A 144,179-nucleotide genomic window follows, 5' to 3' on the forward strand; every position below is an offset into this window, starting at 1 on the left:
TTCTGTTGGGGCAGGGCTCACCAGGACCCCAGATCCACGTCCTTCCCATTTGTGTGGAAGCACAGGGATGGTTACTTTATGTCCGTGTGACTGGGTCATGGGTGTCCTGACGGGTGGTTCGAGGCTATTCTGAGTGTGTCTGTGAGGGTGTTTCTGGATGAGGTTAACACTGCATTAGCAGACAGTACTGTAGGGCTTCCCACCAGGGTGACGACCTCATCCAAAGGGCCGACTAGAACAAAAGGCTGAACTGAAGCTCTGTTCTCTGCCTGGTGGTCTTGGGCTGGGACCGCGGGCTCCTGCCTTCAGACACAGATGGAACGAATGCCGTAGGCTCTCCTGGTCTCCAGCTGGCAGATCTTGGGACCATTCAGCCCCCATAATCCTATCAGCCAGTTTCTTATAAAGCCTCTCTCTTTCCTGCGCCCCCACCCCAACCCCGCCCCCCCACCCCAACCCCGCCCCCCATATATGTGAATATGTATTCAGAGGGAGGCGCTTCCCTGGTGGCTCAGTGGTAAAGAGCCCACATGTAGGAGACATGGGGTTCAAATCCCGGGTCAGGAAGATCCCCTGGAGAAGGAAATGAAAACCCACTCCAATATTCTTGCCTGGGAAATCCCATGGACAGAAGGAGCCTGGCAGGCTACAGTCCATTGCTGCTGCTGTTACTGAGTCTCTCAGTCGTGACCAGCTCTTTGCAACCCCATGAACTGCAGCACGCCAGGCTTCCCTGTTCTTCACTATCTCCTGGAGTTTGCACAAACTCAAGTCCACTGATTCGGTGATATCTTCCAACCATCTCATCCTCTGTTGCCCCCTTCTCCTCCTGCCCTTAATCTTTCCCAGCATCAGGGTCTTTTCCAATGAGTCTGGTCTTTGCATCAGGTGGCCAAAGTGTCGGGGCTTCAGCTTCAGCATCAGCACTTCCAATGAATATTCAGGGTTGATTTCCTTTAGGATTAGTCTGTGGGGTTGCAAAAGTGACTTAGCAACTAAACACCACCACCGAGGGAGAGAGAGACACTCTGTCATCTGTTTCTGTGGCAAACCCTGCACCTGCAGGCACTCCCATCTATGCCTCGTTACTGGGCAATATCCCATTAGTAGCACTGCAGCCTCCTCCGCACCCCTCCTCACGGCACCTTCAGATGCGGCCTCGTGGTGGCAAGCGCCCCAGGTCACCTGGCCTCCTGCTCTCATCTCATCCCTGTGGACACTGCCCGTGAAGGTTTGGACTTGGTGATGCCATTGACCGCAAAGGCACTAGCAGATGGGGCTCACACTTTCTATCGCAGGCATGGAGTCCTAAAAGATACTAAGATGACTAAAAACATCAAAACAGCTAGCGTCTCTGCTGTGGGGCAGCCTACATGCTCTGCCCACTTACCTTGATCACCTGCCTCTCTCCAGGTGAGACTCAAGAGCGGTCACCTGGCCGGTGGGCGGGTATGATGGACACTGGAAACAGAACCTCAGTCCTGTCCACCCTTCCTGGTGCCACGCCCCCTGGGGGAGGGGTCCTTGTCACCCTGGGTGCCTCTAGGCACCTCACACTCCAGGCCAAGGCACTGAGAAGTGAGGCTGGCCGGGGTGAGGCGGGCGGGAGAATTTTGGAAAGTTCTCTTCCCTTTTAAGGAAGAAATAAGCCAGAGCCACTTCTTGTCCTGTCTTGGAAGGCTCCTGTGTCAGTCGCACTTACCCTGCAGGGACTCCAAGGATTCAAGGGTGTGGATAGAAGCTGCCTCGGAGGCCAGGGGCAGGGTGGTGGGGCACTGGAAGGAACCAGGACATCCTCAGTGATGCCCCCAAGATGTGGTGTCAGCCAGGCTGACAAGGAATGGGGCTTGCGGGCACGTGGTGCCCACCTGCCCACAGTTAAGGCCCCTTCTGCTGCTTCTGAGACCAGAAGCATCTCGATGGCCACAGCCTGAGAAACCAGGCCTGCCCGCTCTCCCGGCCGGTGCGGGTGCCCGGGGTCTCCGCCCTGTCATCGCTGGGGATGTGCAGTCTCACGACCTTGCTGATTAAACCACGGGGCTGGGCTGGGGGCGGGGGCAGAGAAGCTGGGGGGAGGGAGGGAAGGAGGCAGAAGCCTGGTCATCAAACCCCCGAGAATAGTCATGTTTTATTTCCATGTATGTCTTGACATTAGGCAGAGATGGAAGGAGAGGTTGTACAGGATTAATAGACACCGTGACGGCTGCAGGGACACAGGAGCGGCCCAGTTGACAATGAGCAGCTGGACCCACCTGTCCAGAGAGCGCTCATGCCATGGCAGCTGAACAGGGGCTGTCGCGGGCCAACATAAGACTCAGACAACTCCCGTTTATTTGATCATTTTAATACAGGAAATGCCAGACCAATCAACAGGGAGGACAAGCCTCACAGAGACACCTGCGTTCACAACACGGATGGGAGGGTCTCCACGGCCCTGGGCATGCATGCATGTCCTTTGGAGAAGGGCAGATTGAGGGCATAAATACCACAGAATAACCAGACTTGGGGGAGCCGGGGGGTGGGGAATCACAGGCCACGAGGGAACCACGCTTCAAAGGCAATCGAGGCATTAAATACGGAACCTACACGTTACATTTCACTTCACCGTACATATAATTTATATATTAAAAGAAAGGAGACCACGGTATATATACGTGCAAGCGGTTTTGGTCGGAGGAAACGAACGAGCTGGGTGGAGCCATGCACAGGGAGGGCTTGCCCGTCTCCTCTCCCTCTGTTCTTGTCCCCATCTTTCCCACAGCGTCACCTGCCATCACAGATCAATCGGCTGGCCTTGGCGCGATCTCAGAAAGTCCCACTGGTATCTTCGGCGTGTCCTCGGGGCTCCCTGTGGGCAGGAAGGTGCCCGGGCAGCAAGGACACCATGAGCCCTGCACGTAAACACATCCCCGGGAAGTCGCCCTGGAGGGACCGGGGCGGGGAGGGGGTGGGAGGAGGCCAGGTGAGGAGTGGGGCGCAGCCGCCGGGCAGGCAGGTGCGGCGACATGTCGCCTGGCTGCCCCGGGAGAGCAGGGATGATTGAGGAGGCATCCACTTTTGCAAGCAAAGCTTAAATGGCAAGACAAGCCTGTGTTTCTCTGCACTGTCCAGACGCCAACCCTTTAGAACTGACTCGCACTGCTGGGGTCACACTGTAACAACCGGACGATGGACGGGTCGCTCTTGGCACCTTTGATGAATTCTTCTAGGGACAGTTTGCCTGCAGGAAGGAGGACGGGAAAAACAGGAGTTAGCCAGTGCTCGCTGTGTGCCACCCTCGGGAGAACACACGGACAGCTCCTGGGTCGGGGAAGCCTCCTGGGGTCCGAGTCTCGAGCCCTCCAGAAGCGGGATGCTGTCCAGGCTCCATGCACTTTGAAGGCATTTCTGGGAAAACCCGTTTGGCTTTCATTGATCACTGGTGGTACTTCACCCAGGATACAGATACGGGAGGGACCTAGGTTTGAAGCAGACCCTGCATTCTGGCAACCTGTGCCTTGGGGAACCTCTGTCTTGCCTCTGTAGCTGTAAAACGAAATAGAGCCAGTGACCCCAACACAGGAGTCTGGGGCCATGCCCAGCACACTGGTGGGCACTTAGCTCTGCCTCCACGGGCAAGCGACCCATCTCTCCACATCCCAGGGTCTTCACCTGTGTGTGGGGGGTCACAGCTATGCCTGTCTCAAAGGCGTGAACACCCCCAGAGCATCCCCAGCAGGAGACTAAACCACCCCAGGCTAAGGGATAGATTGGGAAGGGGAGCAGTCATCCCCCCAGCAGAAAAGGAGGCTCCTGGGATGATGCAGAGGGCTACTGGGCTTTGTGACTGTTCATACGGTTAACGGAGACTGTACCCTGACCACTCAGGGCAAGGGGCTTCCCATGTAGCTCAGTTGGTAAAGAATCTGCCTGCAGTACTGGAGACCTGGGTTTGATCCCTGGGTCAGGAAGATCCCCTGGAGAAGGAAATGGTAACCCACTCCAGTATCTTTGCCTGGAAAATCTCATGGACACAGGAGCCTGGTGGGCTGCAGTCCATGGGGGTCGCAAAGAGTCAGGCACGACTGAGTAATTAACACTTACTTACTCAGAGCAAGGAGCTAATGAAAGCACCGGCCTCACCTCTGGGCAGAAAGCGGGGCTGGCAAGGGGCTGGGGCTCCCTGAGCACAGTCTGGTGTGCTCATCGGGATGCTCCTGGTGCTCCGCCAGACTCAGGACCCGTGGCCTCAGCGACTACCTGTGCTTTCCGAGCCGGGGCCGGGAAGGTGGGAAGGGTGTTGGGCAAACCCAGAGAAGGACGAGGGCCGAACTCTGCACACCCCTCCTTCACTCTTCTCTCCCCCAACATTGCCTCTCCAGCCCCCTCCCCAAGCTTCAGGGCCGATCCCCGGGCTCACAGGAGAAGTGCGGGCCCGTTCACGGACAGCCTAGGAAGATGCACAGAGCTGAGAGGTCAGAGCAGATCCTCTGGGTCCTCACAACCACAAGCGATTGAATTATTATCCCCATTTCACAGAAGAGGAAACAGAGGTTCGGAAAAGCCAAGACTGGTGGAACAGATCTATTGAACCCAAAGCCTGTGCCTTGCTACCCTGGAGGGTGGAAGACATGTTTTGAATCTGCCCAAAGGCCACGCCAGGCGCAAGGCCGTCTTGTCTTATGTTGATCGTGTTTTGAAAACTGTCTCCATGGGTAGATGCGCCTGCAGCCCCGCCGCGCCCCTCCCCTGCTGGCTCAGTCCTTGGCCTTCATCTGCAAACTGCACTTTAAGGTTTGGCCGGGGGGGGGGGGGGGGGCTTTCCCATGCATTAGCTTATTTTCAACCCCCAAGCACAGTGCAGAGGATATTTTCTCTTTTTCTTTTCTAAATGCTGCATTTCTTTATCCTTCAAAAGCAAATCCGACATGGCTCTGGGGCTGCACTTCATGCGGATCCATCCTGTTTCATGGTTACCCTCCCCAGCGTGGACCCCAAAGAAGCTCACAGCCAAGGCAGAGAAGGAAACATGGGGCACATCCTCCCTGCCAGGCCCCCATGGCCGCCCCCCCGGAACCTACCACTTCTACTGTGGTGTGGTCCCAGCAAGCCTGGCACAGCTGCTACAGGCCAGCACCTCCCGACAGAGTCGCCGGGGCCACTGGGGCCTGGAGGAGGGATGATGGGGGCCATCCATCCATCCACCACCCAGGACTCCTGATCCCAGCCCCTCGGAGGTCCAATGTGCCATGGGCACACCTGCCTCTTCTCCCCTGGGACATGCCCACATGCACGCAGTCTCCCCATTCTAGAAGTGAGGAGACTACTGCTCAGGGGGCAGGATACTGGACTCCAAAGCCCAGCTCTCAGCATAGTTGCACTGGCCAGCACTGGGCTGGGCAAGGTCCCAGAAGCTGCGGGGAAAGGCCCCAAACGCCTCTCTGCTCCCAGCAGTGTGGCACAGACATGCAGGGGTCCTACCGTCATTGTTGGTATCCATCTGCCGAAAAATCTTGTCTGTGCGTTTCTCCGGCGTGGACTCGTCCTCTGGCATCTTCATCACGGAGGACACCATTTTATATATCGCCTGCAAAGGGGCACACAGATGCATGTGCTTAGAGGTTCCAGGTGCTCCTGGGGGGATGGGGCAGAGGCCTGATCTGTACCCCCTACCCTCGCCCACAGCAGGAGGAGAGGCTGGGCTGCCCACCAGCTCCAGGACCCTCCCCAGCTGGAATGTTCTGGGGCTTTTCCCAATAGCATGCATGCATATTGCAGACAGCACATGAGCAAAAGGAAGCCAGCCTCATTTACGTGAGGTTCAAGAACAGGTGAAATGACCCACTGTGACAGTGGCAAGACTGGGGCTGTCTGGGGGCGGGAGGTGGGACAGCTCTCAGACCTTCTGGGGGGGCGGTGCTGGGGACGCTCCCTAACTCAATGGCCGTGACACGGACATATGTGTGCACAGTGCATCACGCGGCACACTTAGCCACAAATATTTGACGTTATTGCTGTACCTCGGTGAGAAGCAAAAAAGACATCCCCTGAAACTCACAGGGGAAACCATACCACCAGCCCCAGAAAGGACAGGCCCGGGGCCCATGGGTCTCTCCAGCAGGACCGAGAACCTTCTCTTCAGGATGCTGCCATCCGAGGGCTCGGCACCATGCAGGCCATCTCTGTCCAAGAGTCCAGGCCCAGTGGTGTGTGTGTGTGTGTATGTGCATCAGTGTGTGTGTGTGTGTGTGTCCAGGGCGCCATGATGAAGCCGGTGACCAGCAGCTCATCAGAGTAACATGCGATAGAGAGGGGGCTGTGCCACTGAGGGATTCTATGTGGAAATGGCTTGACTGATACTCTCATTCCTCAAACAACAGACCAAGAACAGCAGAAACCTGGAAGCTGTAATGTCTTAAAAAGCAGATTTACAAAACCAAACCAAAAACAATGACCCCAAGTGAGGCTTCTCGTATCTATTATACTCTGTACTCCTTGGTCCCTCTCCAACTGCAGGCAGGGGTGGCAAGGCCTCAGCACACAGCAAGTGTGTTTTTCAGGGCCTCCTGGGACAGGCCCCCCCTCCTGGGACAGCGCCAGGCACTCGTCCGAGTGCAGAAGAGGCAGAGCCAAGACCCTCCCCATCTCTGCTGGGCTGTGATGCACTTGGAGCCCAGTCTGTTTTGATGAAGGTGTAGCAGCCAGGTGTTCTGCTTAGCATCTGCCGACATGGGGGGAAGGTGCTTAGGGTTTGGGAACTTGGTCTGGGAGCCTAGCAGTCAGATCCCATTTGGACAGGGAGGCACCCCTTACGGCTCTCACGGCTCTGCCACGTCTGTAAGCTTTGGCCTGGCCAGTTTGCTTGGCCAGTGACAGAGGAGGGTAAGGGCCAGCAGGTAGGTCGGGACAGGCGATTCCCCGGAAGCAGACCTCTTCTTTCCACTACTGCTTGTTGCTAAGAGCTGGGACCAATGGCTGAAGGATGGTTTCCCTTGAACCTGAGCTGGTTTATTCTCATGGTGTGCAAACTACCTGTTTGGGAAATGGGTCAGGCTACTTGCTGCTGATCAAGGCGTTCCTGAGTTTGATAGCCTCTGTGTGTGGTTTAGTCCAGAAGTTTCTACCGTGTGGACTAGAGAACACCTCCTCTGAGGAATTCTAGAACTGAGTTCCCAGGCTCCAGGAGTGGGGGTGCAGGGGGTGGGAACCCAGGGAGCGGAGGCTCTGTGGTTCTCTACCACACACCCGGGAACCTGGGGAAGTGAACAAAACTTGGTTTCTTGCCAGAAAACAGTTTTCCCCGCCAGAGTCGTTGACAGAACAGAAGAGCTTTCTGAAGTGGTGCTTCCTGGGCCAGAGCTTATTCTGTCACCACTAATGTTTCAGTCTGGCTTTACAACTGTGTGTTCCTGAGGACATGACAAGCTGTCTGTTGCATTTTTAAATAGGGGAATATGAAAAGGTCTTGGCGGTGCCTTTCACAAGTGTCAAGGGTCCTCTCCATTATAATTCCCAGCTCTGTTACTTTGGCCACCTGATGTGAAGAGCCGACTCATTGGAAAAGACCCTGATGCTGGGAAAGATTGAGGGCAGGGCAGGAAATGAAGGGGATGACAGAGGACGAGACAGTTGGATGGCATCACCGACTCAATGGACACGAGTTAGAGCAAACTCTTGAGAGATAGTGAAGGACAGGGAAGCCTGGCATGCTGTCATCCACAGGTTTGCAAAGAGTTGGACATGACTAAGTGACTGAACAACAACTGGTAACTCTCAGGAAATCACACTCCCGCACTGCCCCACCCCGCAACCATACCTAGTCTCAGAGTTTGTGAATGCTCAGAATGACACCCCCTCGCCTTAGAACTGGGGATACCACAGCTCATCAACTGCATGTAGGCCAGGGCTTTTGTACCACCAATGATCGGTAAACAAGGTCCTTCTCCTGCATTGGCAGGTGGGTTCTTTACCACTAGCTCCACCATAGCTCAGTCGGTAAAGAATCTGCCTGTGATACAGGAGACCCGGGTTCAATTCCTGGGCTGGGAAGATCCCCCTGGAGAAAGAAATGACAACCCACTCCAATATTCTTGCCTCGAGAATCCTATGGACAGAGGAGCCTGCACGCTACACAGTCCATGGGGTCGCAAGAGTCAGAGAGGACTTAGCGACTAAACCGCTGCTGCCACCACCTGGGAAGCCCAACAGTGGCTCTTCTCATCACCATCTGCCCGCTGGCCAGGTGACAGCCAGTCATTTTCTGAAGGGCAGGAAAGAGGGGCAGGCAGCCACGTGGCCCCGAAGGTCCAGAGGCGGGCCGAGGAGTAGCGCATGGTCCCCGAGTGGACGGGGTCTGCCGAGGCCCCGCCCCCGGGGCCGGCCCCGCCCCCTGGGCGCACCTGCACGATCTCCAGCATCTCGCTGCGGCTGATGTAGCCGTTGCCGTCGAGGTCATACATGCTGAAGGCCCACTTGAGCTTCTGCTCCAGCTTGCCCCGCGAGGTCACGCTCAGCGCGATGATGAACTCCCTGAAGTCGATGGTGCCGTCGCCATTGGTGTCAAAGGTGCGGAAGACGTGCTCGGCGAACTTGGAAGCGTCGCCGTAGGGGAAGAAGTTGGCATAGATCTTCTTGAACTCGTCCACGGTCAGGTGGCCGGTGGGGCAGTCCTTGAGGAAGCCCTTGTACCATTCCTGCAGCTCATGGTCTGTGAACTCCGTGTTCTCCCGCAGGTCCTGCAGCACTTCGGGTCGCAGCTTGCTGTTTTGCTTGCCCATGGCGGCCGGTGGGGATACCTGCAAGACAGAAGCCGGGCTGGAGATGGGGTGGGCAGGGTGCAGGGGAGGGATCCCCACCTCCCACGGCCGCCCATCGGGTCAGAGGACTGTCCCCTGAGTGTCCCCCACCAGTGGCCCGAGAGGCCTGACTCCGGCCTTCACGGTGATGAGCCGTCCCCAGTATGTGTAGGACCCCTGCAGGGAGGGGGACCCTTAGTCTGTGTACCAAGAGGAAGGTCGGGTGCTCCAGTGGAATCAGGACCGGCTGCCTCGCACTGCAAGATCTATCCTGACCTCCAGAATTGGAAATGTGGAGAAAACAGCCACATAAAATCAATGGGAATGAGGCCCTCACCCCTGGGAATGAGTGCCCAGCACGGTTTGTACAATCCTGGAGGCTGAAACCCTTCTCATCACCTTCATCAGCTCCCAGCCAAACTGTCACCCTGACTGCAGCACACACCCCCTGTTCTGAGCATTTCTTTCCTCTTTCAGGCACCGCGTTCTGATTTTATCCTTAGAACAGGCATCCCGAAACTTTTAAGGAATCCCTTCTTGTTTTGGCCTCTGAGAAACCTATGGTTGGGAGCACTGTGTGGATCTGGAATTAGCACCAAGAGGATGTATCCAGTGTGCATAGTAAAGTCCCAGGCAACTGCAGGCATGCAAACGCATGCTCTCCATGGAGTTTTCCCCTAACGCCTGCACAGAAGACTGACCCTGCATGCATGCTACATCGCTTCAGTCATGTCTGACTCTTTGTGACCCCATGGACTGTAGCCTGCCAGGCTCCTCTGTCCACGGGATTCTCCAGGCAAGTATACGGGAGTGGGTTGCCATGTCCTCCTCCAGGGGAGCTTTCCAACTCCAGGATCGAATCCACATCTCCTGTGTCTCCTGCATTGCAGGTGGACTCCTTACCACTGAACCACCAAGGAAGCCCTTTCGAAGCATACAGAACAGAAAATGAAAACAAAGGGTTTTCTGGCTTCCCTGGTATCTCAACAGTAAAGAATCCCCCTGCCAATGCAGGAGACACAAGTTCGATCCCTGGTCAGGGGAGATCCCTCATGCCACAGAGCAACTAAGCCTGTGTGCCACAACTACTGAGCCTGTGCTCTAAAGCCAGGAGCTGTGACTACTGAGCCCACCTACCCCAGATATTGCAGCCTGTGTGCTCTAGAGCCCACAACAAGAGAAGCCCGAGCACCACACCTAGAGAGTAGGTCCTGCTCTCTGCAACTAAAGGGAAGCTGGAGCAGCAATGAAGACCCAAATAGCCAAACATAAATAAAATTATAAAAAACACACAAAGGGTTTTCCACCCTCGTCCCAGAGGTAACCACCTTGAACTGCTTTTTTTCTTTTTTTAGCATCTTATCATCTTAAAAAAATTTTTTTTTGCCACACTGTGCAGTGTGGGGGATTTAGTACCCAACTAGGGGATTGAACCTGAGCCCCCTGAACTGGGAGCACAGAGTCTTAACCACTGGACTGCCAGGGAAGTCTCTCGAACTGCTTCTTAACCTTTATGAATCCTAAACATTATGTACTGAATCCCCATTTGGAAAGATATTCAATGCAGTTCACATATTTCCCCTAGCAATTCCTTTTTCTTCAATCTCCTCCCAGGTTTTACTAGTTTTATACACGTCACTATTTTTACTTTATGACTTTAAGTTTACATACATTTAAATTTACAGAAATTTAAATAATAGAAAAGTTCCTTTTCTAACCCCCAGGTGGGGGTGGGGGTGGGAATATCTTTCAAAATTACAAACATGTTGCCATGGACACAGCAACCCCACTTCTAGAAACACATCTAGAGATGCTCCCACCCATGCCAATAGCTTGTGTACAGCACAGCCACTTCCAGGCTTCCTCAGTGGCTCAAAGGTAAAGAATCCACTTGCAACTCAGAAGACACAGGAGACCCTGGCTTGATCCCTGGGTCAGGAAGATCTGGAGGAGGGCATGGCAACCCCCTCTAGTATTCTTGCCTGGAGAGTCCCATGGACAGAAGAGCCTGGTGGGCTACAGTCCATGGGGTCTCAAAGAGTCAGACACGCCTGAAGCGATGCCGCACAGCACACAGACCACTGCCTGCACTATTGTCTGTAATAATGAACAACCCAGACATCTGTCATTGCGATCGATGCAAAATAATCTTCAAGATGTATTTTTAAGTGAAAAGAAAAGGCGCAGGACAGCACACAGAGTTTGCCACTGTTTGTGAAAGAAAGAGAAAATCTACGTGTGTTGTTCATACTCGGAATGACTTCTTGGGAAATGATAACACTGACCACAGAAAGAGAGATGGCTGATAGACAAGGGCCACATGGCGAGTTTTTACTGTAAATCTTTTTGTAACTTCAAATGTGGAACTCTGTAGTTTTATTAAAAAAAAAAAAAAAAAAAAAACACATAAGAATCCTCTATGTCTCGGTCCAGCAACATGACAGGGATCTCTTGATTCTCTGGGAGATTAAGTTATTAATCCCCCTTTTAATCTCCCTCTCCTCCCCTCCCCCTTCCACATCCACTTCTGTCCTTCGTGGGAACCATGACTTTCACAGGGTCAGGGTTTACCCTCTCCACTTTCCGTTCTGCTTTACCTGTTGGTTGATCCTCGCAAGTGGAAACCAGCAAGTCGCTATGGAAATTGGTTGTCAGTTTCCGATGGCCCCCAGCACCTTCCACCCCCCACAACCCTACTCCCACCCCAGGGCTCCCAGGCTCGACCTAAGATGCCCTGCAGATTGCACATGTCCACCTCCGTATTTCCTGCACTAAAAGGCTGATCTGTGATCCTTTGCTCAGTTCAGCTGCTCTCAAGGCTTTGTATTTGCCACGCTCCTCTCAGTTCTGAGTCTTCCAGCCAGCGGCTGCAGGGAGGGAGAGGAGTGGTTTGTCTCAGATGTCTCTCCTTCTGCCTCCCACCTTTGGCTTCCAAGGCAGCCACCCATGTGCAGAGGGGGCTGCAATGTGGAGGGTCTCACCGCACCCACCCACCGTCGCTCTTCACTCCTTCCGCTGAGACCCGAGGCTGTTCTGTTGGTGGCATGCGTCCACGTGTCCAGAAAGGCCGGCAGAGAGGGCCAGCTGCTGTCACGGACTGAACTGCTGCCCACAAATTCACACACTGACCTCCTAACTCCTGGACCTCAGGATGTGGCTGTATTTGGAGACACAACCCTCAGAGTGATCATTAAGATAAAAGAGGCCATGGGAATTCCCTGGCAATGGTGAGGACTCTGCACTTCCCATGCAAGGGGGTGGGGGGCAAGAGTTTGATCCCTGGTTGGGGAACTAACTTCTCATATGGTGCGGTGAGGCCAAAAGTATTTAAAAACCAATCTGACTGGTGCCCTTGAATAGAGGAGCTTGGGATGCAGACCCAGAGGAAAGGCCACGTGAGGACACAGGGAGACGGCTGTCGATGGGCCAAGAAAGGCCTCGGAAGGAGCCAGGCCTGCTGACACCTTGACCTCAGATGTTCGGCCTCCCAGAACTGTGAGAGAATACATTTCTGTTTTTGAAGCTGTCCAGTGTACTGTGCTAAGACAGCTGCCCAGGGAACTGAGCTGATAACACGTGGCATCAATGTCTGTGGGGCAGAACCCTGTGTTAGGGGCCTTGTGGTTCCAAAAGGCTTAACTCCTGACCTGCCAGCATCAAGGACAACCACAAGAAGGTCCTTGGACGTGGGACACTTTTGTTTTTAATCAGACACCTCGCCTGTATTCGTCCCGCTTCACCAGGGAGGAAGCTGACCGGGAGGCTCTGGAGGCAAAGCTGGCCCTCGGACCTGATCATCTGGCCCCATCTCACAACTTCCTGGGGGCAGCTAGGGGAGGAAGGGCCTGGGGAGGGCGGGAGGACAACGTGGTCATGAACATGGCCTTCCTGGCCGCCTTGATAGTCAACGCACATCCTTTCCCTAAAGCATTCCTTCTCATCATGGAAACGAGCCACCTCTGGGAAGCTCTGGGCTCCGAGAGCTCAGGGTCGGTCCTTTCACATCTTTTTTTTTGTGGCTGCATGGCACAGCCTGCAGGACCTTAGTTCCCTGAGCCTGGATCGAACCCTGGGCCCTGGCAGTGACAGCACCGAGCCCTGAACACTGGACTGCCAGCGAATTCCCAGGATCAGTCCCTTTAGAATCCATTTGCCTCAGTGAAAACCAAACCACCGCTCAGAACCATGGTATCAGATGGCCTCAGAACGTGCTGGCGATTTGTATTCTTTAAGATCCACAAGATGCCAAACTCCTAATTCCTCCTCCGCCTGATGTGACAAATGTTTATGGAGAGGAAGATGTTTATGGAGAGGAAGATGTTTATGGGGAGGAAGATGTTTATGGAGAGGAAGGGACCATATCGGGGATGGGACAAGGACGGTCAATACAACTGCTAGGAGGTGACGGCCAGGGGCTCCGAGGTCTGCCTGGGGAGGCTTCAGCTTTCCCAGCCCTTCTCACGTGTCCCTGCAGGCAGATATGTGAGGCTTCAGAGTCCTCTTCCCTCCCCGGGCCTGGCTCAGAGTGTGCATCAGTGTGGGGGGAGTGGGTCTTCCCGCCGTGGTGGTGGTGGTCCTGGTTGTGTACACAGATGTACACACACCTGCTAACTCTGGAGGCAGGTAAGTGTGTTAGTCACTCAGTCGTGTCTGACTCTTTTTGACCCCTGTGGACTATAGCCCGCCAGGCTCCTCTTTCCATGGGCTTCTCCAGGAAAGAGTACTGGGGCGGGTTGCCATTTCCTTCTCCAGGGGATCTTCCTCACCTAGGGATCGAACCCAGGCTTCCTGCACTGCAGGCAGATTCTTTACTATCTGAGCCACCAGGGAAGCAGTTTCTGGCAAAGCTGGCATTCCAGCAGAGCCTTGATGCATCCTGGCCCCTCTGGGGGGAGCCCTTCCTGAGGGTTCTGGGGCTCACCGGATGGCAGGACTCTGAGATGGGTGTATCAGGCATGGATCCTGCCTTTGAACAGAGTTCCCCAAGGCCGGAGCGCATGGAAGGCAGCATCGGTCCACTGCAGCATCAAAAACCCCACCACGGTCATTCTAACTGCAGCTGCAGTTCATCAAGCACTCAAGCTGGGCCAGGGGCTGTGCAGATCATTTTATAAATGGTGAAACCGAGGCTTGGGGGTGGTAAGTAACTTTCCCTGGGTCCCACAGCTGTTGGAGCTGGGATGTGACCAGGATGTGACCAGGAGTCCATCTTGAGCTTGACCACAGAGCTCAACAATTGACCTTGAACCCTGGGAGGTGGTCAGGGCAGGCCTGGCACTCCCAGCTGTAGAGAGAAGAAAAGCAAGGTGGGGAGAATTTGAGGGATGTGTTTAGGAAACAAAAAAAGATAAATTTTACTTGGGAGGGGGGAAACTATCAAGAAACCGTGGGTGGAAAAACATGTTTTCCTACCATTGTCTTGAAGGTTGAGTGACTAACATCTGCGGCTGTCAAAGTCAGGGCTGATGGGAGACCACATTTTTTAGGACGGTATGGCAGGAATCCATCACTGAGTTTCCAGTCTCCTTTAGGGAGACCTCACAGCTCCGAAGTAGGGCCCCCCCACCTCTGCTTTGATTTCTTGACCACACTCAGTCAGCTGAATTAAAGGGCTGACTTAGAGAGTTACCCTTTAAAAGTCAGTAGCATGTACTTATGCCATAGGACACTGAATGATGAACTCCTCAGATCAGTAGGTGACCCATATGCTACTGGAGATCAGTGGAGAAATAACTCCAGAAAGAATGAAGAGATGGAGCCAAAGCAAAAACACCCAGTCATCGATGTGACTGGTAATGGAAGTAAAGTCCGATGCTGTAAAGAGCAGTATTGCACAGGAACCTGGAATGTTAGGTCCATGAATCAAGGCAAGTTCGAAGTGGTCAAACAGGAGATGGCAAGAGTGAACATCAACATTTTAGGAGTCAGTGAACTAAAATAGACTGGAATGGGTGAATTTAACTCAGATGACTATTATAGCTACTACTGTGGGCAGGAATCCCTTAGAAGAAATGGAGTAGCCATCATAGTCAACAAGAGTCCAAAATGTAGTACTTGGATGCAATCTCAAAAATGACAGAATGATATCTGTTCATTTCCAAGGCAAACCATTCAATATTACAATAATTCAAGTCTATGCCCCAACCACTAATGCCAAAGAAGCTGAAGTTGAATGGTTCTATGAAGACCTACAAGACCTTCTAGAACTAACACCCCCAAAATATGTCCTTTTCATTACAGGGAACTGGAATGCAAAAATAGGAAGTCAAGAAATACCTGGAATAACAGGCAAATTAGGCCTTGGAGTACAGAATGAAGCAGGGCAAAGGCTAATAGAGTTTTGCCAAGAGAACACACTGGTCATAGCAAACACCCTCTTCCAGCAACACAAGAGAAGACTCTACACATGGACATCACCAGATGGTCAACACCGAAATCAGACTGATTACATTCTTTGCAGCCAAAGATAGAGAAGCTCTATACAGTCAGTAAAAACAAGACTGGGAGCTGACTGTGGCTCAGACCATGAACTCCTTATTGCCAAATTCAGACTTAAATTGAAGAAAGTAGGGAAAACCACTAGACCACTCAGGTATGACCTAAATCAAATCCCTTATGATTATACAGTGGAAGTGAGAAATAGATGTAAGGGACTAGATCTGATAGATACAGTGCCTGAAGAACTATAGACTGAAGTTCGTGACACTGTACAGGAGACAGGGATCAAGACCATCCCCAAGAAAAAGAAATGCAAGAAGGCAAAATGGTTGTCTAAGGAGGCCTTACAAATAGCTGTGAAAAGAAGAGCAGAAGGCAAAGGAGAAAAGGAAAGATATACCCATTTGAATGCAGAGTTCCAAAGAATAGCAAGGAGAGATAAGAAAGCCTTCCTCAGTGATCAGTGTAAAGAATTAGTGGAAAACAATAGGATGGGAAAGACTAGAGATCTCTTCAAGAAAATCAGAGATACCAAGGGAACATTTCATGCAAAGATGGGCACAATAAAGGACAGAAATGAATGGTAGGGACCTAACAGAAGCAGAAGATATTAAGAAGAGGTGGCAAAAATACACAGAAGAACTATACAAAAAAGATCTTCACAACCCAGATAATCACGATGGTATGATCACTCACCTAGAGCCAGACATCATGGAATGTGAAGTCAAGTGGGCCTTAGAAAGCATCACTACAAACAAAGCTAGTGGAGGTGATGGAATTCCAGTTGAGCTATTTCAAATCCTAAAAGATGATGCTGTGAAAGTGCTGCACTCAATATGCCAGCAAATTTGGAAATCTTAGCAGTGGCCACAGGTCTGGAAAAGGTCAGTTTTCATTTCAATCCTAAAGAAAAGCAATGCCAAAGAATGCTCAAACTACCACATAATTGCACTCAACTCACACGCTAGCAAAGTAATGCTCAAAATTCCCCGCCAGGCTTCAGCAATACATGAACCATGAACTTCCAGATGTTCAAGCTGGATTTAGAAAAGGCAGAGGAACCAGAGATCAAATTGCCAACATCCGCTGGATCATCGAAAAGGCAAGAGAGTTCCAGAAAAACATCTATTTCTGCTTTATTGACTATGCCAAAGCTTTCAACTGTGTGGATCACAACAAACTGTGGAAAATTCTTCAAGAGATGGGAATACCAGACCACCTTACCTGCCTCTTGAGAAATATGTATGCAGGTCAGGAAGCAACAGTTAGAAGTGGACATGGAACAACAGACTGGATCCAAGTTGGGAAAGGGGTATGTAAAGGCTGTATATTGTCATCCCGCTTATTTAACTTATATGCAGAGTACCTCATGAGAAATACTGGGCTGGAGGAAGCACAAGCTGGAATCAAGATTGCCGGGAGAAATATCAATAACCTCAGATATGCAGATGACACCACCCTTTTGGCAGAAAGTGAAGAGGAACTAAAGAGCCTCTTGATGAAAGTGAAAGAGGAGAGTGAAGAAGTTGGCTTATAGCTCAAAATTCAGAAAACTAAGATCATGGCATCTGGTCCCATCACTTCATGGCAAATAGATGGGAAAATAGTGGAAACAATGGCTGACTTTATTTTTCTGGGCTCCAAAACCACTGCAGATGGTGATTGCAGCCATCAAATTAAAAGACGTTTGCTCCTTGGAACAAAATTATGACCAACCTAGATAGCATATTAAAAAGCTTTGTCAACAAAGGTCCATCTAGTCAAGGCTATGGTTTTTCCAGTAGTCATGTATGGATGTGAGAGTTGGACTATAAAGAAAGCTGAGTGCTGAAGAATGGATGCTTTTGAACTGTGGTGTTGGAGAAGACTCTTGAGAGTCCCTTGAACTGCAAGGAGATCCAACCAGTACATCCTAAAGGAAATCAGTCCTGAATATTCATTGGAAGGACTGGTGCTGAAGCTGAAACTCCAATACTTTGGCCACCTGATGCAAAGAGCTGACTCCTTTGACAAGACCCTGATGCTGGGAAAGATTGAAGGCGGGAGGAGAAGGGGACGACAGAGGATGAGATGGTTGGATGGCATCACCGACTCAATGGACATGAGTAAACTCCAGGAGTTGGTGATGGACAGGGAGGCTTGGCGTGCTGCAGCCCATGGGGTTGCAAAGAGTTGGACACAACTGAGCGACTGGACTGAAGTGAACCGCCATAGCAAGTTCAAGGCAATTACAAGGATGTCAAAGTCCCCCTGGGGTGCCAGGTAAAAATCCAGGGTTGGGGGGATTTATGGTTGTAGAAATCCCCTAAGAGCACAAGCTGAACTTAGATGAAAAGAGTGGAGATGACTGGCCGCATAACAGTGTGAACGCACTGAACACAACTGAACCGCACACTTAGAGATGGCTAAGATGGTCACGTCTATGTTGTGCCTGTGTTTTACCACAAGTTTCAAAAGGGCAGGGTGTATTTCAGGGAGGGTCGGGCGGTGGAGGGACCACTCTGGGCCCCTTTGGGGTCTGATCATCTAGGATCCCTGCGTCTGGAGGTCCCTGGTCGAAGAACCCTGTGTCCCTCTCTGAGATGGGGAAGCCTCTCACCATATGGGTGAACGCTCCCCTCCTCCCAAGAAAGGCAATGGAGTCGGAGAAGGCACTGCAGCATTCCCTGGAAGAATCTGGAAACTCGTTGTCTACGAGCCCTGCGAGCCTCATCACACCCTGCACCCAACAAACAGGGAGCAAACGTAACTGTGCAAATGCTCGTGCCCACGTGTCCACTAGCCGGCGCCCAGGAGCGCAGGCCACCCTCGCCCTCTGTGTGTCCTCAGGGCCTGGGGTCAGGCCGGGTACACGGGGTGTGCCCAGAATATTCCAGTCCCCTTGGTCCTCCAACTGGCTGGGGACGCAGGGCCTGTTCTCATGGCTCCTTGTGGCATACAGATGGGGCATAATAAGTGACACAAAGAGGTGCTGGGGTGAGGGGGGAGCAAGAGGAAGTCCAGCCTCTGAAGAGGAATCCTTTATTCCCACACAGGGCCGAGGCAGTCTGCTAGGAAGATGGCAGGTGGAAGCCACTCTGAATGACAAGGAGACTTAAGAAGCCACCGGAGGCTTGACCCCAAAGGTCAGCTCTAGGGCACGTGGCAGATTCCAGGCACTGTGGGTAGGGGTCATGCTCAACTGGGCTGGGAGGAGGCAAGGCCATCTCCATCATCTGCATCTTAGAGACAAAGAACTGAGGCTTCTGGGGAGCAGAAGCTTGTCTGGGGGCAGGTGGGGCTGGGAACTCCCCAGGGCACTTTCAGCACCAGAGTCCATGGGCAGAATTGGAGGCCACCAAGGTGCTCCTAGCTGGTGACCACTTCCTCTGCACAACCTCCCCCCCCAACATTAACCTTCTCACCAGTATTGCAAGACAACCTTCCCCCTGGGACTCTCACTGTGAAGCCATGAAGGGGCCCACGAATGTCAAATAAAGCTCCACCAGCCCTCCCAGTCGGGCTTTAATGGTGGCTCAAATGATAAAGAATCTTCCTGCAATGCAGGAGACCCAGGTTCAGTCCCTGGGTCAGGAAGATCCCCTGGAGAAGGGAATGGCTACCCACTCCCATACTCTTGGCCTGGAGAATTCCATGGACAGAGGAGCCTGGTGGGCTACAATCTATGCGGTCCCAAAGAGTCAGAGACAACTAAGTGACTAACACACACACAGCACTCTCAGCCCCCCTTGCATGGGCCTGTGCGTGCTGTCCAAAGGCTCAGATGAAATATCTAAGAAGAACCTTATTCCAGTTCTCTCTCCTGGAGGCTCTCGGCCTGAAGCAGGCAGCCTCAAGGGAACAGAGACAGTGGAACGCTGCACCCCAGTGACCCCTCCATTACAAATTAAGCCAATGAACCAACTTATTGACAATCGCCTGGCTGGAAAAGATGGCTGACAAAAAGCAAGGCTTTCTGCAATGACAAAGCCAACACTCCCACTTCCCAGCAGAAATGGCCCCCTGGCCCTATTGTCAGGCAAACACCCCAGGCTTCATTTACCAGAAAATCTTAACTTTCATCTCCAGTGAAAGATGGGGTTCAGAACAGACGTGCCGGGGGAGGGCAATTGATTCAAGCTCTTACTGGGCTTCAAGAGCGTCATGACCAAGCAGGGCTTGCATTAGACAAGCAACAGCATTCTGAGAGCCTCAAAGATGACATTTTATTCACAGTAATGGAAAAATGAGGGAGGGAGTTAGTGTAGCCCTAAAAGCCATCTCTCTGGTTCTCAGTTACTCTGTTATTGTTCTTAATGTGCTAAATTGGAACAGAAAAAAAAAAGTAAACACGTAGCTGGGGAGCCCTATGAAAATATTTAACCCAAAGTCAGTATTGCCTGCAAATTAAAGCCTTTTTTTTTTAATGGCATAGCTGTATCTGCCGACCAGAGAGTCTCCTGGAACTGAGGGCTCGAATGTCCCATTAATCACAGCTCAATGCCGGCTGCCAGCGTGGGTAGACATTTCATGCCATTGCTCCAAAACGCTTTCATCAACCCAGATCTCCAAAGCTTGCTAGGCCAAGCAGACTCAGAAACACTAGGAGAGAATATGATGGGAGAGGCGGGAAGAACCAACTCCTGATAAAAGGCCAAAGCTGGGGAGGAGGCTGGAGGGGCGAGGCCGTGAATTTGCACTTCAAGGGACAGGAAGGCCCAGATGAGACTGGCTTGTTCTGTCTGGGGCAGAAAAGGACACAGTGGGCTGGAAGCGGGCAGAAGAAAACAGGCAGTCTGTGTCATTTCTCTTGCAGCACCAGCCCTGGGTCTTTCTGGTGACTCGTGGACAAACACTCCTCCTGGGCTGAGCCCCTGTCCTAGGGAGAAACGAGGCTGACGGCATTTGCGTCCTTCTTTCCTCCAAGTAAGCAGGTGGGGAAGCAAGCCTCCTGCTGCCTTAGCTTCTAGTGCGGCTGCTCTGAGGAGGGGCCAGTCCTGTTCCAAGGCCTGTGTCAGCTGCCAGGACCCGGTGCGCCGGCAGCGCTGGCTGCAGCGAGGTTGGGTGGACGCTAGAGGGTGCAGTCGGGCAGGCTCCCCAAGAGACCCCGCCTCCCAGCTTCCTGACCCCGCCCCTGCCACGCCCCCTTCACCTGGCCGGCGCTTCAGTTTTTCCACCTGTAAGCTGTGATTCATGGGAAATAGATGGGGAAACAGTGGAAACAGTGTCAGACTTTATTTTCTTGGGCTCCAAAATCACTGCAGATGGTGACTGCAGCCATGAAATTAAAAGACGTTTACTCCTTGGAAGGAAAGTTATGACCAACCTAGATAGCATATTCAAAAGCAGAGATATTACTTTGCCAACAAAGGTCCGTCTAGTCAAGGCTATGGTTTTTCCTGTGGTCATGTATGGATGTGAGAGTTGGACTGTGAAGAAGGCTGAGCGCCGAAGAATTGATGCTTTTGAACTGTGGTGTTGGAGCAGACTCTTGAGAGTCCCTTGGACTGCAAGGAGATCCAACCAGTCCATTCTGAAGGAGATCAGCCCTAGGATTTCTTTGGAAGAAATGATGCTAAAGCTGAAACTCCAGTACTTTGGCCACCTCATGCGAAGAGTTGACTCATTGGAAAAGACTCTGATGCTGGGAGGGATTGGGGGCAGGAGGAGAAGGGGACGACAGAGGATGAGATGGCTGGATGGCATCACCGACTCGATGGACCTGAGTCTGAGTGAACTCCGGGAGTTGGTGATGGACAGGGAGGCCTGGCATGCTGAGATTCATGGGTCGCAAAGAGTCGGACACGACTGAGCGACTGAACTGAACTGAACTGAAGCTGTGATTTGTCCAATACAGGAACCCTTAGTCACATGGGGTTATTGAGCACTTAAAGTGTGTGCGGTCTGAATTCATATACGTTCTCTAGGAGTAAAATTTACACTGGATTTTGACAACTTAATATGGGAAAAAGTATTTCATTAATAATTTTTCTCTCCTAATTGCAAGTGAAATGATAAATGATACCACTTGAGATACAGTGGGTTAAGTTAATTATGCTGGTAACATTAATCTCATTTGTTTAACTTTTTAAAGGTGGATACCAGAAAAGGTAAAATTATATGTGTAGGTGGCTGTGTTTTATTTCTAGTGACTGCTCAGCACTGGGTACATCCTAGGGGCCTGGTTTAGGGGGCCACCAAGTTCATTAGCACCTCGACTGCAGGCCCACTGCTAACTGCGCCCAGCTGGGAGAGGTGGCCTGTGTTTATTTCACTCCTTGGTGCCCATGAGTGTAACACAGTGGTGTTTTGCATGTCATAATTACAGGTGAGACCCACGAGTTTCTATTTTCAGCAGCTTCAAGAATTTTGCCGGAGACCAGCTGCAATGAAGACCTAGGTCTAGTCCCCGCTACGGGTAAGGATGGGAGGAGGGGCTGAAGAGACAGGGCATTCCTCCTCCTCTTCTGAGGGAGAACACGAAGCCCAGGTGAGAGCTGGGGGACGAGGGGGTCAGTAACACCTCTGGAGCCGGCGGTTCCCGGGTGCACCTAAATCTAAATTCAGACCATAGGCCTTGGGGAGACCATTTCCAGAGGCTTCCTGAAAGCCTATTGCATCAGAGCTTCACCAGCTGGTTGGACTCCAAGCAGTGACTTGGTTGAGAAATCCAACTGAGTGTCCTCCTGACTCCTGGACCTGCCCCAGCAGCTTAAAATCCCAAGAGCTCCCAAAGCTTTAAAAAATATATAAAAGAGGGACTTCCTGGTGGTCCCATGGCTAAAACTCCATGCTCCCAATGCAGAGGGCCCAGGTTTGACCTCTGGTCAGGGAACTAAATCCTACATGCTGCAACAAAGTTGGAAGATCCTGTATGCTGCAACTAGGAGCCAGCGCAGCCAAATAAATGAATAATAAGTATTTTTTTTAATATATAAAAGAAAGGAGGGAAGGAGGAGGGAAAAAAGAGAAGGGAAAGAAGGAAGGAAAGAGGCAGGCTGGCCAAGCAAGGCAGAGGAATCTCCCTATCTGAGCCATTCTCCCCTTCCACTTTCCTGAAGTTGACATGCCCTCCGTGAGGCTGGGGGAAAGAAGAGGTGGAGAAAAGGAAAGGAGACTCCCCAGGAGGATGTTCTTCCCCTTGAAGAACCACTCAACAGGAAGAGGAGCCGTGTAGCTTTCCCCGAACACCTTGTGCCTCTGAAGTCACCGTTCATCCATGTGGCTGCTCGACTCAGCTGCCAGCAAACTCCTATTCATCCACCAAAGCCCAACTCAAATGCCACCTACTCATGGAAGCATTTTCCAACCCTGCTACAGTTGTTCTTCCTTTTGTATTCTAGTAGCATTTTTAAACCTATTTCTCTTGTGACCTCAACTTTTAGTACATCATTTACTTATGTTTTTCCCTCATTAGACTGTGAGTTCCTTGAGCAAAGAGTATATATCTCACTTATGCCAGTAGGAGAGCATGCTAGCATGTTCTAGCCCCAAGGTCTTTGATTCTGCAGTTCCCCAAGGACAGGGAGCCAAGTCCACGGGGTCACAAAGAGTCAGACATGTCTGAGCATTTCTGAACCACCACCACCACCACCTGGGCTGCCCCTCCTTCCCGTCAGTATCTGCAAGGCACACTTTCTCAGTGTTCACGTCTTTGCTCAAGTCTTCTTGGGGGAACCTCCTCCAGGGAGACCACCATCTTGAGTAGCATCTGCCCTCACCCTGGCCCCTTTCCGTGGCCATTCCCACTACTTGGTACTGTATTGATACATGGTTGACTCCCTGCTATTGTTCACTGCTACATCTCCACAGTTCCCAGAACAGGGCACACAACCAGGGCTCAGTCAAAATATCTGAAATAATGCTTGTGTGACCAAGGGCTTAGCACAGTGCCCAAATGAATGAACAGATGAATAAGTGAACGGGTTTCCTCTAGGACCCTGTTGCTCTAACAGTTTCTGACTCTGTACCTGGGCTTCCCAGGGGGTGCTAGTGGTAAAGAACCCGCCTGCCAATGCAGGAGACGTAAGAGCCTCGGGTTCAATCCCTGCGTTGGGAAGATCCTCTGGAGGAGGGCATGGCAACCCACTGCAGTATTCTTGCCTGGAGAATCCCATGGACAGAGGAGCCTGGTGAGCTACAGACCATAGTGTCACAAAGAGTCAGACACAAAAACATCAGGAATATGGATGACTTCAAACTCCAAGAAGGGACATTCTGGAATTCAGACGTGGTGTCTGGAAAGTTCCATCTACCAGCACAGGACCAGCTGCAGCAGAAGAGGGGGCCTGGAGGTGTCAAACCCGCAGTCCACTCACCAGGCTGAGGCCATCTCCTCCCTCCCCCGTGAACACACCCCAGCTATGTGGTCCTATGCCTGGTGTGCCTCGCCCCAGAGCCAAGGTCACGGCTACTTGAATCTTCAGGGGATGAGTGCTTTGAGCTGCTTCCCCAGGGAAGGAAGGCAGGTTGGTGGATCAGACATAAATGAGCCTCTGCGGGAAGAACACGACAGGGAGAGGAAGAGGAAATGGCCCGGAGGGTGAGCCTCCCTCCACGGAATCGCTGACGCACAGGAAAAGGGCTTGAGGTAGGACCAAAACCAAGACACCGTGATTTTCCTTAAGGCCGTTGTCCCTGCTACGCATCCGGCCAGAGGTGAGGCCCACGTGTCTGCAGAGGGAGCTGGAGGCCGGGCCAGGGGCACAGCCAGCAGCCTGGTGAGGGGCAAGCCTGAGCGAGCCTGCTGGGGGTTAAAGTGCAGAGTCCCCAGAGCCCGGGGCTTCCTCTGCCCCAGCTGAAGCCTCGTTTGAAGGCAACTGTGAGGCTTAGCGGGGGCACATCCCTGAACGCCAGCCTGGTGTGAGGAGGAAATCTGTTCCCTTTGGCCCACAAACGTTCCTGAGGCCCCTTCTGTGTCAGGCGTGGAAACGCCAGGATGAATGAGACACAGGGCCCCTCTCCAGGTGCCCCCTGTGCCCTCGAGCACACCCATGACAAGAGTAAGGTATCGAGTGAGGCTTGCTTACAAGGGACCCGGAGTGCTCCGGGTGGGCGGACAAAGGGAATGGGGTTTGCCAGGGCGAGGGGACCGGGAGAGAACCCACCCCATGCCACTGATACCCAGATGGGAGTGGTGAGCCTGACTACAGAGTGCCAGGAACGCCGTGCAGACGGCAGAGGAGGCGGTCATAGGGAGCAACAGAAGCGGGGCTGGAAGGGGGTGCTGGTAATGCCCCCCCACCCTCCCCAGCAAATGCCCATGCCCCCTGAAAACGCTCAGAATGAATCTAGCCTGGGACGCAGGGCTCTGCCCCTGTTCAATCCAACAACAAAAGCTCTGAGTTTGAATCAAACAACGTTATGAATCACAGGGCATCTCCTTCTCGGGGACCCAGAGCCGGCTGCAAACTAACGCTCTTTTGAAGGAAACCTAAGAGCCCACAGCAGACTGGACGCTGCTGGCTGGAGGCAGGAGCTGGTCTGAGACTTCAGAAGCCCCCATACCAGCCCCTTGATAGATCTGCTCCCTCTTCGGTCAGCCCTGGGGGACAGAGTTCATGGTAGACGGGGGGCGCCCTCATCCTAGTTGGCTTATTACGCATGGAGGTTTGGGCCACCAGCGCTTGCACATTGTGGAGTAAATTCCTCCAGCTGCCGGGCCAGGCCGGCTGTGCAGTGACTCATGTAAACCAAGCCCGCGTGGGAAAGACCTGCAGGCAGGCGGCAGAGTGAGTCTGCAATTCTACTCCAGTTCTCCGAGCCGGACGTGAGCTGCAGTCCTCCCGCAAGGCAATGTCCTCCCTGTGGGAGAGGAAGCAAGCGTCCTGGCCAGGGGGCCCACACACCGCAGCCTTGATGACTGGCAGCTCTCAGGGAACGCGCTGGACTGGGTCCTGGAATCAGGCAGTCCCCTGTCTCAAGGCTCGAGACAAAGCCTCTGTTTGCTCCTCTGTTAAATGGGACCACTGTCAGTCTCGGGGAGCTGAGTCAGGATGGGGATTGTGTACAGGAGGGACCCCCCCCTCACTGGGCCATAAATGTCCAGCCTGAGTCTCTTCCCAGGACACTCTCTCTAGTCTTCTGGTCTTGGCTGTCTCTTAGCATCTCTGGGCCTCAGTTTCCTTGGCTGTAAATGGGAAGAACAGTCCCAGCCTGTTGATTTCACAGCATGGTGGTGAGGATAAAGGGAACTGAAGGCCAAGAAAGGGCTCTGACAAATATGAAGCATCAGACAAATATATGGAAATTCTATTGCACCTTTTATGATAAAAGAAATGTGCAAAGTGCTTGATGAGCTTAATCACAGTATCGGACGGAGCCAGGCTCGGAGGCGGGTCCACACTTTTCAGCAGACCCTCTACCTTGCATGCTCAGTGCACACGAGGGTGGGCAGAGGGGCTGGGATCCTAGGGGCTCAATACATGCAGCGGGGGGCAGGGCCAGTGAAATTCCAACTCCTGTTCTTCAAGAAGAAAATGAGGGAAGAAGACAGGAGAACCCAGCCCTGCAACAGCGCAGACCCTTGGCTCACACTGCCAGGGCAAACTGGGCTCTAGTCAAAGCCCCCCAGGATCAGCACAATGGAGCACACGCACTAAGTCACTTCAGTCATGTCTGACTCTGTGACCCCAGGGACTGTAGCTCCCCAGGCTCCTCTGTCCATGGGATTCTCCAGGCCAGAATACTGGAGTGGGTGGCCATGCCCTCCTCCAGGGGACCTTCCTGACCCAGGGATCGAACTCGCTTCTCTCATGTCTCCTGCATTAGCACGTGGGTTCTCTACCGCTAGCGGCACCTGGGAAGCCCCCAGCACGACAGCGGACGCCACAAAGGCCCATCCCCAGGAGAGAGGCGCCTGTCCAACTGCAGAGTGTCTCCTGTGGCTTCTAGCTGGTTCAGGTCCACGGGCTTGAGGATCCTGTGGACACTCAGGACAGGCTCCTGAAGGACAGGGAGCTTCCCAGGAACTGAAGACCAGCCCAGAGCAACCCCAGTGTTTCCGGGGGCTGGCCGCTCAGATCTGTGTGGACAGGGTGGGCCTGGGACACACTTGTGCACACACACACCCTACTGCACACACCACACATGTCATACACACCCCCACACACAATACCACCCTACACCACACACAAAACACACACACCCTACTGCACACACCACACACACCTCCCACACTATACCAGCCCACACCATACATACACACCACACACACACCCCCACACAATACCACCACACACACACAGCCCCCCACACACACCCTACTGCACATACCACACACGTCACACACACCCCCACACACAATACCACCCTACACCATACACAAAACACACACACCCTACTGCACACACCACACACGTCACACACACCCCCACACACAATACCACCCTACACTATACCCATACACCGCTCACGCACACACACACACACACCCTACTGGACACGCCACACACGTCACACACACCTCCCACATGTCACACACACACCCCACATAATACCATCCTACACCATATCCATACACCACTCACGCACACACATACACCCTACTGCACACACCACACACGTCACACACACCTCCCACACTATACCAGCCCACACCATACATAGACACCACACACACACACCCTACTGCAAACACAATACACGTCACACACACACCCCACATGTCACACACACACCTCACATGACACACACAAACCTCACATAATACCACTCGACACCATACATATACACCACACACACACACACATTTCCTACTGGACACAGCACACATGTTACACACACACCCCCCCACAACACCCCCCAACACCACACACATACACACACACCATACTGCACACACCACACACGTCACACAGACATCCCCCACACACCATACACATACACCACACAGACACACACACACTGTATTGCCCACCCCACACACATTTCACACACAACCCCCCCCACACCACACACACACAGACACACACACGTACACCACGCACAGACACACACTCACACTCGGCATGGCCCTTTCCTCCACACTGCTGCGGCCCCACCACGCGCTGCCTGGAAGCCTCAGTCGGTTCTCTGGCTCCAGTGGGAGAGAAACAAGGTCTGGTGGGGCGGGGGGTGGTGCTCTCGGGAGAGAAGGCCTTTCCAACACAACGGTGTATGCAACAACAAGTATTTCACCCTGGGAACTCAGTTATCTCGGAGAAACCAGTGTGGGCCACGCTTTCCATTTCTTCATTCCCGCCACAGCTACTTCATACGCGTCCTAGGCTGGCACACACTTTATACACCAGGACCCGAAGGTGTGACTCGTGAGCCACGCGGGAGCCGAGCTCTGCTGCGGGTGGGTCCCTGCAGTAGAGGAGGGCTGGGGCGACATGGCAGAGGGCATCAGCGTGCGGTGAGACATGAGTGTGCGGAACTGTGTGGTGTGGCTGGAGGCACGTGGCTGGGGAGGTGGGCGGGGCCTCATCTGGGCAGGCGCTGCAGGGAGCCTGGGCAGCACTGTGACTTCAGCAACTCTGGCCCAAGCTTCTGGGGAGACCACCAGCAAGCACCCCATCCCTGCTCCACAGCTGGGCCTGTTACCTCCCCAGGCACCTTCCTGGGCGATGAGCAGCCTAACAACACATCAGTACCGAGCAGCACAGGACAGTGTGGGGCAATACAGAGCAGTGGAGGGGAATGAGGAACGAACGGATCGATCAACAAATGCAGGGTGCAGGGAGGAGAGGCAGCGGGGGAAAGAAGAAAAGATACCATCAACCCTGAGGAGTCGGAATTTGGACTAATGACCTGAAGGGCAGTTCACACTGGTAAGTAAAAGTGAAGTCACTCAGTCGTGTCCGACCCCGTGGACTGCAGCCCACCAGGCTCCTCTGTCCATGGGATTTTCCAAGCAAGAGTACTGGAGTGGGTTGCCATTGCTTTCTCCAGGAGATCTTCCCGACCCAGGGATCGAACCCATGTCTCCAGCATTGTAGACAGACACTTTACCACCTAAGCCACTAGGGAAGGCCTTCAAATTGGTACAGTCTGAGTCAAAAAATATCTGAAAAACTGCCTCTGCATTCTTTCTCGGGCAGATGGTAAAGGTGGGAACGTGGGAGAGCCCTGAGGGAGATGAAGGGTGTCAGTGAGCAGACAGGAATCAGATGTTACTATAGCATCGCTGTCCCCACCCTGCCCCTGAGGGTGCGGTCGGGATGCCTGGGCAATCTTGGGCAAGTCACGTGCCTCACAGCTTTACTTTCCTCATCTGAAAAATATGAGTTTGGACAACGTGGCCCCCGAGGCACGTTCCACCCTCAAAAACGTCCTGGAATCTACTGCCAGTGGGAGCCTGGACGGCACCAGAGACGTTCACCCACCCGGCGACCGTGTGTGTCCCTCTCCCCAGGATCCTGGTTGGCAGATGCATTCGCTTTTCTCCCCACAGGTGGGAGAAGGCTCATTTCTGCCAGGTTCCGCGCCTCAGCGATGACTCAATTCTCAATCCATGGGCCCCAAATGAACCCTTTCCAAACTGTGAATTCCTGTGCCCCAGATGAATGAGGTTTGGTCACATTCTAGGATATCTTGGGTAGAAACGGAAGCAATGTCATGATGAACATTAGACTTGAGGGGTTTTTGAGACACCCATGGCCTTCTGGGGTTTTGTGATGGTTGACACAGGGCTTCGACCTCAGGGCGAGGTCCCCCTCTGCGAGGTGCTGCCCACAGCAGAGCCCCTGGAGGCAGGGCTCCAGCCTAATGCTGCCTGGCTTCACTTACGTACGGTTCAGCACATCAATCCCGTTGTGTGTGTGTGTGTGTTTTGAAACTTGGAAGAAAACTTCCAGTGAATCATCTCATCTGCTATTTGATTCATGTTTAATGTCTTTGGAGAGAAATAAAAAACAGTAAGTCATTCTCCCGAAAAGTGGCATCAGCCTGGCCAAGACGCTGGGCGCATCAACGGTGACATGCCAGCTGCTTCTTGGTGGCCCCAGGGCTACAGTCTTGAGTTGTCATCAGAGTGCATTTATAATCCAAGTGAAGACAGCTCCTAAACACTGCCCTTTGCTGTTTTTATTCTTAAATCACAGCACCAGAAGCCGAAGGTTCTGCAGGGAGAGCTGGCGCCAAAGCACAAACTCGCACAGAAAGTGTCAGTCAACACATGTTAACAGAGCACCTACTGAGTGGGGATCATGGTGAAGAGGTGCGTGCGTGATAGGTTGTGAGTTGTGTCTGACTCTTTGTGACCCTATGGACACCAGGTTCCTCTGTCCCTGGGACTGTCCAGGCAAGAATACTGGAGTGGGATGCCATGCCCTCCTCCAGGGGATCTTCCCGACCCAGGAATTGAACTCTCGTCCCCTATGTCCCCTGCATTGGCAAGCAGGTTCTTTACCATTTAGCACCAGCTGGGAAGCCCTGGTGAAGTGCTGGTGAGGTGCTGGGGATACAGTAATGTACAAGGTGCCCCCAAAGTGCTTCCACTCTAGCTGGGAAGGAAGGAAGGTGTGAATCCCTCTTTCCTTCCTTACCCTGAGTTAGTCTGTACTCTGAATCAAGCGTGGTGCTGGTGTGGTGGGGACAGAAAGGGGAGGGAAGGAAGGCGGCATTCCAGGCTTGTAGCTCAGGTCCTTCCCGATTCTTTTCCCCAAAGACGGAGAACTGAGTTTCAGTTTCTCAGGGCGTGGCTAGCAATAATCCCACAGCCGATCGGCACATCTAAAGCACAGGGCAGCCGCGTAGCTGGTGAAAGGAAGCAAGGAAAGAGGGCGATAAAGGGCGACGAGGGCAAGGGCGCCCCTGGCAGGCAGCCCCAGATCCTCTGCAGGCTTAGCAGTTCAGTGCATCTGCGGCCTTGGCATGCTGTTCGGCGTGCCCAAGAGCCCATCTTCCTGGCCCCTTAAGGTCTCCACATTGCCCATCAGAGCCCCTCTGACTCCGATATTCTGTGACATCCGTGGAGGAGCCAGTTTCCTGGAGATCCTCTGAAGTCCTCAGAATAGCCGCCCTGTGACATGGGTGTTGCTAAGTGACCAACGTGCCCCTGGGGTCTGACCAACCCAAGGAAATTTGAGGGATCCACAGGACAGGAAATGTGAAATGCAGGCTGTCCCAGAAATCGTGGCCATGGGCCTGGGCCTGGGCTGGATGTGAAGGGAGAAAGATAAGTGAGGGCCCGATAGGAGAGGTGGATGATCTAGGGGGACAGTCCAGGTGGGCTCAGACCTGGCTCAGGGGCCAGCAGTCAGCGAGACCCTGGGGACATCACTTTATCCTTCGTCTGCGCATTATGGAACCTCTCTCTCTGTCTCACCCCTTGGGAGCTGAGCAAAGACAGACCGGCAGGTGCCCTTTCTTTGACCCCTGCCCTTCTCCTTCCTGAGCAGGTGTGAGCCTGGGGCCAGGCCTCCCACTCTTGGCACGCGTGCAGCCATCTCGTGCAGAACCCCACCTGGAGCAGAAGCTCAGGGATGTTGAAGACAGTGTGTCTCTGACCTGGGGCTCGCCATCCTGCAGGCGGGCCAGGACATGGTCCCCATCCCTCCACTGACTGTGCAGTGGATGAGAATGCCAACCTGTGGGCACCACCATGTGTGCACGTGTGTGTACGTGCAAGTGAGCACGCATCTGCCCACGAGGCCTGTCATGCAGGGCCCGTTCCTGTGGTTGAGGGTTGGAGGGGACACCCACAGGAAATGATATTGCAAAGTCATTGCTGGTCACTCTAAAAATAACCCTCAACGTACAACCTAGGAAGGATTTCCCTTTCCGGGTGCCCTGCCTCGAAGCCACCACAGTTTCCACTCTGAGGCCACATCGGGACAGCCAGGTGGACCACATTCAGAGTCAGCCTGCGGCCTTGCTCTCCTGGCCTCTTGTCCTGCAGAAGCCCTGTCTCCATGCCCCTCTTCATCCAGCATCTTTAGAGCAGTGCTTAAGTCTCTGCGAGGAACAATTACGTGTGAAGTGAGCGAGGGGCTCCCCATGCAGGGTGGTTTCGACTGCACTGAGATGCTGCTCCTTGTTGGGCTCGTGTTGTGAGTGTCCCACTCCTCACGCATGAACTACACCCCCAGCAGCTGTCTGGCCCATCCCCTCTCCCCGCACTTGTGCATCCCCTCCCGTGACATGGATCTCTTTGCTGCCCCCGAATCCCTCAGACGTGCTACTGCCACAGGCCCTTTGCACTGGCTCTTCCTCTGATACCAAACTGCTCCCTCGCCTCCACTGCATCTAGGCTCAGGGCACTTCTCAGTGAGGCCTTCTCTAACTCCTCTGTCCAAAACTGTCACCCCAACACACATTCTTATCCCCTTTCCTACTTTATTTTTTTTCTCTATATTTTACTGAATTCTCTCTCTCTTCCCTGAACTAGAATATGGAGTCCCTGGGGCCAGGTTTTATTCAAGTCAGTTCTCCACTGGAGGCCCAGAGCCTGGACGCTCTAGTGTGAATGATCAGTACACACTTTGTTGAGGGGATGAATGAGTGATTGCTGGCAGGAGGCTGGGACCTGCAGCTTTAGCACTCAGGTGCCTGCAGCAGGTAGACGGAGATGGAAGACTTGGGGGACAGGTCCTCCTGTCCATCACCAAAGTGAGAGGGGCAGAGAGAGGGGGTCCTCCCACTTCCCATCACTTGGTCCAGGACATCCCGACCAAGGACATTCGTTGTCAGAGGTGCCATCTGCCTCCCAGAGTTTCTGATCTCTCGGGGGTTGGGGGCTAAGGGTTACTGAGTCTTTGCTGGGTGAGAAATGAAACACCCAGGGGGCCTCGGGACGGAAGGAGACACCAGGGACCACCTCCTCTGCCCTCTTTGGACCCCTCCACCTGCTCCAGCTCCTGACACCCAGCTACTAGCCTCAGGAGGACTCAACCTGGCCAGGCACTGCCCCTTGTGCCCCTGTGCCCACCCACCAGCCTCCAGCTGGGCCTCTGTACACAAGTGATATCCAGGTAGCCAGAGCCAGCTCCTGCCCCCTCCACATTCCCAGCTCCGACAGGGCTGGTGAAAGATCAGACCAATGAAAGTGGCCGTGTCTGCTTCCACATGGAGCTGTGTCTGTTTTCTTTGGGGAGAAAAGCCCAGAGACCCACTCTGAAGTCTGTCCCCTGGGTCTCTTGGCCCACACTGGCGAGTGCTTTCACTGGGTGAGCGGGGAAGGTGAGAGAAGGAAAGCAAGGCAGCAGCAGAAACGCCCCTCCCTCAGGAAGTCCACACCCTGGTGTCCAAGCAAGAGAGGCAGGAAGGCCCCACCCACGGGATGTGGGGGCGAGACTGCGCTATCATGGGGGCGCTGGGCAGACTGTCCCCCTAAAGCCTTCCCCATTCTTTCCACTGACTGGGTCAAGTCCCCACACGCTGGCACGTGGACAGGACCCCACAGAGAGGAGAGGCCCCTCAGAGGCCCGTCCTCACCCCATCTCACCTGCCGCCTCCCCCCCGCCCCCACCACACCAGAGCACTTACCCAAGGCCGAGAGGAGGTGGAGAGAAAGCAGGGGTCAGAACCTTGGAGGCCGCTTCCACGTCCTGGCCCAGGCTGCTAGACCATGCCCTGGAAGAGAGGACAGATCGGTCACATGTGGCGGGTCCACCCAGACCCAGAGCCCACTGACTTCCTCACCAGTCGCTTCCGTACAATCTACACACATTTTCCCATGATCCTTCCGTAATACAAGGTTCTCTTCCTCCGTGGGGGCTGGCAGGGCTCTCCTTGCCCCTGCAGAATGAGGGCTGCATCTCTCCTGAACTGACTGTGAGCTGCACAAGGGCAGAGAGTCTGTGCCTTCATTTCTGGGCAGCCAGTGCCTGGCTCAGAGCTTGCATGCAGCAGGCGCTCAATAAATAATCCCTGTTTGAGAAATGAGTGTCCCCAAATGCATCCCATGGACATGAGTGAAATCACAGTGCACTTGTGCTCAGTCAGAATTCTACCCTCTTCAGCAATGCAGGGCTTCATATGCCCGCTACATCACTGACACTCACTGCTAGGATTCAAGACCTGGAGATGCAAACACCACGCATCTCCCCACCAGATACGCTCACTGGAGGTCACTGACGTACTTTATGTATACACATATACACCAGTATGTACCTACATGTAACACTCTTAATAGACTTTATTTTTTAGAGCAGTTTTTTCATTCGCAGCAAAGCAGAGCAGAAAGTACAGCGGTCCCACCTACCCCTTGTCCCCAGACACAGCCCTCCTCATGTTCACCGTCCTCCCCCTGCAGACTGGGTACCTATGTTACAACTAGTGGACCTACACAGATACACGTCATTGCCCCCAGGCCAGAGCTCACAGGAGCTTGTCCTTGGTGTTGTATGTTCTGTGGGTTTGAACAAACGTGTAACTTCCTGTTGTTTGGTTGCTCAGTCACATCCGACTCTTTGCGATGCCATGGACAGCAGCACGCCAGGCTCCCCTGTCCTTTACCATCTACGTTATAATATTAATATTATACGAGGCAGCTTCCCTGCCCTAAAATCCCCCTCTGCTCACCTCGTCCCCTATTTTTCTAAAGGTGAGCTCATGTCAACGATCTCAGCTAAGTCATCTCATGACTCTGGAGCCCTGCTTGGACACTCAGGGAAATTAAAGCCTGGTCAGGATCCAGGGTCCTCCACAAGGTCACCCGGGTGAAAACCAGTAAGTTGGAATCAGTGGCAGAATATGCCCGAAGCAATGTGTCTGGTGGTCATTTTATCATCTTGACCTCCTGTCAGCCCTGGCGGGGAGGGTCCATTCTAACCCCACAGTTTACAGAGGAGCAAACAGATTTGGGGACGTGTGTCAAGGTCACATGCAGCCAAGTGGGATGCCCAAAATGTACACCCCCAAACCCACCTCTGCTCTTTGCAGATGCCCTCGTCAATTACAGGAGCTTATAGGAGGCGTGGGAATGCCACAGGCAAGCACCCTCTCAGGTTAGGGGGCTTTTGCTTTTCCAGCGTTGGATCGTGTGTGCCCCGGGCCTGTGGTCCTCCTGCAGGTGGTGGTGGTGGGGGGTGGCACCCTCCAGCCACTCTGCACCATTAATGTCACAGGGGGGCCTCCCCCAGCTGCAGGTCATCTGCACAAAGGCCCCACCATTTCTAGCCTCTGGGGGACAGACCTGCATGAACATCAAGCTCAAGGATCTGCTCGGGGACCGTGACAGCATTCCTAGTCCAGGTGGACACTGTCCTGTCTCTCCAGACACGCCCCAGCTCTCCCAGGAAGAGCTCTGTGGAGTGGGGACAGCAGAGGTGCTCCTCTGTGCTGGGAGGCCCTGTGACTGGGGTGGGCCCTATGACCCCCGCCATCCTCAGTGTCCCCAGCTGTGACACGGTGGACGGGCCGGATCCCTTGGGGAGGCTGGGCCAGCTCTGATCCCAGGTCTCCCAGCAGGAGGAGCCATCCTTCCAGAAGGCTCTGGCTCCCAGTCTGCTTGGGAACACTCCATTAACTCAAATTGCAAATTTCCTCCTGGCTCTATCGGCTAAGCCACAGGGGCTCCCCGGCCACCAGCTTTCCTGTGACAGATACAGATGACAGTCATCGCTGGAGACGGAATCAAGAGGCAGAAGTCATTATGCAGAAATAATTATGTTGAGTTATGTTTGGTTGCTCCTGATTTCTGTCTCTCAATTGTCTTACAAATGGTCATGCCACTTCCTCTCTAGGAGAACAAACTGTGGATGCTTGGGTGATTCAAACAGACCTCCTGGGCTGGAACCTAGTGCTCCAAACTCCTGCCAGGCGGGGCATCAGCATCCAAGGGCTGTGACGCCCTTTCCTTTCTCCGAGCACTTGGGAGAGAGGAGAGGTAGAAGACAAAAGCCCTGGGAAGGGAGCACACTCCCTGACTCACCCACACACACCCCCTGCATTGGACCCTCCTTCAAGGCCCACTTCACCTGGGTCCCTTTCTTCTGGGGCCCATCCTGACCTCCCAGCCTTTTGTTCACTTTATGCCCAAGGCACCTCCCTCTCCTAGGTCTGGGGTCTCTGGGTGGGGGGTGACTCAGGCCGTGACCAGCTTTGACTCATTGTGGTACTCCCAGCTCCTAGCACAGAGCAAGGCCCTGGGAGAGCAGAGAGGGCTCCGTGGCTGGGCTGCTTGGGCTCAAATCCTAGCTCTCCTATTTCCTAGTTGTGTGACCCATTATCTACCTTCTCTCTGCCTCAGTCTTCCAGGATGTAAAATGGAGATGATGATAATCCTACCTAGTTCATCAACCTCTTAAAAGATTCCGTGAGCAAATGCACACACATACAAAATACTTGCTCATAGGAAGATGCAATAAATGTCAACAATGACTAAAAGAGCACAGAGAAGCCTTGAAAACACTCTTGTAAGAATCGAAGCCAACTTGAAAGACACAGACCACTGAAACTGACTCAAGAAGAAGTATGTCTGACACACCTATAACAAGGCAAGAGACTGAATTAGTAATCAAAAAATTACTCATGAACAAAAGTCCCCACCAGGCCCAGATGGTTTCACTGCTGAGTTCTATAAACATTTAAAGAATTAATAACAATTCTTCACAAACTCTTCCAAAAAACAGAAGAGGCAGGAACACTTCCCAACTGGTTCTATGAGGCTAGTACTACCTTGATCGCAAAACCAGACAAAGTCTCCACAAGAGAAGAAAGCTACAGACCAATGTCCCTAATGGACAAGGATGAAAAGAAAAACAAACAAGCCCTCAAAAACAAACAAACAAAAAAAAACCCAGCATAGCAAATCCAGTAACATAAAGAATAAAAAGAATTATACATCATACCAAATGGGATTTATCTCAGGAATGCAAGGATAGTTTACCATCTGAAAACAATGTAGTACATCATACAGTAAAATAAAAAGCAAAAATCACATGCTAATCTCAACAGAGGCAGAAAAAGCACTTGACAAAATCCAACATCCTTCCATGATAAAAACACTCAAACTAAGAATAGAAGGAAACTTCCTCAGTCTGACAGAGGATATTTGTGAAATACTCATAGCCAACATCACACTTAATGGTAAAAATACCGGATGCTTTTACCTTTAGATGAGGAATGAGACAAGGATGCCCACTCCTGTCACTTCAATTCAACATTATACTAGAGGTTCTAACCAGGGCAACTAGGCAAGAAAAAAATACAAGGCATCTGAATTAGAAAAGAAGTAAAACTATCTCTATTTGCAGATGACATGATCTTTTATATAGGAAATCCTAAGGAATCCACTAAAAAAAAATGTAATAGAACTAATAACATAATTTAAGCAAGGTTGCTGGATACATGATCAACATACAAAAATTAAGTGTATTTCTATATACAGGCAATTAAAAATCCAAAAATGAAATTAACACATTTCATTATGAAAACAATTCTGTAAGCAATAGCATCAAAAATTATTTAAAAATTTATAAAATAAATTTAACAAAAAAATGCAAAATGTATTCTGAACACTACAAAACATTGTTGAAAAAAATGAAAGAAGATCTAAATAAGTGGGAAAATATCCCATGTTCATAGATCAGAAGACTTCACACTGTTAAGATGACAATACTCCCCACACTAACCTCCAGGTTCCCCTTCAGAATGCCAGCTTACTGCTTTGTATTTGGCTGATTCTAAAATTCATATGGAACTTCAAAGGACGCAGAACAGCTGAAACAGTTCTGGAAAAATAAAAGAGTAGAACTCACAGCTCTCAATTTAAAAACTTACTACAGGGGCTTCTCTGGTGGTCCAGTGATTGAGAATCCGCCTTGCAATGTAGGAGACGTGAGTTTGATTCCTGATCCAGGAAGACTCCACATGCTGTGGTGCAACAAAGCCTGCGCCTCACAACTACTGAGCCTGTGCTCTAGAGCCCAAGAGCTGCATCTGCTGAAGCCCACAAGCCCTAAGCCTGACCTCATAACAAGAGAAGCCACCGCAGCGAGAAGCCTGAGCACCACGACTACAGAGGAGCCCCCGCTCGCTCGAACTAGGGACAAGCGTCTGCAGCAACAAAGACCCAACACAGCCAAAGTTAAATAAATTTTTTTCTAATGAAAGAAAAGATGCTCAACATCGGGAGTTATTAGAGAAATGCAAATCAAAAGCACAATGAGATATCATTTCACACCCACTAAAATTTTTGGAAAAGAAAACGTCAGATCAATGCAAGTGTTGGTGAGGATTTGGAGAAATTGGATCCCACTGCTGTTGGTGATGTAAATGGTGCAGCCACTTTGGAAAACAATCTAGCAGTTTCTCAAATGAGTGAACGTACGGTTATCATATAACCCAGAAACTCCACTCCGAGGAAGAAACCCAAGAGAAATGAAAACAAACGTCCATAAAAAAACTTGTTCATAGCAGCATTATTAAACAACTCAAACGTTCATTACTATATGAATGGATAAACAAAATGTGGTATTTTCATACAGTGTAATATCATTTAGCCATAAAAAGAAGTTCTGACATGTGCTACAATATGGATGAAACTTGAAAACATTATGCTAAGTGAAACCAGCACAAAAGGACAAATGTTGTATGATTCTGTTATAGAAAATGTCCAGAATAGGAAATCTATAGAGACAGAAAGTAGATTAACCATTTCTTAGGGCTGGGGAAAGGTGGATAGCGGAATGAGATGTGGTAGCTAAAGGTGGTAGCCAAAATTGTACCCACTTTAGTATGTGTATAACCTATATATACAAAAAAGATCTTCACGACCCGGATAATCATAATGGTGTGATCACTCACCTAGAGCCAGACATCCTGGAATGTGAAGTCAAGTGGGCCTTATGTATCACTACGAACAAAGCTAGTGGAGGTGATGGAACTCCAATTGAGCTATTTTAAATCCTCAAAGATGATGCTGTGAAAGTGCTGCACTCAATATGTCAGCAAATTTGGAAACTCAGCAGTGGCCTCAGGACTGGAAAAGGTCAGTTTTCATTCTAATTCTAAAGAAAGGCAATGCCAAAGAATACTCAAACTACTGCACAATTGCACTCATCTCTCATCCTAGTAAAGTAATGCTCAAAATTCTCCAAGCCAGGCTTCAGCAATACGTGAACCGTGAACTTCCAGATGTTCAAGCTGGTTTTAGAAAAGGCAGAGGAACCAGAGATCAAATTGCCAACATTTGCTGGATCATCAAAAAAGCAAGAGAGTTCCAGAAAAACATCTATTTCTGCTTTCTTGACTATGCCAAAGCCTTTGACTGTGTGGATCACAGTAAACTGTGGAAAATACTGAAAGAGATGGGAATCCCAGACCACCTGACCTGCCTCTTGAGAAACCTGTATGCAGGTCAGGAAGCAACTGTTAGAAGTGGACATGGAACAACAGTCTGGTTCCAAATAGGAAAAGGAGTAGGTCAAGGCTGTATATTGTCACCCTGCTTATTTAACTTATATGCAGAGTACCTCATGAGAAATGTTGGGCTGGAGGAAGCACAAGCTGGAATCAAAATTGCCGGGAGAAATATCGATAACCTCAGATATGCAGATGACACCACCCTTATGGCAGAAAGTGAAGAACTAAAGAGCCTCTTGAAAGTGAAAGAGGAGAGTGAAAAAGTTGGCTTAAAGCTCAACATTCACAAAGCTAAGATCATGGCATCTGGTTCCATCACTTCATGGCAAATAGATGGGGAAACAGTGGAAACAGTAGCTGACTTTATTTTTGGGGGCTCCAAAATCACTGCAGATGGTGATTGCAGCCACGAAATTAAAAGATGCTTACTCCTTGAAAGGAAAGTTATGACCAACCTAGACAGCATATTAAAAAGCAAAGACATTACTTTGTTAACAAAGGTCTGTCTAGTTAAGGCTATGGCTTTTCCAGTAGTCATGTATGGATGTGAGAGTTGTACTATAAAGAAAGCTAAGCACAGAAGTATTGATGCTTTTGAACTGTGGTGTTGGAGAAGACTCTTCAGAGTTCCTTGGACTGCAAGGAGATCCAACCAGTCCATCCTAAAGGAGATCAGTCCTGGGTGTTCATTGGAAGGACTGATACTGAAGCTGAAACTCCAAAACTTTGGCCACCTCATGTGAAGAGCTGACTCATTGGAAAAGACCCTGTTGCTTGGAAAGATTGAAAGCAGGAGGAGAAGGGGACGACAGAGGATGAGATGGTTAGATGGCATCACCAACTTAATGGACATGAGTTTGGGTAAACTCCGGGAGTTGGTGATGGACAGGGAGGCCTGACGTGCTGTGGTTCATGGGGTTGCAAAGAGTCGGACACGACTGAGCGACTGAACTGAACTGAAAGGGTTTGGGGTGGAGGAGGAAATGACAACCCACTCCAGTATTTTTGCCTAGAGAATCCCAGAGACAGAGCAGCCTGGTGGACTACAGTCCACGGGGTTTCAAAGAGTCGGCGGACATGACTGAGCAACTAAACAACAACAACTGTGTTTTATAATATTAAAAACAGGGCATCAGTATCACATCTCAAGCTTAGAAGGTGACAGTGTGGGGAACTGTTGTGGTCATCTCAAGCAAGTAAGTACCGCCTGAAGGTGTTATACTTCCAAAGATTAAGAACCATTCCGCCTACCAAACAAAATACATTCTGAAGGTTGCTTGTTTTGTAATCCTGGATCTGGACTTTTTGGGGAGTCTTAAATTTATAAAAGAATGAAATTATAAAATACTAAGCAGTGTGGCTTTATTTTGAAGTAATCTGTTACTTTAAAATTAAAAGAGAAGCATTAAGAATCAATGAAACAATGAAATCTAGTTATTATAAATTCCATCTGTATTTAAAGTATTCTAAAATAAGTTATTGGTAGCTGTTTTTTCTTAGCAGGATGAGTAGAATTTTCTTGATTATAGGTATAGTTTTATTTTTATTATTTCTTATTTTTTAAATGGCCCATATGGTTATGAACAGGATTTGTATGGCCAGCTTCTGTTCTTTCACCAAACTTGAGATAAAAATTATTTTAACTCTAACCTAAAATTAGTCTTTAAAAAATGGGAAATGTTAACTTAAAAGCAGCATATAGTCATTCCGTTTGCTGCCTGACCCTGATCCCAGGGAAACTTGACAAGCTTTCTTTTGTCCCAAAGTAGAGAAGTACAGGTCAAAGTTCTGGAATATTTCTAATTTACTTTAGTGAATTTTACCCACTTTAGTATGTGTATAACTTATATAAAGCAAAAAAAGAATTTAATTATAGTGAGCAATATAACTTTGTTCATATTATCTGATGTTTGGTAAAAGAAAAATATGAGATGAATGAATTAAATCAACAAAAATAAATAAAGAGTATGGGGTCTCCTTTTGGGATGACGGAACATTCTTTTGGGGTGATGGAACATTCTTTTTGGGTGACGGAACATTCTTTCAGGGTTGCGAACATTCTTTTGGGGGCGATGGAACGTTCTGAAATTGACTGCAATGGCAGTTGCACGTGTATTTGGTGATGTGCTAAAAGCCATAGCCTTGTATACTTTATATGGCTGAGTTGTGCGGTACATGGATTGTATCTTAATAAAGTTATTAAAAAACAAACAAACCGGAGTCTAGGCCAGCGTTCTTGTACTTCTGTACCCCAGAAGACAGAAGGGCAAAGAGCAGGTTCACAGGAACGGGGGGGCAAAGCACAGGGCCTCCCAGCTCTGCAGCCGGGGCTCACAGCTCTCAGAGCTCATCACGGTGGCCAACCGTGAGAACTGGCAGGCTCAGACCTCAGCTGAGCTGCAAAACTGCCTTGGAGCCTCGCTCCCCACCCTGCCCCCAGCTTGCACCCCCCACACTTGCTGAGTGCCTGCTGAGTGCGTTAGGTGCAGGGGACACCGGCCCGACTTTCGAGGAACCCACAGCCCAACCAGGTACCCTCAGATGTCATGTGCTGGATGTCGGGGATGGGCAGTCAAACCAAGCTCCAAGGGATTGCTTGCGTTCCAGGAGGTGATCTGGTGCACTGGGGGGCGGCTGGGGAGGGGGAGTCCCTCTGGATACACGCTGGGTCCGGGATGAAGGAGTTCAGTCCCTGAAACCGCCCTATCCGCCACCCTAGGGTGCTGACTGCGAACCACCAGCTAACAAACCAGGGTTCTAGGGCCATTTCTGGGGCTAGTTCCTCCTCTAGGGCCCAGGCCCGGAGGGCTCAGTGCCCAGCATCCTTGCTGGCCAATCCTTGAAAGGCAGTTACACGAGCTTCCTCCTGCCAGGGCTCAACATCTCCTCTTGCCCAGACCCAGGCCTCCTGGGCTGACTCTGATCTGCCCGCTTGCACCAGGGGCAAATGTGTGCTCAAGAGATGACAAATTATTTTAATATATCCTGAAATCCAACTTAATTAGGAAGCAAAGTCCCTGAGGGAGAAAAATACAATGGGTCTGGAGTCAGAGACGGATGGGTTTTGGATTATGACTATTTCTGAGGTGACTGTGGTTTTAGGATGACTAATTCCACCACGGTCCCCAGGTAATCGGGGCGGTAGCTCGCCGAATACTTTCACAACACAAAGGCATTTTCCTCCACTGCTCAATTCAATAACTGAGTTAGAGGGATTTCCCTGCTGGTCAGGGGCTAAGAATCCAGCTTGCAATACAAATGACAGGGGTTCAATCTCTGGTCAAGGAACCAAGATCCTTCATGCCGCAGGGCAAGCAAGCCTGAGTGCCACAACTAGAGAGACGTACATGATGCAACAGAGATCCACGTGCCACGATTAGGGCCCGATACAGCCAAACAATGAATATTAAAAAAAACAAAACCGAGTTGAAGGGGCTGTGTATCCTGCAGATGTCCCCAGGGATGGGAAAGCCATAGACATACCACGGAAGCCAAGACTCGCAGGTCAGACCACACAGCCAGAACGCTTCACAAAAGAGGGCAGAGCTGGAGAGGGCCCAAGGCGGCAGTGAGCTAAACCCTGAGCCCTGCGGGGCCAGAGCCAGCACCTTCACCAGCCCTGTGGTCATCTGGGGCCCTGGGCGCCGGCCGCATTCCCGGCTTCCAGGGAGCGCTCATGATATCTTATTGTAGCTCCTGTGTCCCCTCCCATCCCCAGGGTACCCGAGCTGGGGTCACAAAACAGAAGGAACCTACGATCTCCAACCATTGTGAAAAAACGACATATTTACTAACGATGACTACACAAACTGCTTGGCCCAGAAATTCAGCTCCTTGATTTACTCCTGACAGAAAGATGGACGCAGGTTCACCAGTGACACAAGCAAGAAGGCTCACAGCTGCACAGCCTAAAAAAGCCCAAAAACCATCCTCACGTCCACCTGCCATCGACGGGGGACAGCCTGTAGTGTGCTGGCACCTGGGGGACCACAGAACAACTGGAAAAAACCTCCACAACACACAACACAGATGAAGCTCCAGAAGGCTTCCTTTCCAGTAACAAGACAGCAACGGAGAGAGTAAGCAGATCACCAACTGCTAGGAAAAGAATAAAACGAAGTGATCCGATGAAGACTGCCGGGCAGCTCAGTGGTCAAGAATCCGCCAGCCAGTGCAGGAGACGCAGGTTCAATCCCGGGATGTGGAAGATCTCCTGGAGAAGGAAATGGCAACCCACTCCAGTATTGCTATCTGGGACATCCCAGGGACAAAGGAGCCCGACAAGCTATAGTTCATAGGGTCACAAAGAGTTGGACACGACTGAGCAACTGAGCACGCCACGGTGGGTTGGGGTTGGGGCGGTAACTCTTGCTTGGATGCTCAGAGTCAGGGACACATGTGAAGAGGAAGGGATAGCCTTATGATGAGGGCTTTCGGCAGAAGGGGCAGCAAATGCAAAGGCCCTGGGGTACAGCATGCTCGGCATCATCAAGGAGCAGCAAGAAAGTGAGTGTGGCCGAAGCATGGCCAACAGGCAGAAGTGGGGAGCAGCGGTGGGGGGGGCGGAGCAGGGGCTCAGAGGACAGGGCAAGGAGTTCACTTTTTTATTTTAAGCACAATTGTTGTAGAACTCTGACAACCAGAGAGTGCTACAAAAATACTGGGTACTGGGGAAAGGATGGTAAGAGTCCCTGGAACTGAGGGAAGCAAAAAGGGGGGACCTCCCTGGGACCCCCCAGTGGTAGGGGCGGGGGTAGAGGTGGCAGGTCACTTCTAAAGGCAATGCTTTTCCTTCCAACATAAAATCCAAGCTTGTTCACTCCTGATTCTCCGTGGGCAGGAATGAAAATAAAATGGCTCATTGCCCACTAATGAATTCTTGGAACCTCCGGAGCTCAGGCCATGGATCCACTCCCCCCGACCAGCTCCTGATGCCAAAGGGACCGGGGGCCATAAAATCTCTGCCTGGAGTTCTTCCCGGCGGCGTCTGAGGCGCCTCCTGTTCCGGAGGGAGGAAGAAAAAGCAAAGCTTTGCCAACATAGAACAATGAGGCGGCCATGGGGGAAACACCGGCTGGTCCAGGGAGGCGGGGAGCGGGGAGGAATCCAAAGCCTGTGCAGCCATTTCTATGTGGGGCACGTTCTGCCCACAGACAGGCCCACCGTTGTGGTCAGTCTTAGCCGGGGCGGGGGGTGGGGGAGCCCTTACGGCACCTGCCACCCCTGGACAGCAAGTACTAGAGCACCCGAAGTGGAGGCTGGGGACCAGCACCCTCTTCTCATGGAAATGGTCCCAAGAGTGTCGGATTTGGACTCTGACATGTCACCATGTGGCCCTGGGCAAGTGGCCCATCCTTCGGGGCTGCTCCCATCCCGTGAATTCCCAGGGGGGCTGCAGGAACCACAGGAGGTAACAAATTCACATGGAAGCTCCTTAAACTCCTAGCGTTTAAGGCTCCACCTCAGGGTCACTGGGTGCACTCACACTCTGCCCCCGTCTCAGGATCATCGGCCACCAACAGATAGGCTCAGAGAGGTTAAGCCACTTTCCCAAGGTCACACAGCCAGACAGTCAGTGCTATGCCAGTGGAGCCGACCAGCCCTGCAGGCCACAGGACCTGCCAGAGACTAAACCCTGCCCTCCGGGAGCAATGAAGGAGCAAGAAGAGTGGCACTAATTATTTAAGCGTAGTTAAGCAAGATGTGCAAAGCAGGGCAGAGGGTGGGCCCTGGGGTGGGGTCTTCGTAGAGGCAGGAAGGGTCGGCTGAGGGGCTCCCGGCCAGGCTCCCTGCAGAGCAGTCTCCTCAGGCCAGGCTCCAGATACTCACCCCTCACCTCTCTGAAGCCCTGATGGTCCCAAGGCCCCAGCACTTTCCATTTGAGGACCCGGATAATCAGGCCCCCGTCCAGGTGCCCTCGGAGCCTCAATCCCACCAAGTGCAGCAGGCTGAGGACATGGAAAAATTCAGAGACTTTCCCATGCGGCCTCTCCTCCTTCCTGGGGCCCCTGGGGGCCCATGAAGATGCCTGGAAGCCGCCTGCTTGGGCTCCTGGCCCTTCTAGACTGAGCTCTGGGAGGGCCACATTCTGCTCCCACGTCTCCCATGCACGGGGCCTGGAGGCACGCCGACTGGTCGGTGTCTAATGAGTGAATCAGCAAGCAGGCGGCTCAGAGGGAGCGGAGATTCTAGATGAGGCTACAGCGAATGACACAGCCAGACCACGGAGGACCTTGAACGCTGGGGCCAGGTGGCTTGTGGCAATAGGGAGCCGCAGAGGGCTCTTGGGCAAGGGACTAGGAGGAAGATGGTTGTGGCAGCCTGGGCAGAGAGAGTAGCAGAACTGAAGCTGGAGTCAGGAAGGTCAGTGGGGGGGTGGGGAGGGGTAACGTGGGTACTGGCATGCGAGAAAATTGGGGATTTTTAAGGGTGATTGCAATCGTGTGTAGCTTTCAGCTGGTCACACACAGAAACTGGAAACCACCCCCTCCCCCAGACAGAACTCGACTGCATCGTTGGTATTAACACCTTAGTTGCCGGTCCACCCTGAAACCACCACCAGGCCAGCTGGTACCCGGGCTGTGCTTCCTGAAGCAGGTGGCCAGGAGGAAAAGTATAACTGCCCCACAAAGAAAGGAAAGCACCAGAGAGGATCTGGGCGTCCCTGAAACGCAGCCTGCAAAGCAGCCTGCAAATGGGCGGCCGTGGAGGATTAAGGCAAGTCCTCCCGCGAAGCTTCTTATTCTGCAGCCAACAGAGCGCACGCAGCTGAGCCGCTGTATCCGTGATGAAGGGATAAGTCATCTGAAAACACAAATAAATTATTCATTCCTCCATAAACGAGCAGCTTTTGGGTTGCTGCGGCAGCCGAAAGGCTCTGCGAATCCTATTAGCGACACGGCTCAGCCAGGCGACGCAGAGTCCCGCCACCACCCCCGTGTAGACGGCTCTTGCTGGGAGCTGCCCACATGGCTCTCTGTTCCACGTCCACGACTGAAACCAGCCCAGTGTCTTGTGGGATCACAGCCCCGCTGGCCCGGCCCGGGAGGCCCGGGGCTCCTGGCAGAGCATCCACACCAGAGGACTCGGTGGCAAAGAGATGCCTTCCACCTACAGTCTCCCAAGACCTCCCCTCCAGGGCCCACCTCCCACCCATCAGGACACAAGCCTGGAGCTGGCCTGCTCACTCAAATGCAGATGCCTAGGCCCTGCCCCCAGACACCCTCTGGGGTTCAGCCTGGGGCACTGCATTTCTGACACCTTGGAGCTGAGGAAGTGCTGGAGTCCCTGAGTGCCCTCCTCTGATCGACCATAGCAGGTCGGCGGCCTCAAAGACCCGAGCAGCCGGGGTCAGGTCCGTGGCCTCTGGCGGCCCCAAGTGCTCAAGGTGGGGGGCTCCTGGAAGGACGATAAGAAAGAACATTTGCAGAGCGACTGTCACTCACGGGTGCTAGGCGGAGGCCACTCGCAGCTGGGACTTTGCCCGCCTCTCATCCCCGTGTTTGTAGCTTTGATCCCAGCCTTGGCTCAGTTCACAGCTGAGAAGTCTGAAGATTCTGACTGCCAAGGCCGGACCCTGCACCGCTACTTCCTCGGTCCCCACGGTCCCTTCCTCAGGGAAGCTTCCCACTCCCCCCGGCTCAGTCTAAACACACTCTGTTGGGACTGCTGCTTGGTGTCTTAGCACGGAGGAGGGGTTGGGGAGGGGACGGGGTCCCACAGAAGTGTGGGGGTGAAGCAGTGACCGCGTGAGAGGGGCCACTGAGGCCCCCATCACTAGGCCAGCTGAAAGCTGCCTCTTGTAGACTGGTCCCATGTGATGTGAGCCGGTCGGGTCTGTCCCTCTGTCCCTGTCCTTACACCCGGGGTCTTCTGCAAGAATGACACCTCTGGGCCTTTCCTGGTGGTCTGGTGATTAAGATGCCACACTCCCAAAGCAGGGGGCCTGGGTTCGATTCCTGGTCAGGGAACTAGGTCCCGCATGCCGAAGACCCGGTGCAGTCAAATAAATACATATCTTTAAAAAAAATGACACTGCTCGCCTCTCTCCTTGTGGGGGAGATAGGGCTTATCTGACCGGGCTGGAGAAATGACATTCTAACCTAGTCCTTCCCCACACTCTACTCCAAAGGCAGAGGTCAGCAGTGGCTCAGCCATCTGCCTACACCTGCAAAACCAATACAATATTGTAAAGTAATTAGCCTCCAATTAAAATAAATAAATTTATATTAGAAAAAAAAAGAGTGAGGCCAAGAATTCCACGGACTGTATAGTCCACGGGGTCGCAAAGAGTTGGACACAACGGAACGCCTTTCACTTTCACTTTTTCAAGTAGGACACTAATTCTGGCCGTAGAGTAAGCTTGCAAATCCAGAACTACCAGGAAAGATGGTGTGTGAGTGTGTGTGTATGTGTTTGTGTCTGGAGACATTCCTGGTCATTATAACTGGGGGTCGAGGGGGGTCATCTACTGGCGCCTGAGGGATAAAGGCAAGGATGCTCCTAAACACCCCACAGGTCACCCCACAACAAGCCGTCATGCAGTCCAAGCTGTCCACCAGGACAAGACCCTGATGTAAACGCAGTCCCCTGCAGCTTGTCACTGGGGTCCACTTCTCCACTGGTTTCAGCATCCAGCGACCAGAAGAGTGCAGAGCTCATGGAACCACGCTCTCACCCCCAAATGCCGGGTGGGCGGTCCTGCAGGGCACAGAGCCACCCTGCCCCCGCTGCTATGAAAGAAAGTGAAGTCGCTCGGTCGTGTGCGACTCTTTGTGACCCCATGGACTGTAGCCCACCAGGCTCCTCCGTCCATAGGATTTTCTAAGCAAGAATACTGGAGTGGGCTGCCATTTTCTTCTCCAGGGGATCTTCCCAACCCAGGGATCGAACTCAGGTCTCCTGCATGGCAAACAGATGCTTTACCGTCCGAGCCACCAGGGAAGCCCCCACTGCTGTAGGGTCTCACATAAGGAAGCCCCCCTCCCCAGGCTCCTCTGAGACCTGGAGGGGCTACAAGAAGCACTTGGGTCCCAGGCCTGCTGTGGGCAGGGTGGACTAGAAGGATGGGCAATCTCTGCCGCTGGCCTGCCGTGGAGACCATATCCACGCTTTACATTCACCCCACTCGGGGGCAGTGGGCAAGGATTCAGGAAGCCCCATGAGGGCTGCCTCTGTCCCGGTGACCCAGGCCAACCAAAACACCAGTGGTTCCCACACCTGACCCTTCCCGTGGGAAAGGGTGGCCTCGGAGATGAAATGGAAGTCTCATCTGTGCATCCTTTCATTCATTCAAAACACATTTAACCAAACACCTGCTATGTGCCAGGCACTGTCCCAAGTGTCACGATGCAACAGGGAACAAGTATGATTCTTGCTTTCAAGGAGTTCACTCAGGTGCATCAGAGTATGAGGCAAGTGACACGTGCCAGGAGGATAGTGAGTGCAGGATTCGAGGGGACCGTGATGAGACTTTCAGTCCTATCTAAAGATCCAGGAAGGCTTCTTGGAGGAGGTGACATCTAAATGGAGACTGAAGGATGAATAAGAGCCAGCCAGGGACAGAGGAAATGCAGGGGGATGGGGACTAGGGAGCAGCTTTTCCAAGGACTTCTAAGACACTCCCTCACCCAGGCAGGAGCAACTGACACATCACAGGTCAGTAGGCAGCTGAGGTCAGCACCTGCAGCTCCCAAGTGAAAGGCAGCCTAAGAGGAGCATGGCAGGGAGGCCTTTGCCGGGGGCCCACAGGCTTGTGTCCAGCAGGGCTGGCCCGGGGGGAGAAAGCCAGTCGTCTTAAAGACACAAACAGCAAATACACACCCATGCCCGCCCGGCCCACAGCAGCACCGCTGCAAACTCTCTGGCCCCCTGAGAAGTCTGGCCAACCTCTGGCAGCCTGCCCACCACCCCCTCGCCATCCCCAGGGCACAGAAGCCTTGTGTCCCCAGACCACTCCAGCCTCATGCACTTGCTGTCTGAGAGCTGGACTTCTGAAAATTGTCAATTTACTGTAGTTAAAAGACAATGCAACCCACAGGTGCACAGCTGGCTCGGCCGACACCTCTTCAGGGATGAGGCATTTGTGCAGCGATGACAATTCCTGTCTGGACCTGCAGGTGGGCCCGGTGCAGGGAGCCCACCTTCCCTTACAAGAGGGCCCTCTGGTCCCTGGGGAGCTCTGCCCAGAAGACCCCCAGCCAGGCCTGCTGCGGATGCCAGCTCGGGGGCTGCTGCGCTGCCTGAGGGGACCAACCAGGAGGAGCCAGGATTGCGTGTGCACAGAAGCCTCCCACATCTTTCCATTTTTTCCCTCAAACCTGAACATTCATGAATGAATGAATCTGTGCTCAACTGAATTGCAAAGCTTACCTTTTACCCGGTTAAATTCATCTTACATTCCCCTCCTCCTTCCAACCTACCAGAGCTTCTGGAATTTGACAGCGCTCCGGTTTTGTACCCTCGGCCAATCTATATGCATACTACATCATGTAAAGCGGTGGGCAGACTCGGTCGGCAAGCACCATCCCGTCACTCAAGGCCTCTGGGGGTCAGTCATCGGACTGACGGTGAGGCCATCTAACCACCAATATTCTGCTCCTGTCCCCAGAGGCCCAGCTGTGCCTGGCTTGAACGGCTGGGCCCACAGCTGTCCTCCGAGAGCCTAGCCCATCAAAAAGCCGGGGTGTGTGCCCTCATGTACGGCCACCCTCATACCTGTCTCCCAGCACCATCAACACCTCCCCCCTCAAATTAACTCCCAGACTTCCCTGGCGGCCCAGAGGTTAAGACTCCATGCTTCTAATGCAGGGGACACGGGTTCAATCCTTGGTTGGGGAACTAAGATCCCACACGCCGCACAGCCAAAAAATAAACATAAATAAGAATAATATCAAATCTTTAAAAAAAATTAACTGCCACAAGTAACACCTCTATCATCTGCACAATTTTTCTGAGAAACACAGTGAAGGACATTTTACAAACAGAAAGAGGGAGGCAGGGTTCCGGGAAGGCGGCAGTGACGTCAAGACCCGTCTCTGGAATCATTTGCTCAGGCGGACAACTGCAGGCCTGTGCGCCGGAGACACGAATGTACATCTGGCGGATGAAGGCAGAGAGACCCAGGAAGCTGGGGCTGAGGGCTGGGGGGCAGCTTACAGGGTCACATCCAGTCCCAACACCCACCCTGCTCTGATGTCCCCAGGAGAGGTCAGGGACCAAGGGCCTCCTTCCATGGAACGAGAAGGCTGGGAAGAACCATTGCCAAGTTCAAAACTCTGTGATTTTGCATTAAAAGTTTACAGGCACTTTTTATTGACATAGATAAATGGGCTAAAATGATACTAAATGGAAAAGGAGGGACTTGCCATGGACATTACATGACATCGATGACTACATACCGCAACGTCTCTTCACCTCTCTGTAAATAAATACTGACCAGAAGACACGGCCCCAAGTGTTAGCTGTGATGATCTCTGAACCGTAGGCCTGCGTTGCTTTCTGCTTTTGTTCATTTTTCGCCCTTTTTACGATGAGTCTTTCACATGTGTAATCACAGCAAAGACACTTTGAAGGACACGCTTCTCCACAACAGATACCCAGAGGACAGCAGGCTCCCCCAGGGCCCGCATCCTGGACCACACGGCAGGCACCTTCTTTGTGGGGAGTGGGGTGCAAACAAGATGTAAAACTGACAGCTGCAACCACATCTCTGTGGTCCCCTCGGGCCTTGGAAGTGTTAACTCCTCACGCAAATGAGCCCCACGCTCCCCTTCGAGGAAGCCCTTTCCCAAACTTCCAAACACTGAGAATATCCCTTCCTCCATTCTGCAGCTGCTGAGTCCTGGCGCTGGAATATGCCAGTGAATCCAGACAGCTGAACGCAGCCTCAAGATGCTGCTTTGGCCCAAATCCAAACCAGTTATTCCACAGGGCCAGCGTCATCCTGCCCCCCAAAAACCCGGCCCACAGGAGGGCACAGGCCTGGAAATGACCACCTTGCTCAATGAAGGCCTTCAGTCCAAAGGGAAGAGGCCAGCCCAGCCCCACACCTTCTGCTCGGGCAGCTCACCCTCCTCTGCACCCACTCCGATGCCCTCTCCCTTGGTGCCTTCCACGCCCCCTCGGCCGCTTGTGCTCCCAGAAATGACTCTCAACGTTCCTGTGTGTTCATGTGTTTACTTTCCACCCTGGGCTAGCAGTTCTTCAGAACAGAACTTCCTAAGAACCACTTTTGTGTCTCGGCACCAAACCCAGCACCTGGGTGGAGTGGAAGAGGGGAGAGAGGCAGGCAGGTCTGGGTCATGAGCTTTGGTAAATAACCTTGGCCCTGGGCACTTCCCTGGGAGCTGCCTGTCTGCTAGGGAGACCCTCAACATGCAGGAGGGAGGGATGATGTGGGCAGAGAGGAAGGGAAGCTTCCAGAAGGGAGGACCTGCAGAGGGTTGGGGCTTGGAGACCGACCAGGAGGAGTGGAGGGAGCCATGCCCAGGTGGGAGGGGTCCTGTGTGGCCGGGCACTCTGGTGCCAGCCAGGTAGCTGCAGTGGGCAAGGCCGCTTTACTAGAGTCCACAGACTGGGACGCAAACTTCACACCAGCAGCAGCGTGGCATCTAAAGCGATGGAGAAGCAGAATAAACCCAGAGGGCCCAGCACGTCTGGACACACGCGGCGCCGGCCTTCAGTCGTGGTTCAGCCCAGCCCCGTCCCATTCGGCCGTTTAGGGCAGGTGTCACCCCCGCTGTCCGGCTTCCCCCGCACCGCCTGGTGTCACCTTCTAGAAGAAGCAAGCACGGAACAGCAGGGCATTGGTTTAACAAACGGTTGGGCTCCCAGAGGAATGAAACAGTAACAAAGCCTGCAAAGTCAGGCCGCAAAAGATGATTTTAATAAATAGACTAACATTTTTCAATAAACTATTATGCTGCTTTACAACACAGTATATAAAAGATATAGCCTCATTATGGTAAACTTTCATGAAATAAGCACCGTGTGGCAGTCATGAAAGTAGAACTCTCAGTGCGATCTGGGGGCTGCCCTGCTCGATGACGTTTATGTCCTCACTCGCTCAGATTTCCAAGGCTGCCCCAAATTGCTCCCTGTCCGCCATACCTGGCAGCTCCACTCCCCGGGGGGTCTGGTACTGGCTGGGCCTGAACCACCCTCCTGGACAGCGGTCCCCACTCTTTGCTCACATATCACTTTCTTGGTTTTTTTAAAAATTAATTTAGTTTTAAATCGAAGGATAATTGCTTTACAGAACACATATCACCTTCTTAATGAGGTCTGCCATCACCGACTTGCCTAAAATTATAAGACCTCCCAGCAACTTGCTTCCTCTCCCCACCACCCTGCTCAAAGCCTTCCTGGGGCACCTAGCACCTGACAGGTGGTACAGTTTATTCACTCATCACATTTATTTTAGGTCCCCCCAAGAAATGTGCACCGCCTGAGACGAGAGGTTTGTCATTTTACTTTTCAGGTGGGTCCTCAGAGCCTAGAACAATGCCCAGCACAGAGCAGGTACTCAATAAATACCTGCTGAATGATGAACTAATATGTATAACTCTTGTAGCAAGGAAACAAAACTGGAATATTCAAATGTCATTTTTGTCTTCATCTGCTGCTGCTAGACCTGGCTATTTTCATATGCTTTGTTGGCATTAAAAATGGGGTCTTTTTTTTTTTTTTTAAGTCAATCTCTGTAAGGTATAATTCACATACTATAAAATTCACTCATTTTAAGTATATGTTTCAATGGGTTTTGACAAAGGTATATGGTTGTGTAACCACTGACATAACACTTTCAGCACAAGAATGGGATCTTTCAAAATTATATGTTAATAAGTGGTCATGGCTAATATGAATACATATCAGCTTTCAAACAACTCTCCTGATTATTTCACTAATTGATAGTTTTTCAATTGATTTCCGTGTATTTTACCAAACACAAAAGAAGGGCAGAAAGGCAGCCAGCATGTGCTTAGCGCACCGTGTGCACGAGGGCTTGTCGTAGACACTTTTTTTGGGTTTCAGTTTCTCCTCCAGTTCTCAGAGGGAGGGACTGTCCCTGCCGTACATGGGGCAGCTAACTCATCCAAGGTCACCTGGCTGCAAAGAGGACAATCAGGGGCTAAAATCCAAGTCAGTTCCAACTTCAGAATTCACATTCATCCCAACAAATAATGATACGGTTAATGTAAGTACCAGCAGTGATGATGACGTAGTTGTAATTTGTGTTCTTCCTCTGTGGCTTGTCTGACCGCTTTGTCTTGAGTCTCTTAAGTGATATGAGATAGGGGTGGGGGCCATGTCCATTCTTTCTGCCATTGTGCTTCACCCAGACTGCTGTGACACACAGCTCGAGGCCTGAGAAAAGCCCTTAACCCACCCCCACCACCACCCCAGCCCCAGGATGAGCAGCAGGGCGTCCAGGAAGGACAGGTTCCTTGTCAATACAGTGCTGCTAGGTGAACTGTATAGAGAACAAAACATCGCTAATGAAACACACACACACACACACACACACGCACACACACAAGTTTTCTAACAGTAGTTGAGGAATTATCCCACATATGAAGTCATGTCTATAGGATTTTGGATCTGTCCGGGGCATCCCAGGGTAGCATGTACACCAAAGAGTTGCCTCTGCCCTGGGAGTATAGGTAGGAATTCTCTCCCCTCCCCACACTGCCTTGTTTTTGTACAATTGTCTCATTTTTCTTCTCAAAAGACAGCTGACTAGGGAAGAGACCCCCAGACCCACTCTGGGCTCAGGTCCCCCTGCAAAGACCACCCTTCTGGATTCTTCCATTACACAGATGTCAGCCTACCACCCCTCCCCATCCCATCCGTCCAGGCAGTACTTCAAGGCATTTCTTCCGTGTGGCCAGTAGGCCAATGAAGTCCCATCCCTTGGGTATCCTCCCCAGAGCAGAAGAGACAGACCATTGACCAATCACAGGCAAACAGATGAGGTGATTGCAGACTGGTCCTCACCAGGGAGGATGGCAGGGTTAGGACACCATCTCAACGCTGCTGCTGGTGACATGGAGACGGGGGTGGGGGGGGGTGGGGTTCTGTCCGCCTCCTCTCTGTCTCACCTTAGCTCTCAGGCCCTTCCAAGAGGCCATTGTAGAACCTACAGTCAAATGCACTCTCCCCCTTTGCACCCAAGAGCTCTTCTCCAGACTCCCTCCTGCCTCACTTGGACCCTTGTCACGTGTTTATCTTTAAACTCAATGTACCTGTGTCTGTCCGCCTGCACGACCCTGGGAGCCAGGCCTCGCCTGCACCCAGCTCTGGCCAGGCAGGCACAGGGTACTGGCTGGCTCCAAACCAGGCCTCCCATCTGGAGGATCAGCCCCTAGAGGGCAGGACAGGGCCCCATCTCTGCATCCTGTGCACCATAAACAGTGTAGAGAAACAGCCCCCCAGGGCACTCTGTAAAGACCACCAAGAACTGCCAAGTGAAGGGCAACAGGCAACCCTGGAAGGCAGGCGTCGACCCTGAAATGAGAACAAACAAGGGGAGAAGGGAACACAGAGGAGAGAGGCCCGTGCAGGGAGGCCACCATCAGTGACTTTTTTTTTCTGCCCTGTATTCTGCCAACTTAGGTGGTTACATAACTCTTCCAATTAAAATAAGTGTGTTATGTGGTCCTGTCCCCTGGGCGCTGGCGTTCTGCCCCAGTGACCCGGAGGTCGTGGCCCAGCAGCTCAGGGGAAGATCTAGGACACCCAGAAGGAAGGAAGGGGAGGCACAGGACTATAGGGACATGGTGGGGGGCGGGTAGCGAACCCAGCTAGGTCACCCTGAGCTCAGGGACAGCCAGTCAGGGGAGCGGGGACGCGAGGACTCATCCAGCCGGATTTTCCTAGAGGCCCCTGGGGGAAAACACAGACTAAAATGCATCAGAAAGTCCTGCCTGCCTCCTCTCTGTCCCAGCTCGGCTCCCAGGCCCTTCCAAGAGGCCGGTGCAGACCTACAGGCCAAAGCGCTCTCTCCTTTCCACCCAACACGCCCCCTCCAGTCCCCAGCCTTGCCTCACCCGGACCCTTATCAAGGGTTCATCTTTGAACGAGATACACCCATGCCTGCTCCGATGCACGGCCCTGGGAGTCAGGCTTCGCCTGCAGGACCCAGGGGAAGCAGGGTGGGGGGCCTGGATTAAGAATCCCCAGGGCCCTCTGGTTAGGAATGGAACATCTAAACCTTCAGGGCGGGGGCGCTGCTGGGGCAGGCCAGGGCCCTCAGCTTCCCACGGGCCTGCAACTGCCGAGGGCCGGGCGGAGGAGTGTCTGCTTCCCGAGGCTGGTGCAGGGGTGAGGGGGGCTCTCAGTGAGAAGGCGGCCTCAGGTCCAAGGGGTCAGCTCTGGACCCCAGCAGGAAGGAGCCACCCCAGGGCCACGGAGCCTGCTCCCAGAAACCAAGCCATGGCGTGTGACTCGGCCTAGGCCTGGGACCCAGCCTAGGAATCTCCAAATCACCCCAGCCCTGGAATCAAGGGGCCTTTTGTCCCCGACTAAGGACTCTGAAACATTAAAACCCACCCACTCGGGCTTTTGTGTCTGCTACCATCTGTCCTGGGACCTGCTCCGCCACCCAATCTCCGGTTTCTAGGAACATTCCTGTCACTTGTCACTTTAGATCACTTTAAATTTTAATTTTTCTATTATCGACTCAGATGATAACAATGCCTCTGCCCATCTCATGTCTTATTCACGGAGAAGCGGCAGTGTCTTGAATGTGCTGGGGGTGGTGGGGCTGGACCTGTTCCTCCCAGGACAAAGCCCGCTGCTCCAGGCCTCAGTTTCCTGCCTGCCTCCCATTCCAGTCGGCCCACCCGCCTCTCCCAGCCCGCAGGCTGCTCTCCGGCCTCAGTGGCCTGGCCTTGGCTGGAGCTCTCAGCTCCCACTGTCACAGCTGTTCAAGACTGTCCCACCTGCGGGGCAAGGCCAGCGTGGGGACAATGAGGCTGGAGCTGGGGGCCCTGCAGTGCCGATCTGCTAACTTGGAGAGGCACTGAAACATCAGGGGCAGGGAGAGGGTCCGGGGGCTTCCAGAAGCCATGGGGGGCTGACCATCTCCCCCAGGACCAGCTTCAGCTTACGGGCCAGGGAGTGTGGGCTCCTGCTGCCCCAGTGGCAGTGCCCACGACACCGTGTCACATATGTGCCTCCCTGCTCACCTCCCAACCCACCTGGGCTCTCGGGCATCAAGCCTCACCCATCGTGTGTCCCCCCCCTACATGGAGCGCAGCGTCTGGAACACAGTAGGGGCTTAATAATTGATTGAGGGCAGGGAACGGGCGCTCAACACACTTAGGCGGAACCAAACCGCACCCCGAAGAAGCGCCCCTCCACCCTCACCTGAGCCACACAACCCGCAGAGCCATGTGGCTCGCGCCCCGGAAACGCGGCACATTAGATCTTCAGCCCCAGTTGAAGAACGATCAGAAACAGAGACGGAGCCAAGGGGCGAGCAGAGCCAGCTGGTGAAACGAGACTGGGGTCTGTTCACCAGACACCGACAGTTAAGTCATGGGGCTCTCGGGCTTTCTAGGTAAGAGAGCGCAGGCCCTCGAGGTACATTTCTGCATCTGCAGGCTCATAGGGCAGAGGAAATAAGGATGGGCAGCAGCCTGTTAAGGAGCAGAGAACTGTCCAAGTGCAGTGAACCCAGTCACAGCCTGCCACCCACTGCAGCTTCCTGATTGGGACCAGGGCCAAACCCGGCCTGGCGCCACAGGGCTGCCTACGCGAGGGACCCCACTCAGCTCCGAGGTGATCCAAGCCACCCGGAGGCCGGTACCTCCTCTTCCTGCCCGCAGCCCACGAACCGATCCTCAGAGAGACAGTCTGGTTCTGCACACAGGGGCCTTGAACTTCCACAGCTGGGGACAAACACAGAACAGCCAAAAAATCCTAACCCCAAAGTCCCCTGTGAGCACACATGCACACACACACACCACACACACACACCAGCTTCCGTGCATGCAGCCGCGGACACGATGGACACTCACAGGTGCTGCGGCTCTGTCCTCCACCCCACGCCCCAGCGCCACTGGGATGCTGGGAACCAGGCTGGACGCGAACTAAGCAGAGGCGTTGGGATGGGGAAGCAGGGACTATCAAGGGGAGAGGGGGACTCGGGAGAGAAAGAAGAAAAGGGCTCCTACGTTCATTCCGCTCCCTCCACTGGGGCCCCCTCCAAGGACAAGCTTGAGCTGCCCTGGGCAGGCTGCCAAACACAATACCTGAGTCCCCAGCAGCCCCGGGGGCCCAGCCCGGTCGGCTCTCAAGATAAGTGGACCAGGTAGGTATGTGCCTGCACGAGATAAGGGCTGTCGGTGGAAGGAGAAAGTTGGTTTTTCCAGAATGTTTAGAAGTACATTTCAAGGAGTGGAAAGGTTTCAAGGACACACTGGGAGTGGCCCAGCGAGGCCAGCGCCTTTCGCTTTTTTCAAAATCCCAAGTTGAACCTCTTAAAGCATAATTAATTCCGGTCTAGTTGAAGTCATGCTTCCTTTGAGCTCTCATGCAGCTTTCTCTGGTGGATCCAAACAGCATATACTATTTGATTAAGGAGGAATCAAGGGACTTTCCTGGAGGGCCCAGGGGTTAAGACTCCGTGTTCCCAATGCAGGGGGCATAGGTTCGATCCCGGTCAGGGAGCTAAGATCTCACATGCCACATGGCACAGGCAGAAATAAATACATAAATAATATACAGAAACAACAAAAGAGAGAATCAAACAGGTGACAACGTCGACTGGCTCAACTGCCACCTCCTCCTCGGGTCCCTCCCACGGCACTGCTTGTCACAGGAGCCGTTTCAGGACCACTGTGAGGACACCTCTCGCTGGCCAGAGAGCCCCTGGGGCAGGAGAGGGTTCCGCAGTGGTTGAACCTGCTCTTCATCAGAAGGAACTGAACCAGAGGCAACCAGGGGTCCATGGCCCCTGCTCATTAAAGCGACCACAAACAAGACCTGTGTTATCATCCTGCCTCCTGCCCTGTGCCAGCCCCCTTCTCACTTCTTGGAGCTTGGCTACACTCCCGCAGGTCCGTGTCCGGCACAGGGCCCAGGCCCTACATGGAAGACAAAAGCAGGTTCCCAGCCCTGGGAAGCCCCTGGTGGCTCAGATGGTAAAGAATCTGCCTGCCAAGGCAGAAGACCTGGGTTCGATCCCTGGGTCAGGAACATCCCCTGGAGATGGGCATGGCAACCCACTCCAGTATTCTTGCTTGGAGAATCCCATGGACAGAGGAGTCTGGCAGGCTACAGACCATGGGGTCACAAAGAACTGGACATGACTGAGTGACTAAACAACAAGCCCTGGGCCTGGATCCCATGGAGCCTGACCCTACGCCTAAAACCACCCAAGCAAGAGGGTCCAGCTACGTCCTCAGGCTGAGAACACGGAGAGAAGGGCTCCAGAAGAGCAGAGGGGAAGGAGGGCAGGAGCCGGCATTGAGCTGTCCTTCCTGGCTCAGAACCTCTCTTCTTAAGTTCATTAGGAAAACTCACTTTTTCCTGGACACCGGGGTCCACACCTGCTCCCTGCCTCACTGCTGGGAGGGGTTCCCCGCGTCTCAGCGGACACCTCTGGGCTCACGCCCTGGATGGGGGCCGGGTCAGGGCTCAGCGCAGCTCCACACAGAACCCAGACAGGCGCCCAGGGCACGTGTCTACACTCCACCAGCCCCTGGACTCCCAGCCAGAGGGCAGGAAGGCGGATGTCCTTGCAGAGCCAAGAAGGGCGCCTGCGACCTCGACAGGTTCGCTGATACCACGAGGCTGGGAAACCCCAGAGAGAATTTCCTAGGAGGCAGAGGAAGCAGCAGTCGGCCATGGGGGCTGCTGGGGCCACGGGACACGGGAGCCCCAAAGAAACAACCTGGAAGAGGCGAGATGGAGCCCAGAGGTCAGGCCTGGAGGGTCCTGCTGCAGCTTCAGGCACGGGGTCGCCCCCGCTCCCCGGCCCCTCACGCAGGAGGAACAGACCCCTGCCTTGGCCACCGCCCTGGAGCGGCACCTTCAGCCAGTCTGGGTGCTGGGTCAGCTTTGCCACTCAGGGCAGGCTGGGCAGTCGGGCACCAGGGGCATGCAGGGCAGGCCCAGGTCCTGCCTGGAGGCAGCCTAGGGCTTCTCCCCAACCCTGAGAAAAGGCCACCGGCAGCCACCGGCTTGGAAGACGCACTCCGGGGACAATCCAGGGCTTGCGGCATTCCTCTGCTGTCTCTCCCCAGGAGGGAGGGATGTTGGCGAAGAAAACGGAGCCAGTTGTGGCAATGACTTCCAACAGATATAATCAAATTATCTATTCCTGGATTCTGCAAGTACTGAAATGTCGTAATTCAATTCCTGAAATGTCATTTGGAGCTGCTCGTGCGGGCGGCAGGGAAGCTCAGTGAACACACATCATTCAAACCCAAACACACACCTGGGACCTGGAGCCCCGGTGCCCCGTGCTGTCCCTGGGGGCAGTGGGGGAAGGTGGCGGTGACCCAGAGGAAATACTGTGTAGACCATGGGAGGTGTGCCAGGGAGCAACGCGGACATGACACATGGAGCTCGAGGACTGAGCACCTGCAGCATCGTGAGGCATCGAAAGGATCCCGAGACAGGTCCCCAGCAGTCACCAAAGCTCCACTGACCACGGGATTAAATGCCAGTCTGGGGGACAAAGAGGAGAGGGAGCTGCCCTGCACTCGGGGCCTCCAGTCCAGCTACCATGGGTACACACCTGTGGGCACGCACACACTAACACACATGCGCACACGTGCACTCATGAAGTCCCGGGACAGGCACTAAGAACCATGTGACTCTCGAGGACCCCGGGCAGTGCAGGTGTCCAGGGCAGATCCACCCCCAGCACGAGGCTCACTGCAATTCCAAGGATCCATGGGGGGCCCTAGTCAGGGGGCCGTGCAAGGGGACAAGAGCTTTTCTGGTACTTGGACAAAAATTCAGACTAACCTCCTTGACCTAAGGTCAAATCACTGGTGCCAAGGGCCAAGGGCTCCCTGCACCCACTGCTGGAGGCTCAGAGATGCACAGGCAGAGTGTCCATGCCGAGGAGTAGAAACCAGGACAGTATACAGTCCAGGGGAGTGCAGGGCTGCGGGAGCCTAGAGGCAGGCAGGGCAGGGACCAGCGGCCACAGAGGTAAGGCTGGAGCCACTGAGGTGGGAGGCCGAGGCTACGGACGGGCCGTGGAGGAAGGAGGCTTCAGATCGGGTGGGCCAAGTGCCGTCAGCTGGGGGTGGCCAGACACATGTGCTCTGGGAAAACCAGAGCTGTAGGTGAGTTTTGAGATTTTGCTATTTGCAGGAGCCCAGCAAGGAGCACTTCTGGTGCACAAAGCACCCCTCGGGGTCCACATTCCGGTCTGGTGGGCACTCAGAGAGGGCCCACAGGACACGGGTGGTGGGGACTTGCCTCCAGCAGGAGAGGTGCGGCCTCGGGAAGATGAAAGCAGAAGACCCGGGTTAGGTTCAGATCGGCTTCTCAGGGCTCCCCTCATGCCCTGTCTTCTCAGAGCCTGGGCGAAACTTGAGGGCCTGGGGCAGATATATGGTGAGGCCACACACTCAGCTGATAAAGAATCCGTTTGCAATGCAGGAGACCTGGATTCGATTCCTGGGTTGGGAAGATGCCCAGCAGAAGGGAACAGCTACCCACTCCAGTATTCTGGCCTGGAGAATTCCATGGACTGTATAGTCCCTGGGGTCAAAAAGAGTCGGACACGACTGAGCGGCTTTCACTTCACTTACTGTCCAAGAGCATCACCAGGGAGGAGCAAAAGCAGGATCAGAGGACCTGAGTTCTAGTTCCAAAGACCTCAGTTTCTTGGCAGAGCGTGTGTGTGTGTGTGTGTGTGTGTGTGCGCGTGTGTGCGCGTGTGCGTGTGTGTGTGTGTGTGTGTGTGTGTGTGTGTGTAGGGGAGGGGGACACAAATCCCTCCCACCCAGCTCCCTGGAGTGAGTCATTTTCAAGCTGGTGTCAGAGGGGCCAGGATGCATGTGCCTGGTGATACCTAGGTGACCTCACCTAGATGCAGGAGCGTGCAGTTCAGGAAAGGGCCTTCCTGAATTCAAGGTCCCAGCTACTAAAGGATACACAGTGGGAATACAGGGTGGTGGCGGGGGCTGGGCGGGCAGGACCCTCATCTCCTATAAGCAGGTGCTGCCCCTGCCGTGGGAGGGCTGCAGGCACAGAGGAGGGGGCTTGGTCCCCCCAGGAAAGGGGGAAAGGCATGAAAGGAGGGGGAGGGACACTTGGGCAAGGAGGCAGTCAGGGGAAGGGAAGGGAAGTGCCGTGGAAACCAGTAGGGAGAGTGTCCTCTCAACAGCTGTCATGTTCAGGTGGTCCTGGGGGCTCCTCTGCATGCCACCAGGCCCTCCGTCAGCCCCTCCCAGTCTGCGGCTGCTCTGGAGGGCAGAGGATATAATGGACAACACTCGGGAATCAGGAGCTCCGAGGGAAGGGCAAGCGTGTGGGTGCACTCCGACACCACCTCCCCAAGCAAGAAGCCAGCTCTGAGTGCCCCCCAAGAACCCCAAGTTCTGGGAGCCCAGGTACCCAACAGAGGGCCAGAGGGCACCATCTCCAGGAGTCCCTATAGGCTCTTCCGTAAGCTGCAGCTTCGAGGCCCTAAATGCAGTCGCTTCCCCAGTCCCAAAGGCCACCTCCTCCAGGAGGCTGCTCATGGCCAGACGCCTTCCCAGCGGGCACATCCCACCACCCAGCGCCTGCACCCCTCTGCACCCCAAATCACCCTGCCCTGATCACCAGTGAGCAGGCCCATTGAAGGCCGCCACGCCCCAGGCACTGAACACTTTCTACACCTTAGGCGATCCTGACCTCAAAGGCAGGCATGGTGTCTCCGCCTTACACACTAAATCCCAAGGCTCAGAGACGGGAAACGGCTGACCCAAGGGCACAGCCACAGGGCAGGCTCGAGATCTGAACCTCCATCCTGGCTCCAGGCCAGGGGCGCTCACACCTTAGCTGACCTTGGGAGCTGGTTTAAAATGCAGGTTCCAGGCCTCGCCCTGGGGATTCTAATCGGCAGGTCTGGGAGGTCCCCGGAGTCTCACTTACCCAGCCAGCTCCCCTGGTGGTTCTGAGGGGAGCGGGTCACCTCTTCCAGAAACACAGAGACACCTCAGCATCTCTTAGAACCAAAATGCTACAGGAAAAGTTTACGGGAGAGAGCGCACGTGGACACGGCCAAGTCTGGGAGGTACAGAACGGAGGTGATGGCAGTGGGGGGACCTCCACCCACCCACGCTGGTGGGCACACTGCTCCCTTTACACGGTCAAGCCCTCTGAATCAGAAATGCTCTTCCTCCTGGCCACAGTGTCACGCTGACCTCAGAAGAACAGCTACACTGTTCTTTACTGCATTTGTCTTAAAAAAAAAAGAGAGAGAGAGAGAATCCCACTTATCTTCAAGCCCACTTCAAAAAAAAAAAAAACCCAAAAATCTCAGCATGAACTAGAGAGAATGGTTCCGCAAGGCTGTGTGTCTTTGGGAAAATCACTTACCCTCTCTAGGCTGGAGAGTCCCAGCCACACAGTCCCCTAAGATCCCTCTCTACTCAGGAATCACCCGACCTCATCCTTTCTAATATAGGCCAGTGTGAAAGTAAAGTAAAAGTCGCTTCAGTCATGTCCGACTCTTTGCAACCCCATGGACTATAACAGTCCATGGAATTCTCCAGGGCAGAATACTGGAGTGGTTAGCCTTTCCCTTCTCCAGGGGATCTTCCCCAACCCAGGGATTGAACCCAGGTCTCCCGCATTACAGGCGGATTCTTTACCAGCTGAGCCACAAAGGAAGCAATACAGGCCAGGGCTCTGCCAAAAGCCACCATTCAAAGCAGCCCCTTAAAGGAGCACTTCTAGCTGACAGAGGACAAGGGTAGGCAGCGCTCCCCACCCCCTTCAGCGTGGGGGCCGGGGCAGGTGACATGCAGGTGCCCCCCGAAACAAGCGGGCACTTTGCATAGCCTTGAGGCCTGCCTCCCTCTCTCTGCTGCGGCAGAAATGGGATCCCTTGTCTGCAGATAAGCACAGGGACTGCTACGTTCCCCCGTCTGGCTGCCAACTGGCTGCAGCCCACAATAGCACATTGTGAAGGCCCGGGCCTCCTTCCATCCCCAGGATCACCTTTCTTTCCCGAGGCTCATCTAAACAAGGGATGAGCAAAAACGGTCCTGCCCCATTCTCACCACTCTCCCCGGATGTCTCTCCATAGAAATAAACCCCCAAGAACACCAGCCTGAATCTCTCAGGGGAGCAGGACCCAGAGGTATTCGAGGCTCTGCTTGCTGCTATACTAGCCTCCCACAGGTGCTGTCCCCACCTGATGGCCCAGGCGCCGCCCACGCACCTGCCTGGGGCTCTTCCCCTAGCCCGAGGCTGCCACCCTCCCCCAAAGCCACCAGTCTGCCTAGCAGCTCTGCCTGCTATTGCCTTCTGGTGCCTGAGCCCCACTCTCCCCTTTGATACTGCCTACAGCAAGCGCTCAATAAAGACTGGCTGGATTGAGAAACCCAAACTCAAGGACAGCACAGTCAAATCGAACCAGCACGGAGGTTCTGCTCAGCCGTGTATCGGCTATGTGACCTCAGATGCATCACTTCACCTCCCTGAGTCTCGGTTTCCTCCTTGTGAAAGAGAGGCGAGAACCCCAGTTTCTGGGGATATTGTGTGAATCAAATTAGCTGATGTATATGAAAGCACTCAGCAAGCTTTCAAGAGCCATGGAAATGTTATTAATGTGATTATCGAAAGACACAGTCACCATAAGACAGCCCTGCTGCTGCTGCTGCTAAGTCGCTTCAGTCGTGTCCGACTCTGTGCGACCCCATAGACGGCAGCCCACCAGGCTCCGCCATCCCTGGGATTCTCCAGGCAAGAACACTGGAGTGGGTTGCCATTTCCTTCTCCAGTGCATGAAAGTGAAAAGTGAAAGTGAAGTCACTCAGTCCTGTCCGACTCTTCACAACACCATGGACTACTGCAGGCTTCTCCGTCCATGGGATTCTCCAAGGAAGAGTACTGGAGTGGGGTGCCATCGCCTTCTCCATAAGAGAGCCCAACCTTCGGATATAACAGAGCAACATCTACAACCTAAGGAAGGCTGTGAGCAGAATGTTAATAAGCATTACACAGACAGCTTAGGGAACAAAGTAACTGACAAATTGACCATCTCAAGTCCCAAATGGGACTGGCTTCACAACAACAATGAGGAGAGAGCTGGACTTGGCCAAGATCCTTTGCTGGGAGTTCTCCCTTCCAATCATTTGAAAGCAATTAAGATAACTGATGTTGAAGCTGAAGCTCCAATACTTTGGCCACCTGATGCAAAAAGCTGACTCACTGCAAAAGACCCCGATGCCGGGAAAAGATTGAGGGCAGGCAGAAAAGGGAGCGACAGAGGATGAGATGGTTGGATGGCATCGCCAACTCAATGGACATATATCTGAGCAAACACCAGGAGGTGGTGAAGGACAGGCAAGCCTGGCGTGCTACGGTCCAGGGAGTTGCAAAGCGTCGGACGTGACTTAGCCACTGAATAATAACAATGAAAGATAACTGAATCAAATTTCAGAGAAAGCAAGATATGAGTTCTTTTGCACACATTCCTCACTAGATGATGGCAAGAAAATGAAACCAACTTGTTCTTTCTTTCATCCTCCACCCACTCCTGACCAATCCCCCATCACCTGGGAGACTATGACCATCTAATGCCCCAGGGTTGGCCATATACACCAGGTTTCCAGGATAGTCACACCCATCCTGATCTAATATTTATAGGCACAGAGGCCCCCAGCCAACAGGCCAGGTGATGAGCTCCGTGAGAGCAGGGCTCGTGTCTGGCCATCTCACTCCCACAGGGTCCCAGCTACTCACAGATGCATGGCACATGCCTGAGTAAGCTTCTGAGAGACGGCTGCTGACTAAGTGACGAAAAGTGTGATGAAAGGAAGAGAGAGGAGGAGGAGGACCAGAGGGAAGTGGAGAGAGAGAGAGGGGTGAGACCCCCAGAAAACCACCCTGGGCCATGTGCAGGGCTCAGTCCCATGCTCAGAAGATGGCTGGTTTCCCATCACAGGGGATTCGTTCTCCCAAGCGAAGTTTGATGAGGTCTGGTTTTATTGTCTTTGCTTTCCACTTTTCAGTATTTCATAAAAGGCCATCAGATAGGCTCCAAAAGCTCAGCCCACCCTTCCTGGAGGTGGTGGTGGGGGGATATCCACGGAACGTCTCAGCTTCTTGAACAAGGCTTCACGTGCCTGGACCCACACCCTCTCCCTGCCCCTAGTGAGCGCTCCCCTCACAGCCCCTTCCAGGAACGCCTCCCAGACACCCCGAACCTTGAGGGAGTCAGGCCTCCCCCTTTAGCCTCCATCAGGGTGCTCCTGGGGTCTGACCGCCCTCGAGAGACTGGGAGCCTTTGCTAGTGACCAACACCCTTGAAATGAGACCCAGGGGAATGTCAGCTGAAGAATGAATGACGAAGAACAAGTGAGTGAAGGTTCAGTCCTCGTGCTAAACCGAGGGTGATGATATGCAAGGAGGCGGAGAGCAAAGGCAGGGTCTTTCAAGACGGGGAAGAAAGAGGAACCAAACTTCTGCTGGAAAGGGTTTTCCATGTGTATTACTGCAACCCTAAATATGGAAACAGAATCACCCACCACTGCTGGGATTGCTGGACTCGGCCAGGGGGCACCTCGCTCAGGGTGGAGAGGAGCTGGCCTGACATTAGGGCCACAATGTCACTAAAGCCAGGGTCCCGGGCAGAAAGGAACTGGGTGCTGTGGATGGTCTGGGTTTGGAGGGTGAGGTCACACACCACCCGGCGGGCCTGGAAGGCCGGCATGTTCACAGTTCAGAGATGTGGCTTCCCGGCCTCTGAGGCCCAGGTCTCTAACCGGGAGGCTCCTTCTGCAGAGAGATGGGCCCCATTCGCCGGGGCTCAGGGCAGAGGGTGGGAGAAGGACTCTCCGTGCCGACTCTCTGAGCTCAGCCAGGAGGACGGGGCAGGATTGGGGATGGCTGGGACACAAAGTCGCCTCGACTCAGCTTCTTAACTGCTGGTCTTCAAATCTCTCTCCTGCAGGGACTACAAAGGAAAACAGATAAGGGAGAAACCAGGTAAAAGGCAGGCCTTCGGATGCAAAAGCACCCGGCCAGGGGCGGCCAGATCACCTACCAGGCTCAACTCCATCTGGAGGAAGGGGAGTGGGCCAGCCTGCACCTCTGCCCACCAGACGGCCACTGTTGTGACCGCCATGAATTTCTGAAGTCAGAGGAGGCTCTTCAGATGGTTCCACTACTGATTTATTCTCGTTTCTCTCCTCGGATTTTCTATTAAAAGAGTAAGGCTAGATGCAGCTATCCTGACAACCTGACATTACATACCTGTCCATTATAAAGTGGGATCAGAGTCATCTCAAGCAGGACCATGTTTAGCTAGAGACGATCTTCCTTCTCCCGGCAATTCATTGTGGACCAGAACAAAGGCTTCTGGGAAAGGTGGAAGGAATCAGGCTGAGAGGAAGATGAATGGCAGGTGGTATAGCTCAAGGTCACAGCTAGTGTCCGCAGGTTAGCAGGCCTGGCGGGGGCGTCCACCTGGGGAGGTGCGGCTGCTCCCCACCCACCCACTCCCTCTGCTGCTTATGCTTTCTCTTCCCTGGTAACAAAACATTCTTCCTGCCTAAAGAGGTTGCAGCTATTTCATAACAGGAAGACGGTTCTCTCGTTATTGCTGTTGGGGATGGGACTGTATGGGGAACAGAAACACGATTTCTTGATTTTCTTCTTTAAACTGCAAGTGTGGAAAACAACAGGAGTAAATAACAAGTGTTCTGCAAACACCTCGTGGGGAGGGTCAGTCGTGATGTTTAAGAGAACATTCTGGTTCTACGCTTAATTTACAGGACTCTAATAACGATGCAAGAGAGGGCATTTCTGCCCTCCCTAATGCATTCCTTGGGGGAATCGCATCACTGGCGATGATGTGAAACTGACCGGGGCAGAATTCTGTGGACGCTGTGTCCCAGCCCACTAGGGCCGGCTCCCTCCCGTATCCGTCTTGGGTCGTTTATCAGCACCTGCTGCAGCCTCTGCCCACATCAGCACCACAGGTGTGAGACTAGAGCTGGTATCACTCAGCTCATGCCGTAGATGAAGGAGTAAGATAGGAGGCACTGAGAATTATTAAGGAAAACGCTTGTCCAGGAAAGAAGGAAACTAGAGACGGGGTACACACGACCGGGGCTGGGCCAGGGTGCGTGAACTTCACCATGTGGCTGTCACCTGCTCCCCTGGCCACCTCCCAGCTCCTGTGGGCGCCCAGAAGTCCTCCCCCACCCCACTCGGCCCCGGAACCTTTATAAAAGGACATATTTGCCTGAACGGATGATATGAGCTCATAGTAGGAGCAGGAAGAACCCATCCTACAGGTGGAGCGCATCACTGTTTTGGTCTGTTTTTTATTTTGGCTGCAATCTGGTCTTAGTTGTGGCATTTGGGATCTAGTTCCCTGACCAGGAATTAAACCTCAGCTCCCTGCTTTGGGAGCATGAAGTCTTAGCCACTGGACCACCACGGAAGTCCCAGCATCACTGTTTAAGCAGCTTTAAAGACGAGGAGGATTTACAGCTAGGATTGAGGGTTGGGTAACCAGTGAAAGTGTGAGCCCCTAAACGTGGTGGAGCTTGAGACACTCATGGGAGCCCAGGGGAGGAGCTGGACCTGGGGGAGCGGGGGAGCTGAGGTCTGGGGGAGGCTGCCGGGCCTTGGACCCCACAGGAGGCATCGGGGAATAAAGGTGAGAGCTTCTCAATACACTGGCCGCTTGCTTAGAGCTGCCAACACTGGGGAGATAACTCGGGTGCTCTTTCTCCCCTCAAGCCCCAGGGTGGTGTGGCCACGGGTCATGGGCTTGCTGTGCGGCCAGACAGACTGGATTCCCATCCCATCCAGTTACTGAGCCTTTCTGAGTGGCTACAGGCAAAGGGGACAGTGTGTGTGAGGCCCACACCTGGGGGTCCAGCATAGACCAGATGCCTCCACCCCTGCAGTGTCTGGATTACCTGTCCCACCCTGAGCTTCTCCCCCCAACCTGTCCTTCAAGGCCTAATTCAAAGCCACCCCCTAGACCCCTGGGCTAGAGGACAGTCTCCACCCTGGACTTGGGAGCTGTGTGTCCTTAAGCAGGTTACCTAAACTTGCTGGATGTCAATTGATAGATAAAGAAAGTGAAGTCGCTCAGTCATGTCCAACTCTTTGCGACCCCATGCACCATAGCCTACCAGGCTCCTCCGTCCATGGGATTTTCCAGGCCAGGGTACTGGAGTGAGTTGCCATTTCCTTCTCCAGGGGATCTTCCCGACACAGGGATGGAACCTGGATCTCCTGCACTACAGACAGACGCTTTACTGTCTGAGTCACCAGGAAAGCTGGTGGCCACGTGGGCAGAGCTGGTGCACTGAGTACATCCTCGTTCACGGGACGTACCCCAGGGTCCGGGGTAGGGTACCTACTGCCTCTCTCCCCACCCGGTCTCTGCGTGTCTCCCTCTGTGCATGTCTCTCTCCCTGCCTCTCCATCTCTGCCATCGTGTCTCTGCGTCTCTCTCCCCGTCTGTCCCCACTTCCTTCTGTCTTTCTCAGTCTCCCTCCCCCCGTGTCTCTCTCCTACTCTGCACGTCTCTTTCCAGCTCTCATTCGGTGTCCGGTGTCCGTGTCTCTCTCCGTCTCTCCCCTCCCTCCTCTCCCGGTCTCCTCGCCTCCTTCTCTCTGCAGGTCTGTCCGTGTCTGTCTGTCACTCCCACCTTCTTTCTCTCTGTACCATCATCTCTCCCCCAATGTGTCGGGGGGAGTCCAGGACCTCATCTGGACCGTGGAGTCGGCCTTCAGACAGAACGTCTTCAGCCCGGTCCTCTTGCCAATTATGAGCAAGGATATTTTGCCAAATGGCTCACACATCAATACCACCCCACTCTGTACAAGTCCTGAGGTAAATGAGTGTTACGTGACTGATGTTCCACAGACAAGAACACAGTCTGCAAAACACAGCCCATCGCCTTGGCCAGGGGCCCCGTCTCCAAATAACAGAAAAAAAGGACCGATTTCTGAGACCTCAGAGCAAGGTCACATGGAGCCAACAGAAACATTATTAATAAGGTCTCTCTTTATCTACCTGGAAAAAAATGTGTATGCCCTCGTGGAGTTTATTCTTCCAAAGTGTTTGTAAAACTACCTTCTCACTCTCCTTGAGCCCTGGGCAGTAAGTAAATAAAGGAATTCAAACAGTTACTGACTTTCCCAGCTGTTTCCAGGGCGTTGCCGCACACACTAACACAGACAGTCTCCAGGACTGAACACCACGGTTGATCCTCACTTTTTAGCAATCCGTTAATTGTACGGCTGTCCTGGCAAACTCTTAGGCACCCTTCAAAACCCAATTCAAAAAAGCCCTCTCTCAGACTTCCCCAGTAGCAGTGGATAAGAATCTGCCTGCCAATGCAGGGAACACAGGTTCGATCCCTGGTCCAAGACGATCCTAACTGCTGCAGAGCAACTAGACCATGAGCCATGACTCCTGAGCCAGGGCTCTAGAGCTGGAAAACCACAACTGCTTAGCCTGTGTGCCCCAACCACTGAAGCCCACGCGCCTAGAGCCTGAGCTCCACAACGAGGGAAACCGCCGCGATGAGAAGCCCGTGCTCTGCAACGAAGAGTTAGCCCCTGCTCTCTGCAACTAGAGCAAGGAAGACCCAGAATAGCCAAAAAAGTTTTTTAAATCTTGGCTGCCGCCACCCACCCCAGGAAGGTCCCACCCGTGGTTCCCAGTGGACCTTTCAAAGGCTGGATGCATGGGCCCGCTTTATCCCCTGACCTCCTGCTAGTCTGTGAGCTCCCAGGGCACAAGGTCCCCCTCTCCTCATCTCCGTCTCCGCAGACTTAGCACCTGCAGGAGGCTCAGTGGACCGGTCCATCGAAGGACCCATGAGGAGGTGACCACGGTTTGTGAAACAAAGGCTGCGTCACAAAGTTTGCTCACTAGACCATCCCATGGGGTTGGGCATTTAGGGTCAGGTGCCCTTGAAAAATCTCAGGCCCTTTGTACAACAAGCCCCCATGTGAATCTGCCACCCCGGGGTCTCCAGAAGAACCCAGAAAGGAGCAAAAAGGAGTCAAGTAGTTGGACCCCTGGTCCCTGCCTTGACAGTATGACATGATGGAAAGAATGAGGGCTTTGAAACCAACAGACCCGGCCTTGACTCCCGCCAGCCAAGCAATGAGCCCGGAAGCCCAGTTCACGCCTCTGTCCAAGGAGTGCAAGGGAGCCCACAGGACCCCTGGCAAGTGGTTGTGTGACATGGCTGACTCTGACCTTGGCCTTGATTTGGGCACGCGGGCCCTAGTTTCAGCCCAGAATTTCTGAGAATAGACGAGAGGTTCTGTTTAAGAGAGCAGTGGTGGGAGGCGGCCTCTTACGTGAAGGGAAGAATGCGGTCACCTGGGGCTCCCAAGAGGCCTCTGAGCTGACTGGCAGGGAGGAGACCCCCAGAAAACATTCACGGAATGAAGAAAAGAGGGAGCTGGCATGCGGGGCTGAGGGCCGAATACGGCGGAGAGGGTGCTGGGCCCGGGGGGTGAAGACGAAGACAGCCTGTGAGTCAGACAAAGAAGACATGTGCTCTATGATGCCGCTTGTACGTGAAATCCAAAAAAATAAGACACATGAAATTATTTACAAAACAGAGACAGACTCACAGACAAAGAACACAGACTGAGGGTTACCAAAGGGGGCAGAATGAGCGGGGAGGGATCAATCAGAAGCTTGGGATTAGCAGATACACGCTACTGTATTCACACCACTAACCACCGAGGTCCTACTGGGTAGCACAGGAAACTATATTCAATGTCTTATAATAATCCAAAAGGGAGAAGAATCTGAAATATACGTATCATGTATATGCATACATATAGCTGACTCACTTTGCTGTATACCTGAAACTAACACAATATTATAAATCAACAATCCTTCAGTAAAACTAAGGAAGGAAATAAAGAATAAAATAAAATACCCCTTCTCTTATAAAAGACTAATAACAGTAGATGAGAATGCTTTATGTCCTTATGTGATGAAATTGGAAGGTAGAAACCCTATCTTGGCCCTAACTTTAAAAAATATAATTTTTTTTTTAAACCAGTTCACAGAACCCTTAAATCTGGGAGCTACTGCCCCCTCTTTGGGATCTAAAAGCTGACTCTTCCTTCTCTTGACCCCAGCCCCCACCTCACCTCTCCAGGACCCACATGAAGCACCTTTGTGATACCCCCAGGCTCCCAGCCAGCCCAGGGGGAGAAACTGAGGAGGCTGCAGCCTCACGGGGAGAGTGGCAGGCGCCAGAGGGTGCGGGGGACCTGCCTCTCCCTGGATGTCACCTTGACCCCATGGTCCAAGGCCCCAACATGCCTACACAGGCCCTCACTGCTTGTCAAACCAAATTTCAAGGCCAATAGGGCAGACATACTTCCCACTAGACAGATGAGGAAACTGAGGTGCAAAAAGGCCAGTGACCTCTCTAAGGTCAAGTCTCCCAGCATATCAATGGCAAGCTTCACAGACTGATGACCAGCTCAGGGTAGTGGGCATTACCTCTGTCTGCATCTGAACGAGGTCAGGCAGCCCTCCAACCACTTTGTCTCCACAGAACCAACCAAGCACAATTTTCATGAAAAGTCTCCGTTTTCAATGATCAATTGAAATCATAAAGCATTACATGTCTAACCTGCTCAGAATTTTTTAATGTCAAGGATGCCTTTAAAGAGCTTACTATTACTGCTACTAATAGTTGGGCAGAAAGACTACAAGATTCTTCTAAGGAGTAAGCTCTTTAAGGGTGGGTTCCACCTGATGTGAAGAGCTGACTCATTAGAAAAGACCCTGATGCTGGGAAAGATTGAAGGCAGGAGGAGAAGGGGATGACAGAGGATGAGATGGTTGGGTGGCATCACTGATTCAACGGACATGAGTTTGAGCAAGCTCCAGGAGTTGGCGATGGATAGAGGCCTGGCGTTCTGCAGTCCATGGTGTCACAAAGAGTTGGACATGACTGAGTGACTGAACAACAATTCTTGACATTAAAAACAACCCCACCTCTCTTTCCCCTGGAGGCCTGTGCTGGATGCTGCAGGCTCTCCTGGCCCCTTGGCATTAAGACCAGATTCCAGATGTCCCCAGAGGGCTACAGAGGATGAGACAAGACTGGGTCTTGCCCCAGCACGCATGACCTGTGCCAGTGGAACCAGCTGATGGCAGATGAAGTCAACCGCTTCCAGGATAATTAACTTAGATCCAGACAGCCCATTATGAGAAAACGAGATTCAAGATTAGAACGGAAAAGTTTCAGTGACGTGTGGGTGGGGAATGAGGCATTTTCTACTTTCTAAGAAGGGGCCTAGAGGGATGGCAGGGGAGAAAGAGGAGGGCCCCAAACACCTCCAAAGGAACAGGATGCAGAAGACCTCCCTCTGCTAGAAATCTGAGATGGGCAAAGAGGGAGACTACGGCAGTGGGGGCGGCGGGGGAGGGATGGATAGACAGCAGTGCTCTTGGTGTTTCGTTTTTAAAATAACAGCTAGTTGAGATATAATCTACATATCACACAACTCCCTAATTTCAAGCATATAACTCAAGAGTTGCAGAGAGTTGTGCAACCGTCACCACAACCAACATTTTAAGAAATCCTGTACTTATTAGCAGTCACTCCCCATTTGTCCCAACCTCCCAACCCCAATCCTAGGCAACCATGAATCTATTTTCAGCCTCCACAGATTTGCCATTCAGGACATTTCACATAAATGGGATCACACAATATGTGGTCTTTTCGTGACTCACTGTATTCACTCAGCAGATTGTTTTCAAGCTCTGTGTTGGGGCGTCAGGAGTTATTGTTGTTTAGTTGCTAAGTCACATCTGACTTTTCTGCAACCCCGTGGACGGTAGCCAGGCTCCTCTATCCATAAGATTTCCCAGGCAAGAATACTAGAGTGGGTCGCCATTCCCTTCTCCAGGGGATCTTTCCACCCTAGGAATCAAACCTGCACCTCCCGCATTGCAGGCTGATTCTTTACCACTGAGCCACCATTTCACTCCTTTTTCTTGCCAAATAATATTCCAGTGTATAGACACATCACTTTTGTTTATCCACTCATCAGCTGATGGACATGAGTTTTTTCCATGTTTATGTACAAGCTTTTGTGTGTACATCGTTTTCATTTCTTTGGGGTATATACCTGGGAGCAGAATCGCTACATCTTATAGAAACTCTCTGTTGAGCCATGTGAGGAACCACCCGACTATTTTCCAAAGCAGCTGCACTATTTTCATCTCTACCAGCAGTGCATAGGGGACCAATTTCTCCAAATCCTTGCCAACACTTGTATTGATCAGACTTTTTAATTCTAGAACTCTCGGTGGTGAAAAGTGGTATCTCATTGTGGTTTCGATTTGCATCTCCCTGATGACTAATGATGTTGAGCATCTTTTCACATGCTTATTGTGCTGTGCTAGGTCACTTCAGTCGTGTCTGATTCTTTACAACCCTATGGACTGTAGCCTGCAGGCTCCTCTGTCCATGAGATTCTCCAGACAAGAATACTGGAGTGGGTTGCCATTCCCTTCTCCAGGGGATCTGCCCCATCGAGGGATGGAACTGGTGTCTCTTAAGTCTGCATTGACAGGTGGGTTATTTACCACTAGTGCCCCCTGGGAAAACCCACGTGCTTATTGGCCCCCTGCATATAGTCTTTGGACTTCCCTGCTGGCTCCTGGACTTCCCTTATTGGCCCCCTGCATATAGTCTTTGGACTTCCCTGGTGGCTCAGAGGTTAAAGCGTCTGCCTCTAATGCAGGAGACCTGGGTTCAATCCCGGGGTCGGGAAGATCCCCTGGAGAAGGAAATAGCAACCCACTCCAGTATTCTTGCCTGGAGAATCCCATGGACGGAGGAGCCTGGTGGGCTACAGTCCATGGGGTCGCAAAGAGTCGGACACAACTGAGCGACTTAACTTTCTAACTTTCTATATAGTCTTTGGAGAAATGTCTATTTAAAGTCTTTACCCATTTTTTAATTGGTCTGTCTTTTATTACTGAGTTGTAAGAGTTCTTTACATATTCCAGATAAAATTCTAGAAAACGTATGATGTGCAAATATTTCGCTTCATTTTGTGAGTTCCTTTTTACTTTCTTAACGGTGTCTTTTGAAGAACCAAAGTTTTCAATTTTAAGTTTATGCTTTTGGTATCAGAGTTAAGAAATAATTGCCTAATTCAAGGTAAAGAAGATTTAGATCTATTTTTCTTCTGGAGTTTTATAGTTTTAGCTCCTATGTTTAGGTCTTTGATCCGTTTTGAGTTTATATATAGGTTAATAATTTAAGTTATAAGTGGAATGAGGTTGAGGTCCAATTCACTCTTCTACATGTAGCTATCCAGATGTATCAGCACCATTGGTTGAAAAGACTATTCTTTCCCTATTGAATTATCTGCTGTCTTTGAAAATCAACTGACTGTAAATGTGAGGATTTATTTCTGGACTTTCGATTTTATTCCCTTGATCTATATGTCTATCCTTGTGTCAGGACCACACTGCCTTGATTACTCTTGCTTTGTAATAAGTTTTGAAATCAGGAATGAGTGTAAGCCCTTCTACTTAGTTCTTCTTTTTAAGACTGTTTTGGCTATTCTGAGTCTCTTAGGTTTCCATATGAATTTTAGAATCAGCTTGTCAATTTCTGCAGAGTCCAGCTGGAATTTTCATTGGGGGTTGTGTTGAATTTGCAGATTAAATTTGGAAGCAGGGCTGTCTTAATGATATTAAGCCTTCCAATCCATAAACATGGGATGTCTTTCCACTTAATTATGCCTTTAATTTGTTTCAAAATATTTACTCATTTCCAGAGTTTAAGTCTTGTATTTCTTTGGTGACATTTATTCCTAAGCATTCTATTCCTGATGCTACTGTAAAAGACATGATTTTCTTAATTTAACCTTCAGATTGTTCACTGCAAGTGTATAGAGATGCAATTCATTTTTCTATATTGGTCTTACATCCCACAGCTTTGCTGAACTCATGAATAAGCTCTGAGAGTTTTTTAGTGGCGTCCTTATACAAAAATCATCTCACCTGAAAATGGTTTTACTTCTTCCTTTCCAATCTGGCTGTCTTTTCTTTTTCTTGCCTAACTGCTGTGGCTGGAACCTCCAATACAAGGTCAAACAGAAGTGGATGTCAGACATCCTTGTCTTGTTCCTGATCTTAGAGGGAAAGCTCTCAGTCTTTCATCACAAGCAAGATGTTAGCTGATGCATGTTTAAGTTAAAAACTGTAGCCTGGAGTTGATAACATTATGAGACCTCTCCCAGGAGTTAAGAGGGAAAAGCACACAAAATGTTCCATATATAAAAATGAGCATAGACAGGAAAAAGATTAGGAAAAGAACCCCAGAGCTTCCTTACCTTTGTTCCCCTGAGCTGTCCCTAGATTGTGTGAAGTGTCCAGTCCCCTCTGTGAGGCCCACGGCCTGCTGAATCTCGGGGCAGGCTGTACTCTGAGCTCACCAAGACACGGTTGTGTTTGTCCTCAAGCCTGCTTATCCCAGTTGTACTTCTGCAATTACCTGACTTAATTAAACTGTACATCAAGTGTTGCAATAAGCGTTAGAAAGGAACCATTTTTATGAAATGAGTCGAATATCTGAGGAAGATCGCTGTTAAATTAGGCATGGACAAAGAGCTGAATAAATTTAGAAATGTATAAAAATTTGCACATATTGGGCACTCAGCTCCTACTTCACTTGATAGAAACCAAGAATCGCAGAAAATATATAAAAGGGTGCTACAAAAAAGATAATTCAGACATCATCCAGTGGACCCATAATCCAAGAAAGACCTGGGGCTTAAATCCGAAGATGAGAGAATGAACACAGGCTTCATGTTAAAATGAAGTATTTTACATTAAAACAAAATGCTCGAGGTATGCCTGTATCAAGGGCTTCCTTGGTGGCTTGGTGGTAAATACTCTACCTGCCAATGCAAGAGACGCAGGTTTGATCCCTGAGTAGGGAAGATCCCCTGGAGGAGGAAATGGCAACCCACTCCAGTATGCTTGCCTGGGAAAATCCCATGGACAGAGAAGCCTGGCAGGTTACAGTCCATGGGGTCGTAAAAAAGTCAGACATGACTTAGTGACTAAACAACAGTAATGCCTGTAGTTTATTTTCATCATTTTTATGATCCCCTCTTTCATACTCTTTTTAATTAAGCAACTCGTTGCCAGGGCTGATGGTAGCAGAAGAGGGCTTTTTCCGGACACGAATATACAATGGTTACCTGAGCAAGTACGACAAGATGTCATTTTTTCCTCTCTCCTTTTTATCATCTAGTATTTTCAAGATGTGCTAATGAGTATGTGCTGCTTTCATAGCTGAGAAAATGTGCGATGAATTTTCCTTTTTAAGATTCAGATTCTATTACTTTCAGCTAGTAATGGGGAGAAATTCAGGAATGCCACACTGTCCCAGCCAACACTGCCCCCGGAGGTACCAATAAAGCACCCCAGGCTACACAGGTAAATGAGATACGGAATGGGAACAGCAGGAACCAAGGAACACATCAGGACTCCCTGACCTAATAAGCACGGAAATAGATTCCTTAATTTGGTCGAAACTAAGAGGGGCCCCTATGCTAAGTATACTGGGTCAGCAGCTGAAGAGCGAGGCTTGCTTTTGGAAATGAGGCAGGGCCTGTTGGATCAAACAGGCTTGAATAACATCATGCCACACAAATCTAGATTTCCTCGGAGAAGGCCAGAATCCAGAGTATTTCTAAAGAGACACGAAGCTTCTCGGGTAAGAGGTCGGTCTCACTGTACCTGAAGTCCTCCACTGCCGATCTAGCTTTCACACCCCCAGCACCATGCTGGGTTTCTCATAGGCAGCTAGGAAAGGGATGAAAGAATGAATGATGTGCCGGAGAGTGGCTTAGCAGGACACTGGTCCTTCTCCGGCAGAGCAGGCCTTCTGAAATGGTAGAGGCTGTTGAGAAACATCCTTCTGTTATATACCCTCTCCCCACATTCTTAAATGGGCTTCCCAGGCGGCGCTAGTGGTAAAGAATCCACCTGTAATGCAGGAACCGCAGGAGATGCGGTTGGATCCCTGGGTCAAGGAGGAGGGAATGGCAACCTGCTCCAGTGCTCTTGCCTGGAAAATTCCATGGACAGAGGAGCCTGGTGGGCTATAGTTCATGGGGCTGCAACTGAGTGACTGAGCATGCACACACACACACACACATCTGAAATACAGTCTGCTAAGCCAGGACCTAGTCTGAAAGACCAAAGACATAGAAATAAAGGAACTGGGGTGCTTAAGGTAAGTTGTTTCAGACTATACATAGTGGCACATATGATAGAAGCCTCCAGAAATTTCTAACTTCTCCTAGAAAAAGGCAATAACCCAGGTGTGTTTAAATCTGTAGGGGATCGACTTTCTTGGCAGTCCAGTGGATAAGACTCTAAGCTTCAGGGGGTGTGACTTCGATCCCCATTCAGGGAATTAAGATCCCACATGCTGTATGACATGGCCGACAAATAAATAAGTAAATCCGTAGGGGACCAGGGGCCAGCAGAAGAACCCAGAGTATCTGAGCTGGGCTTGAAGGAGGGGACTAACACCCCTAAATCAGATCCTGAAGCCCCAGGGCAGCATGAGGCACTTCCAAATGAAGAGTGATAGGTGTGGCCATTTGAAAACTGTTTTCTTCCCCTCACTTCTGCCCGCCTCTCCTCCTGACCCCATCTACTCCTGTGGCTGCAGCTTAGCGGGAATGACCATCGTCAGTCCCTGGGAGGGACATTTTTTACCTAAATGAAACCACCACGATCCAAGCCAGCCAGCAGCTTGGGAGAAGCTTTCACCAGATGCCCTGCATCCCGGGCCCCATGTGGTCCTGCCATGGCCGAGAGCTTGGCATCGAGCGGATGCTCAGAAGTGGGGGCTAGTGAATCGAAGACCAGATGGGTGGCTGTGCGAGCAAGTCCTTGTAAAGATCAGGGCTTACCACTTGGACCCCAGGGCCCAGATGGTCAGACACACTCTTTTTCATGAGGTTGGCCCGTGTGGCAGGCTGAACTCACGTAACCAGCTTCCACCACCAGCCAGCATGGGGGCAGGTGTTGTAGAGACTTCAGAAAGTGAACCCCAGTTTGCAATACTCAGGCTTATCTGTGAGTGCCATGTCCCTGGACAGATGAAAACAATTTACACCCCTCTTCCCCAAGCAAGAAAATACTGATCCCTCAGAAACTAGTCTGGGCAGTGGGGCAGGGTGGCGGAGAAGGGGAGAGAAGGGGAGGGAGGGGGAGGACCAGCGTCCGTGTTGGGGAACCTGGGGCTTTAATAGACGTGGAAACCCAAAAGGGAGAGAAAGAGAAAGGGACAGACTAGGTCATGTTTTCAGTTTTATACTACCGTCCTGCAGATACAGTACGTTTAGTTCGGCTTGAGGGTGACCGTGATGAAGGCTCTCCCAGCACCCAATCAACATAAATAACACCTGTCCCCGGCCTGAGGTCCTCAGTTCCATTGCCCAGCCAATGGGGAGACTCTTCACTGATTGTTTATACCAACTGACCCGCAACTGAAGACACAAACACCCTCAAGAGCATCTGCAGGTTTGTTTTGTTTACCTGTCTCGGGAAGACAGAATGGCCTCTCAATCCAAAGAGGGAAAAAGCCTCTTGGTGGAGTGGGGTGGGGTGCCAGGCAGACGAAGCGAGCACTGGGGGCTCCCAAGGCCGGGCCCGAAGGAGGCAGGTGGACCGTGATGGGGTCGAGGACAGGTAGGGTCGGGGCATCTGGGAATGGATTCCTCGCCCACATCCCAGAGCTGCCTGGCCTGTGTGGGGCTGCAGCATGGCTGAAAACGAACACGGAGGAGCCAGCACGGAGGAGGTGTTCCCATACATCCCCCCTTAACACCAGCACCCTGCCTCCCCTCAGAGAAGGGCATCCAGGGGACAGAACCGGTGCTCCATCAGGGAAGCTGCAGGCCCCTACTCGGACCGAGGTCCCCCTCTGAGGACCCCAAGGCATTGCACGCACATGTGAGCACACACATGCCCCTTCGGGAGCACACGCAGACATCCCCACAGACTCATGCTCCATTTATATCCCAGTTACTCCTCCTGGTTTGTGCACACAGACCATCTGTGTGCTCAAGTTACTTAGAAAATCTTCCCCAGAGCAGCCAAATGTTCTCAGTGTTGACCCTTTGGAAGGAGGGGGTGTACACATTCTTCATTCGTTTTCTAATTTCTTTATATTTCCTAAATATTCCACAGCGAACATGCAAGTATCACATTTATATTCAGGAAAAGTTCAAGTAGACGATTTTGAAAAGTCTTCCTAAGACAAGTAGTAAGCAGCATCAAAGTAGGACGTGCTCAGATATGAATCTCACTCTGATATGAATCTCACTCTGATTCACGTAACAGCGCCGAGCGCCTCCACATTACAAAGGATCAAACCAAGGATGAGAAAACAGACGGGGCTGCCCAAGGTCACCAAGCTAGTAGATAGTATCTTACTGCTGGGAACCGGCTTCTCTGGTGTTTCCCGAAGATGGCTGAGTGAGCCAGCGAGACAGAGATGGACGGACGGACAAAAAGAGAGAGGAGAGACAAGGAAAGAGAGAGACAGAGAGAGCTTTGGGAAGGGCGTGGAGGGGACGCCATGCACCGGGGCGTGCGAGAAACCCGTCTTACTCATTTGATTATAAAATATTTCTGAGCCACCAGATGGTATAAGAGCGGCTGCACATGCTCCGTAGCTTTTCTGCACATCTCTGCAGCAGGCTTCATTGCAGGGACCTGCAGAGCAATATTCAAGAAGCCCTTCTGGACTCCACGAAGACAATAACTGTACAATTTGAGAAACCCCATTTCAGGGATCCGAGCAACAGATGCATCTTCATTCCTGCTTCCCTTCAGCTAATCCTCAGGCAGCTGGGGGCACCAGGGCAGGAGTCTTCCAGGGCCCCTTTGCGGTGCGGTTGCCCACCTGGGGATCTGGGCTCTGTTGCATAATTAATCTTTGGCTCAGAGGCGTGGCACTGCCTTCACAGACTCAGCGACTCAGCGGTGACGGCCGTGGGGAGAGTGCACATCAAAGCCCGCATCTCCCTCGCCCTCCAGCATCAGTGTCTCGGAATTGATGAAGTCACCGGGGCCCTCAGTCTTCTGCCTGGCCTGCCCTGCCTTTCTCTTTTTGTTTGTTTGTTTGTTTGGTTTTTAATAAGGGAACTGCATCCCTGCTCCCTCAGTAGCTCAATAACCTGGTTTAAAAGCAACAGGTCAGGGCCCCAGGCAGAAGCGCTCCGCAGCCTTCCACCCTGTTGGGTCTGTGCTTCAGAGCGCTGTGCACCGAGGTTCTCAATAACCTGGGAAGGAGTTCCATCCTCCTGGAGTGCAGACCTGCCAAGGCTCGGTCTGGCATTACCTGCCTAGGAAGCCTGTGGCTCAGCCCTGTCCAGCCTCCAGGCTCAGCCCTTTTTCTTTCTTCTCTGGTCACTCCACTCTGTTTACCCCGCAGCCACCACACCGCATCACCCCCCACCCACGAGAGAACAGTAGAGGGACTTTATATGCGATCGATGGTCCATCTAAACACCCCTCTGCAAGGATGTGTTTTGCTTCTGGCCTTCAAACTCAGTTTTAGTCGGTTCCAGCAGGGCCACCCACCATCTGGGGTATGCAGTCAAAGGCAGCTGTGCTAACCTGTGTGCCAGAGGTCCCACCCAAAGCCCCTCCTCACTCTGCAAATATTGCAGACTTCAAGGAGCCTCCGAACACAAAAGCAGAAGAAAGGACATTCTGAGGACAATAGGAAGAGCTTACATGAAAGTCTGTGGGTGATGCTAGGCTGGCTCACCTGTCCTCCTGGTGGCCCATCATCCAAATTCGCCCCTCACACATACACACATCCAAGGACTCTGGGGGAAATATGGTGCCATCAGTCCTTCACACTCTAGTGTGAATTACCACCAGGTTGCATTCATCTTGCCCCAGAAGGAAGCCAGTACTCTGGGCATGGACCTTCCTAGCAGAGGGGATAAGTAGTAAGGTCTGTTTCGGGGGGATGGGACAGGCCTCCGTGGTTGCCAAGAGGAGAACAGTCTTGGGCAGGATGCGCACAGGAGGGGAAGGGGGTACAAAGAGGAATGGAAAGGACCCAGTGTTTCCCTTCTTTTAAAACTCTGCCAAACTCAACTTCAGCCTAGTTAGAAGGGAACAGTCTTCCTCCTTCCTCCTGTCCCACGCTGGGGATCCCGATCAGGAACTGGCCGCCTCCAAAGCCTGCATTTCACCCGTGGTTCAGCCACATCCTGGCTGGAGCATTGGCCTGTCCACGAAGGGGTTCGGGAGACACTTTGGGGACAGATGCAAACAGCCACTTACACGTCACAGCCCTGGATTCCAGCCGCGGGACAGACAGATGGAGAGAATCCTCAGAGGCTGGGCTGGAATGTTCTGGCCAGTCTCCGGAGGGGTGGGTGGCCAGCTGGGCCCAGGACAGACTGTGCTTCTCCTTGGCCCGAAACAGAACCAAACCCAACCAGAGAGAGAACTGGGGGCACAGAAGGAGCTTCAGCACATCTGGCCGGGCGGCCAGATGCCTCAGCACATGCTGTTCCTTGTGCCTGGAATGCGCTCACCCCAGTTTCTTCCCAAGTCGAATTCTAGCATCCCTAAAAGCCCAGGGTAGCAACTCTCTCGGCCGCACCCTGCAACAGGCCTCTCCCAACCACTCCCCTCCGCAGGGTTAATCGTCACCCCTGGAGCTCTCTGGGTGCTTGTCCTCGTGAGCTGTTTTATTTACGTTCATCATCCCCATCAGGCTGGAGGCCAGAGGCTGAGGCACTTTATCACTATCTCCCAGGACCCAGAGCTACCCAGCCATGCACTCGGGCGCCTGCACAGGGAAGGGGATGGGGAAGTGAAGCTTGGGGCTTGGGCCGTGCAGGGCCTCCACCTTCTGTGACGAGTCACTGATTACTCACTAGCAATAAAAAATCTGCCTTCAAGCCTATAAAATCCCTATCTAAATCAAACAGCCCAGCTCTGCCATGAAGGACCCCTGAAACTCCAAACTCCCGGATCTTTTCAAAATATTTGAATTTTCTCCAGGGTGATCAAAAAGGCGCTGCTTTAACACAGTCACATCCTTCCGGAAGCACTTGGCCATGCCAGCTTCTGCTCTATCTGAGCCTTCCTGCTCCTCCCCGACTCACGGTCTTAGAACACAGCCTGAGTAACCCTGGAATCACTTCCTGATTTTTTAAGGGCCAGCAGCTCCCAGTTAGGCTTCCAAAGTCTCTGGGCAGCTTCCATGCCTCTAGGGGAGTTTTGTTTAAAGACCCCACCCCCACTCTGCGGTCATAGCCGAGCTATAGTTAGAGAAGCACTCCTGTAGTTAAATTTCTGCCACATTTTCCACTTTACATCTAGACCCTTAGGTAGTCAACCTAGGTTTTAAGAAACTTTGCCCCAGATAGCCAACTTAAAGCAGGGCTCCGCTGAAAACCTCCCTCCAGATGCATTTATATGGAGCCTAGGGTAGTGAGCCGTCACGTAATTTATTTGGAATTTACTGCATGTCCAGTACAGTATCTGGAATTTATGACAGATGTTCTAAGGGGCACCAGGGGATGGAATGATTTAGCTCAGAAAAGAGAAGTCTGAGGGTTAATTTAATGACATTGTCTTGATTATAAGTGCTCTTTTTTACCCAGAGGAAAGTTAATAGGACAGGGACACAGGGACAGCGGAGGAGACAGGGTCTAGGCGCTGGCACCGTGCTCAGTTGCTCAGTCGTGTCTGATTCTTTGTGACCCCAGGCTCCTCTGTCCATGGGATTTTCCAGGCAATACTGGAGTGGGTGGCCATTTCCTCCTCCAGGGGATCTTCCCAACCCAGGGATCAAACCCATGTCTCTTGCGCCTCCTGCACTGGCAGGTGGATTCTTCACCACTAGCGCCACCTGGGAAGCCCTGGGCACAGGAGTCAGCCAGAAATAGGTCTGTGTAAGCTTGCAGGGCCTGCAGACTGCGGGGTTTCTTCTCAGAGGCTCTTTAGAGATCAGACTAAGTCCCAAAGGAAACTCTCCTGGTATCCGAAGTGAAAGCAGAAAAGCAAAGCTTTGAAAATGACAAACTCGGGGTTAGAGCCCAGGCAGACCTGGTGGCCCGGCCAGTTCAGCCCCCTGAACTGGGACAAACAACGCCACCCCTCCCTCCCCAGGGACATTCCCACATCCACTTATAGGTAGCCTCTCAAAGCCACTGCCTCTACCATTGTAAGTGACATTCCGAGTTACCCAACATTAAAGAAATATCAGTAACTAGAACACGTCTCCAAGGCCACCCAGCTGGTGAGGGGGCTGCATTTCACACTCGGGTTTGTGTCTCCTTTCTGCTCTGCAGGTGGGCAGGGGGTGGGGGAGAGAGGGGAGAAAGCAGGGCAGATGCACACGCCCCCACCCCCAGTGGAGAGAGGTCACAGTATGAAAAACAAAGCGATGTCACGTGCCCACAGACTTCACCAGATCAACATAATCAAGGGCAAGTACTTCATCTGAAAGTCATGAAGGCCAGGGTCTCTAGGAGTCCCCCTGCATTTAGGGGCAGAAGGAAAACGCCTTCCCTCTTCAATCCCAGCCTTTTATCTCCCACCTGTCATGCCGCCGGGCTCTCTCGGGGGAGGTAAGAACGGGAGGTGATCAGCCAGGGCTGGGTGGCAGATAAGCCCCAGGCCTCGACGGCTCTGGCGGTAGGAAGAGCTGGTCTCAAGTAACCCAGGAGGCCCGCTGGCCCGGGGGACCTGGTTCCCAGGCTGGTTGCTAAGGCCCAGGGTGCAGAACACTGTCTCTGCGTCTTGCTGTGTAACCATGTATGCTCTACCATGATTTCCCCACACCTAAAACAGATAATAGTGTTACTGGTTTATAAACTTTTTATTGTAAGAGAAAATTCCAATATATACAAAACCAGAGACTCATGTGATGAACAATGGTCACCCATCACTCAGCTTCAGATGCCCCGTGTCTTCTCTCCTTTGTGCGGCCCCACCGCCCCCACCCGGCATTTCCTGGAAACATCCCCGTCCATTGCTAGCTCTCTCAGGAGGCCACAGGGCTGCTCTGAGAACTAAAGAGATGGAATAAGTAAAAGCACTCAGATGCTAGGAGGGGGCTCAGAGCAAGGACTCAGTAAACACTAGCTTGCACTCCTCCCCATCGCTAAATCAATGAGTCCACGTGACCATGCTGCCATGGCCGGTGCCCTGAGCCAGGCAAGGAGAAGACGCCCCAACGATCGCAGCCACCACTCCGTGAGTGCCTGCTAGGGCCGAGCGAGACAGGCATCACCGCATGGAGTCTGCCCTCCAGCCCTGCAAACTGGGCACTATCCCCACGTCGTAGGTGGGAAGACTGAGGCTCAAAAAGAGAAAGCCATCGACTCTCTAAAATCACACAACTACTATCCAGGCCAGTCTGGTCCCAAGTCCACACTCCGCTCCCTGATGTTGCCTTCTAGTACTTTGTCAAAATACTGTCCACTAATATTTGCATGGTTTGTTTTTAACAGTATACAATTCGGTGGTTTCTAGCACATTCATAAAGTTGTACAGCCATCACCACTATCTAATTCAGTACATTTCCATCATCCCCTCAAAGAAATCCCAACTCTGGCAGTCTCCTCCCTCCTATCCTAGCCCTGCCAACCATGAATCCATATTCTGTCTCTTTAGATTTGCCTATTCTGGCCATTTCATACAAACAGAGACATACAAGAGTGGCCTTTTCTGTCTGGCTTCTTGCACTGAGCATAATGTTTGCAAGCTTTGTCCATGTGTCAATACTTCATTCTTTTTATGATTGAATAATATTCCCCTGCATGGATATACCACATTTTGTTTATCCATTCACCAGTTAATGGACATTTGAGTTGTTTCCACATTTAGGCTATCACGAATAATGCTACTATGAATATTTTAATACATGTTTTTGTGTGGACACTTCTTTCCTATCTTCTGGGAATGGAACTGCTATGTCATATGGTAACTCTATGTTTAATTATTTGAAGAATGCCAAGTTGTTTTCCCAGGGTGCTTACATCATTTTAGAGGCCCACCGGCAACGCTTCTATTTCTCCATTTCTTCTATTTCTCCACATCTTCACTACCACTTGTTATTGTCCAGTTTTTTATAGCCATCCTGGTGAAGGCATCCATTTACATTACATGCTTTTGTGGTTCGTCTTAAACGTCCGTTAAATCTCACAGGCTCCTCCCAGCAACCATACAGAGTAGGCAGAGCAGACTTTTCTACATTTGACATATGAGTAAACTGCAGGCTCAGAGGAAATGAATAACCTGCTTGAAAGATGACAGAGGGTCACTTCCATCTCAAAGAGATAAGAAACAAGAAGTACGACTCTGAGCTCAGTTTCTCCTCTGCTCTAAAGACCGGCCAGACAGTAGCAGTTCCATGAAGGACTGAAGAAGGAATCCTGCTCTTTACAGTGACAGCCCCGCAAGGTTTACATAGATTTCAGGACCTAAACATCACTCAAACAAATCCCTTTGGTCTAAAATCCACTACTCCTAAGAAAAAGCCACCCTCCTCAATAAAGACTCTCATCTCTTCAGTTCTGCCCACTTAAAGGATTTATAATGCTCCCTTAACTTTTTCTAAATATAGTAAATCCCCTCTCCAAATCCAAAGATGGTCAGTGATACAGATTAAGCCCAGGAGGCTCGTCCTCAGAGGGCAGGCTCTGCAGCGCTGCCAGGAACCCAGCCTCCCGGGCCTTCCTGGCCAGGGCCCAGCCCGAGGGCTTCCTTCCCAGGGACCTTGCAACCAGCCACTGGGCGACTGCAAAGGGAGGTGGGGAAGGTGAAGAGGCTGCTTGGGGCGGTGGAGGGGCTGGGGGATGGGACAATGGGGTGGGTGGCAAGAGTCTAGTCTCAGCTTCCCCAGGCCAGAATGGCAGAGAAAGAGCCCAGGCCTGGACTGCTATCAGTCAGGGCCTCTCCTCATCACCAGCTGTGAAGTCCTGAGCAAATTTCTCAACCTCTCTGAGAACCTCAGGTATCTCATCTGTGAATAGCAAGGTGGCCATGAGAAGTAAATAAAACATGAAAACAGTCTGACAACTATCAAGCTAGATGAGTTGTTACAGTCATGGGGAAGGCTAGGGAGGGCAGTGAAGTATTTTCATGAAAAAGTACTTGTTTTCCTTTTGAAAATGGTCATCGGACTGATAATTACTTATAAATTCACAGCAGACACGGGGCAACAGCTAAAACCTAGTAAATATAATGAATAGCAAAAGCTTAACAAATGTGCATATTCTGAACCTAGCAACTCTACTTCTAAGAATTTATCCTGAGGCACAAACACATAAATTGGGGGAGGGGTAGAGCAGTGTTCATCCCCCCATGTGGTAAATTGTAATGTTCAAAACAGTCACTGCCGCTCCCCTCACAGCAGGGTGGGGGGTGGGGAGGAGGTGTGGGCAGGTGGGGAGGATATTTCCCACCACACTGACATCAAGCCTCATGGTACCCTTTGCTTTAGCTAATGAAATGCGATGAGAACTCACATGCGGTACATGTCAATTCTCACCTCCGAGCAGAAGCTTAAAGAATCACTGTGTTCCACCATGTTTTTTCTCTGCCCTGAGACCAGCAATGTCTCACCTGGGGGCTTCTTTGCAGGCCGGGGTCCCAGAGGAACAAGGATATCAAGCAGAGCTGCAGACAGCAGGGGATGGTCGTGTAACTTGAGTGAAAAAGAAATCTATGCTGCGATAAACCATGGACACTGGGGGTGGGGGTTGGGGGCCGGTCATTTGTTACCAGAACATAACTTAGCTGACTGACACACAACCGTGTTCCTATTAATGCAAAACTGCAAACCAGCTAAACGACCAGCTAAACAAATCCTACCTACCTATGCATTTATCATCTCTCTCCAAAATGGAAGGCCAAGAAAATGATGCATATTTTGCATAGAAAAGCTTTCTCAGTAAGTTAATTTTAAAAAGCAGAAGATAAAATAGTACTACTGACAATATACAAATATCTATAAATCAATGAGAAAAAGATAATTACTCACAAAATGAAACTGAGCAAAGGAAATGAACATACAATTCACAGCAGAGGAAACCAAAAAGGGAAATAAACATATTGAAAAGGTGTTCAGCCTCACTAGAATTCAGGAACATATAATTTAAAACAACCGTGAAATACTGTCTTAAACCCATCTGTCATGTTTACAAGTCTTTACAGAATCATGAATCAAAATAAGTGAAAATACGATGTGTTGCTGTGGTTGTTCAATCACTAAGTCTTGTCTGACTCTTTACAACCCCATGGACTGCAGCACACCAGGCTACCCTGTCCTCCACTATCTCCCGGAGCTTGCTCAAACTCATGTCCGTCGAGTCAGGGACGCCATCCAACCATCTCATCCTCTGTCATCCCCTTCTCCTTCTGTCCTCAATCTTTCCCAGCATCCGGGTCTTTTCTAATGAGTCAGCTCCTTGCGTCAGGTGGCCAGAGTATTGGAGTTTCAGCTTTAGCATCAGTCCTTGGCTTCCCTAGTGGCTCAGATGGTAAAGCGTCTGTCTGCAATGCAAGAGACCCAGGTTTGATCCCTGGGTTGGGAAGATCCCCTGGAGAAGGAAATGGCAGCCCACTCCAGTATTCTTGCCTGGAAAATCCCATGGACCCAGAGCCTGGTAGGCTACCGTCCATGGGGTCGCAAAGAGTGGGACACGACTGAGCGACTTCACTTCACTTTACAGTGAATATTCAGGGTTGACTTCCTTTAGGATTGATTGGTTTGATCTCCTTGCAGTTCAAGGGACTCTCAAGTCTTCTCCAGCACCACGTTATGATGTAATTTTTGCTAAATATATACATTTGCATTACAAGTATCTACAGGCCATCTATAAAGTCTGGACACACGACATCCTTTTGTTCCTTCAAAGACTGAAGATGTTCTTGATGATGCTGTGTCTACCTGCCTATTTCTAGAGCTCGTGGACTCCTTTATGTAGACAGGAATGACTCTTACAGGGTACACGACAGCATGCTAGCAAGAGTTACAGGGTGGACGGGGTAGTTACAGGGTGGACGGGGTAGTTACAGGGGACTTCTTCCCTTCTTCCTTCCTTTTCTATGTTTTCCAATCTTATCCAGGAATATCTGTGTACAATAATAATTTCTTCAAAAAATCAAGTTCAAAAGCCAAATGGCTTCCCAGGTGGCACCAGTGGTAAAGAACCTGCCAATGCAGGAGACGTAAGAGAGATGGTTTAATCCCTGGGTTGGGAAGATCCCCTGGAGGAGGGCACGGCAACCCACTCCAGTATTCTTGTCTGGAGAATCTCATGGACAGAGGAACCTGGCGAGCTACCATCCACAGGGTCACAAAGAGTCGGACATGACTGAAGCGATCTTAGTACACACACAAAAGCAAAATGGTCACAGTTGAACACTGGACACATCAGCTTTGAGAGCGTGAAGGAATTCCAGTTTACATGGAAGGTCTGGGTCACAGGAAAGAATACACCTCCCTCCTTGAGAAGACAGGTTCTGGAAGCTCAGCGTGGGTGGCAAACCACCCCCCCCTGCCCCCGCCGCCACCCCCAGGCGTGGCCAGGTGAAGGTGCACCTGACCTCAGGACCCTAGGGAGGCTGCAGCAGCTCCCACTCCTGGAGCGCAGGTTTCTCTCGCCTGTGCTGAAGCCAGGAGGCTGCTGAGACCGTGGGCTTGGCTCCCTTGGCCTCGGGGGAAGGCTGTGCTTTCCCAGGAGGGTTCACAGAGACAGGGGTCAGAAGGACAAACACCAAACCCTGGAGCACGAGCAGCAGGCACAGGCCTCTGCAACTCATCATGGCCATGACTTACGCTCCCCTCTGCTTCCCCAGCCTCAACAGCGCGAACATACTGCTTTTATCAGATGGGAGCAAATACACTCTAAAAAGAGAAGTAGCTTTGCCTGCATCTGCCCAAAAGGCTGATTAAAGACCAAGCCCAGCATAACCCGGCTCATACCCGGACCTCCACTCGCACACGTCCAGCCCTCCTCTCCATGAGGCCCCTCCTGGTTTCCTCCTGCCTGGCCCAGGGCTGTTGATGGAGAATCCTCCCCACCCTGGATGATATCTGAACCCCCAATCTCTGACCACGTTGCTCATCCCCTGCCTGAGGTCCCAGTCGTTGACCTGCCAGTAGCAACAATCCTGTTAGACTAGCTCAGCAAGACTCCCCCAGCCCCGATGTGTCCTTTTAATAATTTTCCATCCATTGACCCTTCAACCCTGTTCCTTGTCCTCGTTACATTCTCTCCCATTTTAAAAAGGGTTGACCCCCTTTTCAATGGTCCTGAATAACATCTCCTCACCATTTAGCAAATGTCAGGATAACTTGTAACAGCCCACAGGCTGGCTGGGTACAGGGCCCACGGGGACAGAGCTGCCCCAAGAAGGGGTGGCGAGATCAAAGAAGGACTTGCAGAGAAAGCTAGATGGTGGCGGGGTGGAGTGGGGACAGTAGCTGGTGGGAGGAGGGAAGTTCTAGAGAAAACAGAATCCTGTTGGGTACAGGGATGTAAATACACTTAAAAAAAAAGTCAGAGAACACGATGAACTTCGCGGTCCTCTAACAGTCTTTACTGGAATGAGATGGTAAATGCTTAGGAGGAAATGAGAAGGGAAGGGAGGGGGACTGGGGGCGTGTGGAGGAGAGCAGGGAGAGGAGGGAGCCTCAGGTCCAGGGGTGGTTCCAAGTGGGTGACCTCAAGCAAGTCACTTCCCCAGGACTGCCCTCCGTCATCTTCAACGGAAGGAGGAAGGGAGGCAGATGAGATAAGCAGAGTGTTTAGGAAACACGGTGGCTGGGAGTCCACAAAACAAGCGATTCTGCTTTCATATCATGGTGGGGGCGGGCACTCCAGTTTGATGCTTATGGCAGGACAAGGAAAATCCACGCACCGTGGCCTGTCTGCATGCACCGTGGCACCAATCAACACTCAAAACTACACTGAATTCATCACAACTAGATGCCCTCCTTTAGAAAGCCCGCTCCTGCTCACCGGCCAGCTGCCAACTCTCAGGACAGGCTGATGGTGGAGTCCTGTCCCACCCAGCTCCCCTCCCATCTCCCGTCAGCTGGGGACCCTGATCCCTAAAGCTGTATTCAGCCCCTAAAATGCAGGTCACATTTGCCATGTTGTAGGGAGGGGACAGTTGCAGCCTGAGTCGGCCACATGGCCGGTAGCATGTCTGTGCAGTGGCTGGCAGGGACATGGTGGACGCTAAAGGCCAGGACAGATGCTCGGCTCCCCACCTCCATTTCACACCCAGGGGGTCCACCCATCACATTCCAAACTGCCTTCTCTCCGCCGTCCTCGCTCACCCAGCCTGGGCAGCCAGGACAGCTGTCAGGGACAGAGGGGACAGGCCCCCTGACCTAAGTGACCTCCCAAGAATCCCCCCACAGTTGTGGAGGGGATGTGCTTTATAAGCCAAAGAAGGTGAGTGTTGGAAGGGCCTTGGAGATTGTCTCAGCTAGTGTTTTCAAACATTTTGGCTAAGGATTTAAAAATGAAATCTTACCCAGGACCTCGATAAAATGCAGATGTGGGGTGAGGAGAGTGGCCAGGGCAGGTGAGGAGGCTCACCAGGTTCAGGCCCTCCCGCCCCAACCCCGGCATCCCCAAGGCCCTCTCTGCAGAGCGGGGAACAATGCTGGCTCAGGCCCCCCCCACCACGCCCGCGGCAGCGGGCACAGGTGAGAGCCAGGTTAGAGCCCAGCCAACCATCGCAGGGCATGACAAGACGGCAGGTGACAAGGCCCCCCCAAGGGAAATGACAACAGGTGATACAGGCCTCCCTCACGAAATAACAACAGGCGACGAGAGCTTCCAAGGGAAATGACGGCAGGTGACACAGAGCTCCCAGTGAAGTGATGACAGGTGGCACGGGACTCCCAGTGAAGTGATGACAGGTGACACAGGGCTCCTAGTGAGATGATGACAGGTACACACAGCTCCCAGCGAGACGACAGCAGGTGACACGGGGCTCCCTCCCCCAGCCCTGTCCAGGGCACATCACCACCACAAGCCAGAGCTCAGCCAGGGCCCACCACGGTGTGCCCAGTGTGGCTGAGAAAGGGATGGAGGTTTACTGGCTTCCAAGTCCAAGAAGATCAGAAACATCATGTCAGACGGGGAGAAGAGAGCATCTGGAGATGACACAGCGCCTACAGCAATCGAGGAGATGGACAAGGCGCAGAACACGTGAACTTACAAAAGTGAACCATCTCCAGCTCCCCAGGAGCTCATGGGACAAGGAAGGCTGTCCAACCCAGCTTTTCCAGGGCCCGTGGTGCAGCCCCAAAAAAGGCACTGGGAGTCCACCGCCTACCCTGGAAAATCACAGGACACTGCCCGGTGCCCTAAAGGGCATGAAGGAAGCCTAGCACAGCGCTTGAGGACTCAGACGGGAGGAAACGCAGGAGGAGGGTGAAAGACGGGGCCCCCCGGGTGACAGCAAGGGCATGTGCAAAGCCCAGGAGGGAGGAGAGGCGGACGCTGTTCCAGAAGCTTGGGGCCAGGGCCCCTGGGGAGGGGCGGCAGGGTTGGGGGGCAGGAGGCAAGCAGTCCCAGAACTGGAGGTGCTTCCTGCAGATGACGGGCACATCCCCGAAACATGGACCGGGATGGTGGAGCAGTCATGTGTGGCTTTATTTTCTGTTCCTCCTGTAGCTGGGAGACTAGATAAGAGTCACAGATGGACATGGAGGTGCCCGGGGAAGTGGGACAGCGTGGTCCACGGAAAGGGCCGTGCTCATGACAAGACAGCAGGCAGGAGGGGTGTGGACTGGAGAGCACTAAAGAGTCAGGATCGACAGGGCTTTGGGCAGTGGTTCTCCGACTGCAGTTTCTGTGCTTGCAATATCTATTTAAGAGGCAAGTGCCCAGACCCCAACCCAGCAGGTGCTGACTCCAGGAGCCCGGCGTGGGGCCCACATGTCTGCATTCTCAGGTACAGGGTCAGGGTCCATGCTGCAAGAAACAGGCAGGGAAAGAGGCTGCTCTGTGCCTAAGCGAGGGACGGCCCAGCAAGGACCCTGACCCAGCACAGAAGAGGCGCTAGAGAAAGAGGCCTTTCCCGGGTCCATAGTGAGCGCTGGCTGCCACCTCCTGCGTGTGCTAAGCACTTAAACACATCATTACTGGAATTAATCCCTTACCAACCGCATTAGGGGAACACTCTCATTCCCATGTGCTACAGGCCGAGTTATGTCCCCCAAACTCCTATGCTGACATCCTAACCCCCCAACCGGACCTCAGAATGTGACTGCATCTGGAGACAGGCTCTTTAAAGGTGATTAAGTTAGAACGAGGTCATATGGGTGGACCCAACAAATTCCATCTGACTGGTATCCTTTGAGGAGGTGATCAGGACCCTGACATGCACAGAGGGGTGACCAGGTGAGGATACAGTATAAAGATGGTCATCCACGGGCCAAGGAGAGAGCCCTTGGGAGGAGCTGACCCTGCCAACACCCTGCTCTCATCTGTGAGGCCATCAGGCTCTGTTGTTTAAGCCTCCCAGCTGGAGGAAACACAGAGAGAGGTGTGGAAAAGGAACTGAGACCGGGCGGCCCAGTGGTTAGGGCTCTGCACTCCCACCCCCGGGGGGCCCGGGTTCGATCCCCACTCTGGGAACTAAGATCCCACACGCCACTGCACAGTGGAGACGTGGAAGGGATAACATGGGAGCCAAGTCCCCCAGCCCCTCCAAAGCTACTGCTCCCAACCCTACCCTTAAAGGGCCAAATGAGAATCTGCTGTGAAAGCACCCCGGAAATGTAAACACCTGCCCCAAAGTTTGGGATCTGCCATCATTCCTCCTGATCAGAGGTGGCCACCCTGGGACCATCCAGGCCACACTGAGCCCCATTACAGGCCCTCATCACACATGCTTGAGATCACAGGGCCACTCTGAACAGGAACACGCCTCTGGCTCACCACAGACACTGCACAGAGTCTTTAGTTTAAAAGGGAAAAAAAAAAAAAAATCAAAAGAACCAAGATTTAAACAACAGGAACTATTCTATGGGTGGAAGACCCTGCACAGCTCAGCTAATCCTGGAACCAGACTCTTGGAACCGAGCGCCGAGCAGTGCAGCCATGGCCCGCGCAATCCAAACAGACCAGGTGGTCAGGGCTTGTTGCTGCTTTAATAGGAAAAAAAAAAGTGGCAAATCTGAGGCTTAGTTGGTGGGGCCAGCATCATCTCAAACGCACACTGTTAGAGGAACTGCAAGGTTCCTGCAGCTGGGAACTGTGCCAGCCCAGGACCTGCCTGGAGCTCAGGAACCTGCGGGGAGTGGGCAGGGAGACCAGTGGGCCAGGGGGAGTGGGATGTGCTGGGAAGAAAACATGGAGTAACACGGGAGAGATGGGCTTCACTGAGAGGCAGGTGTCGCTGGGCTACATAGTTCTGGAGGCCCCAGGGGAGGATCCGTTCCCTGCCTTTTCCAGCTTCCTCCAGCCGCCCACAGCTCTTGGCTCATGGCCCCTTCTTCCATCTGCAAAGCCAGCCGCAGCACTGCACTGCGTCTCTCAGGTCACAATGCCACAGGACTGCCGACCGCTGGGAAAGCCTCTTGCCTTTTAAGAAGGCACCCCTGGTCCACCCTGGCCACCCACTTTCCCCACATCAAGGTCCTCAGTCTTAATCCCGTGGCAAAGCCCTTTACTGTGTAAGGTATCATAGGCACAGGCTCCAGGGACTAAAACATGCATCTCTTTTGGGGGCCCCTACGTGACTGAGCGACTTCACTTTGACTTTTCACTTTCATGCATTGGAGAAGAAAATGGCAACCCACTCCAGTATTCTTGCCTGGAGAATCCCAGGGACGGGGGAGCCTGGTGGGCTGCCATCTCTGGGGTCGCACAGAGTCGGACACCACTGAAGCGACTTAGCAGCAGCAGCAGCAACCCAGCCTACCACAAGGCTGAGCTGGATTCCACAAGGCTGGAGCCGAGCATTTCTAACTTCCGGGAGCACGAGCCCCACCCCTTCCCTGCCACCTGCCCACCCCCACCCTGCCTCAGTTCAGTTCAGTTCAGTTGCTCAGTCATGTCTGACTCTTTGTGACCCCATGGACTGCAGCACGCCAGGCTTCCCTGTCCATCACCAACTCCCAGAGTTTACTCAAACTCATGTCCATCGAGTCAGTGATGCCATCCAACCATCTCATCCTCTGTCATCCCCTTCTCCTTCTCCCTTCAATCTTTCCCAGCATCAGGGCCTTTTCCAATGAGTCAGCTCTTCGCATCAGGTGGCCAAAGTATTGGAGTTTCAGCTTCAGCATCAGTTCTTCCAATGAATATTCAGGATGGATTTCCTTTAGGATGGACTGGTTGGATCTCCTGGCAGTCCAAGGGACTCTCAAGAGTCTTCTCCAACACTACAGTTCAAAAGCATCAATTCTTCAGCGCTCAGCTTTCTTTATGGTCCAACTCTAGAGTAATCTTCCCTGAGGTCCAGTAAAGGTTAAAGACGCTGTGCTTCCAACGCAGGGTGGGGGGTGGTGGGGGGAGCGGGTTTATCCCTGCTGGGTGAACACGCTGTGTGTGGTGTAGCCAAAAAACTGAAACAATAATCTTCCCTGGCAATTCCCCCACAGGCCAGAAAGTCTGGGCAAGAAAAGCCAGGTGCGGGAGTCGCCCAGATGGTGGAGAAGGAGGGTTACCGAGCCCCTCCTTCACACCAGGCCCTGTTCCAGGCTACTGTCAGACTCACCCGAGTTCCCACGCAGAGCTGTGACCCCTTGGAGAAGTTAGTTAACCTCTCTGGGCCTCTGTGAAATGGGATCCTCCCCAGCACCCACCTACTGCAGAGGGTGCCCAAGGAGACAAAGGAGACCAAGCGTGGAGCCAAGTGCGGGCGCCCCTTGTCTGTCCCACCCATCCCAGCAGGCCAGGCGGCCTCATACCACACAAGCAGAGGACAGAAATGGGCTCAACTGAAGTCTTTTTACACTTACGAAATCCACCAGGCCCATTACAGATGAAGCTTCTGCTACATCAGTCAGGAAATGAAAAGTTACGGGTCTGGTGTATAACCATAAATCACCCACTTGTGAATACATATATAGTAAGTCATTAGCGCTAATGCCATCTGCAGAGAACGCCACCCAGAGAACCAGGTCCTGAACGGTTCGGCTCTGAATAGCACCATTCTCTCCTGGAATAAGACAGAGCTCTGGGCCAAAATTAAGTCCTGGCTGAAGGTGAGAGCACTTACACCCACAGATGACTCTGGTAAATTGGTTCCTGTCCAGTCTTAAAACAAAAATAAATCAGAAAAAAAAAAAAAAACCTTGAGCCCCAGCGTTACCAAGATAACTCACGTGAATATAATAGCACTTTCAGAAACCCTCACTCGTCTAATCCTCCTGACAGCCCTCTAGGGTCAGGATCATTTATGGAGGCTCAGAGCAGTGAAGGGACCTGCCCCAGGGCTCATGGGACCAAGAAACCAAGAGAGCCAGCAACTCACCCACCACCAGTCATCACTCACATGGAGAGAAGCAATTGACCCAGCACCCCCAACCCTCCATCTCTCCCCTAAAAGCCTCCTAGTGAGCTGCCTTACACACTGCCTTACACATTTGGGGTTAGCAACTGCTGTGCACAAAACACCCATTTGGAAATTGCATCTCACACGACGTAGAAGAATACTAAGTACTTCTCCAACTCTTGGCTGTGACTGTCAATCCCAGGGGTCGGGGGAAAGGTGAAGCCGGATTGTAGGTGGACATGGATGACAGGAGCCCTGTCACAGCCGCACAGAGTCTTGGGCCACAGGGAAGAAGGGCCCTGGCCCATGTCCCATACGGGCTCATCTCCTTGGAGGACGCTGCCATGGTGAAGCTCTTGCCCTCTCTCCCTCTAAGATGTGTAAAGTGAGAGTAATAATGAAGTCATTCAGTTGTGTCTGACTCTTTGCAACCCTATGGACTGTAGCCCACCAGGTTCCTCCATCCATTGGATTTTCCAGGAAAGAATACTGGAGTGGGTTGTCATTTCCTTCTCCAGGGAATCTTCCCGACCCAGGGATGGAACCTGGGTGTCCCACATTGCAGGCAGACTCTTTACCATCTGAGCCACCAGGGACGTGTGCTCCACATCAGAGCCAGGGTCAGCTGTGTGTGCTCCGGACACCCAGACAGAGAGCTGGCTCCAGCTTGGGGAAGGAGGGCGTCCCAGAGGAGCCAAGGCCTGCTGCTGAGCCAAAGGAACAGCAAAGACAAATAGCTGGAGGCCAGAAGGTCCGTCTAGTCCCAGCTACGGTTTCTCCAGGAGTCATATATGGTGTGAGAGTTGGACTATAAAGAAAGCTAAGCACCAAAGAATTGATGCTTTTGAACTGTGGTGTTGGAGAAGACTCTTGAGAGTCCCTTGGACTCAAGGAGATCCAACCAGTCCATCCTAAAGGAGATCAGTCCCGAGTGTTCATTGGAAGGACTGATGCTGAAGCTGAAACTCCAATACTTTGGCCACCTGATGCGAAGAACTGACTCATTGGAAAAGGTCCTGATGCTGGGAAAGATTGAAGGGAGGAGGAGAAGGGGACAACAGAGGATGAGATGGCTGGGTGGCATCACCAACTCGATGGACACTCCGGGAGTTGGTGACGGACAGGGAGGCCTGGTGTGCTGCAGTCCATGGGGTCGTAAAGAGTCAGACATGACTGAGTGACTGAACTGAACTGAACTGAGAAAGGGATACATTTGGGGGATGGTGACGGTCCAAACTGGCTGGAGCTCAGGGTGGACCTAGGGCGAGAGGCCACAGTAGCCAGTGACCCCGGCTAGAAGCCCAGCACGTCTGTCAGAAAGCCAGGCCAGCTTCAAAGTGCATGGGGAAAGGGGAAGGGAGGCAAGTGCTCTACAAAAGCCAGAAGGTGTCAAGAGAGACCACCCCAAGTCTCCCCAAAGAAAGAAACCACACATGTCATAAGTGCTGCTGCTGAGAAGGAAAGTGAGGCCCTCATGCAGGGCTCCGCAGGCAGCAGCCTGCCTCTCTCACCCTCTCCCCTCTGATTTGCACCCTGACAGCGGCAGGTAGAAACAGGGTGGCTCAGGGTACAGAGGCAGAAGGCAGGCAGGCCCGCACCCACCAGGCCACTCTCTGCCCAAGAGTCCTGCCAACACCACCTGACCTTCACCCCCATATCCAAAGAGGAAAGTGTGTTTGTCACTCAGTCACGTCCAATTCTTTGCAACCCCATGGATTGTTGTCCACCAGGCTCCTCTGTCCATGGAATTCTCCAAGCAAGAATACAGGAGTGGATGGCCATTTCCTTCTCCAGGGGATCTTCCCGACCCAGGGATTGAACCCAGGTCTCCTGCGTTGCAGGCAGACTCTTTACAATCTGAGTCCCATACCCAAAGAGTGGCCATCAGAGCTCTGAAAGCAGTACCCACCACAGGGTTCCAACCGTCTGCTTTAAGAGCCCGAGGAGGACAGGGATCACGTGCCAGCCTCTTTCAACACACACTGAAACCAACCTCCTACCTGCCCTGTGATGTGCTGGGGCGACCAGGCAGCATTTGCTCAGTCCCCGTGGCTAGCAGTCCGTGAGGCAGGGAGACGCCCTCTGCACTCACTGTGAGAAGCAACCTCAAGAGTACACGGCTCAAGAAATTCACCTGTATACCCCCAAGCAGGCCTGGGATGGAGGCTGTCTGCTGCCCCTGCTGTATGCTTGTTCCATCCAGGATGTATTTGGGGGAGCCCCCAGCAAGTACAGGCACTGAGGCAGAGTCCTGCCACCACAGGCCCATGGCAAACATCCAACTTCACCCCGTCGTGTTCTCCTGGGCCTCATCTCACTTTCAGGGGGCTCTACAGCAGGTTAGACGTTAGTGCAACAACCTGTCTCTTGCACAGAGTTTTAAAAATCCCCAACTGCTTTATTTCCCAGGAACCGCACCCCAAAAAGTGGGAAAAAGCCCAATGTGATCTCATTCAACAAGGACCCGGATCGCAGCCCCAATTTAGCTGAGAGAGTGGGACTGCAGGGCAGGGACAGTGAGTCAGGCGGCTGGTACTTGAGCCACCCATCCTGGGCTCCTCCAGCCAGGAGAGCTGATGCTTAACACACACCTGCAGTTCTGACTCATGACTTCCTAAAACCATGCATGGTGAGGAAGCTTTTCTTCTCTCCAGCGAAAGTTGGCAATTTGATCTCTAGTTCCTCTTCCTTTTCTAAACCCAGCTTGGACATCTGGAAGTTCTTAGTTCACATAATGCTGAAGCCTACCATTCAAGATTTTCAGCATGACCTTACTAGCATGGGAGATGAGTGCAATTATCCGATGGTTAGGACATTCTTGCTTCCCTAGTAGTTCAGAGGTTAAAGCGTCTGCCTGCAATGTGGGAGACCCGGGTTCGATCCCTGAATTGGGAAGATCCCCTGGAGAAGGAAATGGCAACCTACTCCAGTATTCTTGCCTAGAGAATCCCATGGACAGAGGAGCCTGGTGGGCTATAGTCCACGGGGTCGCAAAGAGTCGGACACGACTGAGTGACTTCACTTTCTTTCACTTTCTTTTCTTGGGAATTGGGTTGAGGATTGACCTTTTCCAGTCCTGTGGCCACTGCCGGGTCTTCAAGATTTGCTGACATAATGAATGCAAAACCTTGATGGCATCCTCCTTTAGGGATTTGAATAGTTCTGCTGGAATTTCGGGAACTTCCCTGGTGGCTCACATCCATTAGCTTTATTAACAGCAGTGCTTCTTAAGGCCTTCTTGACTTCCCAAAGCTTCTCTGCAGGACACACCAAAAGAAACACCATGGCAGCTCTGGTCCCAGTGCTGGCGACTGAGGTCTGGTCAGCCTGATGCTGGTGCGGGAGGCCCGCTGGGACCCACTCTGAGCAGTCCAGTTCAGAAACAGGTGCAGGGAAAGCTCAAGAACCCTGGGTTCCTGGAGGCCCCACGGAGACAGCCCAACCCGGCCCAGCACCCCAGAGCTCACACCCATCCTGATCTGGCCTCCTGGAGCCAGAGAACTTGCACAAGCCTCCCTCTGAATCCCCGTGTCCTCATCTGTAAAACAGAGGTGGCCCCAGAGAAAACTCCCTGAGAAATGTGATTATGGCAGCCAACGGGTTAAAAGCACTGAGTTCAACCCAACAACTCCCCACCCTCCATACACACACACACACACACACACAGAACAAACAACACCCGGGCAGTTATTCACCATGATGATAAAGAATCCTATTTTCACCAAAGGTCAGTTAGACAGGTGAGGAAGGAACAGGAAACATCTCTTCACCCTCCCCTGCCTCTCTGGGAGCCTGGACCTGAATACCAGACCACTGGAGCCGGAGTGCTGTTGTCGTGGTAACCAAAGTCTTAACAACTTTGGCATTTCCACAACCTGTGATTGATCCAACTCTCAAAATTAACATTGTACAATGAAACGGCATTTGCATTTAATTTATTTTAATTGGCTTTTACATAACTAAACATCTTGGTTTCCACCCTTAATAACAACAGGGTGAGTGAGTTCTGAATAGTGGGACCCTTTAAACAGCAAGATGAAGGCAAATAATTTAAAATATTTGTGTTTGGAAAAATATTGCACTGATTTGCTAGAAGCACCTTTTTGCTTAATTTTCCTCTTTTTTTCTGAGAGGACAACAGGACCTTCTGCATCTTGAAATTCATCAACTGAAATTCAAACTGTTTCTGCATCACATTTAAAAATTAATGATTAGAATGCTTTTGGTGCATTAGTGCAAGGTGTGGGAAGCAGCAACAACAGAAATGTATGTGAGTTCCATGGGACAGAGTCTTTTTTTTTCCCGCATTGATGTACCCCTCATGCCTAGTAGAGTCCCCAGCACACAGTAGGCCTGAGATAACCATTTGTTGAATGAATGTGTATGTGTTCAGTTGCTCAGTGGTGTCTGACTTTTTGTGACCCCATGGACTATAGCCCACCAGGCTCCTCTATCCTTGGGATTTTCCAGACAAGAATACTGGAGTGGGTTGCCATTTCCTCCTCCTCCTTCCTGACCCAGGGATCAAACCCGCATCTTCTGTATTGCAGGTGGAATCTTTACCACTTGAGCTATCTGGGAAGTGAAGACCAACTCTCACTACCGAGATGAAGTGTGTATAGCACTCAGCTCAGTGCCAGGTACTTGAGCTTTTAGTAATACTATTTTCATTATTAATATAAGTGAGCTGAGGCTGCTGCCCCACAGGCACTGCTGGGCCTAAAGATACAGGCGCAGGTGGGAGAGTAGGGACCTCACCTGGGGACCAACACCTGGAACTGCCTCAGGCGCCCACCACCTGCAACAAGTCCAGCTGCAGATCCACCTACCAGAAGGGCTGCTTAAAGGCCTGATGCAAAGCCCAGCATAGACAAGACTGTCTAGTGTGCTTAGTCATGTACGACTCTTTTCAACCCCATGGATTCTAGCTCACCAGGCTCCTCAGTCCATGGGGATTCTCCAGGCAAGAGTACTAAAGTGGGTTGCCATGGCCTCCTCCAGGGGATCTTCCCAACCCAGGGATCAAACCCAGGTCTCCCGCATCTCCTGGTGGCTCATTACCGTCTGCACCATCAGGAAAGCCCAGACTCTCTAGACCAAGTGTGTTTGATCTCTGTTCTCTGGGGAATTCTGCCTACTGGGAAGAAAGATGTGTTGTTGTTTTTTAAACTGTTGTCCTCCCGCCTCCCCCAGAGATGCTCTGACACAGACAAAAGAGTCAGGTGCACAGGGAAAGGGATCAACTGACATGAAAAGCCCTGCTTGATTCTTGAAAGATGTGTGCGTGCCTCCTGGGGGAGGGGGCAGTCAGGGATTCCCAGCAGAGGGAACGGCAGGTGCAAAGGCCCAGAGGAGTGAGTGGTGACAAGGACCTGCCGGCCAGTGGAGTTCAAGACCTCACGTGGTGGATGAAAGGTTGGTCAAGAGGCCAGGCAGGGTCGAGGGTCACAAGGAGGGCCTCTCAGGCCATGCTTAGCATTTGAACTTTGCAAGCAAGGATTTGAGAGCATGGAGCAGCACAGAGAAGGCTTGTGCTGGGCTGGAGCTGGGGGTGGGCGGGTCTGGTGGGGTGTGGGGAGAGGCTGGGTCAGGAGAGCCTCCAGAAACTGACCATCACATGTGCAGGTGGTGAGTGCAGCACAGACGATGAAGCTGGAGAGACTGGGATGCACCTGGGGCATCTTGATGACTAACTTAGAGACCAGCTTGAAAGGATGGAGGGAAAGGGAAGCTGAGAAGGGGGTAAAACGTCTCCCAGCCCTCCCCCACCGCTTCCACATATCTGAGAAGCAGGGGTCTATCTGGGGGCTTGGGAATAGTAGACTCTGTTTTGGACATCCTATCAAAACAACCTAAAACCCACCAAACTGTGGCTTAAACAAGAAAGGCTTTTCTTTGTGTCCAGGGCGTGGGCAGCAGTTCAAGAATGCCATCAAGGACCGAGAGTCTTCTTCTGCTCCACCATCCTTAGCACGTGGATTTCAGCCTCGTGATCACAGGATGGCTGCCCTATTTCCACAAATTACATCTGCTTTCCAGGCAGGAAGATGAATGGGCCAAAAGCTTCCTGTCTTGGGACTCTGGCTGTTTATTCAGGAAGGGAACAGGGATAGGAGCGCAAGCCAATGGCCTCGAACTCATCTAACTGGCCAAAACTCCTGGGGTTCTCCTGGCTGGAAGGTGGCGCCTTTCGTTGTCCAGTCTCTGAGCACAGGGGCCCTCATATTTGCTATTCGCTGTGCCTGCCACCCTGCTCAGCTTCCACGTGACCAGCTCCCTCATTTTTTCCAGTCTTTGCTCAAATGTCACCTTCTCATTAGGCTTTCTCTGATCACTCTACTTAAAATTTCATTTCTCACCATCCCTCATAAATACCTCTGGTCCTTCACTAAACTTATTTCTTCCACACCTCCTTTTTCTTCTTTTTGGCTGTATCATATGGCTTAGGATGTTAGTTCCCCTTGGGATCGAACCTGGGTCCTCAGCAGTAAAAGCCCAGAGTCCTAACCACTGGACCGCCAAGGAATTCTCCCTTTGTTCCCCCTCACATCTTCTATTATCACTATATTATACTAAATTACCATATTTTATTATGTATACACTATACTATACTCTGGGCTTACCAGGTGGTGCTAGTGGTAAAGAACTCACCTGCCAATGCAAGAGACATAAGAGACGTGGGTTCGATTCCTGGGAAGATCCCCTGGAGGAGGAAATGTCAACCCGCTCCAGTATTCTTGCCTGGAGAATCCCATGGACAGAGGAACCTGGTGGGCTACAGTTCATAGGGTTGCAAAGAGTTGGACATGACTGAAGCAACCTAGCATCCATATTATATCATATACTACAGTATTACAGTATTATGCTACATATTGAAAGTTTACATATAAAGTTTACATATAGTTTACATATAAAGTAAACTTTAGTTTACTGCTTCTTGTGTTCAGCTAGAAACATAAGCCCTGAGAGTACAGGATTTCCACTGGATATTCTCTAGTGCAGAGTCTGGCACACAATGGGAGCTATGTGAATGAATGAATGAATGAGGGTTGGCTCATGAGAGAGCACCTTTCCCAACCTAGGCATTCTCCCCAAGCCCAGTCTCTGCTTAAAGGGAGACTACTCACTACATGGTTCCTGCCCTTAGGAGCCCCGGGCCAGGAGGTGACTGGCCAGGACCAGAGCTTTGCATATGGCATGGCCGTGTGAGCCAGAGCAGCCGTGCCCCAGGAAGAGCAGACGCCTGAGCAGGCCCAGGGGACTTCTTGGAGGAGGCAACCCCTGAGCAAGGCTAGGAGTTGTGAAGGCAATCTGAGACGGTACAGGGGCAAGCAGAAGGGTGTAGCAAATGCTCCTGTCCTCAAATGGTCGAGAATCATAACCCCAAACCCCAGCACCACTCCCTTAGCAAGGAGGCCAGATATGAAGAAAGTCCCTTTCAAAAAGAAGAATAAAGAAAAACGTCCCTGAGAGTTTTCTACCAAGTCCCCATCCCACCCCTCAGTCACTGACAAAGGTGTACCACACAGCTGGCTGTAATCCAGGAGCGGGTTTAAGGGGAGCTGCTTGCTCAATATATGATCTGACCTGAGCCAAGCTGACTGCCCATATTTCAATAAATGTCTTTAATCTGAGCAGTAAGTTCCCAGGCTGCCCAGCACACAAACAGCCAGTCACTCCCCTGCCCAGCAGGGGACAGGAGCAAAGACGGAGCAGATCCAATGTTCCAGAAGGACGGAGGAGCAGATACAGATTTCCACGTCCTTTGTGAGGCTCGGACAGAACATTCCCCAGCTCTCTTCTATGGACTAACATCTTGCAGGTGGAAAATGAAAACCACAGGTTAATCCCAGATGAGAAAAAGGAAAAGGACAGAAGACTGGGAATTCAAATTCCACAGATGGAGCCAGAAAGACCCTGCTTTTTTAGGCAATCATGTGTCAAGGGCAGCAGGATGTGAATAAAAAGGTTGGTGATGGTGATGGTGGTGATGGTGGTGATGGTGATGGTGGTGATGGTGGTGATGGTGATTGTGGTGATGATGGTGGTGATGGTCCTTACATTTATACAGCAATTTGGAGTTTATAAGAAATGTAATGGCTATTTTTACAACAATCCTAAGAGGGACATTCTATACTTCCCATTTCACAGATGAGGCAACAGATGTTCCAGGGCAGTGCCTGGCAGACCCAAGGGGGACCTGCATGAAGAAGGTGAGGGTGGGTGGTGTTTGAGCCTCAGGGAGGAGAACAGGATTGAGACAGAGTGATAGAGGAGCCTTTTTCTCCTTTGAAAAGAATGACTCTGTTCCCTGTCCATTAGATGGGAAGGAAGTCAAGGCAGGATCAGGAAGAGACATCTCCAGTTCCGTTCAAATTGGAGCTCAACTAGTCAGGATGTCCCTAAGCCCAGGGCATGTGGGACCTGTTTCCCTGTTCAGATCACAGCATCCTCTGAGGCTATGAGACCGAGATCTCTGTTCAAATCCACAGGGTGGAGTCTGCCACTTTCTCAACCTCACCGACACCCAACAGAGTCACCAACTCTGTTCCATGACCAGGGGCAGCCTCTTCAGACTGTGACAATCCCACTCAAGGTCCCAACCAGTTAAGGAGCTTGTGCAAAACGGGCTGTCCAGCGGTGGGGCTGCAGGAGGCCTGTGCTCATTACCAACCCGCAGAAGGGAAGGATAAGAGAGGATGTGCCTTCTGCTGAGGAAGTGACTGCAAAGAAGCACAGGGTGGGAGAGAGAGGCTGGGACGCCCACCATGGGCCTCCAGCTGCTGATGCTGGGACAGGGGGCGGGGTGCTCTGTTTCTGTGAGATCAGAGGATGCTGAAGCCGAATGGGATGCAGCAAGGAAGGAAACTGCCAGGTTTTTGACAAGACCCAGGGGGTACAAGGAGCTTTCTACACAGTTAACCATCAAGCGGTTGCCTTTAGAAACTGTTAGATGGAGAGAGACCCAAGAATAGGCATGAATAGAATTTTTTCATGTATAAAATTATGATAAGCAGACTGATAAAGCACTGTTGCACATTCTGGAAAATGCTCGTGAATAAAAACAGCTCAAACAAGTCAGCAGCTATGTCATCCCTCCAACAAGGCCCAGCCCCCTCGCCCTGTGGGACAGTGAGCGGGGTTCAAGGCCCCTGGTTTGGCAGTGGCTGACAATATAAACCAGGGCAGCTCAGACCAGGGCCCCCCTTGGCTTCCGGTTGCCTTGGGTCACAACCTTAATATAAGCTGCACAAGGGCAGGCCCACCACCATCTTGCTCATCAGTGTATCCCCCAGCTTGGCTTATGACACAGAATTATCAAACTAATTTGTTCAACTGTCTGGGGCAATCACATTCACACTGAAGAGAGCATTCTTAGTTTTATTAAAAGATTTTTTTTCCAGTTGCTGTTTCAGGATGGGTGTTCCTTCAATGCATTTTAAGCATTTTGATAGGAAAAGTAGGGTTATACAGCATTATAAATTAAGCAAACAGAACGAAGGGCAAAATCATGTCAGAAATCCCCTTGTAAGTCAATAAAACATCGGACCTTTGTTTAGAAAAATTTAATTCACAAACACAATTTCAGGAATATCACAGAAAGTGAGGTTTATTCCTTCTCCAGGACAAATGAGATACCCAGGAAACCAGTGGGACACACCCGTCTCCATGGTAACCTACCTGTCTCCAGTGACAGGAGAGCTTCCTTCCTGCCGCCCTGTGGAATGACACAATAACCTAACAACTGGCTTTCAAAAATAACAATTTCGGAACACAGGAGCCAGACTAATTTTTGAAAAATATGATTTCCTCATGGTGAGCATTCTGAAGTAATTAACCAGATGTGCATGTAATTCTGCTGGCAATTATATTTTTTCTCAAGATCATAAATATGGACGCTAGATTATCCAAGAAACTATAAGCTGGCACTAAGCAAGTAGCAGAGGCAGCCTCTGATTTCTCACATATTATAGCAATATTATTTGCCTAGAGAGACAGCCCAGCCCCAAGCATCCCTCCCCTTCATTCACTCTGAAATTAATCTTTCATATTAGCCAATTTCTCTGATGGCTGGCTTCGCCTTCATAACTTTCCACTGCTGACTCAATATCCTGGACTCAGACAGATTAAACCCCTGAAAAATGATGGGAATAACAGCCTAAGAAGCCTTTTGGAGGGACACCACTGAAAGTCAGGCATGGCCCTAAGAAGTACTGAGATGGCCCTGCTCACCAGCCCATAAATAAAGACAGTCAATCCAATGTGAGCCCAAGGTCAAGTCAAGTCAACCCAACATCAACCCAAGTCCAAGGCTGAAGCAGCAAAGGCATGGGGCAGGGGGAAGGACTATCCCTGGGAGTCCTTCAATTCACAGCTGAAGACCAGCAGTTCCACTCTGGGGGAGTCAGGAAGGAAGAGCCAGGATGGGGTACCAAAAGTGTTATTTTCAAAAACAGGAGCTGAAAAACATCAGCCTGAGAGACAAATAGTAAAGGAGATTATTCCTGGAAGAAGGCCACTGCATGAGCACTTGGTGATGAGAACAGAGAAGGAAAAGCGGGGGCAGGTAGGTCCGAGGACATCAAACCACCTCACTAAAACCTTGTTAAAACACCCAGCATCAACACAGCAGGACGCTCGAAGCCTCCGTCCAGGTCAAGACACAAAGTGAACGCCCAGATTCAAGCAGCACCTGCTGATTATATACAAACTCTACCCCTGCCATGTTGAAATGGTGAATTCCTTGGGAGACTTGGAACGATTTTTTTTTTTTTTTTTGGAACGATTTTTTTATATCCAAGTTAATAGAGTTACTCAGTATTGAATTTAGATGAGATTAACAAATTCTAATAATGTAGTATGATAAATTTCCATTAATTCAAATCATCACAAGTATCGAATTTATGGGTTCCAGCTAGTCTGACTATAAAAAGAAACTTTGCTAAGTAAATTAAGAGGATAAACAAGATTATCAGAGGAATGCCTTCTTGAGGCTCCTTTTTAAAACCTTTTTTTTTTTCCCCCAATTGCAAAACAAATATAGGCCCATGGGTGAAAATTTAGAATGTACAGCAACACACACACACACAAAAGAGAAACTCATGATCCCACGGAGCTTCCCAGGTGGCTCAGTGGTAAAGAACCTGCCTGCCAATGCAGGGGACATGGGTTCCATCCCTGGGTCGGGAAGAGCCCCTGGAGGAGGAATTGGCCTCCAGTATTCTTGCCTGGGAAGTCCAATGGACAGAAGAACCTGGCAGGCTACAGTCCATGGGTCACAAAGAGCTGGACATGACTGAGCGACTGGGCACACACGCACACACAATCCTGCCAGACTCGACTGCTGTTAACAGTTCAGCATATTTCCTTCCCTTCTATTTTCTCTGATCTTTTTTTCCCTTCTAAACATAATGGGAATGAAGTTGTCTGCACAGTTCTACATCTTGCTTTCCAGCCCCGTATTTAGACGACACATTTAAATTGCTTGTTTTCAACCCCTTTAGCAAACACCTACTAGCTTACTATCAGAAATGCGTTCATTTCAAAAAATTCTCTGTAACTCATTAAAAAGACCAATTTGAGGTGAAAGCCAGTCAGGAATTTACATCAGTACATACACTCTTATCTGAAAATAATACAGTCACTTGTCTTGTACAATACTCCCTACTTCTGACTTCTCTCTGGTTTACAGTTAGTCAAAACATGAAGCTCAGTTCACCAGTTTCTTAGATCATGAGTGGCATGACCTCCCAGGAAAAAATAGAAGTGCCCCATTACACCCAGGAGGGCAACATCTACATCCTCTAACTGGCTTTTCTTGCCAGCATGTCCTCTTAGAGGAATTGTAAACAGTTTCCAAGAAAGGCGTAGATCTAGAGCCTAAGATCTCAGCTCAATTACCAACCTTCTTCCGTGCTCCCACAGCAAATACCCCGCTAAAATCAGGCTCCTCCTTGGTACCGGGAGTCCTTGTCTTCTTAATCTCAGTTTCCTTAAGACATGGCACCATCCCGGGCACAGGAAGTTATAAAAAGGCCTTGAATGGATGGATGGATGAAATACAGAGAAGTCCTCTCCCTAACCCCAGTACATTCTGCCCGACCCCTTCCTTCTAGTTTGCGCTCCACAAATGGGTTCTTCAGTATTCTCAGTCTCTCTGAATGGTAATACCAGCTCCTCACATAGCAATTGCATCTGTTTCCTAAGAGGTTTTTATTTGTTTGTTTGTTTGGAGGGGCTGACTCTTCCTTGTAGTGTGTGGGCCTCTCTAGTCGGGCGCATGTCCTGAGACATGTGGGATCTTAGTTCCCTGATCAGAGATCGAACAATATCCCCTGCAGTGGAAGTGCAGAGTCTTAACCACTTGACCGTCAGGGAAGTCCCTCATGTTTACATTTTTAAGCATTTTTCCTGGTTTGTAGAGTGGGCAGAGAATTTAGAGGCTATCTAGCCCCAAGCTGCTTTGACAAATGAGGAAACTGAGATCTGGAGAGGAAAAACCGCTCACACCAAGTGAAAGCCAGACAATAACAGGATGGCGGGGGGATGGGGTTCTCTCCACCAGCCCACGAAGCTGCAACGCCTTTCAGACCACTGTCCTGCAGTTCCCATGAACGTGTAAAACACTCGCCACCAGCGACCGCACAGAAAGCAGCATTAGTGCACTGAACCATCCAATCACACATTCAGGCCTGCCCAGCAGGCCCCTTAGCCAAGGTGCTAAGTTTTAAATAATTCAATTCACCCACCACCCTACAGTTGAGAGAAGAGGATGGTTCAGCCACACATCTGGACATCCACTGTATCCCAGGCTCAGTGCCAGGAATCGGGGCGCCACAGAGAAGAAACCCACAGGTCCCAGCCTGCAAAAAGGCCCACTGCCCTGAGAGAGGCAGACAGCTGGGTACTCAATCTGTGAGGTTAGGCTCTGGAGAAGCTCATCAGCAAAGGACCTGGAGAACATACCTGGAAGCCTGAGCGGACTGTCCTCCCAGGAGGGGCAAGGGTGACACTGGCTCCCCACTGGGCCTAAAAGAATGAGGGGTGAATCCTCCAGGGCCCTCCAGCTAGACAGACAAGCATACATCTTATATCTTGTGCACGCACACACATACACTAGTTCCACTTATCAGAGAGGGATACATTCCAAGACCCCCAGTGGATGCCTAAAACTGCAGTCAGTACTGAACCTTATATATGCTATTTTTTTTTCCTATACAAATACCCCTATGATAAAGCTTAATTTATAAATTAGGCACAGTAAGAGATAAACAACAATAATAATAAAATAGAACAATTATAACAATTCACTGGAATAAAAGTTATGTAATACGATCTCTCTTTCTCTGTCAAAATATTGTCTTATACTGTACTCATCCTTCCTATGATGACATGCGATGATAAAATGCCTCCACGAGATAAAGTGACTGAATAACACAGGCATTGAGATGTTACGTTAAGCTTCTACTGACCTGATGCTGTGTCAGGAGGAGGGCCATCTGCTTTGGGTGGTCCTGGATCACTGAGCCAGGGGGACAGAGTGGGACAGTGTGAGATTTCATTATGCCACTTAGAATACCACGAAATGCAAAACTGGGGAATTGTGCCTTTCTAGAATTTTCCATTTAACATTTCTGGGCCTCGGTTGAGCATGGGTAATTGAAACCGTGGAAAGTGAAACCCCAGATGAGGGGAGACTACTCTCTAAACATGTATAGATTGGTTCATTATAGAAATTGGCTTACACGGTTTGAGGCCAAGAAGTCCTAGACTCTGCCATGCACAAGCCGGAGAATCAAGAAAGTCAGCAGTTCAAGTTCAAAGGCCCAAGAACCAGGAACACTGAAGTCCAAGGACAGGAGAAGACAGACATGCTAGCTCAAGAGAAGAGCCAATTCCTCCTTCCTCCATCTTTCTGTTCTACTCAAGCCCTCAGTGGATTAGCTGACGCCTCCCCACATTGCTGAGGACCATCTTCCTTACTCCATCTACTGAATAAAATGCTAATTTCTTTCAGAGACACCCTCACAGACATACCCATACATAATGTTTTACCAGCTACCTGGGCATCTCTTAGCCTTGTCACATAAAATTTAAAAATAAAATTTAATCTGACACATAAAATTAATCATCACAGATGAGATCTTTCTAAGCATCATCCCGATTAGTTATTCTCTGAGGCCATTTTCAGAGTAACATTCCATCATCCACCCATTCGGGGGCTCTGTGCCTACCATCCTGTGGTAACTCTCTTCATTAACCCCCTAATAGGAGGGGGCATCCCCCAAAGAACAGCAAATATAGCAGAAACGGGCTAGGAGCTGCAGCAGCCAAACGCTGGGAAGCAATGCTGAGACTGAGTAATGATGACGCTTATAGTGATGCTAGTAATCACGATGGTGATGGTGATGATGAGGATAAGGATGATGTGGTTGAACTAGAGAGCCAGCAACTGGCCCAGGACAACACACGGGGGAAGGAGCTATGAGTGGGGGGAACACAGTGAGACCTTGACCCTGCTTGAGTGTCCCGGGTCCAGAGAACCTGGAATCCTTTACCTGTGCTACACCTTCCCCTCCCCTACTCACACCAACCATGCTGAAACAATTCCCAAATGCCTAAGTTTTCACTTTACAGCTAGCTCTGAGAACTATCAGCCAGGCCATATTGTTTTTAGGTCAGGTAATAGCGAATCCCCTAGAACATATGCTAATAAAAAGCCGCAATCCTTTATCCTGTCTTTAGAGAGAAAGAAGAGGAAAACACAATCCCCAGAGAATAAGAAAGCCTACGTTTGGCCAGCAAGAGAGCGGGGGCCTCAGCATCTGTCCCAGGCCTGCATGTGCCTTTACTTACCGGGAGGAAGAAAGACCCCCAAATGAGCCGGAGCAGCCACTACGCCCCCCACCCCTGGACGCTGTGCCAGGCTGCCCAGGCTGCGTCACCAGTGGTGGCACTAGCCCCGGTCACTGAAGGATCTTTAATAAAGCCTGGCTCCTGCCGCCGCCCCACGCTCTGGGGAGGGCGGGGAGGGACAGAGAGGGCGAGCCTACCACCAGTCCTGTCCCCCCTCCCCTCAGGGGACACCACCCCCCGCCCCCCAACGACTCAGCCACGCCGGTAAATACAGAAAATTGCACGACGTTGTCACAATCATCTTGAAACCCAGGCGATTGATTCGGAGAGGTTCTCAATTCTCTAGAAACCCAGGCAATTGATTCGGAGAGGTTCTCACTTCCCTCCAAAAGTAGATTACAGAAGCAGAGAGGACAGAGAGGATGGGAGTGACAGGGAAGGGTAGGGAGCTGCCATCAATTCTGTTTTCTGGAAAAGTCCTGTTAAAGCACAGGAAGGAAGCTGAGACCTGAGCATTTTGCTGATGGAGGGAAAATGGCGCTTGTGATCCATACCTGCGGCTGCTCGGAACCTCAGTCCTGCCCACATTGCCAGCGGTCCCCTTTAGCCCATCGGCACCCACTTGTCCAAACTAATAAATGCTTTCCAAGCGCCCCAGGGGGAAAAGAATTGGGAGGACGGGTGTGTCTCTTAATGGTTGCGGAAGAACCCGCAGCCCTCCAAGTTCAGGGTCACCGTGGCTGCATCAGGGACCCTGAGAGACTCTACAGAAGATGCAAGCTGGGACAATCCAATGTGGCAGCTCCCCAAACGCCAAATAATGATACCCCTCCCACCCCGCGCACCCAGCTCCCTTCCACACACATTCACAGGCTCTCACATCACGTGCCTGGTGACCTCAGTCTGGGTCAAAATGTGCCTAATGAAACCAAATTTGGAAAGAAATCCTCAGTGCCAAGGAAGAACTACAGCCTCCTCCATTTCTGCAGACAGGTGACCAGCCCAACGGGTCTTCTATATCCAGGCTTCATGAGATTGTCTGATGGGGGGCCTAGAACCCCTTCTTGTTCCTGAGTAAGTTCAGGCTCAGAAAGCCTCACTTGGCCAATAAACCACAGAGTAGACATGGACCAGAACCCCCATCCCTGGTCTTTCCACCTGACCCCACCCCTGGTCTTTCCCCTGGTATATTGCTGCAACAACCCCGATCTCTTAGGAAGAAACAAGACACCGCCACTGTCCACTGTGAAAGCTCTCTGAATCAGTGGGGGAGCAAGACCACTTGTGACCTGGGTGTCTACACACCAGGCCCACGTGGACCCATACACACTGGGTACACAGTTTCTGTGTCTCGGGCTGCACACTTGTAAAATGAAGTTTCCTTCTTCCGCTCCTTTCCTCAGAGAACAAAAATGATGCAAGAAGAAACTTCTGAAACCCACAAGGCATGAAAACACAAGTATTCCCTCCCTTCCCCAGGGCCTCCCTCCATCTACAGACCAAGAGATCTCTCTGCATGTCTCACACTTACACTGAGTCACTCCTACATGGTCAGCTGTGAGCCAGGTATGAAGGAGTTTACATTGCTTGAGAGGCAATGGCAGGAAAAACTGCAGGGCAGCCCCTAACTAGCAAATATGCATGGAAAACAAAGTAATTCTTGGTTCCTCTATTTTCTGATTTGGGCATTCTCCCTCCACGTTTTCATTTCAAAAAATGAGTTTGATCCCACTTGCCTCACACGTACCTGCTGAAGTAATCCAGTGCAGCAGGGCCTCACAGCACAATGACACGCACTGTATTTTTTAAAAAAATATTTACTTATCATTGGCTGCACTGGGTCTTCATTGCTGTGCACAGTGTGGGAGGCTGGTCTTTCTGTAGTTGTGGAGAGTGGAGGCTACTCGAGTGCCGGTGCGCAGGCTTCTCACTGCAATGGCTTCTCTTCCAGCACGGCGCAGGCTCTAGGGCACACGGGCTTCAGCACTTGCAGCACACTGGCTCAGTACTTGTGGCTGGTGGCCTTAGTGGCCCGGTGCAGGGGTGATCTTCCCAGACCAGGGATCAAACCAGTGTCCTCTGCATTGGAGGGCAGATTCGTAACCACTGGACAACCAGGGAAGGCCACCCTGTACTTTAAATTCCAATACCTTGCTGGATACTCAGGAGTTCACACAAGAAACTTAAGGGAGGCAACTTCATTCAGGCCAGTCAACATGCTCTGGGCCTTCCAGGCGCCCGGTGCTGTGCCAGGTGGTAGACAAGGGGCCAATGAGACCTGAGGCTCCTTCCAAGAGCTTGCCAACCCCCAGGGAGAGAGCACTGGCTCCTTCAGAAGCCAATTCTAATTGGAAGACTCCAAGAAGGCCTCCAGGAAGAGGCCCTCAAGCCAAATCTACAAAGCAGGGAAGAAAAGGCAAATCAAGAGACAGAAAGCCAGAGGGTGATTGCCCGGGGCCAGGGGTGGGAACAGGGAGTGACAGCTTATGGGCATGAGGGAGCCTTCCAGGTAAGGGAAACATTCTAAAACTGGGTTGTGTTGTACAACTCTGTAAGTTTACTTAAAAGTATCAAATAATACACAATTTTTGGCTGTGCAGTGAGGCTTGTGGGTTCTTTAGTTCCCCAACCAGGGAGCAAATCCTTGCCCTTGGCAGTGAAAGCATGGAGTCCTAACCACTGGACCACCGGGGAAGTCCCATCAAACAATACACTTTAAATGGGTACACTTACCCCAATGTTCATCGCAGCACTGTTTATAATAGCCAGGACATGGAAGCAACCTAGATGTCCATCAGCAGATGAATGGATAAGAAAGCTATGGTACATGTACACAATGGAGTATTACTCAGCCATTAAAAAGAATACATTTGAATCAGTTCTAATGAGGTGGATGAAACTGGAGCCTATTATACAGAGTGAAGTAAACCAGAAAGAAAAACACCAATACAGTATACTAACGCATATATATGGAATTTAGAAAGATGGTAACAATAACCCTATGAACGAGACAGCAAAAGAGACAGTGATGTATAGAACAGTCTTATGGACTCTGTGGGAGAGGGAGAGGGTGGGAAGATTTGGAAGAATGGCATTGAAACATGTAAAATATCATGTATGAAACAAGTTGCCAGTCCAGGTTCGATGCACGATACTGGATGCTTGGGGCTAGTGCACTGGGACGACCCAGAGGGATGGTATGGGGAGGGAGGAGGGAGGAGGGTTCAGGATGGGGAACACATGTATACCTGTGGCGGATTCATTTTGATATTTGGCAAAACTAATACAATTATGTAAAGTTTAAAAATAAAATTAAATTAAAAAAAATAAATGGGTACACTTTACGGTATGTAAATTATACCTCAATAAAGTTGTTAATTTAAAAAGTCTTTAAAGACTGAAGTAGGAATTTAGTGGATCAAGTCTGGTGGGAGGAGAAGGAAGACACCGTGTCCACTGGCCTGCCTCACCCTCGGAGTCCCACTTCCAGCCTCCCCGGGTCCCCAGCTGCCTCCAGAAACATGTCATCCTGCAGCTCAAACAGTGCTTCTCCCCAGGCCTGGGGCCAAGGCAGGAGCTGCTCTCCAGGCACCTGTCAACTCCACCAGCTCATTGGATGGTCTCCCCACCCCACAACTGCAACCAAGCTCCCCGGACAGGGATGAAGCCCAGGCCCAGCTTTCAGAGTCAGGCTTGGAGCAAGGCTACAGAAGGTGTTTAGCAGTGGGCTTCTCTGGTGGCTCAATCTGTAAAGCGTCTGCCTACAATGCAGGAGACCCGAGTTCAATCCCTGGGTCAGGAAGAACCCCTGGAGAAGGAAATGGCAACCCACACCAGTACTCTTGCCTGAAAAATTCCATGGATGGAGGAGCCTGGTGGGCTACAGTCCATGGGACTGCAAAGAGTCGGACACGATTGAGCGACTTCACTTTCACTTTTCACTGAAGAAGAGAATGAACCTGGGGGGTGGTTGGGGTGGAAAGGGAGATGAAGAAATCAAAAAACTGACCTGAGGACAGCATGCCTGCAGCAAAGGAATACAAGCTGAGCTCCAGCCTGAGGGATGAGGCTTGGCTGGGTGTTGGGAAGTAGAGGCATGAGGGTGGGGAGAGGGGTGGGGCAACAGGGGGCTGACCCATTAGATGGGTGGAGAAAGAACGGAGAAGGGGCCAGAAACTCAGGGTGGGGTGGGATGTGTGGAGGGACTCTAGGCTCTGCTGTGATGTGTGGTAGCACAGAACACTTCAAACCAGTCCATCCTAAAGGAAACCAACCCTGAATATTCACTGAAAGGACTGATGCTGAAGCTCCAATATTTTGGCCACCTGATGTGAAGAGCTGACTCATTGGTTAAGACTCTGATGCTGGGAAAGATCGAAGGCGGGAGGAGAAGGGGACAACAGAGGACGAGATGGTTGGATGGCAACAAGTTCATGAACTTGGGCAAACTCCTGGAGATGGTGAGGGACAGGGAGGCCTGGTGTGCTGCAGTCCCTGGGGTTGCAAAGAGTCGGACACGACTTGGCGACTGAACAACAATGAAGTGTGAAGCACACAACAGCACTGGGTCGGAGCAGTGGAGAGCTCACCGAGGTGACAGCAGGTGCCCGACCAAGGGGACACCTCCCTTGCTGAAGGGGACACACAGCAAGGGAAGACCAGCTAGGATCACAGGGTATTCCAGCAATCGGGGAAGACCTCCCTGAGCAGAACGACACATCCCCCAAAACTTTCTTCCTGTGTCCAGGATCATGGCGGCTTTATCCAAGGAGTAAGAGTTGAACGATCCTGAGTGTTTCTTAGCCAAGGGTCAGAAACCTGTCACTAGCTCCTCAAAGAAGACTTCTCATCTAATGAGACAGGCCCACCCCAGTCTCCTGGCTTCCTGTCAACTTGGGTTGTACCTGAAACTAGAAAAAGAAACAAATACCCAGGAAACACAGCAGCTGGATTAGCAAGTGGGGGTGGGGGTGAGGGGTGCACTGGGTTTATGAAGGAATATAAGTACCTGACAAGTGAAAGTCGCTCAGTCGTGTCCCACTACAGTGGGAAAAAAATAAAAGAATACTGGAGTGGGTAGCCTAATCTTTCTCCAGGGAATCTTCCCGACCTAGGAATCGAACCAGGGCCTCCTGCATTGCAGGCAGATTCTTTACCAGCTGAGCTACCAGGGAAGCCCCTCTGAAGGAAAATGAAAAGGTAAAAAGAAAGCATCCTGGCTACCCCAATGCAGCAGGGGAGGGAGCCTGAGGCCTTTCAGAAAGTGTCTTTACTTAGTCACGTGTCACGAACACCAAGATGTGAAGCTTTGCCTCTGAAATTCAATTTGACTTGAAATGACACAGCCAAGGTGAGGCTCTCTGAAAGGATTCACTGTGCTTTTCAGATGATTTTCTAAAAAATTCTTTAGACTTGCACCTTGCTCAGTGCCTAATACACGTTCCACCTGTCAAACTGTATGGATTACCTGAAGTTACATGAAATCCACACTAGTAGATTCCAACGCATTTTTTTCCCTTCTTTTTGGTGGAAAGTGATTTGAAAGAGTTTTTTCCCATGTGGCAAGAGGCACCAAAAAACCCTAAGTCTGCTCTGCTGTCTCCATACACAATTACCCTCCATCATCCTGATTGGAAACTGAGCCCAAAGGGAAGAGGATAAGACCCACACGAGATGCACAGATCTGCAGCCTTGCGGGTGGGCATGAAAACATATAAGGAACCCGAAGAGACTACAGGAGAATGGTGAGTCCCAGAGTAGAGTGTGATTAAGCCTCCAAGGGCTCTCTTTCCCCAGCACAATGACATCAGGGGCTGACAAACTAGCAAAACACACATAATCCCCCGTCAAGTCTGAGCTGGCAACTCATAAACTGGAAGCATCAACCTGTAACAAACAAGCACAGTTTAGGTCTTGCTGGAACACTAAATTCTCATACAAACCCAATCCTCAACCTAGATAAAATGTCAGCTGCAGACAGGCTTACTCTGCAGTGCCAAATAAACTCTGGGGCTCCTCATTAATTTAGTATCCTGGATTATCAGACCATGGCACTTCACCACTTTCAAAGGGGCAAGGCAAGGTCTTATCGTAAGTTTGGGGGAAGGTCTGTTGGAGGAAGGGGAAGACGGACTACTCGGATGCACAGATACTCACCATGGTATTTCATGTTAATGTTGAAATTATGTGTGCGGAGCCCTGAGGGCAGGAATTGCAAGCCCTGGATGACAGCCCTACCTCTGCACCAGATGAAACTCCACAGAAGCTCTAGGTAGAAAGGGGGCTTGGTGAGCGCAAGGCCAGGGCTAGGGAGTGTGGGCCAACGAGACCCCACTCCTTGACCTTCTGTTTTTCTAATTCTGCACAGCCCTGCGGCCAGAAAGGGACTTTAGAAGAAATCCTAAAGGAATTTGTTCAAGCTTTTTGTCTTGGAGTCTTTCTCGAGAAGGGCTTGTTGAAAATGAGTGGGTCATTGGCTAGTGTTGGGGCAAATCTCTGTTCTCCTGTGCATCTGACTCCCAAAGCAAGGTCTCCCAAATTATTATCACACATTGACGTATGCGTCCCAGCTTACAAAAATCGGAACACAAATGGAGCAGGCAAGGCGAGAACATGGCACCACATCCCATGGCAAGCCAGAGGCAGAGTCCCTGGCCCTTTCTTCCAACACATTATCCAGTAAAACCTCAAAAGCTCAGTAATTACAGGCACTTTCAAAAGTGAAACAGAAAAAGATCTAAGTCCATGACACTGGTTTCCTTAAGACAAAGAGCTGGTTATAACTCAGCGGGAGGGGGAAATCCCAGCTTTTGGTCTGTCTTCTGAGCAGACAAAGTCAGACTGATTTTTTTTTTTTAATATTATTGTTGAAATCTGATTATGAGGATGAGAATAGGATTCAGATCAAGAGCCCTCTTCTCCTCTAGGATATAAAATCTTTTTATGGAAACACGAAAAGCAGGTTGCATTCTTAGTGTGCTCCTAACACGAACTGAGGATGACAAATTAGCTTATTATTCAGTTCCCCTGGCCTGCAATCACTGTGGATATCTCAGGGCTTGGGTCCCAGCGGAAGGCAGACCAAAGGAACTGAGCCAGAGGTTTCTGCTCCTGTGTCATAGAAGCCTGCGGAAGCTTCCTTGAGAACACCAGCCGAGAGCACTGAACACTTGGAAAGGCACCCGGACCCAAGCGCAGCCCCTGCCCACTCCATGCCAGCGTTTCATTTTGAGAACCACATGTACCATGAGGTCAGCTGCTCCTTTGCTGAAAGTTGTTTTTTGGTTTTGTGTTTCTTTTTTTTTTCCCCCGTGTGAAAAGGGTCCTGAAAGGAAGAAACCAGAGATGAAGGGGAGGAATCCCAGGCTATGGCAGAAGGCAGGCGGCAGAGCAGCCCTGGCCAGCTCGCCCTGCTGGATCTGAGCAAGCGCTCTGGTGTGGTTGGCCGGACTCCGCCTGAAAGCGAATGCTGGTTAGAGCTGCGTGCACAGTCACTGCAGTTCAACGAGCAGCAGGTTTGACACTAAACATTAAAAATTAAGGCGTGGGACTTGGAGAAAAGAGTCCCACGCAGACCCTCAGCTTCCTGCACAAGGCTGATCAGAGGGAAAAGGGATATTGGGGGGGTGGGGGGGTGGACGGGGTGCAGAACGTAGAGCGTTCGATGCCAGCGCCCAAGGCAGGACTCGCCATCCTGACAATCATGCTCCTCTAGGGGGTAATGGATGTTGGCGGGGAGGAAAAGGGGGCAGCCTTCCCGTGACCAGGCCTGGTCAGGGATGCCCTGGGAGCCCGAGATGCGTCTGTGCGGGGAGTGCCACTTTCTCACCGCTGGGCTCCCAGATGGCAGATCCGCAGGCCCCCAGGGAGTAGGCACTTGTTGAACAAAAGGGCTCCTGACTCCCGCAGCCTCTGCTTTCGGCCAGGAGAGGGACCCCCGCTCGGGCGCGCCAGGCTTAGCGGCTGGAGAAGGGCGGGCGCCCGGCGCTGCGCGCTCCTGCACCTTCCAGGCGGCGGCGGCCAGGAGCCGCGGCGGGGAGACGGCGCCGCCGGCCGCCTAAACTTTCTCGGGTCTCCGAGCTTCGTGGTTAAGTTAGGGCGGCGGGAGAAGCACATGACACATGGGGCGGGGGATGGGGTGGGGGGTGGAACAGGAGCGTCTCCCACGATAAAGGGGTAAAGAAAGGATTTTTTTAAAGTGAGACGCTAATCCAGTTAACATAACACCTACTGTGTGCCCGGCACTCGGCCGAACGAGAGCGAGCTTCGATGTTTCTCATTTTATCCATCACGACAGACCCCGAGGAAGGGGGGAACTGTCTCCATTTGATAAGAAAACCGCGATCCGGGATGGTGGCGTATCGGGCACAGGTGGCGCGGGCGCTAGTCCCTGCGATGCCCCGGCTCCTAACTCCGCCGCAGGGCTCTGCCCGCGGCCCCTCCGCCTGGGAAGGGGCGAGCAGATGGCCGCTGCGCCGGCCCCCTCCCCTGGCCAGAGCGCACAGGCGACTCAAGTGGGCGGCGCGGACTTGTCCCCGGGTGGGGGTCGCCCGGCTGTCCCCAAAGCCCGGGCTAGCCACCCTCCACCCCCGGCCTCGGATCCCTGCTCTGTCTATAGCTCCGCACTGCGCCGGCCGGCCGGGACCCGCGCGGCTCTGCGCTCGGGTCTGGTCCGCCCACGCCCACCTTGCCCATCCGCACCCCGACACGCACAGCCGCTCACACACGATAAACACTCCGCGCACTGGTCCCCACCAGCAACTGCGCCCCGACACGATTCCACAAACGCAACCCCAGAATGTGCCGATTCCAGCTGCACACACGGATGCCCCACGAGGACACGCCATTCCAGGGACACACCGCCGTACTCAGTCAACCACAACTCCACAGCGCAGAGAAACACAATCACCCCGGCACACGCGCACACGCGCACACACACGCACACACACACGCAGAGAGCCCGACCGCAGCACACGCCCCGCTCCACCCGCAGCCCAACCCCTTTCCTACCTGCTCCGTCGCAGGACGCGATCTGCCGAGCTCCCCGAGCCCAAGTTCCGCGCCGCCGGCGCTGGGGGCGGGCACGGGCCGCTGCGAGGGACTGGCGCGCCGAGGCCGGGGAAGGGGTGCCTATGAGCGCGGGCCTCCGTGCGCCCGCAGCCGCCGCGCTGGCCCTGCGCTCATCGCCTCGCGGAAAGACAAAAGGAAGCCGGCAGAGAGGGAGGGAGCGAGGTGGAGGCGCCCGCGCGTCCGCAGAGCCGCCAGTTCGCCGCCTGCAGTCGCCGCGGCCCGCCCGCCAGCCCCGGGAAGGAAGGGGACGCGAAGGCGGGGCCCGGAGGCGGGGGCCGGAGGCGGGGCACGAGCTCAAGTTTCCTGCGGACCCGCCCCCGCTCGACCACGCCCTCCATTTAGCTCCGCCCACCAACCCACGGCGATCCCGCCCCCGGCTCTAACCCCTCCCCCTTCTGGCCCTGCAGCGCCCCGCCTCCGCCCTCTCCACGCCGGCCCCTTGCTGCCTTGACCGGGTCGCAGCCCGGCGGGGATCTCGAGGCAGGGGGCGGAACCAAGCTCCAGCTCCGCCTTCCTAACCTTTGGCCCCTGGCCTGAGAGTGTGGGAGAGGCCTGTGGGGCGGTGCCCGGGAGAGGACCGCCCCGCGTCCTCCCGGGTTCTCTGCCAGGAAGTGTGGCCCCGGTGGCCCAGGACGGGGAAGAAGCCTCTCAAGTCGCCCCAGGCCGCCGGCTAGGCCCCTTTTGGTACCACCCCCCTGCCCGTCCCGAAAGCAGATGGCACCAGCCTTCCCGCGCCTGGTTCAGGGAAGGAGCCCGGGGCCTGGCGGAGGGAGGCCTGGGTTCCAGTTCTGGTCGCCTTTGCTGACTCCAGGCCGTTTGGACAGGTCCATGGACTCCTTCGGGCTTCCCTGGTGGCTCAGCTGGTAATACACCTGCAATGCGGGAGACCTGGATTCGATCGCTGGATTGGGAAGATCCCCTGGAGAAGGGAATGGCAACCCACTCCAGTATTCTGGTCTGGAGAATTCCATGGACTATACAGCCCATGGGGTCACAAAGGGTTGGACACGACTGAACAACTTTCACTTATTTCACTTAGTATAACATCCTGAGGTTCATCCACATTGGAGCATGTGACATGATTTCCATCCATATTAAAGCTGAATACTATTCCATTATATGTAGAAGGGCTTCCTTGATAGCTCAGTTGGTAAGGAATCCGCCTGCAATGTGGGAGACCTGGGTTTGATCCCTGGGTCAGAAAGATCCCCTGGAGAAGGGAAAGGCTACCCACTCCAGTATTCTTGGGCTTCTCTTGTGGCTCAGCTGGTAAAGAATCTGCCTGCAATGTGGGAGACCTGGGTTTGACCCCTGGGTCAGAAAGATCCCCTGGAGAAGGGAAAGGCTACCCACTCCAGTATTCTTGGGCTTCCCTTGTGGCTCAGCTGGTAAAGAATCTGCCTGCAATGTGGAAAACCTGGGTTTGATCCCTGGGTGGGGAAGATCCCCTGGAGAAGGGAACAGCTACCCACTCCAGTATTCTGGCCTGGAGAATTCTATGGACTGTACAATCCATGGGGTCACAAAGAGTTGGACACGACTGAGCGACTTTCACTGACTTGGACTCCTTCAGCCTCGGTTTCCTCACCTGTAAAATGGACAGAAGCAGGCTTCTTCCGGCCCCTCCCTCCCTGACATTCTGTGGGTCTTCGGTCTCTGTTGAAGAAAGGGCTTGGTTGCCATCTCATCCTCTGGACTAAGAGCCCCTAGGTCTCAGGGGGAGGTGGACCCGTGTTTCCTGCAGACTTTCCTGCCTGCCATGTGGTGAGCAGCTAGCAGGCAAAAATGGGGGTCTGTGCCTCCCAAGGCCCCTTGCCAGTGGCTTCAGAAAATCTGGGTTCTAGAAGAGCAGATGTGCACACACCCCCACCTCTACCATCACCGCCTACCCCAAACATCCCCGAAGAAAGGTAACCACAGAAACAGCCATAAATGTGGAGCTGGGCCTTAGTGTTAGGCTGAGACAAACTGTCTTCCTAGCGTCTCCAGGGGAAAACTCAAATCTCCATCAAATCCTCCTCCACAAAAGCACGGTGAGTGGAACCCCCACCACGCAGGAGGCTGCAGAGAGAAAGGGTGATGGGTGGTTTTGGGGGGAATTGGGGGGCCAGCAGGCAAGGTGGTCTGAGCCCAGACCCCTCTTTCTATAGGCAAATGACAAAACTGTACCCAGAGGGAGTAAGTCTCTTAGGCGGCCCTGAGTGAAGCCTTAAATGCTGCAGGAGGGCTCTCCCTGGTGGTGCAGTGGACAGGATCCGCCTGCCAGAGCAGGGGACATGGATTTGACCTCTGGCTCTGGAGGATTCAACATGCCACCAAGCAACTGAGCCTGGGAGCCACAACTACTGAGCCCACATGCCACACTTACTGACCCCTGCCTGCCTAGAGCCTCTACTCTGCAACTAGAGAAGCCACGCAATGAGAATCCCATACGCTACTAGGAAGAATAACCCCAACTACTCTTCCTAGAGAAAGCCCACATACAGCAATAAAGACCCAGTGCAACCAAAATAAATAAATAAATGTTAAAATGCTGTAATGACAGCAGGAACAGTACCGGCTGTCATGACATCATTGGAGCCAGCTGTAGTACCCAGGGTCTCCATCTTTCCTTCTCAGCAGAGACCAAACTCTTTATAGGCCTCTTGCCTAGCTTCCGTAGCTTAGACTGTCTCTTGGCTTGTAGGTGGCTGTCTTCTCCCTGTATCTTCACATCACCTTCCCTCTGCGTGTCTGTCTCTGGGCCAGGTTTCCCCTTTTATCAGTCAGTCAGTTCAGTTCAGTCGCTCAGTCGTGTCCAACTCTTTGCGACCCCATGAATCGCAGCACGCCAGGCCTCCCTGTCCATCACCAACTCCCGGAGTTCACTCAGACTCACGTCCATCGAGTCAGTGACGCCATCCAGCCATCTCATCCTCTGTCGTCCCCTTCTCTTCCTGCCCCCAATCCCTCCCAGCATCAGAGTCTTTTCCAATGAGTCAACTCTTCGCATGAGGTGGCCAAAGTACTGGAGTTTGAGCTTTAGCATCATTCCTTCCAAAGAAATCCCAGGGCTGATCTCCTTCAGAATGGACTGGTTGGATCTCCTTGCAGTCCAAGGGACTCTCAAGAGTCTTCTCCAACACCACAGTTCAAAAGCATCAATTCTTCAGTGCTCAGCTTTCTTCACCGTCCAACTCTCACATCCATACATGACCACTGGAAAAACCATAGCCTTGACTAGACGGACCTTTGTTGGCAAAGTAATGTCTCTGCTTTTGAATATGCTGTCTAGGTTGGTCATAACTTTCCTTCCAAGGAGTAAGCGTCTTTTTCATTTCATGGCTGCAAAAACCATCTGCAGTGATTTTGGAGCCCAAAAAAATAAAGTCTGACACTGTTTCCACTGTTTCCCCATCTATTTCCCATGAAGTGATGGGACTGGATGCCATGATCTTCGTTTTCTGAATGTTGAGCTTTAAGCCAACTTTTTCACTCTCCTCTTTCACCTTCATCAAGAGGCTTTTTAGTTCCTGAGATCAGTCCTGGGTGTTTTTTGAAAGGACTGATGCTAAAGCTGAAACTCCAGTACTTTGGCCACCTCATGCGAAGAGTTGACTCGTTGGAAAAGACTCTGATGCTGGGAGGGATTGAGGGCAGGAGGAGAAGGGGATGACAGATGATGAGATGACTGGATAGCATCACCGACTCGATGGACATGAGTTTAAGTGAACTCCAGGGGTTGGTGACGGACAGGGAGGCCTGGCGTGCTGCAATTCATGGGGTCGCAAAGAGTCGGACACGACTGAGTGACTGAACTGAATCAACTACAAAGACCCTATTTCCAAATAAGGTCACAACTCCAGGTTCCAGGGGGTGAGGATATCAACATATTTATGGGGGAACTATTGGATCCATAGCAAGTGTCATATAATTTGTCTTCCATTCGATGGCTGTGAAAACTTCAAGTCAGGAATGATTCTGATTATTCTTAATGATATTTGACTTACTTTTGTGCTTTTTTAAAATTGAGGTATAGTTGATTTGGCTTTCTTGGTGTCTCAGACAGAAAAGAATCTGCCTGCAATGCAGGAGACCAGGGTTCAATCCCTGGGTCGGGAAGATCCCCTGGAGAAGGGAATTGCTACCCACTCCAGTATTATTGCCTGGAGAATTCCATGGACAGAGGAGCCTGGCAGGCTACAGTCCATGAGATCACAAAGAGTTGGACGTGATAGAGTAACTAACACTCTCACGTCGGCAGGTAGTTGATTTACAATGCTGTGTTAGTTTCAGGTGTACAGAGAATTCCCCAGCAGTCCAGTGGTTAGGATTTCACTGCCGAGAGCACAAGTATAAGTGTGTGTGTATTCTTTTTCAGATTCTTTTCCTTTATATGTTATTACAAAATACTTGCCTTTTTGTCACTATTTCTAAGATCTCCTTGGAAATGAAGATTCCCATTCACCTTCTGCAGAAGACAGATATTAAATATTTTCATCTATTCTATTTTGTATGTACAAAATTTGTTTTTAGAGTCTGTCTTCTTTTTTATTTATTTTATTGAAGTATAGTTGATTTACAGTGTTTCAGATATACAGCAAAGTGACTCGGTTATATATATATGTGTATGTATATTGTGCCCAGTGACTCAGTCATGTCCAACTCTTTGTGACCCTATGGACTGTACCCCACGAGTCTCCTCTGTCCATGGGATTTTTCCAGGCAAGAATACTGGAGCAGGTTGCCATTTCCTCCTCCAGGGGATCATCCTGACCAGATCAAACCCAGGTCTCCCGCATTGCAGGCAGATTCTTTCCCATCTGAGCCACCAGGGAAGCCCAAGAATACTGAAGCTGGTTGCCATTCCCTCCTCCAGGGGACCTTCCTGACCCAGGGATTGAAACTGCGTCTCTTGTGTCTACTGCATTGGCAGGCGGATTCTTTACCACCGGGAAGCCCTTATGTGTATATACATACATATACATATGTGTGTGTGTGTGTATATATATATATATATATATATGTATATGTATATATAATCCTTTTTCAGATTCTTTTCCTTTATAGGTTTTTACAAAGTATAGTTCTCTGTGCTGTATAGTAGGTCCTTGCTGGTTATCTGTTTTATATGTAGTAATGCGCATCTGCTAATTTCAAACTCCTAACTTATGTCTCCCCACCCACTTTGCCTTTTGGTATTCATAAATTTGTTTCCTGTGTCTGGGGTATGATGCTGTTTCTGAAGCACTCTTACATATGCTATCTCTAACATTCTTGAGATTCTTTCCCCTGTTTATAGATGAGGACACCTCTGCTTGGAGAAATGAGGTCTCCAACATTGCATATACAATCAGTGATAGCCAGGTTTAAAGCCAATTCAAAATGTTACTGTGCTGGGCCCACACAGGCATTGTAGAAAAAAAAAAAAAACTTCTTAAATTAACTATTTGTAGTACTTTGCTGAACTTGAGTGCGTGTCTTTCTAGGGAGGTTGTTTCAAATAAATGAAGTTCTAGCTCACAAACCCCTGCTCCTGAATGTTTGAGAAAGCGGAGGCCAGCGTATTTCCAGGTCCTCTTTTGATTCATTTGTAATTACGATGTAGCTACCAGGAACAGAGTGGGCAAGGTGGCTCCTCTGGCTGCCCGCCCTTCTCCTGACCCCAGAAGCTCAAAGCAGAGGAAACAGGCGGAGCACTTGCTGGCAGCACCAGCAGGAAGGATCAATGGATTCTGCCTCTGGTTAGCAGCGATCAGAGGTCCGGAAATGAATCCTTAACCACCTAGCTTATCCCTGAGGTCCACCGGTGTTCGTGACAGCCCCTGAGGTGGATGCTGCGACCTTTGGAGTCACCCAGGGAATGTGACTCGGGGACACGTTGTGATGGGTCTCCCCTTCTCTTTATCCTTGCAAGCTCTGGGGCAGTGGTGGGTGGTGGTCAAGACAAACTAGAGTGTCCCTTCCCCTAGAGCAACCACCCTTCTCTGGACTGAATCAGGTCCCCTCCACCCCCCACCGCAATTGATACCCTGAAGCCCTAACACCCCCAAAGTGCCTGTTTTTGAAGCTAGGCCTTTTAGAAGATAACTAAGATTAAATGAGGTCATAAAGCTAGGATCCTAATCCCTTCGGGTTGGTGGCCTTGAAGAAGAGGAGGAGAGAATGTGATCTCTCCCTTAGTCCCTAGAGGCCATGTGAGGACACAGCAAGAGGGAGGCCATCTGCAAGCCAGGAAAAGAGTCCTCACCAGATTCTGAATCAACTGACGCTTCCTCCTTGGACTTCTGGCCTCCTGAGCTGTGGGAAATGACTGTGTGTTCTGTAGGGCCCCTAGTCTGGGGTCTTCTGATATGATCCCCTGAGCTGCCTCAGACACACCTTGCATATCTTCCCATCTTCTGTTTCCCATCAATCTGCCCTGCTGTCCCTCTCTAATCCCAGGGATGGGAGCCCAGACCCAACCTCAGGACCACAGGCTTTCAGGACCTCGTTCTGTTACTTGAGCAGTGCATCGGCCTCTAGCCCTGCTCCCTGAGCCCTCCCCAAGCTTCTAAGGAGCAGGGTAAGGGTGTGGAAGGGAGACTGTCTGCTATGAGGGCTCGGGGACCAACTCCTCTCCCATCATCACCAGAGGCAGGCTCTGAGGAGCAGAGGGAAGTCGACAGATTTCAGGTTCCTGCAGCCACCTTCATCAGGACCCTGCAGAAGTCTTCTCAAACCAGAAATCGAACCTGTGCCCGCTGCAGTGGGAGCACAGAGTCCTTATCACGACACCTCCAGGAAATTCCTGGGAGATTCCTTAAATTCACTGATTCTCTCATTGGGGAGGATGAGAGGCTTAAATGAGCAACATTGAATGTGTTAAAAGAAAAAAAAAAAAATTAACCCCTCCCTCCTTGACTCCTCTTTCTTCCTTCTCTGTCCTTTAACAATCCTAGAACACTCTCTTGAACAACCCTGCTGCTGCAGCTGCTAAGTCACTTCAGTCGTGTCCGACTCTGTGCGACCCCGTAGACGGCCGCCCACCAGGCTCCCATCCCTAGGATTCTCCAGGCAAGAACACTGGAGTGGGTTGCCATTTCCTTTTCTAGTGCATGAAAGTGAAAAGTGAAAGTGAAGTCAATCAGTCGTGTCCCCATGGACTGCAGCCTACTGGGCTCCTCTGTCCATGAGATTTTCCAGGCAAGAGTACTGCAATGGGTTGCCATTGCCTTCTCAACAACCCTATTGGAGCCCTAATCCAGAATCCAGGGTTCTGATTTCCTAATTTGTAAAATGTGGATATTAATGCTTCCCTTGGACTAAAAGAGGTGATATGTGTACAGAGCCTATGGTAGGAGAGAAATTCGATGAATGATCAGTACCTTCTGTTCATCGGCTTAGGTATCATCACACTGAAGGCTGGCTGACTGAGAACAAAGGTGTAAAGAAAACTATGCAGTGATTTTGTCAGGAGACCTGGGTCCTGATTCTAGTTCCAACACACGTTAGCTGTGTTGCATAGACAAGACACCTACCCTCTCTGAGCTATCTCCTCATGAGTGCTCTGCCCTCAGGTGGCTACAGGAAAGGGGCCCACATATGCTGCAGAATGGGAAGTGGCTTTGCCCCCTGTTCCAGTGCAGGCCGGGGACCGAGTGTGTCGATCTTGAAGCAGTGGCCCCACCAGGAGAGGTGGGCAGGCTCATCTGGAGCCCCCAGGGCAGATGCTCGTTGTGGGTTTGTGGAGCAGGATGGACCAGGCCATGTGTTCAGGTCCCCCCTGCCAGTGGATGTCACAATTACCCGTTACCGGAGGGAGCTCGGGGCCGCAGTCTGCCGGCCCCCTAAGGTAAAGCAGAAGCCCCAGCCCTGGGCTGACACCTTTCCTCTATTGGTAAAGGAGGAGGGGAGCAGCCCAGAGTCTGTTTGGCTGCATAAGGCTCGATCGAAAGCACAAAACCTGAAGCCAGACACAAATAGTGGCTTTGACCGCTGTTTCAAACCAGTTCAAACCGGAAAAAGCTGCTTGCCTTTCCAGCTCTGCTCCTAATGACTTCTTCTCCAGGAAACAGAATTCCTGGTGCCTGAGAAATTGGTCCATGCCCGGAGCAGGAGGATAGGTGTCTGCCTGAAACCGTTCCACGACTAAGGTGGGGTGGAAAGAACACCTCCGCAGCCCTTTATGTCTTTTATTTCTTCTTCCAAGCCAACATTGTCCAAATCCCAACAGGAAGAGGGCACAACCCACATATGTAGGCATGTTTTAAAAAGTAAAATGACACAGATGAAATTAATTTTAATGATGTTTTATTTAATTCAATCTATTTAAAACTATAACTTCAACATGTAATTCATCTAAATATTATGATGATATATTTTGCATTCTTTTTACTTCAAATTAAGCCTTTGAAATTCAGCATGCATCCTGTACTTATAGCACATCTAAGTTCAGATTAGCTGCAATTCAAGTACTTAATGGTCTTTTTGACAAATGGTACTGGAACAACTAGGTAGCCAAATTGAAAAAGCATGAAGTTGGACCCCTACCTCCTGCCATTAACAAAAGTTTGACTCAGAATGGATCAAAGGAGCTTCCATCAAATGGAAGCGCCATTCTTTACCATGGCTCAGTGGAAAAGAATCTGCCCGCCAGTGCAGGAGACACGGGTTCAATTCCCGGTCCAGGAAGATCACACGTTAGAAGGGAGAATGAAGCCCGTGCACCATAACTACTGAGTCAGCAGTCTAGAAACCATGCTCTGCAACAAGAGAAGCCACCACAGTGGAGAGTAGTCATACTCACTCCAGCTAGAAAGAACCCATGTGCAGCAACGAAGACCCAACACAACCAAACAAATAAATAAATGAATCTCTTAAAAAAAATTTAAAAAGGATGGATCAACAACCTAAATATAGGAGCTAGAACTATAAAGTTCTTAGAAGGAACGTAAGCATGACTCTTTTCAATTGGATCAAGCGATGTTTTCTTAGCTACAGTCCCAAAACACTGACAACCAAAGGAAAGGCTGACAGGTTAAATGTCATCAAAATTAAAAGCTTTTGTGCTTCAAAGGACATTCTCAAGAACATAAAAAGACAGCCATCAAAATGGAACAAAATATTTGCAAATTAAATATCTGATAAGGGACTTCTGAGATAAAAAGAATTCTTACCACTCAGCAATAAAATTTCAACTCAATTTAGAAATGGAAAAGGGTTTGAATGGCTGTTTGTTCAAGGAAAATATACATAGGACCAATAAGCACACAGAAAGAAAGATGATCAACATCATTAGTCATCAGGGGAGTACAAATCAAAACCTCAGTGAGACTGCCCCACACTCACTAGGGTTGCTGTAAAAAGATGGACAATAACGAGTGTTGGTGGGAATAGGGGAGGTGTTATAAAATGGTATGATGGCTGTGAAGAACAGTTTGGCAGTTCTTCAAACAGTTAAACATAGAGTTAATGTATGTATGTGTGTGTGTTCACACTCAGTTGTGTCCAACCCTTTGCGAACCATGGACTGTAACCTCCCAGGCTCTTCTGTCCATGAAATTTTCCAGGCAAGAATACTGGAGTGGGTTGCCATTTCCTCCACCAGGGGATCTTCCTGACCCAGGGATCCAGCCTGCATCTCTTGCATCTCTTGTATTGGCAGACGAATCCTTTACCAACTGTGCCACCTGGAAAGTCCAGGTGTTACCATATAACCCAGCAATTCTACACCCCAGCATATAACCAAGAGAATTGAAAATAAATGTCTACCCCAAAACTTGTGCATGAATGTTCATAGCAGCACTATTTATACCATCTACAAAGTAGAAATAACCCCAAAGTCCATCTACTGAGGAACAGATAAATAAAATGTGATCTTGGGGATTCCCTGGTGGTCCAGTGGCTAGGACTCTGAACTCCACTGCTGAGGGCCTGGGTTCATCCCTGATCAGGGAACTAAGATACCATAAGTCTTGCAGCACAATGTGGCCAAGAAAGAAAGAAAGAAAAATGTAGTTTATCCGTAATAGTGGAATATTATTCAGCCCTAATGAGAAATGATGCACTAATACATGCTACAGCATATTGAACCTTGAAAACATCGTGCTGATTTTAGCACACTACAGGAAATGTCCAGAATAAGCAAATCCATACAGACTGACAGTAGATTAGTGGTCGCCAGAGTCTGAGAATTGAGGAAAATGGAGGAAGACTGACTTCTCGTGGGCACAGGATTTCTTTCTGGAATTACACAGGGATGATGGTTGTGCAATCTTGTGAATATACTTTCAACCACTGAATTGTACACTTGAAAAATGAATAAAATTTAAAAATCAGAGCAGAAGACATTTGCCCCAAATCACACAGATAATAACATCCAGGTGGATCTAGACCCCGTCGTAGCCTCCTACGTTAGATTTTCTTCCCGTGACCTCACATGACCTGTGGGGCTACACTTCTTTCTTTTTTTATTTTCTTTTTTCTTCCCCCCCCTTTTTTTTGTATTGGAACAACATGACATTAAAAGAAACTTGGGACTTCCCTAGTGGTCCAGTGGTTAAGAATCCACCTGCCAATGCAGGGGACACGGGGTCAACCCCTGGTACAGGAAGGTTCCCCATGCTGAGGGGCAGCGAAGCCCGTGAACCCCAACTACTGAAGCTTGCGTGTGCCTAGAGCCCATGCTCCACGACAAGAGAAGCTGCCACGGTGAGAAACACACACGCGGCAACTGGAGAGTAGCCCTCGCTTGCCTGCACACTGACCCAGAGAAGCCAAAAATAAATAAAGACTGAAAACAAAAGAAACTCGAAGGGCAAAATCCTTTGATAAAGTGAGAAAGGAACTGACACAGGAGAAATAATCCAAGTGGCCAATATGAAAGATGTCCAACCCCTTCAGCAGCTGAGACAAAATAAAGCAACCTCGAGACAGGGTTACCCTCCTAAGGGTACCAAGTAGGGAAAAAGGTTGAGTCAGGGGGACTTCAGTATGCCGAGGGGAAGAGGGTTAATTGCAACAATCACTTTAGAGAGCAATTTGGCAACATCTAGTAAAGCTGAGAGGCAAACATCCCTCTGCTTATACACCCCAACAAAACCTCTGTGCAGAAGCCAGAAGGCTTTCAGCAAGAACGTCACTGCAGCAAAGGAGGATGAAAACTGAAAGCAGCCTGTGTCTAGCATTTGGGGGAGGAGTAAATGAAGCATGTTATATTCACACGATGGAATATAAAATAAATGACAGCTAACATCAAGTAGCTAGACATTTCTGAACTGACATGGAAACTGTGGTACATCACTGTTTAGGTTTATTTAAAACATACAATGCAGTGTACATCTGTGTGAATGTATATAAGTACAGCAAAAAGTATCAAAATGGACTGAAAGAGAATGCCACTCATTCACATTAAGGGTTGTTTCTGGGACAGGGCAGGGTGGAAAAAGACTGGAGTGATGAAGCAGGCTTCGCCAGCACAGCTCAGTTCAGTTCAGTCACTCAGTCTTGTCCGACTCTTTGCGACCCCATGAACCACAGCATGCCAGGCTTCCCTGTCCATCACCAACTCCCGGAGTTTACCCAAACTCATGTCCATTGAGTCGGTGATGCCATCCAATCATCTCACCCTCTGTCATCCCCTTCTCCTCCTGCCCTCAATCTTTCCCAGCATCAGGGTCTTTTCAAATCAGTCAGCTCTTCGCATCAGATGGCCAAAGTATTGGGGTTTCAGCTTCAACATCAGTCCTTCCAATGAACACCCAGGACTGATCTCCTTTAGGATGGACTGGTTGGATCTCCTTGCAGTCCAAGGGACTCTCAAGAGTCTTCTCCAACACCACAGTTCAAAAGCATCAATTCTTCGGTGCTCAGCTTTATTTATAGTCCAACTCTCACATCCACACATGACTACTGGAGCACAGGCATGCGTTATTTCTAAAACTATGAAGCCATCACGTCCTGACAGCCACTCTGTTGGGGATGCGTATATGTTTGATATTCTCTGTACTTACCTGGACTTTAAACAGTTTTCCTTAAAAAGTAACGTGAATAGTATCCCCTGACCCTCATTTAATCTGATAAGTCTCCATTCTGACTTATGGGATTGTCTGGCTAATTTAAAAGTCAAAGTGCCAGGAACCTCAGCCTTTTGGAATACAGCCCTCAAACCTAAGAGAAGAGCTCTTGGCGTGGAGGAAACATTGTTATAAAGCCCAGGTACCCAATCCAGGTAGAAATTTCAGGCTTACCTGGTAAAATAAGGCAGAATATTAGAAACAGTTCTCACAGTGGAGTTGTTGTGAGTAGCCCAGAAGGCTGTTAAGTTTCACGTCTTTCTAGCAGGGTCAGTGAAGTCACTGTGAAGCTCACAATTAAGGAAGGGCTGGACGGGGCGGGGGCGGGGGCGCAGACATTGCCAAAGTCAGGGTGTGCAAAGTCAGCCCCTTCCAGGGGCAGCTTAAGAGACAGGAAGAGAAGGCATTTGCCCCCACAGCTTCCCAGGTGGGGGCCTGCCTAGACAGAACCCAGGAGGAGGAACGCAGGGAAGGTCCTGCAGAAGCAGAGCAGACAGCTTTGTGGGGAAACAACTTCTTTGACAACTCACGGCCCTCTGCTACTCTGAGAGCTTCAGGGCCCCCAGAGCCAGGCATCTGCCCAAGAGGGACATGAGATCTTACCCAGCAGGTACATGCCACTCCCACGCTGCTGAGCTGCCCCGAGGACACCACCAGAACTCAAGTCACCGTGGCAGCCGTGACATGCCTCCCAGACTCTGCATCAGACCCGAGACACTGCTGGAAGTACTGACTACTAATAGCTTAGTACTAACTACTAAGACTGACTCAGTTCAGTTCAGTTCAGTCAATCAGTCGTGTCCTACTCTTTGCGACCCCATGAATCGCAGCATGCCAGGCCTCCCTGTCTACTGACTACTGACTACCAATAGCTCTTGCCTCATGCCATCCTGGGAACTGCCCTCGAGTGGAAAGAGCTGCCTGGGGCTTCCCTGGTGGCCCAGTGGGGCTAAGAATCTGCCTGCCAGAATGTAGGGGACTCGGGTTCGATCTCTGGTGCAGAAAGATTCCACATGCTGCAGGGTAACAACCACTGAGTCCTGAGCTCTAGAGCCCACAAACCGCAGCTACTGAGCCCAAGAGTCATAAATACTGAAACCTGCACGCCCTAGAGCCCGTGGTCTGCAAACAAGAGAAGCCACTACAATGAGAAGCCCGAGCACCGCCACGAAGAGTAGCCCCCACTCTCTGCAACTAGAGAAATCCATTGTGCAGCAATGAAGACAACCAAAAATAAATAATAAATAAGTCAAATAAATTTTTAAAAAAGAGAAAGAAAAGAGCTGCCTGGTCTAAGTTTCAACGCTCCCCAGGGATAGCCCAGATCCAGGAACTGTTAGCTTGGGGACCCAGCTTGGGATCTCTGAAGGTCTACCCAACCTCAGAGCTCCCTGTGGGAATGGCTGAGGCTCTTTTATAAGAGGCTCTCTTATAAGCTATCTTTGCCTTATTCTGTGTCTCTTACTTACTGCAGAGGTGTGTCCCCAAGGACGCTCCCTAATAAACCTCCTGCTGAAAATCTCATCTCAAAATCTGTTTCCCAGGGAACAATCAAAGACACAGGATATCTAACAATGGTCTGAAGTTACCAAAAACATATTACAATGTGTTTAGGAGCCTCTATCTGAGACCGTGTGTAATATATCTATATTCGGTTCTGCATTAGAATCAGCTGCAAACAATAAAGGCCCCCCATGCCAAATATTGCCCTCAGCAAAACAGACCTTTAGTTCTTTCTCATATAAAAGTAGCCCAGGGCAAAACTAATCTAGAGGACAGAAAGCAGATAGAGAAGATATATGGGAGAAGGGGACAGGGATTGACTACAAAAAGGCACAAGGAAACTTCTGGTGGTAATGGGGAAACATTATATCTTTTTTGGGATGGTAGTTGCATGTGTCAAACCTCATTGAACAGTACACTTAAAATGGGTATATTTTATTTCATGTAATTTATGACAATAAAGTTGAATAGCCCAGAGACAGGAAGTCTGGAATTAAAATGCTCCTAGGGGACAGAGACTCATCTTCTTGTGTTTCTCTTCCTTGCAGCATCTTTAGTCTCAAAATCACCTCATGGTCCAAAATGACTGCAAAAGCTCCAGTACTTACATACTTTATTTAGGCAGAAGGATGAAAACAGGGGAAAAAGCCATCTCCCTCATTTCTAAAGAGGAAGTAAGAGCCACACAATACTTCTGCTCACATCTCATTGGCCAGACCTTAGTTATATACAGCTACACCTTCCAATAAGGAAGCTGGAAAACGTGTGGTCCTTAAAGGAGATCTTTGCAGCTCCAAATGAATTTGGGATCCTATCGATAAAGAACAGGAGGAATGGCTACTGGGGCAATTCTCAGAATATCTTAGAAAGATTTCAATGAAAAAGTAGTTGAAATAAAAATGCTTCGTATACTTTAAACGGAGAGCACCAAGCTGTAACACTGACTAGGGGAGCCTCAGGGCTTTCCCAGTGAAGGGAAATGTCAGAATGTCAGCACACTTCTGTATCTACACAGTTAAGACAAGTTTAGGATCTGCAAAGATCTGATATGCAACATAAAAATCATTTTATTTTCTTGATAGATTCGTGGTTTCCTAGGGCTAGAGGCAGTGTTGGAGTGAAATGGGCAGTGGCTGCTAAAAGGTTTCTTTTTAGGGTGATAAAACTTTTCTGGAGAATTCCCTGCTGGTCCAGAGGTTAGCACTTGGTGCTTTCACTGTTGGGGCTCAGGTTCAATCTCTGGTCAAGGAACTAAGATTCTGGAAGTAGCACAATTCATCCCCCACCCCCCCACCCCCCGCCCCCGCAAAAAAAAAAGTTCTAAAATTGGTCCTGGTGATGGTTGCCCAACTCAGTAAATAAGGACCATTATTTGGGTACTTTAAATGGGTGAATTGCATAGTATCTGAACTACATCTCAATAAAGCTGTTAGCACACACAGGGGCACAAAAGATTTTTTTGTGTCCTCCTGGCAGGTCAGTGTTCCTGCCTCCAGGCCTTTGCATACAGCTGTGCCCTCAACCTGGGAACCTCCCTCTCTTGCTCCCTCCACGTAAACCCTTTTAGCCTTGAGAGTTCCTAAGAAGCCCAAGACATGCCTGAGCCTCAGGCTGAGGGAAAATACACAGTGGTTAAGCGGTTAGGACGGTCCAGCGGTTAAGATGTCTTTTCCTGATTAGATTGTCATATAATATTGAGCAGAGTTCCCTGTGCTATACCGTAGGCCCTTGTTATGCTTTGGGCTTAGTCGCTCAGTCATGTCCAACTCTCTGCAACCCCATGTAATGTAGTCCACCAAGCTCCTCTGTCCATGGGGATTCTCCAGGCAAGAATACTGGAGTGGGTTGCCATGCCCTCCTCCAGGGGATCTTCCCAACCCAGAGATCAAACCCAGGTCTCTTCCAGATTGCAGGTGGACTCTTTACCGACTGAGCTACCGGGGAAGCCCAGGTCCTTATTGGCTATCCTTTAAAAACAGAAGTGTTACCTGTCAAATCATGTCTTCTGACTGTAGGACTTCTGCTTGCATCTCACTTGGTTCAGATACAGGAGGTATTTGGATGAGTGTACCGAGGAACTACACAGGGAATTCCCTGGTGGTCCAGTGGTTAAGACTCTGAGCTTCCACTGCAAGGGACACGGGTTCCATCCTTGGCCAGGGAATCAAGATGCTGCATGTTTCTGTTGTTGTTGTTTAGTCGCTCAGTCATGTCCAACTCTGCGATCCCATGGACTGCAACACGCCAGGCTGTCTTTCACCATCTCCCGGAGTTTGCTCAAACTCCTGTCCGTTGAGTCGGTGATGCCATCCAACCATCGCATCCTCTGTCACCCACTTCTCCTCCTGTCCTCATTCTTTCCCAACATCAGGGTGTGCCTCTCGACGTGGCCAAAAATTAAAAAAACAAAATAGTATCTGTCTAGATGACAGAGTTGTGTTTCATTTTGTATGTGAGATGAGTGCCTCGCGCTTCTCACCCTGACCCTGGTCCCTGAAGTCTTGAGGCTCCAGTCTTCCTGCCTGCCCCTCTCCATTTCTGGAGAGTAACACAGAGCAGTCATCTGAGTCCATTTCATCTCCCAGAGAAAGTTGTTAGGGGCCTGAGAGCCTCGGCAGGCCTGGGCTTATCCTTGAGGATAACTCTGGCTGATGGGCAGCTTCCTGTCCTGACTTGGGGAGGAGATGGTTCCTTCTCTGCCTGCTGACCCTGGAGTTCAGACCTGCTGCCTGCAGAATCTGCAGAACTACCCCCAGGCCTTCAGGCACAAGGTCAAGAGGCTCACAGGAGGCTCCAGGGGTCTAGGGTCTGAAGCTTCCCCGCGGCCTGTCAGTCACCGGTGGAGGGAGGTGAGAGCATGGCAGGGCCGCACCGTGAGCCGCTGGAAGCTCCAGAACCTGGTTCTTTGGACCGCACCCCAATCTCTGTTGGTCCCTCCCTCCTTTGCTTTGCCTGGAAACCACCGGGGCAGAAGCTATCAGCACCCCATATTCAGGTGGGGGGAGGGGGTGGCCCGGACACCAGCAATGAAAGAAAGCTGAAAGCACTTTGCAGATGGTAAAGCACCTGGCCTGGTGGTTTCTCTTTTCAGGGTTGAGGCCTCAGGAATGCCGCGTGGCGCGGGGCTCGGCTTTGGGAGGAGGAGGGCATCGGTTGGATTGGTTCCAGGGCTGCTCCCACCTCCACCACCTTCCCGGGAAGGCTGTCCTGGTTTGCCAGAGAAGGCTGCAGTTCAGAAGGAGCCAGGGCGAGTGAGGGCCAGGCCCCGCCTGTGGGAAGCCAGATGAGGCCCTGACAGGCCCACTGTCCAGAAAGGACTCCCCGTCAGAGCCCAGCATTTGGGTCGGAGTGCACCTGCTCACCCAGACCTCCATCTTCCAGTCTCCGTGAGGACGTGAGACGGCAGGCCCTCTCAGGTGCCCTTGCCACTGGCCACTCCCGGGGCAGGACCCCTTGGCCAGCCTTGCCTGCTGAGAGTGCACCCAGAGCCTGATCAAAGTGGAGCTTCATGAGAACTCAGGGACCCCACAAATCAGCCTCCACTCTCCCTGCCCCACGCCCTACAGGCCAGTCTGCAGGGGCCACCCTGGGGCTCCATCTGCATCCCCACGTGCCCACCCTGCCCTCATGGGGATGGCCCTTCTCACCTTTCTCCACCCACCAGGCACTTTACATCCTTCAGACTCATCTCAAGGCTCAGATGTGGCCTCCCTAAGCACCCTCTGGCCTCCAGCTCCAACTCCCCCCAGACCCTCGGGCCCCTTGTTCCTCTCTCAGCACTGTGTTCCTCCTTCAGCGCTACGGTTAGTCTTCCAGAGGATGGGTTACCTACTGGTGGCACCCCCAATTCGAGAGCACCCTGAGGGGTGCACCCACCCAACTTGCCGTGGGTCAGCCCTGCCCACGCACAGGTGACAAGGGAGGGTCAGGGCTAGTGGCCTGGGAGTTGGCCAGTCCGCAACTGGACAGGCCATTCGGAGCTTCTGGGAACCCGGGGGAGTGAAGGAAGCGGTTACCATGGCCCAGGCAACCACCTTCCTCCTGCCCACACCGGCCAGGGGCCAGAGTGACTCAGCACTGGGGGCCGGCTTCCCGCCGAAAGCCCCGAGAGCGCTGCTGCTTCCGCCAGCTGGCCAGCCAGCAGGGAACTCGTGCCTACCAGGGCCTGGGCCAGCCTTTCTGAGACGCCATCCCCAGACCAGGGTTCAGACTTTGGGACCTGGGCTTCTTAGTATCCATTCGCAGCTGTGTAGCCTTGGGGATGTTGCCCAACCTCTCTGAGCCTAGGTTTCTTCATCTCCAAGAAGCTGGGATTAGAACTCAGCATTCCTCCCAAAGCAGATTTGAGAAATTATCAATAAATAAGAGTGACCTCTCTCCCTGAACATCTGGCCCCGTGTCTGCAGGCCCCACCTTCTCTAACCTCTCAGAGCTATTCCTGCTCTTACCTGGTCAAGGTTGGACCATAAAGAGGGCTGAGAGCCAAGGAACTGATGCTTTTGAAATGTGGTGCTGGAGAAGATTCTTGAGAGTCCCTTGGACTGCAAGGAGATCAAACCAGTCAATCCTAAAGGAAATCAACCCTAAAGATTCATTGGAAGGACTGATGCTGAAGTTGAAACTCCAATACTTTGGCCACCTGATGCAAAGAGCAGACTCGTTGGAAAAGACCCTGATGCTGGGAAAGACTGAGGGCAGGAAGAGAAAGGGATGACAGAGGATGAGATAGGTAGATGGTATCATCGACTCAATGGACGTGAGTCTGGGCAAACTCCGGGAGATAGTAAAGGAGAGGGAAGCCTGGTGGGCTGCAGTCCATGGGGTCACAAAGAGTCAGACATGATTGAGAGCCTGAACAGCAACCACCACCTGTTCAGATAGTTCTTTCTGCTTCTGATGCGTCCTCCCAGCTCCCCGCAGGAGGTCTAGCCTCTCAGCTCTTGGCACACCTCTCAGTGTTGGCACTCAAGGCACACAAGTTGGCTCTCTGTGTGCTCCCCCACTTTCTGCTCTGTGAGGGTCTTACAGGGTCCCCAGGGATGGCCCAGGGAGGCGCTCGGCAAGTTTTCCTTCTTGCAAGAGAAGTGCAGTGGTGGTGTCAGAACAGCAAAGGACTGCAGGTCCCCGCTGCAGCAGCAGCAGCAGGTCCCTGCTAGAAGTTCAGACACAGAAACAAATTCCTGCCCCTGCTGCGTGCCCCAAGGCAGCTCCCTGACTCCTCCAGACATCTGTCTCCAGCCTCGGCAGGCAGGCTGTCCGTCTGGGTTTCTCTGCAGGACTTCATGGGGATTGAAGGGATTCGCCTATGGGAAGTGCTCCCTGTGATGGAAGCTTCCAGATGTTAGCACAGCTGGAGAGGACAGATCATGAAGGTCACACGCTATCTGCATCCCGCTGACGTCTTGGGGTGCAAGCTGGCATGGGATCGGTGGTTGTATTTTCCAAGTCAAAAATCAAGAGACCCAGACTGATGGTGGGATGGATGCTCTTCCTGGAGCACCTGAGTCCCGGAGCAGCTACAGGTGTGTCTGCCAGGTGTGCAGGGGGGCTACACATCCCCCTCACCCCATGGAGCCTGGGGAGGTATTATCCACAGGGCGTCAGTTCCCTGCAGAACTCCACTTGTTTTCAGCTGGCCCCTGAACTGAAGTCGCTCAGTCGTGTCCGACTCTTTGCGACCCCATGGACTGTAGTCTACCATCCATGGAATTTTCCGTAAGAGTACTGGAGTGGGTTGCCATTTCTTTCTTCAGAGGATCTTCCTGACCCAGGGATTGAACCCAGGTCTCCTGCATTGCAGGCAGACGCTTTACCTTCTGAGCCACCAGGGGAGGCAAGCTGGCCCCTGAGGGTCCGTTAATATCTGCCAGAGGACACATGTGGCTATGTACTCAACCCAGCATCTTTGCCAACCTCTGACAAAAAGACCCATCACAAGCCTCTGGTCCTCACACCCTCATGGCAGAGGTCCTGGAGCTTTGGGGGGTGTCTTAACTCAGCCACCTGTGTCTCCGAGTTCCAGAGATGTGGGGCTGGGTCTTCCTGAAGGGGATGCCTGGGTGCCCTCTCCCTTCTTCCCAGGGGACTGAAGCCCCACTGCCTTCCCCCGTCCCACCCCACTTCCATGCCTCGAGGCCTGGGTCATGGAACAGCACCTGGGAACCATCCCCTTTGCCTTGTAGCCGCTGCCCTTGCCCTGGAGTCACCAGGGGCTCTGTGCACCCTTCTCTCTAGTACCTCTGCTCTGCGACTCCGTCTTTGCTCAGACTCCATGAAGGAGTGCTGAGGGCAAGAATCATCTCATTCTCCTCTGCATCCCAGGCTTCTTACTGGGGCCGGACGACAAATGTCTCCACAGCGTAAGACGGAAAACGTCCCCATGGCGTGCATCTTGGCTTGATATGGAAACTATCATTTTTTTTTTCCCTTGTTCATTTTCTATGTTGCCTAAGAAAGATCCAATACACTCCAGTGTCGAATGCACCTCCCAGGAGAAAAAATGCAAATGTTTTCCTTTATATCCAGGAAGTATCTGGAAGTTAAGCTAGCCTGGCCTTTGCAGAAAGCATCTAACATGAAAGAAAAAGAGCATTTGGTGCGGGGTGGGGGGTGGAAGAATAAAGAGGTGAAGGTAAAGGGGGAGAAGGGGTGCCATGCTCTCAGCTCTTCAGGCTGGGAGCTGGTCCTGCCAGGAAAGTTCCATTTTGGAGGGGTGAGCAGGGATGACCAGTTGCTCGGGAGTGGCTGTGAGAGGGCCTTGAGAAGGACAACCGGGGGCAACATGGGATAGGGCGTCAGCAGCCAGCCATGGCGTGAACCCTTATTGAACAAAGCCCTCCCCACAGGCTGGCACCTATGGAAGCCTCCCGTAATGTCCAGGGTACCAGCAGCCAGAGAGGGGGCTGTGGGGCTCTCAGGGGTGGGCATGTGATGGGAAGCCTCTGAACTGGGTTGTGCTTGGTGACACCCAATAATAACTGATTCAGTGGAGAAAGGATGAATTCCCTGGTGGTCCAGTGATTAGGACTCCATGCTTTCACTGCCAGGGGCCTGGGTTCAGTCCCTGGCTTCAGGAACTAAGATCCTGAAAGTCATGTGCATGTGCGTGTGCATGTGTGTGTGTACACACATAAGCGCACGCTCAGTCGTGTCCACCTCTTTTGCAACCCCATGGACTGTAGCCCACCAGGCTCCTCTGTCCGCACAACTTTCCATGGAAAGGATACAGGAGTGGGTTGCCATTTCCTCCTCCAGGGGATCTTCCCCCCACCTGGGGATTGAACCCACATCTCTTGTGTCTCCGGCAATGGCAGGTGGGTTCTTTACCAATCACGCCACCTGGGGAGATCCTGAAAGTCATGTGGCACAGCCACAAAAAAAAAAAAAAAAAAATTGGGGAAAGGGTGGTGTAAAACCACAGACTTGCTAGCCCCTGGAAGTCAGCCGAAGGCTCTGTTTGTTTCAAGGTCAAGACCATGACACCTCGTCCTCCCCTACCCTTCCCAGCTCCTCTGCCAGCTCCATCTGAGCCTGAGGATCTCCCCCATCAGGTGTGGGGTTGAGAGCCCACAGAAAGAGGGGACCACGAGCCCTCACTGTCCTCGCTGTGCAGGGGATGAGGGCTCCCTTCTCCCCGGTTGTCCCATCTCCTGGGGACCCTGACACAGAGAGCTGTGCAGAAAGAGGTAAATTTCACTTGCTGCTCGTGGTTTTGGGCGCAAACCTGGCCTGTGAGTCTGGTCTAGCTGCATCTAGGGAAAACTCCTGTGTTCTGTTTGCTGCACGCTAAGTCGCTTTAGTCGTGTTCGACTCTTTGTGACCCCACCGACTGTAGCCCACTAGGCTCCTCTGTCCATGGGATTCTCCAGGCAAGAATACCGGAGTGGGATGCCATGCCGTCCTCCAGGGAGTCTTCTGCACCCAGGGATTGAACGTGTGTCTCTTGCGTCTCCTCTGTTGCCAAGCGGGTTCCTTACCACTAGTGTCACCTGCGGTAGCCCTACAGAACATTCTGAACTCCACATATATTGGCTTTCCCATCACATAATCCTGCAACCCCAGCTGGGTGCCGTACAACACCATTCTGACACTGTCTACCTGGAGGGAGGGGGGAAGTCCAACAGGGGAAGGGTTCAGTCCCCCGAGACCACTCCCCACCCCCTTCAGAAGCCAGTCACAAGTCCAGACTGTGTCCTGTGCTTCTCACCACCGGCTATTGATTGGAGGTTCCTGTGACCCTCCTCTGCTGCTGCTGCTGCTAAGTCGCTTCAGTTGTGTCTGACTCTGTACGACCCTATAGATGGCAGCCCACCAGGCTCCCCCGTCCCTGGGATTCTCCAGGCAAGAACACTGGAGTGGGTTGCCATTTCCTCCTCCAATGCATGAAAGTGAAAAGTGAAAGGGAAGTTGCTCAGTCGTGTCCGACTCTTAGCGACCCCATGGACTGCAGCCTACCAGGCTCCTCCGTCCATGGGATTTTCCAGGCAAGAGTACTGGGGTGGGGTGCCATTGCCTTCTCCAGTGACCCTCCTCGGATTTGACTAATTTGCTAGAGGGACTCACAGAACTCAAGAAGACAGTTTTGATGGTCAACTATGTGTTAGTCACCCAGTTGTGTCCGACTCTTTGTGACCCCCATGGACTGTAGCCCACCGGGCTCCTCTGTCCATGGAATTCTCCAGGCAAGAATACCATTGCCATTTCCTCCTCCAGGGAATCTTTCTGACCCAGGGATCAAACCTGGGTCTCCTGTATTGCAGGCAGATTCTTTATCATCTGAGCCACCAGGGATGTCCAGATTACCAGTTCATCATCAAAGGGTGTAACTCAAGAACACCCAGGGTCAGAGATGCTTGGGGCGAGGTTCATGGAAAGTGGGGAGAAGTCTCCCTGCCCCCTCCAAGGGTTCCACCTCCCAGCACTTCCACTAGGAAGCTCTCCAAACCCAGAACTTTGGGGATTCTTATAAAGCTTCATGATTCATTAAGTCATTGGCCATTGGTGGTTGAACTCACTCTCCAGCCCCCTTCCCTTAGGCCAGGGGGAGGTGGGATGAAAAGTTCCAACCCCCAACCACTCTGTGGGTTTCCCAGTCAGCTAATCCCTTCCATGGGGGCTTTCCAAAATCACCTCATTAATATAAAACTCAGCCTTGGTTGAAAGGGCATTATTATGAATAACAAAAGATACTTTTATCTTTTAGGAAATTCCAAGGGTTTTAGGAGCTCTGTAGCAGGAAGTGGGGGCGGGAGGGAGGAAGATCAGATATATGCGTATGCTAAGTTGCTTACATCAAGGCTGTATATTGTCACCCTGCTTATTTAACTTACATGCAGAGTACATCATGAGACATGCTGGGCTGGCTGAAGCACAAGCTGGAAACAAGATTGCAGGGAGAAATATCAATAACCTCAGATATGCAGATGACACCACCCTTATGGCCGAAAGTGAAGAAGAACTAAAGAGCCTCTTGATGAAAGTAAAAGAGGAGAGTGAAAAAGTTGGCTTAAAACTCAACATTCAGAAAATGAAGATCATGGCATCTGGTTCCATCACTTCATGGCAAATAGACGGGGAACAGTGGAAATAGTGACAGACTTTGTTTTGGGGGGCTCCAAAATCACTGCAGATGGTGATTGCAGCCATGAAATTAAAAGACTCTTACTCCTTGGAAGAAAAGTTATGACCAACCTAGACAGCATATTAAAAAGCAGAGACATCACTTTGCCAACAAAGGTCCATCTCGTCAAAGCTATGGTTTTTCCAGTAGTCATGTATGGATGTGAGAGTCAGACTATAAAGAAAGCTGAGCGCCGAAGAATTGATGCTTTTGAACTGTGGTGTTGGAGAAGACTCTTGGTCTTCTTGGAGAGTCCCTTGGACTGCAAGGAGATCCAACCAGTCCATCCTAAAGGAAATCAGTCCTGAATATTCATTGGAAGGACTGATGTTGAAGCTCAAACTCCAATACTTTGACCACCTGATGTGAAGACCTGACGGATTTGAAAGGACCCTGATGCTGGGAAAGATTGAAGGCAGGAGAAGGGGGCGACAGAGGATGAGATGATAGGATGGCATCACCAACACGATGGACATGAGTTTGAGCAAACTCTGGGGGTTGGTGATGGACAGAGAGGTCTGACATTCTGCAGTCCATGGGGTCGCAAAGAGTCATACACGACTGAGCGACCGAACTGAACTGAACTAAAGTCGCTTCAGTCTTGTCTCTTTGTGACCCCATGGACTGTAGCCCGCCAGGCTCCTCTGTCCACAGGATTCTCCAGGCAAGAGTTATGGAGTGGGTTGCCACACCCTCCTCCAGGGTATCTTCCCAACCCAGGGATCGAACCCACGTCTCTTATGTCTCCTGTATTGGCAGGTAGGTTCTTTACCACTAATGCCACCCACCTGGGTGGAGGGAGATCAAATATATATTTCTTATTAAAAATCACAAGTTGCCATTACCAAATACCACAGTCTGGGTGACTTAAACCATAGACATTAATTTCTCACACTTCTGGGGGCTGAGATCACAGTGCTGGGGGATTTAGTTTCAGTCAAGTTCTCCCTAAAGCTTCCAAGGGACCAGAGGAGGCGCCCTGGTCAGGGGAGCTTCCATGGAGTGACCTGCACTAGCATGAGATGGGAGGCTTTGCAGGGAGATGGTGGGTTTGCAGACACATGCCCTTCCTTGCTCTCTCTCTGGGCTGTGCCCGGTGCCAGGGGAACCACTGCTGTCTTCTGGCTGCTCCTTGGGGAGGCACGGTCATCTCACTTCTTATGTCTCCTCACCCTTCCAGCCCTGGGCTTTCACTTCCCAAATAGAGAGGCAGCCCTTGACTCTTTGCTCCGGTTTCCAGAGCCTGTGGCTAGGGCACATGCTGCCCCTGTCCCTGTGTCCAGCGGTGAGAGAGCGACAGGAGGTGGTGATGATAGTGAGAGCCATGCTTGTGAGACACGGGCAGCGCCCGGGAGACTTTCCAGGCAGAAAGACAGACGTGAGGGGTCACTACCGCTCCCACCCTGGACGGCAGCCTCTAAACGGCTTTCTTGACAGAACAGCCTCTTGTGAGTTTGTGACCCTGTGGTCAATCTCTGAAGCTGTCGGCTTGGCCTGCTCTCACAACATATCGCGGCATGGGTGGCTTAGACCATAGACATTGGTTTCTCACACTTCCGAAGGCTGGCAAGTCCAAGATCATGATGTTAGCAGATTTGGCTCTTGGTGAAAGCCCTCTTCGTGGCTTGCAGACGGACACCTTCCACTGTGTCCTCACAGAGGGAGGAGGGACGGTGAGGGGAAGGGGAGGGAGAAGACCCTGGCCTCTCTTCTTCTTCTTATAAAGGCACTATCCGCCCCCCTCTTGGGGGCATCCTTGCTGGCTCAGCCAGTAAAGAATCTGACTGCAATGCAGGAGATCCCTGGGTGGGGAAGACCCCTGAAGAAGGGAATGGCTGCCCA

The 144,179-nt window shown here is 51.5% G+C and overlaps 1 protein-coding gene across 1 annotated transcript; it reads right to left on the reverse strand.

The window, feature by feature from the left end:
• Positions 1–2,328: 2,328 nt before the first annotated feature.
• On the reverse strand, positions 2,329–119,212 carry HPCAL1 (hippocalcin like 1). Its single transcript, XM_061433331.1, has 5 exons — positions 119,121–119,212; positions 32,661–32,747; positions 8,379–8,774; positions 5,461–5,566; positions 2,329–3,220 (listed from the first exon to the last, which is right to left on the reverse strand). The coding sequence occupies exons 3-5, from the start codon at positions 8,754–8,756 to the stop codon at positions 3,123–3,125; spliced, it is 582 nt and encodes a 193-aa protein (XP_061289315.1). The 5' UTR covers positions 8,757–8,774; positions 32,661–32,747; positions 119,121–119,212; the 3' UTR covers positions 2,329–3,122.
• Positions 119,213–144,179: the final 24,967 nt, after the last annotated feature.

This window comes from Bos javanicus, chromosome 11 (assembly GCF_032452875.1).
Source record: "Bos javanicus breed banteng chromosome 11, ARS-OSU_banteng_1.0, whole genome shotgun sequence".
In the NCBI taxonomy this organism is placed as follows: domain Eukaryota; kingdom Metazoa; phylum Chordata; class Mammalia; order Artiodactyla; family Bovidae; genus Bos; species Bos javanicus.

Bases quoted from the DNA above. Each gene is read 5' to 3' on its own strand.
- HPCAL1 (XM_061433331.1), bottom strand. From the start codon at position 8,756: ATGGGCAAGCAAAACAGCAAGCTGCGACCCGAAGTGCTGCAGGACCTG. The intron at 5,567-8,378 runs GTGCGCCCAGGG...GCCCCTTTGCAG, and splicing joins AGATGCTGGAGATCGTGCAG to GCGATATATAAAATGGTGTC. The intron at 3,221-5,460 runs GTAGGACCCCTG...TCCTTCCTGCAG, and splicing joins GATGGATACCAACAATGACG to GCAAACTGTCCCTAGAAGAA.